This window comes from Gobius niger (genome assembly GCF_951799975.1).
Source record: "Gobius niger genome assembly, chromosome: 1".
Classification (NCBI taxonomy): Eukaryota; Metazoa; Chordata; class Actinopteri; order Gobiiformes; family Gobiidae; genus Gobius; species Gobius niger.
Genome location: NC_136852.1, coordinates 1,745,979 through 1,863,031, shown reverse-complemented (window position 1 = coordinate 1,863,031; position 117,053 = coordinate 1,745,979). Strand labels below are relative to the sequence as shown.

The following is a 117,053-nucleotide window of genomic DNA, read 5'->3' as shown; positions in this document are numbered from 1 at the left end:
TGAACAGTTTCTCCCCCGTGTGTCTCTTCATGTGCAGATCTAACGTACTTTTATGGGCGAACGTTTTCTCGCAGACTGCGCAGCCGAACGGTTTCTCCCCCGTGTGGGCTCTCGTATGTGAATCCAGCGTACTCTTGTGGGCGAATGTTTTTTCACAAAGAGCACAGCTGTAAGGTTTCTCCCCCGTGTGCAGCCTCGTATGTGAGTCCAGGTTAAACTTTTGGGAGAATGTTTTCCCGCAGAAAGCACAGCTGTACGGTTTATGCTGCCTCACATGTGGATCTGTGTGGGATCTCTTTACATGTTTATCCAGACTGCTTTGATGGGCGTAACTTTTCTCACAGACTGCGCAGCTGAAGGACTTCCCTCCCGTGTGTGTCCTCATGTGTGAATCCATGTTCCACTTTTGGGTGAATGTTTTCTTACAGACTGTACAGCTGTATGGTCTCTCCCCAGTGTGAGTTTTCATGTGTGAATCCAGATTACTTTTATGGGCAAATGTTTTCTCGCAGACGGCACAGCTGAACGGTTTCTCCCCCGTGTGTGTCCTCGTGTGTGAATCTAAATTACTTCTGTGGGCGAATGTTTTCTCGCAGAAAGTACAGCTGTAAAGTTTCTCACCTGTGTGGAGTCTCATATGTAAATCTAGTGAACCTTTTTGGGCAAATGTTCTCTCACAGAAAGCACAGCTGTAAGGTTTCTCTCCCGTGTGAACCCGAATGTGTCTTTGTAAGTCGTTTTTAAACAGGAATCTCTTGTTGCAGAAAGAGCACCGGTGCTTCTTCTCGGCTCCTCCGTCGGACACTGTGTGGACTCTGGTCTCCGGTGCAGACGTGTATTTGGGGAACAGACCTGTGCTTTTTGCTGCTGAGCTGCTCAGTTGTTCCCAGTCGTCGTCGTCGTCAGTGTCAGACGAGAGCTCAGTGTGTCCCTCATGTGTCTCTGAGCTGATGTCCTCTCCCTGCGCTTCCTCTCGGTGCTCAGTTTGTCTTTGCTGGAGCAGTGAGGACTCTTCAGTCTTCACACAGACAGACCTGGACTCTGGGACAGACCTGAAAAAGGATTTAAATATATTTTAAACCAGAGTCAGTTTGTGTGACGTGTTTAAAGGGGCGGAGCCTACACTGGCAGCTGCTCCTCCTCCTGTTTGACGCTCGGCTCCTCCGGCTCCTCTTTAATCCTCAGAGTCTCTGTGAGTTCCTGCTTCAGCTCAGGGTCAGGACTCTCTGGGATCTGGGTTTCCGCTCTGACCAGCTCCATCTTCAGCGTTTGAGACATTATTACAAACTCACAAACAGGTGGACACGGCTTCAGCCTAAAACAGACACAACAGAGACGACAATGAGATTCAGCTCTAACGACACGTGACCTGTGATGTGAGCGTCACCTGTGAGCCGTGGCTCTGACTCTCGGCTCCATTTTCTATTATGTAGGATAAAAAAGTTGAATTTTTTAGCCATCATTCAATGATGGAAATGTGACAATAAAGTGACAAAATATTGATGAAAAAGTGGCCAAAATGTCACAAGAAATTGACAAAAAATGACAAAAAAATTGATAAAAATTGAAAAAAAGACAAAAAAATTAAAAAATAATGACAAAAAATGACAAAAACATGATAAAAAATTGAAAAAAAATAATAATAAAAATTGAAAAAAATTGACAAAAAATGATTAAAAAAAATGTGTTAATTCCAGATGTAAAAAGCCCAGAATGCTGAACTGCTGAATTAAAACTTTAACTTCACTCTGAAGAGCTTCGTTTTTGCCGTGACTGTCACGTTTCACCGAGCGTTATTAACCTCTTAACTCCCGTCTGAACCGAGAGCATTTTCTCCAGTTCAGCTTTACCCGAATCCTGTAGGCCAGTGTAACGCCTCATTTGAAAGCTAAGATCTACATAACTCATCTAAATGGATCTTCACATCTCACATCATCAGATTTTTTTCCATCCTTATTTGGGGGGGGGATTCAACTCATTTTTGTAACTTTGTCATTTTTTTTTTTTTTTTTTGTCAATTTTTTTGGTCATTTTTCTGACATTTTTTGTCACTTTTTTTGGCTTTTTTTGGTCACATTTTTAAGTCATTTTTTAGTCAATTTTTGTCAAATTTTTTGGTCATTTTTTGTCACGTTTTTGTCCATTTTTTATATTTTTTGGTCATATTTTTTGTCAATTTTTGTCATTTTTTGGTCAATTTTTGTCACATGTTTTTTGTCATTTTTTGTCACATTTTTGTCCATTTTTTGTCATTTTTTTGTTTTGTTTTTTTGTCATTTTCTGGACGTTTTTTTTGTCATTTTTTGGTCCTTTTTTTGTCACATTTTTGTCTCAGTTCTGTTGCTATTTTCACACCTTTTCTCCAGAAGCTTTTGGATTGGGGTAAAGCCAAACTGGAGAAAATGTGCTCGGTTCAGGTGGGAGTTAAGGGGTTAAAGAATAAACAAACCGTGAAGCTAACAGCTGATTAGCCGCTAACGCTACTTCGGAGATTAAAACGGATCAAATATCGTGAAGAACAACAGTAACAGAGCGCGGGATTAAGAGGGTCTTAAACAAACAGATATATACGTCACATGACCCACAGAATACGTAGAGACATGTTTACGTACCCGCATAATGTCCCAGATTTCATGAACACAAACACGTTAGCCGGAGGAGCCGGAGGAGGCGAGCGCACGAGCTACGCGCAAAACCGAAGCTTTATGTTTAAACACGTGTTATTCTCCTGTTAAAACTGTCAAACTGCGTCTTCAAATCCCGAACACCAAATCCCAAAACACCACCGAAGCATTTCCGCCATGACTCCGCGCTGGTGTCGCTGTGCTAACAAACCGTTAGCTGCACGTTAGCCGGTGTCCGTGTTGTGGCTCGATCTGGAACACTGCCCGATTTCATCCTAACTCCGAACTGCGCATGTCCGTAATCTGTCCACAGCATATTTGCACCTGCGCTTGAAAGCAGAGAAACCAACATGAAACTATGAAATAATAAATGACATTTTCAGGTGTAGTTGACAGTTGGATAAATGTTCATTACTCAGCATTAATTAAAGGAACAGGCCCCGTGTTTTCAGACTGAGACATGTTCTGACCTGAGTTTAGACGAGTTGATCCGTACCTGTCTGGTCTTTGTGCCCGTGGAAGAGCTCGGTCGCATCTAACTTCACCCCCGTTTGGAGCCATAGGAATACATTGGGAGAGGCCAAATGCTAACAACATCTATGGTCGTTTTCACATCTAAATATTATGTTGATGCGCAGAGACGTCGGAGTCGATACTGTGAAGAATCAGGCGGCGCAACTCGGTAAAATACACATTTTGTCAGAAAACAGGTTAAACGATGAGAAAAAGTGCTGCGTTGAATGCAATTAATTATATATTAATGAATGAATTTTCTTTAATTGTAAAATCATATGTTGAAACAAGTTCACATTATTATATATTATACAGTATATTATATATACTGTGTGCTGTTCACAGGAGACACAGATATATTTGGCAACGATTTGACTTTGTACAAATTATCTATTATATATATATATGGCTAACTCCGGCACATTTACATGTTGAAGAAACACATGTTGATTAATGTGCACTGTCCCAATTCAAATAAAGATTTTTTTTTTTTTTTTAAATAATAATGTTGCGCCACCTGATTTGTTTTATGTAGAGAAGCTACAACTATTACAGTTTTGTTCTTTTAGTCAGACAGAGGGTTTAGTTTTACCTGCTTGACTAGTTTCGATCACTTCCTGTGATCTTCCTCAGAAGCGCCCCCTGGTGGTGGAGGTGCCGTGTCGTAGCAGCTTACATGGATGTTCCAGTCAGTAGGGAGAGCTTACCCCCCCTCCTGACTGGTGCCTTCTCCAGGACGGCGTCCCAGGTGTGGGATAAGGTGTAGCTCCCTCGTCCCGGTTCACAGATGCTGATGCACGTTTCCTGATCTCGATGCTTCTCTGATCCAGAGTCAGGAGGGGGCGTAAACTCTCCCTACTGACTGGAACATCCATGTAAGCTGCTACGACACGTCACCTCCACCACCAGGGGGCGCTTCTGAGGAAGATCACAGGAAGTGATCGAAACTAGTCAAGCAGGTAAAACTAAACTGAAAGAACAAAACTCATAGGCTTAACCTAAAGAGACAGTATGAACCTTCTACAAAGAGAGAAGCTACAAAAACATCAAAAAAATGAAAACACTTTGAAATATTATTTAACAAACATAACTTATTTAAACACATAATGTTAGTCTCAAAAATATGTTTTGAAAAAATGTTTAAAAATATCTTTTTCTTCTTTTTCTTACACAGGTTTGTCCCTCGAGACTCATTTACGAGAGAGACTTGTTTCAAACACATCGATTATAAAAACACAAAGGTTTGACAAACACATGTTAACACGGCTGGAACATTCTAGCGTGTTTCCTTAACATGTTTATCCAGAGCACGTTTATAGGCACGTTCGTGAGGTTTGTCGCCGTCTCACATGTGGATCTGTGTGTGTTTTCTTTACATGTTTCTCCAGACCACATTTATAGGCGTACGTTTTCTCACAGACTGAGCAGCTGAAGGACTTCCCTCCCGTGTGTGTCCTCATGTGTGAATCCACGTTACATTTCTGGGTGAATGTTTTCTTACAGACTGTACAGCTGTATGGTCTCTCCCCAGTGTGAGTTTTCATGTGTGAATCTAGATTACTTTTATGGGCGAATGTTTTCTGGCAGACTAAACAGCTGAACGGTTTCTCCCCCGTGTGTGTCCTCGTGTGTGAATCCAGATTACTTTTGTGAGCAAATGTTTTCTCACAGAAAGAACAACTGTAAGGTTTCTCTCCTGTGTGGAGTCTCATATGTAAATCTAATGAACCTTTTTGGGCAAATGTTTTCTCGCAGAAAGAACAGCTGTAAGGTTTCTCTCCTGTGTGGAGTCTCATATGTAAATCTAGTGAACCTTTTTGGGCAAATGTTCTCTCACAGAAAGCACAGCTGTAAGGTTTCTCTCCTGTGTGAACCCGAATGTGTCTTTGTAAGTCATTTTTGATCAGAAATCTCTTGTTACAGAAAGTGCACTGGTGCTTCTTCTCGGCTCCTCCGTCGGACACTGTGTGGACACTGGTCTCCGGGGCAGACGTGTATTTGGGGAACAGACCTGTGCTTTTTGCCGCTGAGCTGCTCAGTTGTTCCCAGTCGTCGTCATCGTCAGTGTCAGACGAGAGCTCAGTGTGTCCCTCATGTGTCTCTGAGCTGATGTCCTCTCCCTGCGCTTCCTCTCGGTGCTCAGTTTGTCTTTGCTGGAGCAGTGAGGACTCTTCAGTCTTCACACAGACAGACCTGGACTCTGGGACAGACCTGAAACATGATTTACATATATTTTAAACCAGAGTCAGTTTGTGTGACGTGTTTAAAGTAGGGATGCACCGATACCAGTATCGGGTATCTGGCCGATACCACATACTCGTACTCATTCATGAGGTCCTGATACCAGAAACCGATACCATTTGACGTGCGGCCAGAGCAGCTACGAGGCGCAGCTACGAGGCGCAGCTACGAGGCGCAGCTCTCAGCTGAGGAGAGAAGAAGCAACAAACTGGAGAATTGTTTAGTGTAAATCCAATAATCCACATAGAGCTGACTTTATTACAGACTGCGCTCTCTAAACCAGAGTCTGAGCTGGATTTAACCAGAGCTTAATGTTGTTCGTGCTGCAGCGTCTGCAGTGTTTACAACATACAGGCTAACGATGCTAACTCGCAGCTAACAGTTTTGGCCATTCTGACGCCGTTTTAAGCCCAGGGGTTTATTCATCTGAAAAACTAACCCAGCGACTAAAAAGTCCTCAGAAAATCCAAATAAAAGAGATACAGCATGTTTATATTGAGGGAAAATGAGCTGCAGCAGAACAATGAAAACACTGTAGCTTCTCGCTAAGTTACTACAAACACACGAGAAAATCTACAGGAGCTGAAGTAAAGACGAAAAGAGACCATTTAAGTCACATCTCAATACTATTGTTAAATAAAAACACATAAATGAATAAAGCTCAGGCATTGGGAGCTTTTGGACATGGGCTTTTCTGTCTATGATGGACAGAGACATAAAAATGAAAAATTATTTTGAATGAAAATAAAATAAATAAATAAATGGCATCAGCACAATTCTAATATAACTGCTCTTAAATGTGTCGCCGACTTTACTTAATGAAATGTAAATGAGTAAATTAACTAATTACAAACCAATCTGCTGTGAAGAATGTTGAAGAAAATGCCTTGTACTCGTATCGGTATTCGGTATCGGCGACTACTTAAATCAAAGTACTCGTACTCGTATCGGTTTTAGAAAAAGTGGTATCGGTGCCTCCCTAGTTTAAAGGGGCGGGGCCTACACCAGCAGCTGCTCCTCCTCCTGTTTGACGCTCGGCTCCTCTGGCTCCTCTTTAGTCCTCAGAGTCTCTGTGATTTCCTGGCTCAGCTCAGGACCAGGACTCTCTGATGAGATCTGGACGTTCCCTCTGACCAGCTCCATCTTCAGTGTTTGTCCGTGAGACACAAACAGGTGGACACGACTTCAGCCTAAACAGAGAAAACACTGAGGTTCAGCTCGAACGACACGTCTGAAAACTGACTTTCCGATAATGAAGTCGTGCAACAGGTTTAACTATTTTGAACTGTTAGGACTTGTTACTAAAGCTCTTGTTGTGTTTTCCAGGTGAGACTATTCCAGGGAAAGGTCATAGATTTAATAAACTTACTCAATATAACCGTGTTAGATGGACTTTTGGAAACATGTCCTGGACTCCCACTTTGGAGATGGATCAAACTCGCTCTGAAAGCAAGAAGGATCCTGTTCAGACCCGGGCTGGGCACTGTCACACAAGTGATGCTGGTGGTTATCAACATTTAAAAGGATAAAGAGTGAAACAAGTTGAAAAAAAATGAAAAAGTGGGGGAATTGTGGGAAAAAATTGTTCAAAAAAATAAGAAAAACGTGGAAAGTGTTTTTTCTGCTCTTTTGTAGCTAAAGGAAGTTTCTTGGTTGTTTCACCTCAATAAAATGATGTAATGCCAAAGAAATGAAATGGAAGGAAAATGAGTTAATTAACATTATTATTTAGTTTAATGGTTCTATATGACAAATATTTTAGTATAGGTGTCGGAGACAGGAGGACGAGGCAAGGGCCCCTTCAGAAACGAGCAGATTGGCAAGAGCTCATACGCCAAACCAGATGTGCGTCAGTGTCCGCCGTGATAAGAAGCCTCTAAATTGGGCTGTCAGTTAGGGGGAGGAGCCTGTATGCTAACTATCATAGCCACTTTAGCATAGGGACCTCTGGTGCTAACTATCATAGCCACTTTAGCATAGGGACTCTGGTGCTAACTAGCATAGCCACTTTAGCAGAGGGACTCTGGTGCTAACTAGCATAGCCACTTTAGCATAGGGACTCTGATGCTAACTATCATAGCCACTTTAGCATAGGGACCTCTGATGCTAACTATCATAGCCACTTTAGCATAGGGACCTCTGGTGCTAACTATCATAGCCACTTTAGCATAGGGACCTCTGATGCAAACTATCATAGCCACTTTAGCATAGGGACCTCTGATGCTAACTATCATAGCCACTTTAGCATAGGGACCTCTGATGCTAACTATCATAGCCACTGTAGCATAGGGACCTCTGGTGCTAACTATCATAGCCACTTTAGCATAGGGACCTCTGGTGCTAACTATCATAGCCACTTTAGCATAGGGACCTCTGGTGCTAACTATCATAGCCACTTTAGCATAGGGACCTCTGATGCTAACTATCATAGCCACTTTAGCATAGGGACCTCTGGTGCTAACTATCATAGCCAGTGTAGCATAGGGACCTCTGGTGCTAACTATCATAGCCACTGTAGCATAGGGACCTCTGGTGCTAACTATCATAGCCACTTTAGCATAGGGACCTCTGGTGCTTACTATCATAGCCACTTTAGCATAGGGACCTCTGATGCAAACTATCATAGCCACTTTAGCATAGGGACCTCTGATGCTAACTATCATAGCCACTTTAGCATAGGGACCTCTGATGCTAACTATCATAGCCACTTTAGCATAGGGACCTCTGGTGCTAACTATCATAGCCACTTTAGCATAGGGACCTCTGGTGCTAACTATCATAGCCACTTTAGCATAGGGACCTCTGATGCTAACTATCATAGCCACTTTAGCATAGGGACCTCTGGTGCTAACTATCATAGCCACTTTAGCATAGGGACCTCTGATGCTAACTATCATAGCCACTTTAGCATAGGGACCTCTGGTGCTAACTATCATAGCCACTTTAGCATAGGGACCTCTGGTGCTAACTATCATAGCCACTTTAGCATAGGGGCCTCTGATGCTAACTATCATAGCCACTTTAGCATAGGATAGCATAGTGAGAAAGTCACTCAGACCGTTAAAAAACATATGTTGTCAGACGCAGATGTGCATTTTCTCCAATTCAGCTTTCCCCAAATCTAAAAGGATAGAATAGGCCAGTGTAACGCCTCATTTGAAAGCTAAGACCCACAAAACCGACGGATCTTTGTCTTTGCGTCATTGCCGTGTTGTCGACGCCGTTTTAACATTGTCCTCGGCTCATTTTTGGGCAAAGCCAAAGTGGAGAAATGTGCTCGGTTCGGGCGGGAGTTAAGGGGTTAAAGGGGCTAGAAGTGAGTCATTTTATGCTCACTACTGCCACCTCAGGTCTTATGTGTAACTGCAGCTTCTATATTAAGCTCCTGCAGGATTTCAGAGGCAGTTGTGGTGAACAGGTCTGAGCTCATTCTACACATGAGGACATGGAGGAACATACGTTTAAGTAACATTTTTAAACTCCTTATAGCCCCTTTAACTGAGAGCATTTTCTCCAGTTCGGCTTTACCCAAATCCAAAGGCTTCTTGACTGGAGAGCAACACTGTAACGCCTCATTTGAAAGCTAACATCTAAAAAAGTGATGGGAACCTTTTTTCACGTCGTCGCTGCATTTTTGTTTGTTGTTGTTTGTTTTTGTCATGTTTTTATTGTTTTTTCATCGCTTTGTCGTCACGTTTTCCTCACTTTTTGATGCTTTTCCAGCACATTTTTGTTTTTGGGATGCTTTTAAGCTTCTAGATTTGGGTAAAGCTCGGTTACACCCGGGGCCAGACCGGTGGCCCCTCTGTGCTCTCCCAGAATGGACATATGGCCAGTCCGCCCCTGCTCGGTGTTGATGTGTTTAACTGCTGTGACTTGGCCAGTTGTTCCGCCTCGTTTTTGTTTATTTTCATAGTTTTGGCTCATAAATAAAAACGTATAAATATAAAGTGAAAAGCTCTTGAGTCCAGTGCAGCAGGTTTGCATTGACCGAATATTTCCTGGTGAATTAATAATTTAACTTTACTCTGAAGAGCCGTGACTGTCACCTACAGCGCTGTTATTCTAAAGTAAACAGTGAAGCTAACAGCTGACTAGCCGCTAACGCTACTGAGGAGATGAAAACTGATCAAACATCGTCATTAAGAGCAATAATAACACGGCGCGTTGTTAAAACGTGTTGAAAAACATCACGTGACTCACAAAGTAAGTAGTAAATGTAAACGTACCCGCACAATGATTATTATCCATAAACACAAACGTGAGCCGGAGCCGTGTAGTGACGCGATCTGTAACGCTGACCGATTTCATTCATATTCCAAACTGCGCATGCGCATGATGTGTTCTCACACACAGGGATACCCGTGTAGATGCAGACGGCATCTCGTCATAGAAGGGGGCGTGGCTTCACCGAGGGGGAAAATAGAATCTTTAGAGAAACACAATTTTCCACTGTTTTTAGCCATTTTCTGGTGGAATATGAACTTATTTATCACATAAATAAAGTCAAGTGTAAATCGGGGCCATATGGATATTTTCTCACAGCAGATTGTTCAGTAGAAGTGAAAAACGGCAGTTGTAGCTAGCGCTAGCTAACCGTTAGCATTAGCCCGATGCTAACATGTAGCATAAAGTTAGCATTTTCCGTTATTCATGTATTTATGGGCTGTTGAACCACTTTGCTCCTCCCCATGTCTTTGTATCTTTTATTTAGTAGAAAACTATGTTCATAATTCAGGATTTGTTACAGTAGTTTTTGAATAATTAGAGAAAATAAAAAAAAAATCAAAATTGTTTTCCCCCTTAAGAAGAAGATCTTTATTTATATAGCGCCTTTCACAGACATAGTAACAAAGCGCTTTACATGAGACAGTACATTCACTCCATACTCGGTGGTGGGAAGCTACGTTTGTAGCTTCAGTTTCCCCTGGGAGAGACTGTCAGAAGCGCTGGCGCGACTACACACGTCTGCGCCAACGGACCCTCTGACACCACCATACATTCACTCACACATCATTCATCCTGGCCTATTGTGCATGTTTTTAGTGGTAGGGGAAACCGGAGTACCCGGAGGAAACCTACGCAGACACGGGGAGAACATGCAAACTCCACACAGAAAGGCCCCGTCCAGGTGGGAATCGAACCCGGACCTTCTAGCTGTGAAGCGAGAGCACTAACCGCTGCGCTAGCGTGCCGCCCAACTTTACTGTTAACTCTTAACTGTTTTCAAAAATGACCATATATGGGCGATTCCAGAGATGCGTCTGTATCTATGAATCTATGGAGACGTAGATTCAGTGAAATAATGAATCACAGCAGAAACACAGAAAACTCCACGTGTTAAAGTAATGGTGGAGAAATGGGAGAAAGTTCAGTTTTTTCTGTCTTGGTTTCTTTCCTCTGGTTTCGAACATGACCCTAAATGGGCAATCAGTCAAAAAAATGGTGACGTCACATTCGCCCCAGGAGCGCGCCATCATGGAGGCGGAGTGATTATTCACGTAAACGCCTTCTTCACTAAATGTGCGTTTGCAGTAAGAACATAGTGAACGGGTGTCGTAATTCAGACTAAAAATGACAGCGTAACTTTTCAATGGGTTTTCTAGAAAGGAGCGAAACAGGGCCCGTCTCCTGCTGCAAACCAATCAAAACGATTGATCGGTGTCATGTGACACACGTCCGAAACGGCGACGCATCTCCATGTGACAGATTCCAATACTTTAAAGGGGGGTGTTCTGCAAAATGGACTTTTTCAAGCTTTCCATCATGTTATTATGTCATTCCCTCATTAAAAACATGCCTGAAGTGTTGCCTTGGCACATTCACGTATTTCTGAGTAATCTGTAAAAACTCTGATGGCGGCCATTTTAGGGATAGGTTTGCCTGAGTCCTCCTAGGAACGCCCCCACCTCCTGGAGACGCCTCCGAGCTTTGGTCACCAGCCGAGTAACCAACCACTGCTCCTCAGCAGAACCCCCTCCCCACTGATGCCACAGACAGCGTGTGGAGGGGGCGTGTCTAAAGGCTCAGAGGTTCTTAAAGAGACAGAGGCCTATTTCAAGACATTCACTACGGCCATTTTGAGAGAGACATTTTATACAAGGCAGTTATTCTAATTTACTGCAGTTACAGACCAACAGAAGGTTTGTCATCATTGTAGTGTGATATAGACTGGTGCTATGGGACTGAAAAAAGCAGAACACCCCCTCTTTAACCCCTTAACTCCCACCTGAACCGAGCACATTTTCTCCAGTTTGGCTTTACCCCAGTCCAAAAGCTTCTTGAAAAAAGTTGAGATGAAAACAACGATGGAAATGTGACAAAAATGTGACAAAAAAATTACAAAAAATTACAAAAAAAATGTGACAAAAATGTGACAAAAAATGACAAAAATGGGTTGATTGAGGAACGTGCTCCACTGCTCCTGTTCTAAAGCTGAAGTAAACGAGTCGCAGCTCTACTGTTAAAATTAAGTATTTTCCTCCCCCTACATGTTCCTCCATGTCCTAATGTGTCGAATGAGCTCAGACCTGTTCACCACAACTGCCTCTAAAATCCTGCACTGTCACTCAAAAATGTGTCACTTCGGCCCTAATTGCCGTCATGCACGAGCTTAATATAGAAGGTGCAGTTACACATATGGCCTGAGGTGGCAGTAGTGAGTATAAAATGGCCAACTTGCTTCCAGCCCCTTTAAAGGAATAGGCCACCGTTTTTATATACTAAGATATGTTCTTACCTCACTTTAGTCGAGTTAATATATCCCCGTCTGGTCATTGTCCGCGCGCTCTGTCACGCAAACGGAGCACATACGCAGCCTCTCCCATATGTGACATAGCTCCGAAAAAGCTCACGATAGAAGCTACCAAGCTCTTCCACGTGTTCCCTATTTAAATAAAGTTACGTGAAGTGTTTTCATGCGAAGTATATTTACACAGAAATGTAACGTGTCGATTTTATAAGCAAATAAAAAGGGGGACTATATTGTGAGGCGTAATGATACGAGGAGCACAGCGTCCGCGTAGTAACTCCTAAAGACTTCCCCCGCTCACTTCCGTCAATAACCTTTAGGAGTTACTGCGCGGACGTTTTACTCCTCGTATCATTACGCCTCACAATATAGTCCCCCTTTTTATTTGCTTATAAAATCGACACGTTACATTTCTGTGTAAATATACTTCGCATGAAAACACTTCACGTAACTTTATTTAAATAGGGAACACGTGGAAGAGCTTGGTAGCTTCTATCGTGAGCTTTTTCGGAGCTATGTCACATATGGGAGAGGCTGCGTATGTGCTCCGTTTGCGTGACAGAGCGCGCGGACAATGACCAGACGGGGATATATTAACTCGACTAAAGTGAGGTAAGAACATATCTTAGTATATAAAAACGGTGGCCTATTCCTTTAAGTATCAGTACAACTAGACGGTGACACTAATCAGGCTGAGACATGAGGACGATTTGTGTTTGACGCCTTTATTTAACCAGGTTAGTTCCAGGATGAGCAGCAACAAGAAGGTTCATGTCAGAAATGCAAAAACATAAATCCATTATGAATATTTACAAACAGAAGAATGAGGGAAAAAAATCAATATTCAAAATCAAACAGAAAAAAACAAAGCAGGAAAAATATTCATTCAGTCTCGGGCGGTTTCGTGTTTTATCTCGTGTTTATTTAAAGCCGCTTTTCTGCTAAACGTTTTCTCACAAACGGAGCAGCTGTAAGGTTTCTCTGCTGAATGTGTTTTCATATGAAGATGACAGTAACTTCTGTCTGCGAAGGTCTTCTGACAGACTGGACAGCTGTAAGGTTTCTCTCCCGTGTGACGTCTCATGTGCGACTTCAAACTGTCATTTTTGGTAAAAGCCTTGCTACAGACTGCACAGCTGAAAGGTTTCTCCCCCGTGTGTGTTCTTAAGTGACAGTGCAGAGTCGTCCTAAGGGTGAATGTTTTCTCACAGATCGAGCAGCTGTAAGGTTTCTCCCCTGTGTGAGTTCTCATGTGTGACTTCAGATTGCCTTTTTTGGTGAATGTTTGTACACACATCAAACAGCTGTAAGGTTTCTCTCCTGTGTGAACTCTCAAATGCGACTTCAAACTGTCATTTTTGGTGAAAGTCTTGCTACAGACTGGACAGCTGTAAGGTTTCTCCCCCGTGTGTGTTCTTAAGTGACAGTGCAGCGTCGATCTGTGGGTGAACGTTTTCTCACACATGGAACAGCTGTAAGGTTTCTCTCCTGTGTGAACTCTCGTGTGTCTCACTAAAGCCCGTTTAAACCTAAATGTCTTGTTACAAACAGAGCACTGGTGTTTCTCCTCCACATCGGCTCCTGACGTCTCCCCGTCCTTCACACTGGTCCGAGGGGCAGACGTGTATTTGGGGAACAGGCCGGTGCTTTTTGCAGGTGAGCAGCTGAATGTCTCCCAGTCGTCGTCATTGTCAGTGTCAGACGAGAGCTCAGTGTGTCCCTCATGTGTCTCTGAGCTGATGTCCTCTCCCTGCGCTTCCTCTCGGTGCTCAGTTTGTCTTTGCTGGAGCAGTGAGGACTCTTCAGTCTTCACACAGACAGACCTGGACTCTGGGACGGACCTGAGAAAGGATTAAAACATAAATATATTTAAAACCAGAGTCAGTTTGTTTAAAGGGGCGGAGCCTACACTGGCAGCTGCTCCTCCTCCTGTTTGACGCTCGGCTCCTCTTCCTCCTCTTTAATCACTGGTGGGATCTGGACGTTCCCTCTGACCAGTTCAATCTTCAGACTCAGCGTTTGGCTCTGAGACATTTTCACAAACAGGTGGAGACGATTCAGCCCTGAAGAGAAAACAGAAACATTAAAGCAGGATTATGAAATGAAGGTCTGAAACAAACTGTCTTTAGAGTCACTTTAGTTAAATAATGAAATAAAGAAATAATGAGAAAAATATAGCCGCAAGCGGCAATTACAGGCCCTCGCCGACCGCCTTTTGTCTCCCTCAATCTAAATTTACGGTGTTGCTACTGCCTTTATGTTTGTTTTCTACGTTTTTTTAAGGGTCTTAGTTTTAGGATTTTTGGAATGCGCTAATGTGCCCTCTCGGTATCTGACGAAGTTTTTGTCAGAAAAATGCTGAGAACTCTGATCTTAATTTATACAGAGAGAAATGTTTGCACTGCGTTCCAAATTATTCTGCAAATGACATTTTTCTCTGATTTCCTAAACTGACTCAAATGAGAGTCCGCATAATTTTCAAGTCTTTAACTGGTCGAGGATCATTTAAATGTGGTTGAAAAAATCTCCCAGTAAAAACAGGATTGTTTTCAAAAACAAATATAGTAAAAAACTGAAAATCTACTTTTATTACGAGGGCCACAAATGTGCATGTTGGTCCTCAAACGGTCAGAAACCGACTCCATGAGGGGGGTATGAGGGGGGTGTGAGGGGGGTATGAGGGTGGTATGAGGGGGGTATGAGGGTGGTATGAGGGGGGTGTGAGGGGGGTATGAGGGTGGTATGAGGGGGGTATGAGGGGGGTATGAGGGTGGTGTGAGGGGGGTGTGAGGGGGGTGTGAGGGGGGTATGAGGGTGGTATGAGGGCGGTATGAGGGGGGTATGAGGGGGGTGTGAGGGGGGTGTGAGGGGGGTATGAGGGTGGTATGAGGGGGGTATGAGGGGGGTATGAGGGTGGTATGAGGGGGTATGAGGGGGGTATGAGGGTGGTATGAGGGTGGTATGAGGGTGGTATGAGGGTGGTATGAGGGTGGTATGAGGGTGGGTATGAGGGGGGTATGAGGGGGTATGAGGGTGGTATGAGGGGGGTATGAGGGGGGTATGAGGGTGGTATGAGGGTGGTATGAGGGTGGTATGAGGGTGGTATGAGGGTGGTATGTGGGTGGTATGAGGGGGGTATGAGGGTGGTTGAGGGGGTATGAGGGTGGTATGAGGGTGGTATGAGGGTGGTCTGAGGAGGTATGAGGGTGGTATGAGGGTGGTATGAGGGGGTATGAGGGTGGGTATGAGGGGGTATGAGGGGGGTATGAGGGGGGGTATGAGGGGGGTATGAGGGTGGTATGAGGGTGGTATGAGGGGGGTATGAGGGGGGTATGAGGGGGGTATGAGGGTGGTATGAGGGGGGTATGAGGGCGTTGGGCCGGTGCTTACTGCCCAACACCGTGCAGCACAATTGGCATTTGCCCGAGAACACAGCGATTGGCAGATTGGCCAATGGTGCCCTGTGCTCTTCACGGATGAGAGCAGGTTCACCCTGAGCACATGTGACAGACGTGACAGAGTCTGGAGACGCCCTGGAGAACGTTCTGCTGCTGCAACATCATCCAGCATGACCGGTTTGGTGGTGGGTCAGTGATGGTCTGGGGAGGCATTTCATTGGAGGCCGCACAGCCCTCCATGTGCGAGCCAGAGGTTCCCTGACTGGCATTGGGGACCGGGATGAGATCCTCAGACCTATTGTAAGACCATATGCTGGTGCTGTGGGCCCTGGGTTCCTTCTGATGCCTGATAATGCCAGGCCACATGTGGCAAGAGTGTGTCAGCAGGTCCTGCATGATGAAGGTATTGATGTTCTGGACTGGCCTGCCCGTTCCCCAGACTTAAATCCAATAGAGCACATCTGGGACATCATGTCTCGGTCCATCCATCAACGCCACGTGGCACCACAGACTGTCCAGGAGCTGACTGATGCTCTAATCCAGGTCTGGGAGGAGATCCCTCAGGAGGACATCCGTGGTCTCATCAGGAGCTGCCCAGGCGTTGTAGGGAGTGCATTCAGGCACGTGGAGGCCACACACACCACTGAGGATGATACAGACTCGTTTGGAGGAATTTCTACAGAATTTGGATCAACCAGTGACCTGATTTGTCACTTTGATTTTGACTATCATTTTGGATCAGGACCTCCAGGGGCTGAGAATGTGATTCCCATTTATCATTCTTATGTTATTTTGTTCTCAACACATTGCCCTACACTATGAATAAAGATTTTCATCCGAAAAATCCAATTGATTGACATCAAGGATGTGTTTTTTGAGTGTGCCCTAAGTTTTTGTGAGCAGTGTATTTGGCCACATGAAGCTTTTGCCACTTCAGGTTCACTCACTGTGTGAAACGAAAACCTATTCTGTTACTAAGTAAAAGTACAGATACTTCATTGTAACGTCACTCAGAAGTACAAGTTAAAACTACTGTAAGAAGTACAACTACTTCAAAAGACACCCTGGAGAAACCGCCTCTGCGTGTCTTTGCGTCACTGTGACTTGGCCTTTGCTGTGACTCTGATGTTTCTGTGGTTTTAGTTCCATAAAAACGATATAAAGTCAAAGCTGAGGCTCAGAGTGCGGGAGGTTTACAGTATCAGTTACAGTTACAGTTACAGTTACAGTTACAGCTACAGTTACAGCTACAGGACCGTTAGCTTATAGCCGGTTAGCCGCTAACGCTACTTGGAGATTTAAACTCATCAGTTTGTTGTTATTTAGCGCCAAAGTGACACGAGGAACTCTGGAAATATGTGAAATAACAACACGTGTCAAAGGGAATCAGTAAAAACTCACCCGCACAACGTCCCACAGTTCAGAAACACCGTTAGCAAACACGTTAGCGAACACCGTTAGCAAACACGTTAGCCTGTAGCCGTGCTGTAGCTCGATCAATTACGTTCAAATTCCAAACTGCGCATGCCCAGAATGTGGTCGTAACACATGCGCGAGGTACGTCCTCAGGACAACGAGCCGAAGGTGAATGTAGTGTGTGCGTGTGTGTGTGTGTGTGTGTGTGTGTGTGTGTGTGTGTGTGTGTGTGTGTGTGTGTGTGTGTGTGTGTGCGCGCGCGTGCGGTGCAGACTGGCAGCCTCGCTTCCGGGGCAGCTGTGGCTACAGTAGTTGCTTAGCACCACCAAGTCTGGAGTTAATGAATAATGTGCAGCATCTTTGAATGTAGAAAAGCTCTATATAAAAACAATATTATTATTGTTGATTTATTAAGATCCACATTAGCTCCGCTGGTCCTTTTTTAAAAACAAACAGTTCAAATCAGTGTAAATGTTTCAGAAACACTTTATGTGAAAATCTTTATAAAGAATGACATGGACTCAGTGACGCCTCAGCAACATAAAGGAACTAATGTCATAATAACTGTCTTTAAGTTTTATTTTTTTCTCTCGAATTTTGTATTTTATTAATGGATGTGTTACTATTGTATTTATTTACCTGGTTCTCGTGAACGCCAAAAGGATTTTGTTCGTAGTGCAAGTATTAATGTTAAAAACCCACTGTTTTTCAGCCTGGTTGTGTTTAGTTGTTTGATCAATTATGAGGAAATGTAGAAAGTGCAACAGAACTCATTTACAACAGCACTTTTGAGGCCCCCACCTGCTCTGGGCCCTCACTCAGCACCCTTTACCCCCCCCAGTCTGACAGCCCTGCAGAGACACACAGATTCTCATTGGTCAGATGTAACAGTCGCCTCTTTGTGGATCTTTTTCTGTTTAATTAAGTCCAAAAATAAACACTATGTTTTTAGTTCATCGTTTCAGAGACATATTTTTGCATTTAAGTTTTTCAGTCAAATTCAATCATGTGTTTTAGTGTCGAGGAACCGAATGTTTAATGTGACAAATGTAATAATAATAAAATAATAATAGTCAAAAAGTCAATGTCAACTTTATTTAAACAGCACATTTCAAAACAGCTACATCTGCCCAAAGTGCTGCACGACAAACACCATGAAGAGGAATCATAATAATCATAAACTACTATTAATAAATATAATACGAAATTACTACATGTCATATTTACAGACACAGAAGAATGAGGAGAAATTCCAATATTCAAAATAATCAAATCAGACAAAACTATTGCCGTAAAAATAGTCAAACAAAGTCAATATTTTCAATCAAAGTCAAGGCGAAGTTTACTTTAAAGTGATGTTTTCTAAGACACAAAGAGCTTTAAAGCAGTACTAAGTAACTCTTCCCCCTAGAGGCCATAAGCGCAACTGCAGGTGTCGTAGCAAGTTTTTAACTTATTGTCTTGGGGAGTAAATACTTCGCTGACAGGAAAGGCGAAGGGAGAGAGGGTTACTGTGCATCCAATTATACAATGGAAATATTTTTTTTCACTCAAACTTGGCTGTAAATACAGTTTAAAGTGACGTTAGCCCGCAGTTAGCTTTGCCCGTTAGCATGTTAGCTTCTTCTTCGTGATTCCATTAGTGTGTATTGCTTTCTCCGGACCGGTGGCAGTGAAGTTGCAAACATGGTTTTCTGTCCAGAGACACCAGGGGGCGATGAAAGACCCTCCAGTCATCCCATAAACACTTGTACTATCCCCACAGGGACTACGGGGAGGATTTATTAAGGTAAACACGTTACTTAGTGCTGCTTTAATGGCGAAGTCTGGTTTAATGCTTTAAATCCTTAAACCCTGAAACCTGAACCTCCAGAGGGTTAGGGTTCATGAACAGGCCCGTCCGGCACCAGCTGTAAGGTCGGCCTCGTGCCCTCTGCGTCGTCGCCCGGGTGAGTCTTTCTAACGTGTATAACGAGCGAGTGTTTCTGAGCAAACGCCTCTTTACAGACCGTACAGCTGTAAGGTTTCTCCCCCGTGTGTGACCTCATGTGATAATCCAGAGCTCCCTTCTGGGTGTAGGACTTCCCACACACTGTACAGCTGAAGGGCCTCTCTCCCGTGTGCGTCCTCCTGTGTCTGTCCAGATTACACCGATCGCTGTACGTCTTGTCGCAGAGGGAACAGCTGTAAGGTCTCTCTCCCGTGTGTGACCTCATGTGATGATCGAGGGCGCCTTTTTGTGCGAACGGTTTCCCGCAGACCGTACAGCTGTAAGGTTTCTCTCCCGTGTGTGTTCTAGTGTGATAATCCAGAGCTCCTTTCTGGGTGAAGGATTTCTCACACACTGTACAGCTGTAAGGCCTCTCCCCCGTGTGTGTCCTCATGTGACACTTCAAAGCACCCTTTTCCGCGTGAGTTTTGCCGCAGATCGGACAGCTGTAAGGTCTGAGCCCGGCGTGTGTTCTCATGTGTGAATTTAAATTGGGTTTCTGTGTAAAAGTCCTGTTACAAATCGAGCAGCTGTAAGGTTTCTCCCCCGTGTGCTGCCTCTTGTGTAAATCCAGGTGACTCTTCCTGTTGAACGTTTTCTCACAGACCGAACAGACGAAAGGCCTCTCCCCCGTGTGTTTCACCTCATGCCTGACGAGCTGGCTCTTCTGCGTGAACGTTTTCGCGCAGCTGGAGCAGCCGTACGGTTTCTCCCCCGTGTGCAGTCGCTCGTGATCCGACAGGGAGTTCTTGTGGGAGAACGTCCTCTTGCAGAACGAGCAGGCGAACGGCTTCTCCCCCGTGTGCGTCCTCATGTGCGAGTCCAGGTTCCGCTTCGAGGTGCAGCTCCTCTCGCAGACGGTGCAGCTGTAAGGTTTCTCCCCCGTGTGCGTCCGCAGGTGTAGGATGAGGCTGCTGCCGTCGGTGAACGTCTTGGTGCAGACGAAGCAGCGGTAAGGTCTCTCCCCCGTGTGCGTCCGCGTGTGTTTGTTCAGGCTTCCCTTTCCGGCGAAGGTCTTTTCACAGAAGGAGCAGCTGTAGGGCTTCTCTCCGGTGTGTGATCTCATGTGTAAGTCAAGAGAGCCTTTCTGAGCGAAGGTTTTCTCGCAGGCGGTGCAGCTGTAAGGTTTCTCTCCCGTGTGAGTTCTTATGTGCGCCTGGAGGCCGCCGTCTCTGGGGAACGACTTCCAGCAAAGCGGACACTGGTGCTTCTTCCTCTCGGCTCCAGACCTTCGGCGCTTCTTAGCTCCAGCGCTGGGCTGAGGTGCAGACGTGTATTTGGGGAAGAGGCCGGTGCTTTTCGCAGCTGGAAGGCCGGGCGGTTCCCAGTCGTCGTCATCGTCGGTGTCAGACGTGTGTCCCTCAGTCTCGGAGCTCGTGTCCTCGCCCTGCGCTTCCTCTCGGTGCTCAGTCTCTTCCGTCTTCACACAGACAGTGATGAACTCTGGGACGGACCTGGAACATGTTTGAGAAACACATTTAGAATCAGAGTCAGTTTGTGTGACGTGTTTAAAGGGGCGGGGCCTACACTGGCAGCGGCTCCTCCTCCTGTTTGATGCTCTGCTCCTCTTCCTCCTCTTTAATCCGTGGAGTCTCTGGGGTTTCCTGCTTCATCTCGGGGCCAGGGCTCTCTGGGATCTGGACGTTCGCTCTGACCAGCTCCATCTGCAGCGTTTGTCCTAAACAGAGAAAACACTGAGGTTCAGCTCCGACAACACGCCTGATGTGGTCGTCATGTGTGAGCCGTGACTCTGACTCTCCTCCATCTCCTGTGATGTAACAGTGCTGCAAATAAACTAATGGGAGACGGAAAAGTTAGATTTCTTAAAAAAAAAATGGGTTTACCCTTTTTGCTTCAAACATGACCAAATATTCCTGTGTGTTATTTAACCCCTTAACTCCCGCCTGAACCGAGCACATTTTCTCCAGTTTGGCTTTACCCCAGTCCAAAAGCTTCTGGGGAAAAACTGTGAAAATAGCAACAAAACTGACGAAAACAAGGATGGAAATGTGACAAAAATTTGATAAAAAATTGACTAAAAGATTGACTAAAAAATGACAAAAAATTTGATAAAAAATTGACTAGAAAATGACAAAAATGTGACAAAAATGTGATAAAAAATGGACTAAAAAGACAAAATTGATAAAAAAAAATTGATAAAAAAATACAAAAATTTGACCAAAAAATGACAAAAATGTGATAAAAAATTGATTAAAAAAAAGACAAAAAATTGACTAAAAATGACAAAAATGTGATAAAAAATGACAAAAATTTGATAAACAATTTGATAAAAAATTACACAAAAATGACTAAAAAATGACAAAAATGTGACAAAATTGATAAATATTTGACCAAAAAATGACAAAAATGTGATAAAAAAATTGATTAAAAAATGACAAAAAATTGACTAAAAATGACAAAACTGTGACAAAAATGTGATAAAATATTGACTAAAAAATGAGACAAATTGTGACAAAAAATGACAAAAATGTGATAAAAAAATTGACTAAAAAATGTGACAAAAAAACCTACAAAAATGTGATTAAAATGTGACAAGTGACAAAAAATGCCCCCCCAAAAAAAGGCCAAAAAAGTTACAAAAGTGAGTTGAATACCCAACAAAAAATGATGGAAAAAAAATCTGATGACGTGAGGAAAAAGATCCTCTTGGTTCAGGCGGGAGTTAAGGGGTTAAAGGGTCAATGACGTGTTGATTGAAAATATATCATATATGTAGTACTTCTTCTGTAGACGCAGTAGCCTCGGCCTCATTTGGCATAATTTGCAGTTTATGTACTTCCATCACAATATTTATACAAACTTTGTCCGATGACGCCCATTTAATGAATAATCATGTGACGCGACCATCAAGAAATGACCATTTAAGGGCTTTTATTTTGAAATGAGTTCAAGGACAGGAAGTATCATCACACACAGATTAGTCAAAGACACATGGAAGCAGCTGTCCATATATACACAATACATATTACATTTTTCAACAAATACACATATTTAACAGTAGCCTTTTGTTTATGACGTCATCACAGTGACGTGAGTTTGTTTATTCTAGTTTAGCTACACAGAATGAGAGGCTAATTGTAACGTTCTGTTCCCCAAAGTCCTGAAGAGAGTTTATCAGGTCCCAACAGAACCAAACTACATCACAGACCTTCCTGGATCTCACGTTAAAGAGGGGGTATTCTGCTTTTTTCAGTCCCATAGCACCAGTCTATATCATACTACAATGATGACAAACCTTCTGTTGGTCTGTAAATGCACTAAATTAGAATAACTGCCTTGTATAAAATGTCTCTCTCAAAATGGCTGTAGTGAATGTATTGAAATAGGCCTCTGTCTCTTTAAGAACCTCTGAGCCTTTAGACACGCCCCCTCCACACGCTGTCTGTGGCATCAGTGGGGAGGGGGTTCTGCTGAGGAGCAGTGGTTGGTTACTCGGCTGGTGACGAAAGCTCAGAGGCGTCTCCAGGAGGTGGGGGCGTTCCTAGGAGGACTCAGGCAAAGCTATCCCTAAAATGGCCGCCATCAGAGTTTTTACAGATTACTCAAAAATACGTGAATGTGCCAAGGCAACACTTCAGGCATGTTTTTAATGAGGGAATGACAGAATAACATGATAGAAAGCTGGAAAAAGTCCATTTTGCATAAGACCCCCCTTTAACTCTCCAAAACATCAATAATCTACAGAGAGCGGATTATGAGTCTGGAGAAGAACACAGGAAGAGCGGATGTTCAAAGAACATAAACACCATCATCAAAGTAACATTTTTATTACTATTTTTACGCAGCAATATTTACACTATTTTTGACGTTTCAGATTTGTGTCGTATTTCTGTGAGCGGTGGTTTCTTGGATCCAGAGTGAGGGCTGTTCTCTCATCGCTCCCTGACTCGGTGTCGACTTTGTGGCACCGCAGGAGTAAACTAAGAGACCTGAACGGCCACGACGTCGTCCCACATGGAGCTGGGAGGCGCCGTCCCCGTCTGCAGCTCCCTCTGAAACCTCTGAGGATCGCAAAGCACCTCATTGAAAAGCAGCTGCATCAGGTCACGTCTGTATCCTGTGGAATTATAAATACTGTAAAACTCCTGTGTGCACTTTTGGAAAAGGTATTTTATAATAAAAACATGTAATGTACCAAATGTGGCGTCTGTTCTGATCGTTCTGGCAGTCGCTCGTCCCTTTGACCCTGGAAGCACTAATTTCCACACAGGTTTTCCCTTTGCCTGAACCATCTCATTGTGGTGCATAGCAGCCAGATAGAGCCTGGAAACATGAACAAACATGAACAAACATGAACAGTGTTTACAACAGGGGAAGCACGATGAATCAAAAACATGATAAATACCTGCACAGCTTCCCAGTGAAGGGGACGTTCACATTCTTGGGTGTAAAGTGCAGAGTCAGGCGGTGGAAAGACTCCAGTGCAGGTTTGTGAGGCTTCGAGCTGAGCTGACGCACGTCTTTGAGGATCCTTTTGTTCAGGAGCATTTTCTTCACTTTAGAAAGTGCAGCAGATCCTGGAGTAACGGGAATGAGGTCAGTCAATATAACGATTGTTAAACGGACATTATTGATAAATAACACACACCGGGTTGGAGCCACTGGCTCCGCCCCCTGGGGGCGGGGACTGGATGCTCACACTGGGGGAATAAAGGATCCTTGTGCTTGTGCACATTTTGGATGTGATTCACCAGAGACGTCCACTTGGCCACTTTCTCAGGTCCAGATTTAGAGGAACCCGCAGTCCAGTACATGTGGTTCTTTATCGCAGGCAGCCATTTCTGGACCAGATCACAATCCTGGTTTCGGGCCAAAGCGCCCAGTCTCTGAGATAAGCCTGAAATACAGACATGTGGCACATTCCTCAGAGGTTCCAAACCCACATGACTTCTTTCTAGTGTAAAGTCACAGTAAATATGTTCTACCTTTGACCACCTGCCCCACAGCGCAGGAGTGAGGAATCTCTCTGTCCTGCAGATGCTTCTGTACTTGAGGACGTCCGTCAGTCACAATGTGGTCCAGTCGGACAGAGCTGGACTCCAGAAGATCAAGACTGCGTTTGAGTCCTTCCTGTTCCATATTGACACTGCTGCCCACGTCGCTACTCTAAAAAAACAAAAAGTCATTACAATGCAAAACATAATAATGTATAGGACTGAGGGGACATGAAGGTAAACAGAGGCAGGAGGAACAAACCTGCACCAGCTGAACGTCCAGAATCTTTTTGTCGTCATTCTCCATTATTGTGTAGCTCCCGAATCTGTCTGACCGTCCTGGACAAACACGTTCAACAGTAACATGGTCAATACTGTTTGAGTATCAGTTGCAGTAGCAGTAGCAGTAGTAGCAGCAGCAGTAGCAGCAGTGGCAGCAGTAGTAGTAGCAGTAGCAGTAGTAGTATCTGTTAAAAAGGCCTAACACTTTTGCGAATGCTGCCTAGATACAGGTGACAATTTAAGTAACAGCCAACCAGGGGCTTAGCTCCACCCCTCGGCCTCCCCAGAGCTCAGCGCAGCGCTACCTGTTTCAGTGTGCGAGACGGACTGAGCGGAGAGACTCCCAAGTTACGAGTGTGTTGTAGTGTTGTAGTCATAGACCAGTTCAGGGGTACTATTGCCGCGGTTGTGGTGCGCGTGTATATGAAGAACGTAAGTACTATTTAGGAGTTTCCAAGTTTGTTGTGTGTTGCAGTTTATCGTGTTTTCCTGCAGCTAATGCTATTGCATGTAGGCCGCGGTCCGTGACAGGCCTTAGCAGCGCGGGCACACCGATAGATGGCCCAGCTTTAATGTGTAGCTCATTGCTGCTTTGCATGGTTGGTGTGTAATCGTTCTGTGCGAGGTTAGCGTAGTTCAACCAGTTATAGGCAACTGTGGAGAAAGTGCTCCGGGTCTGCGCTTGGCCTTAATGGCGGCGCGTTGCGGAGGACCGCATGGCTCTGTACGTCCTCTTAAAGGGCCAGCGCACTGTGTTGCACCGTCATTGGGGTTACCATGGCAACACATGGGCCAGTGTTCTTACTTATGTTATTGATCCTGTTTTTATGTTTAATCTTTAGTACTTTCAATGTTATATATTACTGTTTATTATTTACATTTATATTCAGTTTTATGCAGAGTGTTTATTATTATTAATATCGGTAACTTATGTTTATGTTTTTCCTTTCCCTGTTGTAGAACCGTGCACTACCGTCTGCAAATAAAGCTTCAACAACGACATCTGGTTAAGTTCTTTCGGGGACACCCTGAAGCGGGTCAGAAATAGTACAGCGCCACCTAGAGTGTTTTTCAGTATCAGTTGCAGTAGCAGTAGCAGTAGTAGTAGTAGCAGTAGCAGCAGTAGTACCAGTAGTAGTAGTACCTGGTGAATCCGCTCTCATGTCACCACTGACGGCGACTTTGCCTTTGTTATTCGTTTCTTCCAGGACTTTGCTCTGATCCTTCTTCCACTTGTGGTAAATCGCTGGTTCCAGGAGGTTTCGTGCGTGTCTCCTGAAGGTCTCGTACTGATGGACCTTCAGGTTCATGGTGTTGCAGATCTACACAAGAGGAGTTAAAGAATAATAAATGTTTAAAATGTAAATGCATGTCATGTCCTAGTGAAAATACCTGCTGGATCTTTGTAAACGATCCCCCGTTGAAGTACACGGCCGCCGACAGCTCCAGATCACCCTGTGGAATCTCACACTTGACCGGCTGACTCTGCCACGTCCGAGCGAAGCAACAATGTGGACAGTTCTGGATAAAAGCAACAGATGTTCCACACCTGCGCTGTTCCACCACGCAGTGCCTCGTACAGACGGGGCAGGCGTCAAAGAGCTCCCTCAGGGCGCTCTCGAAGACGATGTACTTCACGTCTTCAAACTCAGGAGACTCCATTTCACTGTTCAGACCATGCAGAAGAACATGATAAACATCTGATCACGTCACAGAAATCACAGCATATGAAGCACGTGCCTCAGCTCACACCGGTCTGAAGAAAAGCTCCAGTCAGTTTCCTCCTCCTCCTCCTCCATCTCCAGACGAGGACGTTTCCTTGGTCTTCCACCAACCCCAGACGTTGGTTTAACATGTGGAGCTGCTCCTCTGCTGATTCTATCAACTTGAATACCTGCAGAAAAGCGTTCAAAATGTTCGAAATATGCAATAATATAATGATAATAAATGCATCTTTACCTTTACGGAGTTCTTTCCTCGAGGCTCCAGCTGATCTTGCAGTCTGCGGCTCGACCCAGTGACCTGATCCAGGAGACGGTGGTCTCTGAAACAAACAAACCACAATATCAAACTAAACATGAGAGTCATGAGAGACGAGCATCACAAATAATATGTTCACATTTACTGGCTTCTGCTTTTGTTCCGGTTTCAAATTGCAAACTCAATATTTTCCCTGTAAAGCAGAGTTACTATTATCATTATTAATATTATTATAGCCTATAGTTTGGGATGGAATGTTATTATTTAATTATTTATATTCCATAAAACATCGCGGTGTGAATTTAATACGCCTGAATAGAGCTCCACAGTCCCGCCCCTTGCAGTCCTGTTGCTCCGGGTCCGGAAGCAGAAAATCCCCGTCTACACGACCGTCGATTTTCCAAAAAATCAAATATTAAGAGTTTAACGTCAGCGCAAAAGCTAATCAGCTCTGTAGCAATTCATAAAATGTTTCATTTCAATCCAAAAAGAAGACGACATGTTGAAGAAAAGGCAAAGGTACAAGGCTGTGACATCATTCACTTCCTGACTATAGAAACTCCGTATCCCAAGAACCATTGCGACATCGCGCCCGCTGGTCAAGGCAACCAGGTTTTCAGCAAACACGGCCAGTTTCTTTTGCTTTGCAGACAAAAGTTCTATATTATTTCACTATTAAACAATCTGAATCCTGCGAATGTGAATAAAAATAATAGTGGTTCATTTAATTGGATTTTTTTGATCGATCTGACGTTTTTCTTACTCTCAGTGTTAGATCTGGATAATAAATAAACACGTGTGGGAACGTGAAGCTCCACCAATCAAAAGCCTCGTAGTAGATCATGGGACTCCCGAGCATCCTGGGTAATGTAGTTCTAGGACGTGGCTCGCGGTTAAACTAGATGGATCTCAGACGTGCTTTTTTCACCTGCGTCTGACTTTGCGGTCGCTTTAGAACCACAGAGCTGGATTCAGCCCAAGAGTTAAAGACTTTAATCCAAATCAATACGGTCTCAAAGCGAGGGGAGGTTTACTTCCGGACCGGAGAGGAGGCGGGACTGTGGAGCTCTATAGATACAGACGGCATCTCTGGAATCGCCCATATATGGTCATTTTTTAAAACAGTTATGGGGAAAAACAGTTGAACTACTTTAACAAATGCTAGTCTCTACATAAAGATACAAAGACATGGAGAGGAGCAAAGTGGTTCAACAACCCATAAATGCAAAACAGAGAATGCTAACATGATGCTTCATGTTAGCATTGTGTTAATGCTAACGCTAGCTATGACTGCCGTTTCGCTTCTACTGAACCATCAGCTGTGAATAAACATCCACATGGACCCGATTTATACTTGACTTTATTTGTATGTGAAAAATAAGTTCATATTTCACCAGAAAACGGCTAAAAAAAGTGAAAAATTGTGTTTCCCTAAAGATCCTTTCCCCCCCTCGGTGAGGCCACGCCCCCTTCTCTGACGCGATGCCGTCTGTATCTAGCGACTACGGGAATCCTCAGAGTAACACAGCGAGCGACTGCAGACTGAGCTGAAAGAGCAGCTGAAAGAACTCACCGGTGCTGGTTTGAAAGCCGCGCTCTTCAGAGTCGGGACGGCGCTGTCTTTCAGGGACAACTTGGTGAGTAATCCGCTGTCGTAGGAGCTTTTGTTCAGAAAGCTGTCGTCAGTAAAATGCTTGGCACAAACGAAGCACGTCTTCTTGGGAGGGGGGTCGTCTCCGTAAAAAAAGGCCAACCATTTCTGGCGAACGCTCTCATTCCTCGGGAGGCTGAAAAGGGGGCGGCTGTCTTTGCATCCGAACACGCACTTCTTCCACGACGGCATTTTGTAAATCTGAGAAGCCTCTCGAGTCCGACGAGCTCAGGTGTCGGTGAGCTGCTGTAGCGCTGCTGTCGCCCGGACACGCAGGGAGGGGGCGCCGCTGAGGAGAGGGTGGAGGCGTCTCCGGGAGGCGGGGGCGACTCAGGCCAAGCTACACCGAAAACGTCGTCTGAGTTTTCAAAGATAACAAACGTGAATGAGCCGTGTTTTTAATGAGGAAATGACATAATACATGATGTAAAGCCGAGGGGGGGGAGAGTTTTCTTGGTGGAGGTCGATTTTCTTTATTGTAAACAGACCCGAGGGCCGAAGCCGCTGATTCTTAGCCCGAAGTAAAGCACAACACTGGAAACATAACCTTAAATGAGACAAATGACTTAAAATTGCTTGAATTAAAGTTCTTCTATGTTGAATTTCAGTCGGTTTGAACTAACACTAGATACAAATGCTATAAGAAGAATAAAACCCACTTGAAATGAGACAAATAATTATAATTTTTCACTTCAAATGACACAAAATGATCTGAATTAAGAGAATAACGACTACTAGAGGTTTTATCTCCTCTAAAACCAGAACAAATCTACTCAAACCTTTAGATTAATTCAAGTAGATTTATGTCATTTCTTCCTTAAAATGATGATTCTTTTCCCAGTGCACTTCCTTCAAACAGTGTTGTACATCATGCATGACCTAACTGGGTGCATTGACAGTATTTCTACCTTTTGTTTCTCCCATTTAACTCTAATAATGTTAAAAGTTCTCTCTGATTTGTGTGATAATGTTTCTCAAAATCATCTTGAGGGCCAGAGGTTCTGTGCTGAAGGGCCTGACGTTGCCCACCCCTGATGTAAAGCTTGGAAAAGTCCCCCCCCCCTTTAATAAAGTGTTACTGGGATATTTGTAGAGCAGAGAACATTTAACACAATGATTTTAAGCATTTTTGCCTTGACTTGATAGTTTTGATTCGTCTGAGTGCGTCTTTGCTTCTGTTGCTGATATTTATCTCTGGCAAATGTGTTCATGTGAATGTTTTTTAAAAGCTTTTGTTTATTTTTTATCCAAGTCTGTGAACTATATTTAAGAGGCACATTAAGACATCGGGCCGTGCGCCGCTGCAAACCTGAACACTGTGTTTCTGATTCGTTTAAACGTTTGAGCGCTCGTACACACCTGACCTTTGACCTCTGGGCGCCGCTGTATCCGTCGCTCTGTGGTCCCTTCAGGAGGAGCCGCAGCTGCTGCAAGATTCTGAAAAAAACAAACAAAAACAAATGTCGTGTCAACATGACTTCTGCCATTGTTTGAGAACAGGTTCACAAACATAAAACTTGTAACACAACGAACAGACTTTACAACTATAAGGCTATAACAGCATAAAGAATATTAAAATAAATCCAGATCTCCGCAGACTCCTCACACACGCTACACTCTCACTACCGTCAGGGCGCAGGTTCAGGTCCCGCCCTCTGGGGGGCGACCTCCACTTTCCTCCCATCCATCCGCCTGCTGAATAACTGAATGTGTGGAGCTCGCAAATGAAGTTCCTAACGGATAAATTAACTGAATTTGATTTGATAAAAAAATAAAAAATGACAGGACGACAACTGACATAGAACAACAGCAGGTTTGTATTAACAGTAGTGATGTGCCGATGGTGTCGAGGCTTCGAAGCGTGTGCCGAGTGATCTAGAGGAGTGTCTATTAAAGCTCGTATCGATGCGTGTGTTGATCACGTGTGTTGATCACGTGTGTGGCGGCGTTCGAAGCCTCGGGAAGTGGCCGCACCACGTGACTGATTCAGGAAATGATTTGTGGGTTTGAAGCTCGATTCAAAACAAAAGCGACAGTGACATTTTGTGTATTTGAGTTGGACATAAACAAAGTAACACAAGCACATTTTCCATCACAGCTCAATAAATTTGCAAATTTAGTCTTTCAGCCCCACCATTTATTGTAAGCACTCAGCATGTTGTACATATGGACCTGTCCCTTTTTAAATCCAGATTAAAGACTCATCTTTTCAAACTTCCTTTTAATACTTAGAGACACTGAATTGTGTCCAGGTTGTAAACATTTGGTGTTTTTTTTATTGTTTTTATCTTTCTGTGAAGCACTTTGGTCCTGGTGTTGTTGTAAAGTACTATATAAATAAACTTTTACTGATTGTTCGACAAATGTCTTGTCCACATGATGGTGTAGTGGAGCAAATAAAGCACCTTGATGCTTCGAACCATGTGTGATGCAATTGGCTGTGAGGCTTCAATGCTTCATGGGGCTTCATCTTGCCATCACTAATTTACAGATGTGCAGGTGCTTAAAGTGATCTAAGTTTGGCCCGACCACATCGTGCATTAGAGGGTAACCCCTTAACCCGCGGTCGAACCGATTCCCGTTTCCCCGGGGGTTAAGGGGTTAATGAGTTATTGAGTTTTGTTTTTGTTCATGCGTCTGATTTCCTGATTCTTTGCTTGTGCTTTGGTGACAGTGGAAGTTTTACTGTTGATGTGGCAAAAAGATTTCACATATTTTAGTGTCATCCATCCATCCATCCATCTTCGTCCGCTTTATTCGGGGCCGGGTCACAGGGGCAGCGTCTCAGCAGAGATGTAAGTTATACTGTACTAATCTGTGTAGAGAAATGAGTTCTCTGCATTTGACCCATCCTCAGTGTCGCATGGGGCCGGCGGTCAGAAACACCTGGCTGGAGGATGAACCTATTGCACATGTTTTTATAACCTACGCAGACACGGGGAGAACATGCAAACTCCACACAGAAAGGCCCCGTCCAGGTGGGAATCGAACCCGGGACCTTCGAGCTGTTAGGCACGAGTGTCTATAAGCTCCTAGGGCTGTGCAATTAATCAAAATTCGATTACGATTTCAATTACAACAGTAAACGATTACAAAATTAGCATAATCGCAAAAAATCGATTAGAATTTATTTATTCAATTTTTTTATTTTTTTCAATTTTTTTTATTTTTTTGCAAAGCAGACTTGTTATTTCACGGCGCTGGGATTATTTTCCCTTCGCTTTTCTCGTGCCGTGGCTCATGCTTTTGTCTGACATAAAAACAAATGGCGCTGTGTGATGATGTCATCAGGCCGCGCAGCTCAGTTTGCTTGCGCAGGTGTGAGGGCTGGCCAGCAGGGGGCAGGTGTGAAACAGGGACCTCTTCTTAATCAAGGCGTACTTTGTCTTTTTTTGGCTGGATTTTTGTCTTTTTTCTGCTGGATTTTTGTCACTTTTTTGCTGGATTTTTGTCTTTTTTCTGCTGGGTTTTTGTCATTTTTTTGCTGGATTTTTGTCTTTTTTCTGCTGGGTTTTTGTCATTTTTTCGCTGGATTTTTGTCTTTTTCTGCTGGATTTTTGTCCTTTTTTTTGATGGATTTTTGTCACTTTTTTGCTGGATTTTTGTCACTTTTTTGCTGGATTTTTGTCACTTTTTTTGCTGGATTTTTGTCTTTTTTCTGCTGGGTTTTTGTCTTTTTTTTGCTGGATTTTTGTCTTTTTCTGCTGGATTATTGTCTTTTTTTTAATGGATTTTTGTCACTTTTTTGCTGGATTTTTTAAAGGCAACAAATAATCGTTTGAAAAATCGTGATTTCAATTATGACAAAAATAATAGTGATGATTATTTTTTAAATAATCGAGCAGCCCTATAAGCTCCTCCCCCCCAGCCTCACAAAAAGCTTTGATTCTGTCTCCAAACTTCAAACCGAGGGGCCTTTACGTTTCTCCACAGCAGCGAAGCCCCTTCTTCACCACAGGGGGCGCCACTGTCATCTTCATCTCACATCTTTAACCACTGATCATCTTAACCCGCTGTTTCATCAGTTTGAGCATCTTTCCGAGTCAGAACATTTCGGAAATTTCTCAGTGATCACCTGCCCGGAAGCAGCTTTAGTTTTGTTTGTTTCCATGGAGACAATAGAAAGTGAGAAGCCGAGGCCTCGTGCAGCGCAGGTTCACCCTGACCTGCGGTTTACAGCTCAGCTACACACGTTAACTTTACGTTACTTTGACGTTTTTGTTGGGATTCGCCACGTTTGTTATTCCAGAGTTTAACACAGACGGTTGAACGGAACAGAAACACATCTGTCCACAGCAGTCTGATGCTAACAGCCGACTAGCCGCTACTTCTAAGCGATTACAACGTCATCAAACGTCATTATAAAGCTACGCAGCGACAGCAGACACTGTAAAGGTGTGACATAAACTCTTCTATGACACGTGGGGTAAATTAAAGTCTTTAACTTACCCGCACAATGTCCCGCTTTGTTAAAACACGGAGACAAACACGTTAGCCTGGTGTCGCTGCCCGACTGTGTTCACAATTTTACACTGCGCATGTCAGGACGTGACGTAGTCAAGCCGGAAGTTCGCGTTGGCGCCGCCGTGAATTGTGCCCGCCCCTTTTCTCCTACCAGTTAACCTGGGGCTGGAGAAGTCCACATAAAATCAGTTACTACCGGAAAACAAAGCCGTTTTTCGGCCGCGCAGAAAAAACGGGCAGAGTTCACGTGTCGGTACAAATGAACATCCGACATTTTACTCAAATTAATCGACTAAACATCAGGTTTTAGCGGAGAATATTTTCCTTCGTTCTCTGTCGCGCGTGACCGGAAGTGTCTGTACAACGGAAGTTTTTTTTATTTTTTATTTTTTTATTGCAAAGTCAAATGACAATGTATCTTAATCAAAATAGGCAATACAAATGACTGCTGTGCATGAAAATCCAAGCAGCATGAAAAAATAAACAAAAAAATAAACATTTGTTACATAAACCTCAGGGCATTAGCTCATATATACAGACAATTTTTCACATACTTTTAAGGCACTTTTACATTCTAGAATTTTAAGAGACTTAAACAAGGACATCAGTTCATTTTTAAAAGGAACAAAATTGGGATTTACATTCAGAAATCTACATCTATGTGAATACAATTTACTCAGAATTATCAAATTATTATACATATATTCTATCTTTTTGTCTTTCATAAATACTCCACATTTGACACAATTATAATCCAACATGGGCACATTGTTCTTTACCTTCAACCGATTGTATAAATCAACCCAAAATTTCTTCACATTGTTACATTCATAAAATAAATGTTCTTGAGATTCGACATCAATTTGACAAAATGTACATATGTTATCTTGAAATTGAGGGTTTACATAATTCATGGTTTTAAAGTGCACTTCTTTCATTTTAGCGGAAAACTATAAATATCTGGATCTTATTATGCAATTTTCCTTTCAACTTGGAGATAAGACTTTCCTTTTCACGGGGGAGGGGAAAATAAGTATTTGTTAATGAAGATCTTAAATTGTAATTATTACATTTTACATCAAAGAAATGACAATCATCAATAAACAAAGCAGGAGAGGCAGGTGTTACAGTTGAATATTGTAGATGTGATTTTATCATGTTTAGTTGAGCAGAAGGAATCGCTTTAAGGCGAGACACTGCAGGTGAATAGGGAAAAATGTATATTTACTGATATCAATTTGAAACTGTTGCTGTCGATCACTGGCATAAATGTGAGAAAAAATACATTGCAAGTTTTCTGTCATTTTATCTTTTCATATAAGAACAAAGTGTTTTATGCCTAAAAATGCCCCAAATTTCCCATCTTTTCGGAGACGAAATCTGAATAATGGATTGAGCTACATTCAAACTTATGCTTTCATTTTATTGGTAAATGAGTTACCAAGACTTTCTCAGAGCGGATTTTGGATTTCTTGTTTAGTTTAAAATAAGCTGTTTTTAAGTGGAAAATTTGTAAAAATGTGATTTTTGCCTTATTTTTTGACATTCAAAACTCAATAAATGGGGCTTAAGGGATTAAATAATAAAAAATCCCTCTGAAAAATGTTTCCAAATATTGTTCAGTCCAAGGCTGGAAAATGTGAAGTCTTTAGGTCCGACTGACGTGGACATAGTGTCCCCACAATGACAGAAAAATGTGTTTTGAGAAAAAGGCCCTTGAAATTGCATTGTCCCATATAAGTCTATGGGGGAACATTGAATCAGCGCAATATTTAAACATGTTATTGTGAAGATTAGGCATATTTTCTGTTTCCGGGTGAAAGCTTATATGTTCAGAGACAGATTTGGCCCAAAACCTGAAAACTGAAAAAAATGAGTTTTGCCTGTAGTGTCTCCCCTTAAGTACATTGGAGTATGTTTTATTATTATGTTTTATAAGTGCATTCAAGGTTGAGCCTATGTTTGAAATCATTGAACTCCAGTATTGTACCATCGCTGTCCATCAAATGGACTATTGCCCTTTTTCAAACCAGTCTTTATAAAACATAGATCGTCTTTTATGCAATATATATTTGTTATTCCAAATTGTAGCACTCTGTGGACTCTGTGTGTTTGTATCATCTTCCAATAAAGTAAAACCTGCCTGTGAAAATGTGATACTTTGATTGGTATTTTAAGGGGTCAGAGTCACATTCAATAAGAATTCTGTCCCTCCTGTACAACGGAAGTGCCGAGACAACGCAAACAGAGGCTAAAGGTGAGGGTTAGTTTTTACTTGAAAATCTGTACAAAAAAACATCACAAAGGGAAATCCAAATTAAAAACATTTCTCAGCTAAACTGAAACATTGAAAATGTAAAACTATTCTCAAACACACTCTCATTCATCCTGGCCTATTGTACATGTTTTTAAGTGGTAGGGAAACAGGAGCACCCGGAGGAAACCTGTGAAGCACAAGTGCTAACCACTGTGCCAACGAGCCGCAAGTCTTAAAAAGAACAAGTAAAAAGATGAGTCTCGTAAACACACTGGAACTAAAACAACAACAGTCGACCGAGCGGCTCCAGATGAAACTTCTGAGCTCAGTGAAATAAACTTTTTGACGGAGGAGCTGCAGCACCATTAATTAACTTGAACAACAGACAGAGATTTAAATATATGATTATGTTTTCAAAACTTAATATACTATGTTTTTTAAGAATATGACAGTGATGATATAAGCGAGATTTTTTGTCATGAACTTTAAGAGAACTTTTGTACAATGATTCCAGGGGCCTTAAGGCTGTTTTACGCCTGCGACCAACTTGTCAGGCAGTAGCGAAAGTGCGGGATTATCATCGCATTTAGATAAAGATTAGAAGCGTCTGTGGTCAGAGAGTTTCTAATATATCTAAAATTCACTATGTTAAATTTCAACGTATTGAAATTTAAATTTGGGTCAGAATGACTCCTAAATATTAAATTGGTCGACATTTGAGATTTCTTGACCTTCAATGGTGATTTTTGGTCCAGTCTCACATAGTGAGGATTTACAGCGATTTGTGAAAAACATAGAAACCGTTTTGTCGATATTCAAGGTTAAATGAGAGTTTTTCAACCAAATGGAAATGTTTTTCATTTCCTCTGTTAACTTTTGGGTAACCTCTTTAACAGTTTTCCCATGAATATCCACCACAGTGTCATCAGCGCACATGATCATTTTGGCATTTATACAAACAGATGGAAAATCATTAATATAAAGAGAAAACAGCAAGGGCCCTAATATAGAACCCTGCGGCACTCCCATAGTGCTGCTCGTAAGGGAGATGATACATTATTTACTGATCACACTGTTGCCTTTAAGGTAAGACTGAATCCATTTGATTGGACTTGTGCAATATGTAACAAACAAATGCAGCTTAAATTAAATGAATCTTAATTATGAACAGTCAGTGTTCAGGCCTTTGTTCCTTATTCATTAATCACACGCGTGTTTTACAACAGAAACATATGGACACGTCACACGAACAGACTCTTGTGCTCGGACACAGTAAGTATTTAACGTCGGTGCTGATGGAAATATTTGACTTCATAAAGTAACAAGAGAAAGTTAAAAGTTGTGACTGTAAATTATTACTTTCAATTCAAAATGTAAACTAAGCTCTGTTTGTTTGTTTGTTTGTTTGTTTAGGTCAGAGTCGAAGGCAAAGTCTGTAAATATGAAGCAGTAACATCAGCCTTTGACCAGACCTGTGGTCAGACAGACTGTGATGGTCGGCACCTGGAGGACTGAGAGCCTTCAAATAAAGACGAAAGAATCATCCAACTCTCTCCTTCAAAGGACGAAGCTGTGAGTCCCGTCAGACTTTAACGCCCTGGTTAAATTCCAACAAAGATTGATCTGAATCATTCAGATTTAGAAGAGAAGAAGAGAGACAAATAGTTTATATTTCAAATATTTAAGTGGACAAAAGGTCAAAGGTTGAACAGAGGTGACTTTTATTAGTTCAGTTTTGACTGATAATCATCATTGTTCATGATTCATAAAGTCATAAACACATTATCTGAGCAAAGTATATGGTAAAAAACATCACATATGACAGAGAAAGGACTAAACATACATTTAACACTTCGATTCCATTGAAATACACACTTATTAAGCCATTTTTTTCATTTTTTCATTTTGTCATGTTATTTACCACGTTTTTTTTTACACGGGGTAAAGTATAAAGTCAAGTTTTACTTCATTTCAAGGAGGTTTACAGTGAGGTTGTATTCGGTCAAAAGTAAAAAAGTGAAGTACGTTATTTTCCCAATTAGTGGAAAACCGATTTCTCTATAATTACATCCAAAAATAAACGCTGTAGTTTCAGTTTAGTATAAAGTGCAGTAAATGCATTTAATGAGGTAACCCAGGCTTCACTTGTCCGTGAGCAGCTGCAGGGTTGGTCTGACTCTGTGCGCCGTCGCCCCAGTGTGTTTTTATTACGTGTTTAACCAGAAAGCGTTTATTCGCAAATGTCCCTTTACAGACTGAGCAGCTGAAAGGTGTCTCCCCCGTGTGTGTCCTCATGTGCACTTTTAGATTAGAGTTCGTCGTATAAGTCTTGTTACAGACTGTGCAGCTGAAAGGTTTCTCTCCTGTGTGTGTCCTCATGTGTGCCTTTAGAGCACCCGTTTTGGAGAAGGATCTGTCACAGACTGTGCAGCTGAAAGGTTTCTCCCCCGTGTGTGTCCTCATGTGCAACGTCAGAGCACTTTTCTCTGCGTGAGTCTTGTCACAGACTGAACACTTGTAAGGTTTCTCTCCCGTGTGTGTTCTCATGTGTGAATTCAGACTCGGTTTTTGGGTAAAAGACTTGCTACAGACGGAACAGCTGTAAGGTTTCTCCCCTGTGTGTGTTCTCAGGTGTAAATCGAGATGATTCTTCACAATGAATGCTTTCTCACAGACTGTGCAGCTGTAAGGTCTCACTCCGCTGTGTTTCATTTCATGTCTGACCAGCTGACGTTTATGGGCGAATGTTTCCTCACAGGTCGAACAGCTGAAAGGTTTCTCTCCCGTGTGCAGTCGTTCGTGATCCAAAAGGGAATTCTTATGGAAGAACCTCCTCTTACAGAATGTGCAGCTGAACGGTTTCTCTCCTGTGTGTGTCCTCATGTGTGAAGCTATATAATGTTTTGAGGTAAAGGTTTTCTGGCAGACTGAACAGCTGTAAGGTTTCTCCCCCGTGTGTGTCCTCATATGTAAATCTAGTGAACATTTTTGGGCAAATGGTCTCTCGCAGAAAGCACAGCTGTAAGGTTTCTCTCCTGTGTGAACCCGAATGTGTCTTTGTAAGTCATTTTTAAACAGGAATCTCTTGTTGCAGAAAGTGCACTGGTGTTTCTTCCTCTCGGCTCCTCCGTCGGCTCCGGCCTCATCTCCGCTGTGGACGCTGGTCTGTGGTGCAGACGTGTATTTGGGGAACAGGCCGGTGCTTTTTGCAGTGGGAAAGCTGGGCGGTTCCCAGTCGTCGTCATTGTCAGTGTCAGACGAGAGCTCAGTGTGTCCCTCATGTGTCTCTGAGCTGATGTCCTCTCCCTGCACTTCCTCTCGGTGCTCAGTTTGTCTTTGCTGGAGCAGTGAGGACTCTTCAGTCTTCACACAGACAGACCTGGACTCTGGGACGGACCTGAGAAAGGATTTACATATAAATATATTTAAAACCAGAGTCAGTTTGTGTGACGTGTTTAAAGGGGCGGAGCCTACACTGGCAGCTGCTCCTCCTCCTGTTTGACGCTCTGCTCCTCTTCCTCCTCTTTAATCCTCAGAGTCTCTGGGACTTCCTGCTTCAGCTCAGGGTCAGGACTCTCTGGCATCTGGACGTTCCCTCTGACCATTTCGATCTTCAGTGTTTGGTCGTGAGACATTTTATAACCAGACAGACCGACGGCTTCAGCCTAAACAAAGACGACAGAAAAACGTAAGATTCTCTGTATAATGTGTAAAACTGCAGTCACTCTTGAGTTTAAATAATCACACGACTCATAGAACTTTTTCAACTTCACTTGACCAAATATTCCCTGATCATTTTTATGTATATATATATTTTTTCATTTAAAAATGGCTCCTCCACAATCTCACACTGTAGAGGTATTTTTACACAAAAGCCACTCCTCCTTTGGTCAAATCAGTTTATGTTCTTTATTATCTGTAACCTGGTCAAAAATATATTTGATACTTTTTGATATATTTCCCTAAAACATTTACTGTTCGACCGCATGACTGAGTGCATTACACCGAACGACACAAACACACATATAAACCATGATGCAGGGGATTCAAAACTGTTTCATGAATTTATAAAAAACTGAGATTTGAACCACTCGATCATCACTAAAGACCTGAACCTGGAAAAGTCACATCTGTACCACCTTTGTCCACTTGAATATTTGGAACATAAACAAATATTTGAAACGTCGTTGTCTTTGTGGCGGCGCGAGACCGCGGGTCCACAGTCCGAGAGCAGGAGCCCAAATGTTCCACCGTGATCCTGTGAGGAGCCAGATCCAGGAGCGGGAGTTTATTGTCATTAAATATAATGTGACCGTTAGATTTAATCACAATAAACTAGAACATTATGCCTTTTTCTTTTTCTTAATTGTTTCAGATTTAATGATTTTACTCCTCACCAAGATTGAAATAATTTATATTAAATAAACTGACATTTTGTGCTGCTCTGACTGAGACAGAATTAGATTTATTTGATTTTTTTAATGCTGGGGTGTGTTTGAGGCGGGGGGTTTGTGTGTGTGGGGGCCCCGCCCACTGAGCTCCTCCTCTGATCCGAACCAGAAATGTGAAACCGGAATTTAACCGGAAAAACCTGTTCACTAACAATGTACACGAGTCATGTCCCAACACCCACAGCTCCACCCGGCCTCCTGACAGGAACTACACGACTGCGGAACGTCAGACGAGCTCATGGAGACGACGGAATGTTCAAGTGTCTCTTCACAAGGTCCAATATCAAAAAGTCAACAGACGAAAGTGACTCTCCAGAGGGTTAGGGCGACCAGAGAGGCAGCTCCAGGAGACCCTTTAGTCAGAAAGCCTGTGGCCAAAGACTGGAACTCCATCCCAGCAGACACCAGAGAGCTGTCCACATACAGACTGTTTAAAACACATCTGAAGAACTGGCTCATTGAAGTCATTAACCCCTGTCTCGAAATGTATCATACGAGTCTTTTATTGTTTGCACGGTTTTGTATTTGTATAGTGTAATAACTGTGTCCTACTTTGTGTTTTATTGCACTGACTTTGAATGCTTTATCGTCTTCACATCTGTCCAGGGACGAGGGATGAAATATAACCTTTTGGCAAATTCTGATGAATGTGCAGTGTCCCTGTCAAATATGTAAAATACCTACAGGCTCTTTGGAATGTTGTGATGTCACGTGAACGCAGCGTTTCCCGTCTCGGTTTACAGGTTGTGTCAGGTCGAGCCGCTTCAAGGTGTTTTTACAAGTCTATGATGGTAAATGGACAAGTGAGCGGTTTCCTGGAACGCAGAGTTCTGTTACACGGAGACAATGGAAAGTGAAAAGTCTTATATATAAAACCCACTATAACTTTGATTAATCTCCCCGTGTGATGCTGTCACACTTCCCAGGCGTTAATAAAACCTCTTAACTCCCGCCTGAACCGAGAGGATCTTTTTCCTCACGTCATCAGGTTTTTTTTTCCATCATCTTTTTGTTGGGTGTTCAACTCATTTTTCTTTTTTTTAAAAAACTTTTTTGTCATTTTATTGTCATTTTTTTATCACATTTTTGTCACATTTCTGTCATTTTTTGGTACTTTTTTTTGTTATTTTTTGTTATTTTTTGGTCACATTTTTATCAAATTTCTGTCATTTTTTAACCAAATTTTTGTCACATTTCTGTCATTTTTTGGTAATTTTTTTGTCAATTTTTTGTAATTTTTTGGTCAAATTTTTATCACATTTTTGTCAATTTCTTGTGACATTTTGCCACTTTTTCATCCATTTTTCGTCACATTTTTGTTGCAGCTTTTTTCCAGAAGCTTTTGGATTGGGGTAAAGCCAAACTGGAGAAAATGTGCTCGGCTCAGGTGGGAGTTAACGGGTTAAGGACGATTAAACAGAACACAAACAGGTTCCTGAGTTCACATTCTGAGATATTAAAACTTCAAAAACTCTCATTATGAAACAAAAGTGTGTCTGAAACTTCAAATGACACGTGGAATAAATATTACTTTAGTTTATTTGTTTATTTGAGCAGTTGAAATTCTGCTCAAAAGGAGGGAAGCTTATAAACCATTATTACAACAATAGAAGAAAAGAACATTATTGAGCCCTGGAACACCGCGTCACACGGACACACAACGTACCCGTATGTGATTTAACTTTATTATCAATGACACATTCGGCAGAAGAACCTGTTATTTCAAAGCTGTTTTAACTTTACAAAACTGAGTCTGAAATGTTCATAAAAGTAACAGAAAGTTTGTAAAAAGTTCGGACTTACCCGGAGCAGCACGAACGACACGAGCGCCTCGCCACCTGTCGTGAGCAGATCCGCAGGGCTGCCCGGTGTGGCCAAATGTTCAAAGTGCGCATGTCCAGAACGTGGTAAGTAACGCGCATGCGCTGATGCGTTCTGATGAAGACAGTACTTGGACAAACGTGATTCTAGGATTGGGTTAACCTCTTAACTCCCGCCTGAACCGAGAGGATCTTTTCCCTCACGTCATCACATTCAACTCATTTTTATAACTTTTTTGTCATTTTTTTTGTTATTTTTTTGTAAATTTTTGGTAATTTTTTGGTAATTTTTTGGTAATTTTTTGGTAATTTGTCATATTTTTTCATTTTTTCGTCAATTTTTTATCAATTTTTTGTCATTTTTTTGTAACATTTTTTTTCATTTTTTGGTCAAATTTTTATCAAATTTTTGGTCATTTTTTTCCGTCAATTTTTGTCAATTTCTTGCGACATTTTTGTCACATTTCCATCATTGTTTTCGTCTCAGTTCTGTCGCTATTTTCACACCTTTTTTCCAGAAGCTTTTGGATTGGGGTAAAGCCAAACTGGAGAAAATGTGGTTCAGGTGGGAAGTAAGGGGTTAATGCAGAGGCGGGTAGTACTCAGTTACAGTATTTGAGTAACTTTTTGCACAACTGCACTTTTTAGGGTAGTTTTATGATTCTGTACGTGTTGTTTACTTCTATTTGAGTATTATTGTAATCATTGTATTGAAGTATCTTTGAGTACATTTTTAAGTTACAAAACTTCATGTCGCTCTAAGATATATGTAGTTTCTTATTCTTCAAAAATATGTATTTAATACATTTTTATGGACTGTTCTTTGGAAATATTAGGATGTTTTCATATTTTGTTTGTGTTTTCCAGACTTTTACCCTCAACAGTTACTCACAGTACTTTTTTTCCCTACTTTTACTTGAGTATATATTTGAGTAAAATGATTTCAAAGTAACATTACTCTTACTTTAGTAAATATTTAGGCTCCTCTTTTCAAATCTAACCTCGACAAAGTTATTCAAAGAGGATTTTATTTCGATTGAGTTTTTAATAATAATTATGAAAAGTAAATGTTCATGGCTGTTTGTTTTTTTTAATAATTGATAAATCCTGTTCCTTTGTTTAATCAAATACGTGAACATGTGATATGGACAAACTAAACGTGTCATGTGTTTGTCCCATAAGCCACTGCAGCTGCCATGTGCAGGACAGCAGGGGGCGACATGCGCTCTTGTTTGCCTGCAGTCTGCCAATAACCTTAACCTCTTAACTCCCGCCTGAACCGAGACGATCATTCACCTCACGTCATCACATTTTCCCCCATCATTTTTTGTTGGGTATTCAACACATTTTTTTTAAACTTTTTTGTCATTTTTTCGACATTTTCTTTAAATCACATTTTTGTAATTTTTTTGTCAAATTTTTGTCATTTTTTTGTGACATTTTTGCCAATTTTTTGTAATTTGTTTGTCAATTTTTTTTTATCACTTTTTGTTGTTTTTTTGTCACATTATTTGTCATTTTTTTGGTCAAATTTTTGTCAATTTCTTGTGACATTTTTGCCTCTTTTTCATCAATTTTTCGTCACTTTTTTGTCACATTTCCATCATTGTTTTCGTCTCAGTTCTGTTTCTATTTTCACAGCTTTTTTCCAGAAGCTTTTGGATTGGGGTAAAGCCAAACTGGAGAAAATGTGCTCGGTTCAGGTGGGAGTTAAGGAGTTAAAGAAGAAGAACAGCAGCTGTCGGTGATGTCACTTCCTCTGGGTAAGGACGGTTGAATTGGGTAAACGCTGCTGAAGCTCTAGTTCACCAACTGCACAGATCTAACAGGTGACCCCATGAAAGGTCAAAGGTCAGGAGCTCGGGTTAGGACTTAGAGGCTATAATGTGTCTGTGTGAGATCAGCCTGTGGTCACAGCTCAGACGCCTGATGTTCTGCACCTGGAGCACCGAGAGCTTCAAAACCAAGAGTCAGAGGAAAGACTAGTACAGACAAAGGTCAAAGGTCGTACACGTACAGAGAAGACCATTATAGAGTCAAACTTTCAGGGCTAATTTACTGATTCTTGAACATCACTGTTGCTGATCGTTGATTCCAAAAGGTTCATTTCACAATAAATAATAAATGTGTTTGTATGTCCAGAAAACTCAACACATTATTATAATAACTGATCATTATCATTCAGGATCATTGTTTTATTTCATTTTTCTTCAGAGTTCTGCGTCAAAATCCCACCATGTCATAATAATAACAACAACAATAACAACAATGCCTTTTCATTGTTTAAGTTTGTCTGGAGACTTCATGGATATTTCATAACGGCAAGAATTATTTGAGATAAAAAATCTGTAGATTGTGATTAATACAAACATGACCAGAAGAAAATACATAAGAAGAAGAAACATAGAAAAATAAATCAGCTCAGTCTCTTTCTGTGGAGCTTGTGTTCCAGTCGATCCCGGTCTGACTTTTATAGTGAAAGACTTGTTTCTCTCATATGAACATTTACAGTGTATATTTTACATTAAAAGTCTGTTACCAGGGTCTGCAGAGCTGGACAAGTCACATTTAAGACTTAAGACCTTTTTAAGACCTTTTTAAGAGCACGAAATCTCAAAACTAAGACCTGTTTTTGAAAGCGCGATATATAAATGTGACTGTAAAGAAAATCAATGTCACAAAAATCCAAGTGTCAAACTGTTGTTTCTGATTTCACAGTGGGATGAACAAATGTAAGAACCGTTCAAGTTTTAACAACCTCATCCCATAATAAGAATATTGAGATTGAATAATTACTCACAATTATCGACAACAGATATTTAGTTTGTGTATTTAAAATGCTTTGTAATACTTGAGCTGGGAAACATTCACTGTTTCTAAAAATAAAAGCAGCTTTTCGACACAAAACACTGTCAACTTTACAGCTCATTAATGATTATTTTAATGATATTATTATTAGGCCAGAATCTAGTCCAGGTTTTGTGTTTTCTAAACTTGTTTGTCAGATGTTTTGATGAACAAAGTGAGAAACGTGTTTCTAAAGCGGGGTCGGTATGTTTGGGTCGTGGAGGAACGATTTTCATCTTCGCCAAAACACCCGGGGCCGAACCTCAACATTGTAGCCGAAAGTTAAGAACTTTTTTCTGCAAATACCAATGTTTAACATCAGTGGTTCTAAAGTGGCTTCGGGACCCAAGTGTTTGCTGAACAAGACTGAAATACGAGCGATCGCTGTTATTGTTTACTTGCGCAATTTTCGCCGGATGTTTGGTAGGCAGCTGATGCATCCAGGCCTCTAACTCGGTTTTATATCATGATAGATCTGTTACAGCGCAAGAGAAGCAATGCACTGTTTATGGACATTGTTTCTGCTGATTAAAGGATTTTAATAAAATGTTTATCAAATATGAAAATGTAAAATGCCGACCACGGCCAACGGATGTGACGACATCGCGATCGCTCGTATAATGATCAAAACAACCCAATAACAAAAAAGTTAACTCACTATGTTGTGCATTGTGTTCCCATGCAGTTTCAGTTCCCTTTAGACCCACTGAAAATGGCTCCGCGACCCACTTTTGGGTCTAGAATCCCCGTTTTACTTTATATAAAATGACCCAGTGGGACGTTCTGCCAGAACATCTAAAACACTGACACTATTTCTCTCATTTTTAGACACTTTCACAGGTATTTGATCTCTTATTTGAATAATAATGTTTCTCAAAATCATCTTGGGGGCCAGAGGTTCTGTGCTGAAGGGCTGGATTTGGCCCCCGGGCCTGACATTGCCGACCCCTGTCCTAAAGTAACAGGACTTTCTCTTTCCTTCTGTCCCTGAGCAGAGGAGCGTTCGCTTTGTGTTTCCCAACATCTGGACAAACTTTATTGTGATGATGCCGTTCATGAGCTTGAGTTGGATATTTACAGTGAAGGATTATCTCCACGTTGTTTCATATTGGACGTGTCTTTCCCTTTTACCCTGGATTTAAGACCAAATGGGCCCAATGTTAGACTTTTTAAGCCCCCGCGGACACCCTGGTTACAGACTGATCAGCAGAAAGGCTCCTCTCAGGTGTGTGTCCGCATGTGCTGATTTAAATTACCTTTACAGGTGAAAGTCTTGTTACAAATTGAACAGCTGTAGGGTTTCTCCCCTGTGTGGATCAATATATGTGAATCTAAATGACCTCTTTGGGCAAACGTTTTCTCACAGACGAAGCAGCTGTAAGGTTTCTCCCCCGAGTGCGTTCGCATGTGCAGGTTCAGTCGATATTTCACATTAAAAGTCTTGTTGCAGATGGAGCAGCAGAACGGCGCCTCCCCAGTGTGTTTCCTCATGTGCGACTCCAAGTTACTCTTAGAGGTAAAAGTCTTGTTACAGATCGAGCAGCTGTAGGGCTTCACCCCGGAGTGAGTTCTCATGTGTAAATACAGATTCCCTGTTTGGGTGAAGGTTTTCCCGCAGACGGTGCAGCTGTAAGGTCTCTCTCCTGTGTGTGTTCTCATGTGTGATTTCAGATTTCCTTTTTCAGTAAAGCCCTTGTTACAGACTGTACAGCTGTAAGGCTTCTCTCCCGTGTGAACTCGTATGTGTGTTTCTAAATGACTGTTTTTCCCAAAGCTCCTGAAACATAACGGGCACTGGTGCTTCTTCCCCTCGGCTCCGGACGTCTCTCCTTTCTCGTCTCCAGCGCTGGTCCGCGGGGCAGACGTGTATTTGGGGAACAGACCTGTGCTTTTTGCAGTTGGAAAGCTGGGCGGTTCCCAGTCGTCGTCATTGTCAGTGTCAGACGAGAGCTCAGTGTGTCCCTCATGTGTCTCTGAGCTGATGTCCTCTCCCTGCGCTTCCTCTCGGTGCTCAGTTTGTCTTTGCTGGAGCAGTGAGGACTCTTCAGTCTTCACACAGACAGACCTGGACTCTGGGACAGACCTGAAAAAGGATTTAGACATAAATATATTTAAAATCAGAGTCAGTTTGTGTGACATGTTTAACCTCTTACCACCCGCCTGAACCAAATGCATTCTGTCTCTTTGGCCGTTATATAGGCCTGTGTAACACCTCATTTGAAAGCTAAGACCCACAAAACTGATCTTTTTCCTCGTGTTTTTACTGTGTTGTGTCACCTTTTGTATGTTTTTTCTTTCTTTTTTTTTCCATTTCTGTCACATTTTTGTTGAATTTTTGTCACTTTTTTGTTGAATTTTTGTCACATTTTTATTGAATTTCTGTTGATTTTTTGTCGAATTTTTGTTGATTTTTTGTCGAATTTTTGTCACTTTTTTATTGAATTTTTGTTGGATTTTTTTTTTTTTTTTGTCTATTTTTTGGCGATTTTTTGTCACATTTTTGTAGAATTTTTGTCAAATTTTGTCGCATTTTTGTTGAATTTTTGTCACTTTTTTGTTGAATTTTTGTCACTTTTTTGTCGCATTTTTGCCACTTTTTTTTCCGCATTTTTGTAACTTTTTTGTTGAATTTTTTTCACATTTTTGTTGAATTTTTGTCACTTTTTTATTGAATTTTTGATGGATTTTTTTTTAATTTTTGTCTATTTTTTGTCAATTTTTTGTCTATTTTTTGTCTATTTTTTGTCTATTTTTTGTCAATTTTTTGTAGAATTTTTGTCAAATTTTTGTCGCATTTTTGTTTAATTTTAGTCACTTTTTTGTCGCATTTTTGTCACTTTTTTGTCGCATTTTTGTAACTTTTTTGTCGCATTTTTGTAACTTTTTTGTTTAATTTTTGTCACTTTTTTGTTGAATTTTTTTCACATTTTTGTAGAATTTTTGTCACTTTTTTGTTGAATTTTTTTTCACATTTTTGTTGAATTTTTGTCACATTTTTGTTGAATTTTGTCTTTTTTTTGTTGAATTTTTGTTGAAAATCTCATTTTTTGTGACTGTTTTGGTGCTTTTGTCCCACGAAGCTTTTTGATTAGATCCGTTCAGGTGGGAGTGAAGAGGTTAAAGGGGCGGAGCCTACACTGGCAGCTGCTCCTCCTCCTGTTTGACGCTCTGTTCCTCTTCCTCCTCTTTAATCCTCAGAGTCTCTGGGATTTCCTGCTTCAGCTCAGGCTCAGGACCCTCTGGAATCTGGGTTTCCGCTCTGACCAGCTCCATCTTCAGCGTTTCCAAAGTTACAAACCGGTGGAGACGACTTCAGCCTAAACAGAGAAAACAATGAGGTTCAGCTCTAACGACAGGTTAATGTCGTCCTCAGACTCTCCGCTCCATCTCCTATGATCAGCATCTACCTCCTTAACCTTTCATGACTGTTAGATCTGTGCAGGGAACTAGAGCTTCAGCTGCATTTTGAACAATCCGTCCTTAAACAGGGGAAAGGGAAGTGACATCACCAACAGCTGTTTTTCTTCTTCTTTAAAGTTATTGGTGGAGTGCAGGCCAAACAAAAGTGCATGTCGCCCCCTAGTGTCCAACAACAACATAGTGTCCAAACAAAGACATTTAAGGAGAAAATAAATCCAAATGATCCAAACATTGACTATGCTAGTTAGCACCAGAGGTCCCTATGCTAAAGTGGCTATGATAGTTAGCACCAGAGGTCCCTATGCTAAAGTGGCTATGATAGTTAGCACCAGAGGTCCCTATTCTACAGTGGCTATGATAGTTAGCACCAGAGGTCCCTATGCTAAAGTGGCTATGATAGTTAGCATCAGAGGTCCCTATGCTAAAGTAGCTATGATAGTTAGCACCAGAGGTCCCTATGCTAAAGTGGCTATGCTAGTTAGCACCAGAGGTCCCTATGCTAAAGTGGCTATGATAGTTAGCACCAGAGGTCCCTATGCTAAAGTGGCTATGCTAGTTAGCACCAGAGGTCCCTATGCTAAAGTGGCTATGATAGTTAGCAACAGAGGCCTCTATGCTAAAGTGGCTATGATAGTTAGCAACAGAGGCCTCTATGCTAAAGTGGCTATGATAGTTGGCATCAGAGGTCCCTATGCTAAAGTAGCTATGATAGTTAGCACCAGAGGTCCCTATGCTAAAGTGGCTATGCTAGTTAGCACCAGAGGTCCCTATGCTAAAGTGGCTATGATAGTTGGCATCAGAGGTCCCTATGCTAAAGTAGCTATGATAGTTAGCACCAGAGGTCCCTATGCTAAAGTGGCTATGCTAGTTAGCACCAGAGGTCCCTATGCTAAAGTGGCTATGATAGTTAGCACCAGAGGTCCCTATGCTAAAGTGGCTATGCTAGTTAGCACCAGAGGTCCCTATGCTAAAGTGGCTATGATAGTTAGCAACAGAGGCCTCTATGCAAAAGTGGCTATGATAGTTAGCAACAGAGGCCTCTATGCTAAAGTGGCTATGATAGTTAGCAACAGAGGCCTCTATGCTAAAGTGGCTATGATAGTTAGCAACAGAGGCCTCAATGCTAAAGTGGCTATGATAGTTAGCACCAGAGGTCCCTATGCTAAAGTGGCTATGATAGTTAGCACCAGAGGTCCCTATGCTAAAGTGGCTATGATAGTTAGCACCAGAGGCCCCTATGCTAAAGTGGCTATGATAGTTAGCAACAGAGGCCTCTATGCTAAAGTGGCTATGATAGTTAGCACCAGAGGTCTCTATGCTAAAGTGGCTATGATAGTTAGCAACAGAGGCCTCTATGCTAAAGTGGCTATGATAGTTAGCAACAGAGGCCTCTATGCTAAAGTGGCTATGATAGTTAGCAACAGAGGCCTCAATGCTAAAGTGGCTATGATAGTTAGCACCAGAGGTCCCTATGCTAAAGTGGCTATGATAGTTAGCACCAGAGGCCCCTATGCTAAAGTGGCTATGATAGTTAGCAACAGAGGCCTCTATGCTAAAGTGGCTATGATAGTTAGCAACAGAGGCCTCTATGCTAAAGTGGCTATGATAGTTAGCAACAGAGGCCCCTATGCTAAAGTGGCTATGATAGTTAGCAACAGAGGCCTCAATGCTAAAGTGGCTATGATAGTTAGCACCAGAGGTCCCTATGCTAAAGTGGCTATGATAGTTAGCACCAGAGGTCCCTATGCTAAAGTGGCTATGATAGTTAGCACCAGAGGCCCCTATGCTAAAGTGGCTATGATAGTTAGCACCAGAGGCCTCTATGCTAAAGTGGCTATGATAGTTAGCATCAGAGGTCCCTATGCTAAAGTGGCTATGATAGTTAGCACCAGAGGTCCCTATGCTAAAGTGGCTATGATAGTTAGCATCAGAGGTCCCTATGCTAAAGTGGCTATGATAGTTAGCAACAGAGGCCTCTATGCTAAAGTGGCTATGATAGTTAGCAACAGAGGCCTCTATGCTAAAGTGGCTATGATAGTTAGCATCAGAGGTCCCTATGCTAAAGTGGCTATGATAGTTAGCATCAGAGGTCCCTATGCTAAAGTGGCTATGATAGTTAGCACCAGAGGTCCATATGCTAAAGTGGCTATGATAGTTAGCACCAGAGGTCCCTATGCTAAAGTGGCTATGATAGTTAGCATCAGAGGTCCCTATGCTAAAGTGGCTATGATAGTTAGCATCAGAGGTCCATATGCTAAAGTGGCTATGATAGTTAGCACCAGAGGTCCCTATGCTAAAGTGGCTATGATAGTTAGCACCAGAGGTCCCTATGCTAAAGTGGCTATGATAGTTAGCATCGAGGCTCCTTTTCCTAACTCCTTCCTAACTGACAGCCCAATTCGGAAGCATCTTGTCATGGCGGACGCTGACGCACATCCGGTTTGGCGTAAGAGCTGCTCGTTTCGGACGCAGCCTGATTGTGATTTCGATGAAGGGTCGTCATGCAGCAACACTTCTTCACCACAGGGGTCGCCATTGTCGTCTTCATCTGTCATCTCTGAACTCAAACCCCTGTTCACGCTGTAATGATCAGTTTAAGGCGTTTTTCCAAGTCAGAGGTCGGAAATTCTCCAGTTATCAGGAACATGGAACATTCGTTTAGTTTAGTCCGTTAGAGACAGGAAGTGAAAACCCGAGGCCTCGCGCAGCGCAGTTTGCAGAACTACAGTTTCCAGCTGAACTTCACGCTCTGACTCTGAATCAGGCCGTGCACGCGTTTCCAGGCACGTATTTCACACATGACATGACGATGACACAAAACAAACACATGTTCCTCCCGCAGCGGCTGAAGCTAACAGTAACAGCCGATTAGCCGCTGCTTCTGTTCTGGGCGATTCAAACGGTTTTAAATATAATTATTCAGTGAAGCAGAAACAACAAACTGACGCCAAAGGTTTGAGACGACCTGACGTGACACGTGGTTTAATGAAACTCTTAAACTCACCCGCACAACGTCCCGCTCTGATGAAAACACTCGGACTTTAGCCTCATGTCGGTGCCTGATCCGCAGCGCCGCCCGAATGTGGTCACACCGGCGAACTGCGCATGTCAGGACGTGTCATGTCGCGCGTCAGTAAAATGTGTTAAAACCAGTGGCGTCGATCGGTTATTTTATTTATATGATACTGATATATCGCTGTTATTTTTCTGTGATAATTATTCATTATTAACCTCTTAACTCCCGCCTGAACCGAGAGCGTTTTCTCCAGTTCAGCTTTACCCAAATCCTGTAGGTCAGTGTGACGCCTCATTTGAAAGACCTACAAAACGAAATAGATTTTTTTCCTCACGTCAGATTTTTTTCATCACTTTTCTGATTTTTTTTGTTCATTTTTTGTCACTTTTTTGTCAAATTATTCGCATTTTTTTTGGTCAAATTCTTATCCCTTTTATGTCCATTTTCTGTCACTTTTTCATCAATATTTTTTCAATTTTTCGTAAATTTGTTGGCACTTTTTTGTCGAAATTTTGTCCATTTGTCATTTTTTTGGTCAATTTTTTGCATATTTTTGTCACTTTTTCTTCCATTTTTTGTCAAAATTTTCTCACTTTTTTGTCCATTTTTGTAATTTTTTTGTATATTTTTTGTCACTTTTTCGTCCATTTTTTCTCAATTTTTCGTCAAATTTTTCTCCCTTTTTTGTAAAATTTTTGTCCATTTTTGTCATTTTTTTGTATATTTTTTGTATATTTTTTTGTCACTTTTTTGTCAATTTTTTCCTCATTTTTTTGTCAAATTCTTATCACTTTTTTGTCCATTTTTTGTCACTTTTTCTTCCATTTTTTCTAAATTTTTTGTCATTTTTTCGTCACTTTTGTCACATTTCCATCATTGTTTTCGTCTCAGTTTTTTCCAGAAGCTTTTGGATTGGGGTAAAGCCAAACTGGAGAAAATGTGCTCGGTTCAGGTGGGAGTTAAGGGGTTAAAACACACTTTAGAATCACATTTGATATTTTCTTCTGGTGCTGAACATTTTGACTGTTCGGGGCCTAAAGTCGAGTAAAAGGACAACATTATTTTCATTTCTCATTTATTTCCGTTTAGTTCATTCATAAATCATTCAAAACATATTGAAGTGAAAAAATAAACTCGATCCATGACCTTAGCTTTCAAATCGTAAATTCAGCAGTGGAACTTAGACCTGTTCGCAAAATGAACTCAATAAACAGTGTCGTCTCTGAACTTCACACATGTGGCTCATCAGTAACAATGTGTGAAAGTGTATTTGTATGTGTTTTACTATGATTAACTTAAAAAATATAAATATATGGAATAAAGTACATGCAGATCCAAATATCAGACAGTTTCAGTATCGATACAAAGAAAGGATATTCTCCAGGTTTGTATCTGAAGAAAATCTGACTCTTCATGTGCAGCTGTTGTAAACCAGATGTTGATTCGTAGGTGAGATTCACACAGTGTCCCTGATGGATTTAGATCACAGGTCACATGATACTGAGAGTACTTTAACCTCTTAACTCCCGCCTGAACCGAGAGGATCTTTTTCCTCATGTCATCAGATTTTTTTTTTCCATCATTTTTTTGTTGGGTATTCAACTCATTTTTGTAACTTTTTTGTCATTTTTTCGTCAATTTTTCGTCATTTTTTGGTCACATTTTTGTATTTTTTTGGTCTTTTTTTTTTTTTAAATCACATTTTTGTAATTTCTTCGACATTTTTTTGTCAATTTCTTGTGACATTTTTGCCATTTTTCCATCATTTTTTGTCAGATTTTCATCCTTGTTTTCGTCTCAGTTTTGTTGTTATTTTCACAACTTTTTTCCAGAAGCTTTTGGATTGGGGTAAAGCTGGAGAAAATGTGCTTGGTTCAGGTGGGAGTTAAGGGGTTAAAGAGACTGGACGCAAGTTGGTCATTTTATACTCAGTCCTGCCACCTCAGGTCATACGTGTAACTGCAGCTTCTATATTAAGCTCGGTAGGCAACGACAGAACCTCTGGCCCTCAAGATGATTTTGAGAAACATTATGACACAATTCAGAAAGTACTTTAATATTTTTAGGGTTAAATGGAAGAAATACTGTCAGCACACCCAATTAGATCATATTATGCAAAACTCTGGCATTTGGAGAAAGTGCACTGGAAAAATAATGATTTTAAGGAAGAAATGACAGAAACCTACTTGAATTAAGAGATTCAATCTAAAGTTTGAGTAGATTTGGTCTGGTCTTAGATCAGATAAAACATCTTATCACCAATGGAACAAGTCATTATTCTCTTAACTCAGATTATTTTGTATAATTTCAAGTGAAAAACAAATGTTTTTAAAAGTAAAAGTTCATTTGTCTGATTTCAAAGTGGGTTTTACACTGCGTTCCAAATTATTATGCAAATTGGATTTTTGTGTCAAACAGGTAAAAAAAAAAGCAATAATAATGAAACTCATGGATGGTGTCGTGTCTTGGGGCTCTATGAATCACTGACATTAATCTCAGAGACCTGGGATGATTAGTTTTCAGGTTAAGCCCAGTTAAGGGAAAAACTACTTAAAAAGGGTGTCCACTTTATTATGCAGATCATCATTTTCAAGCAATATGGTAAAGAAAAAGGGACTTTCTGCTGATGAAAAGCGTGAAATAGTTGAATGCCTTGGTCTAGGTATGAAAACCTTCAATATTTCATGAAAGATTAAGCTTAATCATCATACAGATAAGAGATCTGTGGATGATTCAGACACACTCCGTTTTGTGCCGACAAGGGCACAATATGGACGGTTTCTCCCAGACAAACACATCAGATTATGAGAACAGATGCTACAAAGCAGCAGACAGGTATTTGAAGCTGCTGGTGCCTCTGGAGTCTCCCAAACATCAAGGTGTCGGACCCTCCAGAGGCTGCAGTTGTGCATAAACCTTCTATCCGGGCCTCCCCTAAATGGTTAATTGAAGCTGATGAACAGAAACGGCTGCAACGGGCTCAGGAATACATGAGGACTCATTTTCAAACAGTCTTGTTCACTGATGAGGCCGTGTGACCCTGGATGGTCAGATCAATGGAGTAGTGGATGGTTGGTGAATGACCACAATGTCCCAACAAGGCTGTGACGTCAGTAAAGGGGTGGCGGAGTCATGTTTTGGGCCAGAATCATGGTGAGAGAGCTGGTCGGCCCCTTTAGGCCCTTTTAGGATCCCTGAAGGTGTGAAAATGACCTTTGAAAAATATGTGGAGTTTCTGACTGACCACTGTCTTCTATGCTACAAAAAGAAGAGCCGCGTTTTCCCGAACAAGATCCTCTTCATGCATGACAACGCTCCATGTCCTGCTGTAAAGAAAACCTCTGCATCACTGGCTGATATGGGCATAAAAGGAGAGAAACTCATGATGTGGACCCCCTCCTCCCCTGACTTCGACCCTGTTGAGAACCTTTGGAGCCTCAACAAAAAAAACTTCAATGAGGGTGGGAGGCAGTTTTCATCCAAACGGCAGCTCTGGGAGGTTATTCTAACATCCTGCAAAGAAATCCAAGCAGAAACTCTCCAAAAACTTACAATTTTAATGGATTTAAGAATTTTGAAGCTGCTATCACACAAGGGCTCCTATGTTAAAATATAACTTGACCTGTTAATATTTTTTTGATTGAAATAGCTTTTGATTTCAGTAAGTATGACCTCCTAATGCAACAAATACAACAAATGACCATTTTCAGTTAATTACGAGCTTTAAAATGTATTAAAACGATGAGTTGCATAATAACTTGGAACAGTGGATTTTGAGGTTTTTACTATATTTATTTTTGAAAAAAATACTGTTATCACTAGGAAATTTTTTCCACCACATTTAAATGATCCTCTACCAGGTAAAGACTTAAAAATTATGCTGACTCTCATTTGAGTTGACAATTTAGAAAATCTTAGAAAAATGTCATTTGCATAATAATTTGGAACGCAGTGTATGTTTGTTCCATTGACATCAGCATTTGTATCTTTATCTTACATTAGTCCAAACAGACTCAAATTCAACATAAAAAACCTTTATTCAAGCAATTTTAAGTCATTTATCTCATTTAAGTTGGTCATGTTTCCAGTGTCGTGCTTTACTTTGGCCTAAAACTGGCGGCTTCGACCCTCGGTCTTTTTACAATGAAAAAAATTGCCCTCCGTTAAGAAAACTTGCCTAACCCTGATGTAGGGGGAGGAAAATACATCATTTTAACATTTCATATAGTCCCTTATAAAGGGGCGGGACTAAACAAGAGTTTACTCCCCCCCACTCCTTTTCAAACAGCCGAATCTAAAATGTGCAAAAGGTGAAACAACATTGTCTGTCCAGATGAGCTGCACATACGGAGCTCACACCCGCCTCCATCACGGCGGGTTTGACTTCATATAAGTTTGTGTTTTTATGTTTTGTTCCTGATCCAAATAAATATTCATTCATTCATAACTCTGAAAAATGAATTGAATTAACTTATAAAGCGCTTTACAGGAAGGACCAGTCGCCCGTTCACTCTCATTCATGTTTTTCTGACACAAACGATGATGCGTTTCTCAGCAAACGTTTCTCCACAGACGGAGCTGGAAGAACTCTCTGCCTTGTGTTTCTGTCCATGTCTGACCAGACCACTTTTCTGGGTGTAGGTTTTCTCACAGACAGAGCAGCTGTAGGGTTTCTCTCCCGTGTGTGTTCTCATGTGTGAATCCAAGGTGCCTTTTTGGACGAAACACCTGCTACAAACAGAACAGCTGTAAAGTTTCTCTCCTGTGTGTTTCTGCTCATGTCTGACGAGGCCACCTTTTTGTGTGTACGTTTTCTCACAGACAGAACAGCTGTAGGGTTTCTCCCCCGTGTGAGTTCTCATGTGTGAATCTAAAGTACCTTTCTGGATGAAAGTCCTGTTACAGACAGAGCAGCTGTATGGTTTCTCTCCGGTGTGTGTTCTCATGTGTAAATTTAGACACACTTTCTGAGTAAAGGCCTTGTTACAGATTGAACAGCCGTAAGGTCGCTCTCCTGTGTGTTGTCTTTGGTGTAAATCCAAGTGAGTTTTTCTGTTAAATGTTTTCTCGCAGACGGTGCAGCTGAAAGGTCTCTCTCCAGTGTGAACTCTGATGTGCATTTCTAAATTACCTTTGTTCCTAAACCCCCGGAAACAAACAGAGCACTGATGCCTCCTCTTCCTCTCAGCTCCTGGAGTTTCTTCTTTCTCTCCTCCAGCGCTGGCCTGAGGTGCAGACGTGTATTTGGGGAACAGACCTGTGCTTTTGGCAGTTGGAAAGCCGGGCGGTTCCCAGTCGTCGTCATTGTCAGTGTCAGACGAGTGCTCAGTGTGTCCCTCATGTGTCTCTGAGCTGATGTCCTCTCCCTGCGCCTCCTCTCGGTGCTCAGTTTGTCTTTGCTGGAGCAGTGAGGACTCTTCAGTCTTCACACAGACAGACCTGGACTCTGGGACAGACCTGAAAAAGGATTTGCATATAAACATAAGTAGGTGTCAGTCGTGAAATCTGCTGTGTTTGGACATTTAGAACATAATAATTCCATTTAGAACTAAGTTTACAGTGCAGTACTTTTCTGCAACCCTTGAACGCCTCAGCCTTTCCTCCGGTGCTGCTTTGCTTTGTGATCATGAGGAGGAAAAAGCCCTGAGGCTCCTGTAGATGTTGGATTAATAAACAGGAGGATTTCAGGTCGGTCACATGTTTGTCAGGTCACCATCTTTATGTAAACTTGTCATAATGCTAACCTGTTAGCCGCTAACTGTTGCTGCGTCTCCTTCTTCTTCTTCTTCTTCTTCACGTGTTTGTGTTTACATGGTGGGGGGGGGGGGGGGGCATGCGGGGGTGAGGGCATGGATCTGTTATAATAAACAGGTGAGGGGGGTGCAGCGCCGTCTTTCTGCTGTCTGCGAGTGTGGCGCACATGGTGGAGCATCTAGTGGAGCGTATCGGTAATGCGTCGGTGCCAGACCGGCAAACGGGATCACTTAGAGCCGCTTTAACCTTTTAACTCCCGCCTGAACCGAGAGGATCTTTTTACTCAAGTCATCATATTTATTTTCCATCATTTTTTGTTGGGTATTCAACTCATTTTTGTGAATTTATTGTCATTTTTTGGTCAAATTTTTGTATTTTTTTTGTCACATTTTAGCCACTTTTTCATCCATTGTTCTAGTCCCAGTTTTGTTGCTTTTTTCCAGAAGCTTTTGGACTGGGGTAAAGCCAAACTGGAGAAAAAGTGCTCGGTTCAGGTGGGAGTTAAGGGGATAAAACCAGAGTCAGTTTGTGTGACATGTTTAAAGGGGCGGAGCCTACACTGGCAGCTGCTCCTCCTCCTGTTTGACGCTCGGTTCCTCCGGCTCCTCTTTAATCCTCAGAGTCTCTGTGAGCTCCTGCTCGGGGTCAGGACTCTCTGGGATCTGGACGTTCGCTCTAACCAGTTCCATCTTCAGCGTTTGACCGAGAGACATTGTTAGAAACTCAGGTGGTGACGCCGTCAGCCTAAACAGAGAAAACAATCTGTTAGCCAAGTGGAAAACTCAGTTTGAAACAGCGAGAACTGATATATATATTATTTAAAGGGGGGTATTATGCAAAATTGACTTTTTCAAGCTTTCCATCATGTTATTCTGTCATTCCCTCATTAAAAACATGGCTGAAGTGTTGCCTTGGCACATTCACGTATTTTTGAGTAATCTGTAAAAACTCTGATGGCGGCCATTTTAGGGATAGGTTTGCCTGAGTCCTCCTAGGAACGCCCCCACCTCCTGGAGACGCCTCCGAGCTTTCGTCACCAGCCGAGTAACCAACCACTGCTCCTCAGCAGAACCCCCTCCCCACTGATGTGACAGACAGCGTGTGGAGGGGGCGTGTCTAAAGGCTCAGAGGTTCTTAAAGAGACAGAGGCCTATTTCAAGACATTCACTACAGCCATTTTGAGAGAGACATTTTATACAAGGCAGTTATTCTAATTTACTGCATTTACAGACCAATAGAAGGTTTGTCATCATTGTGGTGTGATATAGACTGGTGCTGTGGGACTGAAAAAAGCAGAACACCCCCTCTTTAAAGAAAAGAACAATTGCATTTCTTTTTTAACGTCTGCGATTTTGGAAGGTTGTTTTAATAATAATAATGATAATACATCGGTTTTATACAGGGCTTTTCTGGACACTCAAAGACGCTTTACATTTGCATTATTCATTCACCCCATACTTCTACTATTGTAGCCAGTAACTCCTCCCCCCATTCTTTGTACTGGTTATATTGTTTTATTTTGTATGTTTTTAACCACCTGCTAATGACTTCAAAGATATTACAGTGATTTTAGTAGTAATAAGTAATAAACACTTTGACAAACCATCATCGTTTTCCTGTTTTCTCCGAGACAATAATAAAAAAGGAAAGTCTGGGGTCAAAGCTGACTCACACTTTTACTTTGCCTCAGATACATATGTTTAGATCATACTTATATTTCACAGCATCATAAAAACGGTTCGATGGCGCAGACACAGATCGTTCCATGATCTGAGAAGCTAACAGCCGATTAGCTACAATTTAGAGAGATTAAACTTCACAGCCGTAATGTTGCAGTTCTTCATAATGTGCTAAACATCCTCATGTAACTCTCTGAGGTCTTTAAAAACACTTACTTTCCCGGAAACCTCCACAGAATGATTAAAACCCCGGAGCCGGACACGTTAGCCTGTAGCCGTGTTATCGCCCGAACAGGAGCACTGCCCGGTTTGGACCACGTTTCAAACTGCGCATGCCCAGAACGTGGACAAATCATTTTGTAGCGGCTAAACTCGTACAAACACCGGCTTAGAGCTTCATTTCATGTAAATAAGTCTGAACACGTGGTTAAAACAAACCAGGCAGAAAAGCTGTACGCAGAATGACTCTGTGTTTACAAAAGACTCAAGCTAGCTAACGTTGTTTTTAGCTAGCTAACGTTAGCTTCACAACAACAACCCACAGAATCACTTCCGGTCCTGCGTAGTCGACACGTGCAACCAGCTTTTTATAATAATAATAATGCATTGGTTTTATATAGCGCTTTTCTGGACACTCAAAGACGCTTTACATTGCATTATTCATCCACTCCATACTCGGTGGTGGTAAGCTACTATTGTAACCACAGCTGCCCTGGGGTAGACTGACGGAAGCGAGGCCACCAGTCTGCGCCATCGGCCCCTCCGACCACCACCAACCACTCACTCAATACATTCGCTCGGCTTCCTGGTGTTACTAAACGGTCTCCCATCCAAGCACCGACCAGGCCCTTCCCTGCTGAGCTTCCCAGGTCTGACGGGATTGGGCAGAGCAAAGGCGGTGTGACGTTTACGCCGGGCTCACACCAACTAGCGTTTTAACTAGCGTTAAAAAAATTCAGCGCTATGCAAATACAGAGCCATTTCCGGCGGCTCCACCAACCACAGAGCTGGATCTGACAGACACCTGTGCGTAATTGGCTCATGCGCAAAAGCTGCGTCTCAAACCCACCTCCACGCGCTCCTGCACACGGGGGGGCTGGCGAAGGAAGTAGAGCAAGCTGAGCCACGGAAAGCGTTTTTTTTTCCCGCTTGGTGTGAGCCCGGCGTAACGCTAGTCTCCGCTCCGGCCGCCCGTATCTCGCCGCTCTCCTGTGGATTTCCGGAGGCTCAGAGGTTCTTAAAGAGACAGAGGCCTATTTCAAGACATTCACTACAGCCATTTTGAGAGAGACATTTTATACAAGGCAGTTATTCTAATTGACTGCATTTACAGACCAACAGAAGGTTTGTCATCATTGTAGTGTGATATAGACTGGTGCTGTGGGACTGAAAAAAGCAGAATACCCCCTCTTTAATCTGTGAGAATCCCCGAGTCATCCTGGACTGTGCAGGGCGCGGCTTTTCCCAAATCCCACGGCACCTTGAAGGCCATGGTGGCGTTTCCCCTCATGGAGCGCTGGTGTTTGTGTCGTCCCTGTTCGAAGTGATCGGGAGTCACGGGTCTCCTCCCCCCTGACATGGACCTGATATGGACCTGATGGTGGACAAAGGCTCTTCCTCTGAAGGAGCACAGACGCCTGCAGAGGATGAAGCGCAGACCGAGGCTCATCCCAGAGGCCTCGTGGACAGAGTGAGACAGAAGAAACTGTTGGACAGCGTTTTTCCCCTTTCAGTCACAGGAAGCATCGACCAGATCTTCACAGTGACGTTTCTTCAGCACAGACCGCTGCTCCGAGACGCCTGTCCCGAAACCTAATGTACGTGTGTGATTTCAGTTTCAGGCCGCCTCTGTTTTCTGTTAACGTACAGGTCAGTTTCAATGGTAGAAAAATGATTCACAGTAATATTATTTTAAGTGTGATTTCCTCAAGTAGAAGTGGAGTCGTCCAAACTCACGATATCCGATATTAACCGATACCTGGAGACTTTCTTTAAGTAGTTGCTGTGAGTGAAAAAGGGAACCTGGGACCTTCTAGCTGTGAGGCGTGAGTGCCACCGTGTCGCCCTCTATTCTCAGCTGATCATTGCTAATTAGCTGCATATTGATCTGTCCTGGGCTGAGTTTCAGCCTCATTAGCACGACAGAGCTCTCCAGGCCTGGAGCTGCTGTGTTCTCCCTGAGCTGAAGCTCCACACCTCATATGCAGGAGGTGAAGAACCTTCACTGAAGATGGACGACTCCTGCACGACTGAGAGCCTAGACTCTAGTGCTGACTTGTATTTGGGGAAGTGACATCGTGTCATGTTCTTAAGCCTGAGCAGCGACTCTTCCAGAAGACGTTACATATACAAACAATAAAAAATACTTACAGCTTTATTAGACAAATTATTTTAATCAATCTCATCCAGTGAAAAGTTAATACAAATATACATATATATATTTTTATTTAACCAGGAAGTCCCATTGACATTAAAAAACTCTTTTTTCAGGGAGTCCTGGTCAAGAGGCAGCAAAAGATACAGAATTAGAATGACCTCCACGTTATACACATTATGAAACAGTTAAAGGTAAAAAGGTCGACTCGAGTGTCTCAGTCTGGACTTTAAAGCGTTCAGTGAAATAAACTCAGTTATTTTCTCGTCTTTTTACAACATGTTCCTGTAGAAGAAGCAGAGGAACAGTTCTGTTCAGTCAAATGGAACCGTGAGCAACACATGAGCATTTGTTGAAACTGTGAGAGGAAACTCTCCTCCAGAGATGAAGTTCCAGATGTGAGAGTTCCAGATGTGAGAGTTCCAGATGTGAGAGTTCCAGATGTGAGAGTTACAGATGTGAGAGTTACAGATGTGAGAGTTACAGATATGAGAGGCAGGAGACCGGGCCCGGCAGGTCCGTCTCTGTCCTGAGACTTTTAAAGAGCCTTTTTACTGTTTGTTATTGTGTGTTTTGTGTTGCTGTCCAGTGTAAAGCACTTTGTGACCTCTGTCTGTGAAAAGCGCTACATAAATACCGATGACTTACTTACTTATAAATAAAAGTATACCAATGACCCCGCCTCCTGGAGGACAAAGGCCGTCCCACTCGAGGACACACTTCACAATCATGACCAAAACAAACGGTCAAAGGCGTAGGAACGGCCGAGTTAACTTTCCTACAGAAGACAATGGCCACGCCCCCTGGTGGTAGAAACATAAATTCAGACGCAATCTGGCTCTAACATTATGACCTTTGTCAATTTTGTTAATGTCAAATGGAATTAAATAAAACTAAAGACACTCTTAATGCCATGTAAGCATTGATAGGGTGTAACTAAATACATGTACATAGAATACTTATTTAAATACTCATTTTGAGCAACAGTATTCTGGTACAGTTACTTTCCCTTTGTTTTATTTCCCGTAACATCTTTGTGCAGAAAAGCGCTGTACAAGTTTTGTGTATTATTATTATTGTTGTTCATAAATATCAAAGGAAAACACCCCGGTATCACTCACTACATTTTAGCTCCACATTCACAACATTATTAAGAACTTTTAACATTGACCTGTTTTTCCTCCTAAAATAAAATAAAGCTTTAAACGCCTTATTCCACAGGTCAGACGAACACACGTGTCACATGACGCTGTGTCTGCTGCTCCTGTGCAGTTTCTGAGTTCATTAAAGGTAAGTGAGGTTAAACAATCGTAATCTTTGTCATTATCAGTGTGAAAATACTACAGTACTTTGATCAGAGTAACGGAATATGTCACAAAGTACATTTTAAGGCAGGTATTCAGTATCAAATACAATTTCAATGTATTTACCTCAACCCTGACAGACAAGGCGAGTCAGAGATCCCGCCCCCGAGTCAGAACGCAGCGCTTCACTGGCACTGGACGATCGAGAGCTACTTGATGTTGAATGGAAACGATGACGCTGCCTTCACGTGCTCTCGTAATGATGGGAAACACCACATGAACGACCTTTGACCTCTCAGAGAGCAGCGATAATACGACCTTATGTCTTTGGGCTGACTGTGTTGGAACTGCTGAATGGTTTCTCCGCTGTGTGTGTTTTTCTATGACGAGCTAAAGTAGATTTTCGGGAAAACGCTCTGTCACAGGCTGAGCAGCTGTAAGGTTTCTCTCCGGTGTGAGTTCTCGTGTGTTTGTGGAGAACGCCTTTGCGCTTAAACGCCTTCTTGCAGACGGTGCATTTGAAAGGTTTCTGTCCCGTGTGGAGTCTCTTATGTGAATCCAGGACATCTTTCCGGGCAAAGGTTTTCTCACACACTGAGCAGCTGTAAGGTTTCTCTCCTGTGTGTGTCCTCACGTGTTTATCCAAACTTATTTTCTGGGCGAATGTTTTATTACAGGTTTGACACCTGAACAGTTTCTCTCCCGTGTGAAGTCTCGTGTGTGAATCAAGATTATCTTTCCGGGTAAAGGTTTTCTTACAGGTCGTACAGCTGTAAGGTCTCTGTCCTGTGTGTGTCAATGTGTGTGATCTTAGATTACTTTGGCGAGCAAACCCTAGATTACAAACTGCACAGCTGTAAGGTTTCTCTCCTGTGTGAACCCTGTTGTGTTCGACTAACGCCATCTTAGACCCACATTTCTTGTTACAAACAGAGCACCGGTTCTCCGTCCTCTCGGCTCCACCGTCGGCTCCGGCCTCGTCTTCGGCCTCGTCTCCGCTGTGGACGCTGGCCTGAGGTGCAGACGTGTATTTGGGGAACAGACCTGTGCTTTTTGCAGTTGGAAAGCTGGGCGGTTCCCAGTCATCAGTGTCAGTGTCAGACGAGTGCTCAGTGTGTCCCTCATGTGTCTCTGAGCTGATGTCCTCTCCCTCAGTTTGTCTTTGCTGAAGCAGTGAGGACTCTTCATTCTTCACACAGACAGACCTGTAAAAGGATTTACATATATTTAAAATCTACTGTCAGTTTGTGTGATGTGTTTAAAGGAACAGGCCACCGTTTTTCCATACTGAGATATGTTCTTACCTTAGCTTTGACGAGTTCTTTAGGACCTGTCTGATCTTCACCCGTGCCTTCAGTCACGTAAACACAGCGCAGACGGCGTTAGCATTTAGCCTCTCCCTCTCTCCTCTATAGCTCCAAAACAGGTCAAGATAGAAGCTACCAAGCTCTTCCACGTTTTCCCTATTTAAATATGGTTACGTGAAGTGTTCCACTACAAAGTATAATTACACAAAATTAAACAGTGTGGATTTTCTACGCGGATAAAAGGGGGGACTATATTGTAAGGCATAATAATACCAGGAGTAGTTTGGCATCCGCGCAGTAATCTTCACTTTACTGTGCGGATGCCAAACTACTCCTGGAAGAGCTTGGTAGCTTCTATCTTGACCTGTTTTGGAGCTATAGAGGAGAGAGGGAGAGGCTAAATGCTAACGCCGTCTGCGCTGTGTTTACGTGACTGAAGGCACGGGGGAAGATCAGACAGGTCCTAAAGAACTCGTCAAAGCTCAGGTAAGAACATATCTCAGTATGGAAAAACGCTGGCCTGTTCCTTTAAAGGGGCGGAGCCTACTCTGGCAGCTCCTCCTCCTGTCTGACGCTCTGCTCCTCCGGCTCTTTAGTCTCTGTGATGTCCTGGCTCAGCTCGGGGCCGGGACTCGTTGGGCCCAGTCGGACCCTCGGGCTCAGAACCTGGTCCAGGAGCTGCTGTTTCCTCTGGTTCTCCTGTTTGGAGCGACACAGTTCCTCCTCATACTCCGCGATCGTCCTCTCAATCAGCACAAAGATCTCCTCAGCCGCCGCAGCCAGACGCTCGTTCACCAGAGCTCTCAGCGTTTGGGACATTTTTAACAGAGTCACAAACAGGTGGAGACGACGTCAGCCTGAACAGAGACGACAGAGGAAACAATGTGAGTCATACATGTCACTATTTCTCCAGGCATGGCTAATATACTGTCATCAAATCCTGCCTGTGTGGGAAAAAAGAATGAAATGAAATATTGTCATTATGAAAGTGCGTTTTCAGCCATGAGCCAATAAAGTCTTTAGTTTAGTTTATTTGAGCAGCAGCTGCAAACAAGTGTCGTATTTACATATAACAAACAGAATCTTTCACAACAGAAGAGGTGTTCGTGCTGCTCAAAGGGAGGAGTTAGAAGTTAGTTATAGCTCATAAGGCCCGCCCCCTGTAAGTGCTGCACGTTTGGATCAGTCCCTGTTGTTCAGGACAGACCCGGTACAATGGAAACAGACGTCTTGTCGAGTTGCACGACTTCCCGTTGCTGCTCATGTGCAGAACTATCCAGTCATTCACATTCAGCCGTCAAGTTCCCCTTTTTCAGCAAATAACATGATTTCATACATGTCACTGTGGAAATAGGAAGTTTATTCTACATGTAATTAGTGAGTGACGAAGCTGCTAAAACAATTTGCCTTTAAAAACCTGTCTGTTGAAAATATAGGCTTTAAAAACAAGAAAAAGTACAAGTTTTGTCAATAATCATTTCATTCAATTTCATTCAAAAGTGATGTTATGCAATCACAATAAAACCGCCAACACAGTGTGAATGAAACGGAGCAAAGTCTTATAATATCTGCCTCTTTTGTCACTTCACACTTTACACTGTTTGGAAAATGGTATGTAATACAGATTATAGTGACTTTCTCGTTTCTCAAACATTTCAAACATGTTCACTGGCAAAAAATTTCTATTTGCTTTATACAAAACCTGGAGGATATAATAGTATATTATATTATAGTCGACTATATCCTCAAGTGTTAGTAACTTACATTTAATAGAGTGAATTGGATGGATCTCTATGTCTAACATTATGTACTGTTTTCAGAGCCCGTTTGTTTATAAGTTTCACAGGTCGAGCCCCACATTTCCACACAGTGAGTTAAATATGGTAAAATCATTGTGTTGTATAAAGTGAGTAAAGCGGATTGATTTAGAGAGTATTTGACTTTATGTAACACCGCGATGGATTTTGCTATTTTTCCTCTTGTGTAGTTTATATGTGACGTCCACTTGAGGTCTTCATCAATGACGACACTTCTATTGATGCATCAACTGTCTTTCTTTTGTCACTGAATATTATAAAGTTTGTTTTTTTAACATTGAGAGACACTTTATTTAGATCAAACCAATATTATTATTTTTTTAGTTCTTCATTTACTACTTGTTTTTTCTCCTGTATATCTTTCCCTGAGTAAAATAATGTATCATCGGCAAATAAAATACTCTGCAGTTTGTCCGATGCTTTTACAAAGTCATTCATGTATAATATGAACAGTAATGGCCCGAGTATCGAGCCTTGGGGAACCCCGCAGTTGATGTCACGCAGGTCTGATGCTGTATCATTTATCTGTACATGTTGCTTTCTATTTTCTAAATATCAATAATATAATATAATAATAATATAATATAATCATAAAGCAAGAGCGTCTAAATGTAGTAAAAGTGTCTGAGGAAAGAGTCGACTGCTCTTTAGTTACGTAATATTATGCAAGACAAAGTTTACCAGCTGTTAATAATGAGAGACAAAGACATGCGCACTGATACTGTCAGTGCAGCTCGACAAAGAAGTGCATCTCGACGTTGCACATCATTAGATCTTTGACATGTATTATTATAAATATATTTATTCGTAATATATACATTTAAAACATCTATAATTATGCATTTTGCATCTGATTGAATTATTACATTTACAAATGCATTTGACATGTGAACTGTTTAAACGCAGCTTTGAGGTTTACAGTTTGTTTTGTTGCGGATTTCCGGGCCTTAAACGAACAGAACTGATCCGTATCTGTTTCCGGAGCTGTTGTTTCCGGTGAAGAAACATCATTAAAGTGAAACAAACAAACAAACAAACAAACTGTAAATGTGTCAAACCGCCTCACGTGACGCGTGGAATAAACGACATGTTTAATTTACCTGAACAAAGTCCCGGTGACCACAAAGCCTCGCGCTGTTTCCCGTTACGAAGATCTGCCCGATTTGACCAAACGTTCAAAGTGCGCATGCGCATGCCCCCCGAACACGGTCAGTACATCGCGCATGCGCAGGGTTTGATGTTTTTATTTCACATCATTTCCCGCCCACTTCTCTCTACAGGAAACATGACTTTACTCACTTTATACAACACAAGGATTTACCATATTTAACTCACTGTGTGGAAATGTGGGGCTCAACCTGTGAAACTTATAAACAAACGGGCTCTGAAAACAATACATGATGTTAGATATACAGATCCATCCAATCCACTCTTTATTAAATGTAAGTTACTAAAACTTGAGGATACAGTCGACTATAATATAATATACTATAATATCCTCCAGGTTTTGTATAAAGCAAATAGAAAATATATCCAGTGAACATGTTTGAAATGTTTGAGAAAAGAGAAAGTCAGTATAATCTGAAAGGAACGTCTTTAACAAACCCAGGTTCGATTCTAAAGCAACAGAACAAACTGTTACAGTGACAGGAATCAGGTCATGGAATAAACTCCAGAAAGACGTGAAAAAGTCAGAAACTCTCCTGGAGTTTAAAATACACATAAAAGCTACAATGTTAAAAAGTATGAAGTATTTGGACATGAATAATGTGGGATATTTGATCTGAACAAACATGAACACGACGGTTTCTTTTTGACTATTTGTAAACATTCAAGAATACGAAGGTTCTATATTGAAAAACTGAATATAGAAAACAAACACATCTGTTAATACTGTAAATATATAAATATATATATATATATATATATATATATATATATATATATATATAAAAAAATAAAAAAAAAACTCTTCCTCACCCTCCGCGGGCGGTCTCTTTTTCCTCCTGCTCGGGTCCTCTACCAGAGGCCTGGGAGCTTGAGGGTTCTGCGCAGTATCTTTGCTGTTCCTAGAACTGCACTTTTCTGGACCGAGATGTCTGATGTATTTCCTGGGATCTGCTGGAGCCACTCCTCCAGTTTGGGGGTCACTGCCCCGAGTGCCCCAACGACCACGGGCACCACTGATGCCTTCACCCTCCAGGTTTTCTCCAGCTCTTCTCTGAGCCCCTGGTATTTCTCTAGTTTCTCATGTTCCTTTTTCCTGATGTTGAAGTCTTGGTATTGCTATGTCGACCACAGCGGCTCCTCTGCTCTTTGTCCACCACCACAATGTCCGGTTGGTTCATTACCATTTTGTCCGTCTGGATCTGGACGTCCCACAGGATCTTGGCTCGGTCATTCTCGACCACCTTTGGAGGTGTTTCCCACTTTGACCTTGGGGTTTCCAGCCCATACTCTGCACAGATGTTCCTGTACACTATACCAGCCACTTGGTTATGGCGCTCCATGTAAGCTTTCCCTGCCAGCATCTTACACCTGCAGTTATGTTCTTACACCCTGCAGTTCTGTAAAGCTGGATTGTCTCATTGGCCTCTTTGCACAGTCTACACCTGGGGTCTTGTCTGGTGCTCAAGGCTCCTGTGCAGCCATGATGAGCCTCTGTGCTGTCCTTTAGTCCGGCTCTGTCCAGCCATTGGTAGGATTTAGGATATATATATCTATATCTATATCTATATCTATATCTATATATATATATATATATATATATATATATATAGATAGATACATAAGACTGTAAATATATGTATGTAGACATAAATACATACCAGTTTCCAAAGGACAACAGTGTGAAGTGTAAAGTGTGAAGTAACAAAAGGGGCAGATATTATAAGACTTGCTCTGTTTCATTCATACTGTGTTGGCGGTTTTATTGTGATTGCATAACATCACTTTTGAATGAAATAAATAAATAAAATGAAAATAAACCAAAGAGTAAAAAAAGCATTGTGACGGTTAATTGTTTAGTCATTTTACAAATGTTCCAGGAAGTTGTAAACGATCAGATTAAAGAGACTGTTTTTCTTCACAGGCTGATGTTTTAATGTTGCTCTCAATCAATCTTTATTTCAGACTCAAAAAGGTCCACAGGAAAAAGAGGCCGACAAATCAAACAGGGACTAAAGTCCAGTGAGCTGGACCTGGTCCTGCTCAGGCTGAATAAAAACAATCATCATTTCATTATGTGAGTCCATGAGTCTCAGCATAAACGTATGAACATTTGTTATGACAGTGTTTACTGTGGACACGTCATTCTGCACTGGCACTTTCACAACAATCCTAAAGCACCACAGGGGTGGCAGATATTTTCACATTTGCTGTACACACGCTACATGTTGGAGGCATCGTGTTCGCTTCATCGTTATCAGAGTGTCCCTCCTGACAATAGGTGTGTTTGAGATGCCGTTGTGTCTCGCCTGGATGATCGGCGAGAGTAGCCGGCGCAACGGGGGCGGAGAAAAAAGTCTGAAGCCAATCCGACCGCTCCACATGCAGAGAACAGCGAGAGCCTCAGATCAGCAGCGTCTCGTTCAGATATCGCTTCATTTAAAGTTTATCCTAAATAAAAGTCCTTCACCTCCTGCTCTGTTTCCTTCACTCCAGAGACATCATTCTTCATCAGAGAAAACTTTCCCATTCGTTTGTTTGTTCAAGTTTGTGATAAAACACGTCCTTTTAAATCATGAGTTTGTTCTGTAAGAGCATCAAACATGAGGCGATGCATCACTTTAATAGTTTCAGTCATAGTTTATTTGTTCAGATCTAAAGAGGAGAGAGGAAGGGGCGAGGAGCACGTTTCTGATCACAGCAGACTCGTATCCAATCACCTGAGCGTGAGGACAGGTGGGTGTTTTCCCATCATGCACTGGGCCGTGGAGCCGCTGCAGTTGCCTCTGGAGAGATGCAGCGGCTGATCCAGTCGGCTGCTCTCGTCGGGGTCTCACCATCTTTCTGTGCCCCACGTGCCCGTGACATCAGAGCCTCTGGAGCAAGAACAGAAATCTAAACGGCACCGAGAGTCTGCAGTCGGCTGTGAAACTGGGTCTGTCTGGCTCATCTCGAACACACCTAATGTCACCGAGTGTCCCTCCTGATCATGTGACCGAGTGTCCCTCCTGACAGGTGCACCATGGGAGATCCAGCCGCTCTCTCGTCCTCACGATCATCTCACTCTGTGGGTTAAACTGGACGTCATGTTGCTCAGGCCTCAGGGCGACGTGACGACCAGGTGGTTTAAGTCTTTCACCCGTCCTGCAGCCGCTCTTACAGCTTTAATGTTCGGGAGGGATCGTCCATGGAAGGGTTAATAAGCCCCGCCCTGCACTTCCCCGTCTGACCTGCATTGTTTGAGGGCCGGATCACGGAGGGAGGACTTTGAAAACCAAACTGCTCCTCAGAGGTGACGACTCGATCCAGGAGCACGAGCTCAGAAACCTCTGATCTGACACAGGCCGATGGAAGCGTCAAGACTTTCCCCTGTTTTATCCTTCACTGCAGGTACAAGTACAAGACACAGCATGTACTGTATATACCATGTGTCAACCTCTTAACTCCCGCCTGAACCGAGAGCATTTTCTCCAGTTCAGCTTTACCCAAATCCTGTAGGCCAGAGTAACGCCTCATTTGAAAGCTAAGACCTACAAAACTAAATGGATCTTTTTCCTCACGTCATCAGATTTTTTTTCATCACTTTTTTTGTTGGGCAGTCGTCTCATTTTCCTCAAATTTTCGCGACTTTTTTGTCACTTTTTCGTCAAATTATTCGCATTTTTTTTGGTCAATTTTTTATCACTTTTTCCTCAATTTTTAGTAAAAATGTTCTCACTTTTTTTGTCCAATTTTTGTCCATTTTTTGTCACTTTTTCGTCCATTTTTCTCTCTTTTTTTCACATTTTCATCCTTGTTTTCGTCTCAGTTTTGTTGCTATTTTTACACCTTTTTTCCAGAAGCTTTTGGATTGGGGTAAAGCTGGAGAAAATGTGGCTCGGTTCAGGTGGGAGTTAAGGGGTTAAAACTGCAGTAAAACCACATTTCATCCAAGCCACAAGATTTACCCATTATTAGTTTCCTCCTCAGTCGTAACAGCCACGTCACCAATACTAAAGTTTTTACACTTTACACAATATATAAACATGTCATATTCACATTACATCTTTCAGCTTCTTCACGATAAAATAACTCAGACTGAAAAGTGAAGCGTTTCCTCTCATTATAAAATTATTATTATAAATATTCAGTCTTTCTTTCTCATGAATAAAAGTCTTTGTGACGGTAAAGTTGTCAGAATGAACTTGCTCCTAAATAAACGCGGAACTGAGGTTGTTTGGTGCATGTTGCTTGTGGGACGGCTCTCCAGTGTAACACACAGCTGTTAAAGGCCCTTACCTCCCACCTGAACCGAGCACATTTTCTGCAGCTTTGCCCCAATCCAAAAGGAAAAAAGGTGAGAAAATAGCAAGAAAACTGAGACGAAAACAAAGATGAAAATGTGAAAAAAGTGAGAAAAAATGTACAAAAAAATGACAAAAATTGACTAAAAATTGGCAAAAAAGTGACAAAAAAATCGAAAAAGTGATGAAAAAAAAAAACTGATGTGAGGAAAAAGATCCATTTAGTTTTGTAGGTCTTTCAAATGAGGTGTTACACTGGCCTACAGGATTTGGGTAAAGCTGAACTTGAGAAAATGCTCTCGGTTCAGGCGGGAGTTAAGAGGTTAAAAGCCCTATATCCAGAGGTGGGAGACTCGAGTCACAATTTTCGGGACTTGAGACTTACTTGACCAAAGCTCCAAAAAGACTTGACTTGACTTGGGACTTGCTGTTTGTGACTCGAGACTTAACTTGGACTTGAGGCCAGTGACTCTCAATGACTCTGTGACTTTATAGTTTTTATTTATTTGAGTCAAACTGTCGAAAGATCAGGATTCATTTTGTAAAAGCAGCGCATCTTTGTTTACATTATGGTGATTATCCACATGCGTGTTCAGTTTTAGAGCGTCTGATCAATACAGCGTGAAAAGGCAGGAGGAAATACCACGTGTTTCTTTGGTGCATTAAAAGTTTTGTAAAGACAGTGAAGAGGAGGAGATTTACAGGAAAACGTTTGAAACGATGGGCTGGACCTACAGGGCAGACGGAGCCTCCAGAACCTCCATGTCAGAGCTGATTAATGACAGGAAACTCGGGGCTTTTCCATGTTTTACTTCATTCACACAAAGTTTACAGCATTTGGAGGTAATTTTACGCATCCGCCACAGCCCAGTGACAGCGGGACTGAAGGCTACAGGGGCGAATCCGAGTATACAGGGCTGGGGCAGTACAGGGGAACCACTGACAGAAAACCTGCCAGAAACTAACAAAAATAAAAATATTATTTTATATTTATATTTCAGACTGCAGGGAAAAGCAGCTCATGTTTAAAATACTATATTTCATATTTTTTAAGTCGCCCCCCGGGCCCCTTCCGCTGTCCCAGCAATTTTGTACATAGACTGTTTATTTATAATACATATATTTTGAATGTTGTGGCGTTTCAATATTCATTATTTAATTAGACTTTAAATCCAAATCCATGAATTTTTAAAAGTTTGATTTTAGCCTACATGTTCAAAATTACGGTGTCTTGAGAAAACACTTGTAGTTTTCAAGATTAAACACAAAAGTCGACACGCTGGCGTTTGTGACTTGAGGTGACTTGGCGGCTAAAGCAAGACTTGACTTGACCCCATGACCAATTGACTTGGACTTGACTCGAGACTTAACCCGGCTCACGCCAGGCTGCTGTGTGCGCTCGAATCATTTGGAACTGCACAGCAGCCTGGGGACCACGGCCGAAATTTTCGCGTGGATTTGGGAACCAATCACAGAGCGAGGAGGGACGGCAAGATGTTTATTTACGGATAAAAAAAAAAAAAAGTTTATTTACGGATCAAACATGACAGCAGCAGACGCGACGCTATTTTTCGATCGAGCTTTAGACCTTGTTCTAAATAGTTTAGCTCGAAAGTTTACAGCGGGTACGTCATACGTCATCGGATACGATGATACGATTGGCTGTGGCCTCGTGCAGATGCATGAGAGACATTAGGTGTGTTTAAGATGAGCGAGGCGCTGCAGGCGGCTGCAGGCGAGCGGTGCATGTCGGTCAGAATCGCTCTGACGCCACCTGTGCGACGGTGCCCGTATTCTCGTGAGACCGAGGCGGCTGGAGCGCCTTGGGGAGGCGAGCTGCTCTGCCTCGCTCGGCTGCCTGAACTACAAAGGCCAAAGGGATTGTGGGAAGTGAAGTGCTGTAAACACGTACACTGACAGATGACTGACAGATGATTGGATATGAGTTGTGTTTAGATCGGAGACGTGTTGCCCTGCCTCATCTTTTCTCATCACCAAGATCTACTTAAATCTGCAGAAATGCTTCAGAGTCTTCATATTTGACAGAAAGTGCCCGTGTGTTCAACATATGTCCTACATTTAAATATGCATAAGTTTATTTTTCTAATCCTAAACTGTAAGAGGAGAGTCTGTTTTTTTTTTGCTGTAGTGATGGGGCGTCTGTCTGGTGAGTGCGAGAAGCAGAAATGTGTTCACAAACTTTTAAAATAGTTGTATTCCCAAACTTTCTAACAAACGCGAGACGCTGCGTGATCTGAGGCTCCTCTCTGTTCTCGGGGCTGAGATGTGTCTGACTTGATTAGAGGCGCCTTTCTCCGCCCTCTGACGCCACCGCCTGGTCTCGTCTGGAATCGAGGCGAGGCGCCTCGCATCTTAAACACACCTAGTCATAGCGCCCCGTAAACCACACCTCTCCTACGAGGAAATGAATTTGTGTCCCAAGACTAAATATCACTTGTGATTTTAGTCTGGCGTTAGCCAGGCTACTCAAGACTTGCATTTAGTGACTTCCTCCCACCGCTGCCTATATCATGCCCATACCCAGAGTGTTTTTTGGCTTCATTCCGGCAGTTCTCAGTAATCCTCCTCCTTTAAGTCTGTGTTAGGGGGCGGGGTGAGGGAGGAGGGGGCGGGGTGAGGGCGGAGGGGGCGGGGTGAGGGAGGAGGGGGCGGGTTCGGACAGTCCCGCTCTCTCCTCTGTGGAGCCGCATGTGGGATTTCAGGGCGGAGTTTGTGATGAACGCTTTGTGACAGACTGAACAGCCGAAAGGTTTCTCTCCTGTGTGTGTTTTCCGATGATACGCTAAAGAAGACGGATCAGCAAATGTTCTTTCGCACAGTGAACAGCTGTATGGCTTCTCTCCCGTGTGTGTTCTCACATGCGAGTCGAGGGAGCCTTTCCGGGTGAACGTCTGCTCGCATGTTGAGCAGCTGTAAGGTTTCTCCCCCGTGTGCAGCCTCAGGTGGGAATCGAGGTGACCTTTCTGGGCAAAAGTCCTGCTGCAGACTGTACAGCTGTAAGGTTTCTCTCCGGTGTGTGTTCTCATGTGTAGATTTAATTTCCTTTTCCGGCTAAAGGATTTGTCACACGTGGAGCAGCTGAAAGGTCTGTCACCCGTGTGTGTTCTCATGTGTGAGTTTAAAGTACTTTTGTCCCCGAAATGCTTCTCACAGACTGAGCATCTGTAAGGTTTCTCTCCTGTGTGTCGTTTTCGATGATCATCTAAACTGGATTTTTGACCGAATGTTTTCCCGCAGGTGGAGCAGCTGTAAGGTTTCTCTCCCGTGTGAGTTCGGACATGTTTGTCTAGTTTAGATTTAATGGGAAATGTTTTATTACAGGTTGGACAAACTAAAGGCTTTTCTCCCTTGTGTTCTTTCATGTGTGAATCTCTGAGACCTTTCCGGGAGAACGATTCCTCACAGACTGAACAGCTGTACGGTTTCTCCTCTGTGTGAATTCTAATATGTGCAACTAATTCCCTTTTACACCTAAATGTCTTGTTACAAACAGAGCACTGGTGTTTCTCATCCACATCGGCTCCGGCCTCGTCTCCGTCCGTCACACTGGCCTGAGGTGCAGACGTGTATTTGGGGAACAGGCCGGTGCTTTTTGCAGTTGGAAAGCTGGGCGGTTCCCAGTCGTCGTCATTGTCAGTGTCAGACGAGAGCTCAGTGTGTCCCTCATGTGTCTCTGAGCTGATGTCCTCTCCCTGCGCTTCCTCTCGGTGCTCAGTTTGTCTTTGCTGGAGCAGTGAGGACTCTTCAGTCTTCACACAGACAGACCTGGACTCTGGGACTGACCTGAAAAAGGATTAAAACATAAATATATTTAAAATCAGAGTCAGTTTGTGTGACGTGTTTAAAGGGGCGGAGCCTACACTGGCAGCTGCTCCTCCTCCTGTTTAACGCTCGGTTCCTCTGGCTCCTCTTTAATCCTCAGAGTCTCTGTAAGTTCCTGCTTCAGCTCAGGGTCAGGACTCTCTGGGATCTGGACCAGCTCCATCTTCAGCGTTTGTCCGAGAGACATTTTTACAAAGTCACAAACCGGTGGAGACGACTTCAGCCTAAACAGAGAAAACACTGAGGCTCAAACGTCACATGACCCGGGTCACGACACACAGCCCTCCAGAGCCAGTGGAAAAGACAGGCACGAAACACCCCCTCAGACTAGAGATTAGATCGGGCCCAAAAACTTCAGCCCGACCCGACCCGAGCCCGAAATAAACCCTACGTTATTTTTTCATTTTATTGCTGCCAGAAGGGCGGCGCCTCGCGGCGGGGGTGGGGGAGGGGGGATGGGCTCGCGCACACATGCAGCTCTGCCCAAAAGGTCTGCAGAAGACCAGAGCGGACGGCCCGTGCGTGGAGTGCTGCAGAGTGAGTGATGCTGCGGGCGGGGGCGGGGCCACGTGTGCTCTGCTCGCGCTGCTTAATAACAGTTGTTACTAAAGTTTATGTCTTTCCACAAGAGAAGCAAACTATTCGTCCATTTTAAAGAAGGTTATGATCAGATTTCGTATTAATGAAACTAAAAAGGTGATGCGTGTATCTTATTCGAGATAAAAAAAATAAACAAAAAAAATAAACAATTAAAACCTGACCCGACCCCGACTCTCATGCATGATATCTCGGCCCGAACCCGGCCGGGCTCGGGCCTAAAATCTAACCTCTACCTCAGACTAACACCACGCCCCCTCAGACTAACACCACGCCCCCTCAGACTAACACCACGCCCCCTCAGACTGACACCACGCCCCCTCAGACTAACACCACGCCCCCTCAGACTGACACCACGCCCCCTCAGACTAACACCACGCCCCCTCAGTGTGGCCTAAAGAGAGAAATGACCAGAACCTTTTAAATATTCAAGATTCTTTCATCAAAATTTCAGTAAACATTGATTTAACATATTTCCATTGGTCGTACGTGTTAAAACATAATTTTATATTTCAGCTCCTTTAGTTCATTTAAACATTGGAGTTTGGTTTAATCAGTCTGTTTTCAGTTGTGTCAGTGAACAGAGTAAACAAAACTAATGACAGTGGACAGAAAGTGGAGCTGAGCAGCTGAATGGTGTCGGCTCTAAGGTTTATCTCTTCCACGCGTGCATTAGCAGGAGGGGGGAAAAATGTGAGAAACTTTGAGCAGCAAACGACAACAAGACCGTCTTCACGTCCACCTCCTTCTCTTCTGTTTGTTCCATCTCTTCACCGGGATTACGTGAAAAACGTGCAAATGCAAACAGACAGAACCCGAAGTGGTGTTTCCAGTAAAGTTGTTGTTTCTGAGCCTCTGAGACAAACAGGGAAACCGAGGCCTGAGTCGCAGGTTCACATTCACCAACAACTCACAGCTCATTTCACATTTTAGCTTCATTTCCGAGCGCGTTTGATTGAAGTCACCATGAAACCGTCACGTGTCTCAAAGCTTTATTAAACACGATGAAACACAGACAGGTCCTGTGAAGCTAAAGCCGATTAGCCGCTACTTCGGAGAGATTCAAACTTTATCAAATCTCCCTGTAAAGTAACTGCGCTCGTGAAGTCTTTAAAGTTTGATAAAAGCCTTTTTATAAAAACTATCATGTGTCACGTGGAAGAGATGAAACGTTTAACTTACGTGAACTAAATCCCACATGACAAAGCAGAGCCCGTTAGCCACGTTAGCCGATGTGAAGGTAAAACGCGTCTTCAATGTGCGCATGCGCAGAACACGGTCCGTAGATACCGCGCATGCGCTTGTTTTCATGGTGCGTTCAGTGGTCCTTGGGAAAGACTTCCCCAGAAGGAAAATTGACGTGAACGCGCACGTGGGGAAAAGTCTGAGGAAGTTCCGCACCTGGAAATCAGCTGATGTGGAGCTTTTTAGTTAAACTCTGCTACTGTTTTAGTTCATTGTGAGCTGTCGTCGTCGTCGTAGCAACATTGCGAGTGAAATGCTTGACATCAACGTTAGCAAAAAGTAAATGTACGTGATTTTTTTTTGCTAACGACACATTTAAATGATAAACTGAGCTCAGCTAATCAGTGATAAAAGACCGTTTTTATTTTGAAATAAAAAATACTTGATTCCCACGTAAAAAACGTTTTATTATTATTGTACAATAATACAGTTAAAAATGTATTGTGTTTTGAGCAAATACTGATAGTTTTCAGAACCTTCCAAAATCATGTATGAGAGAATATCATCACAACAATGTGTAAAGTTCTGTTTCTGCTCAGAATATTTACATTTGTGAATAAAACATTTGGACAAAAGTAAATTAATAACAAAATAAATCTTCATTCTTTTGACAGAGCAGTGAGTCAATCCAAACACGTGTTAGCGTGTGTTAGCGTGTGTGTTAGCGTATGTGTGTTAGCGTGTGTGTTAGCGTGTGTGTGTTAGCGTGTTAGCTTGTGTGTTAGCGTATGTGTTAGCGTGTGTGTGTTAGCGTGTATGTGTTAGCGTGTGTGTGTTAGCGTGTGTGTGTTAGCGTGTATTAGCACGTGTGTTAGCGTGTGTGTTAGCCTGTGTGTTAGCGTGTGTGTTAGCATGTGTGTTAGCGTGTGTGTTAGCGTGTGTGTTAGCGTGTGTGTTAGCGTGTGTGTTAGCGTGTGTGTTAGCATGTGTGTTAGCGTGTGTGTTAGTGTGTGTGTTACCGTGTGTGTTAGCGTGTGTGTTAGTGTGTGTGTTAGCGTGTGTGTGTTAGCGTGTTAGCTTGTGTGTTAGCGTATGTGTGTTAGCGTATGTGTTAGCGTGTGTGTGTTAGCGTGTATGTGTTAGCGTGTGTGTGTTAGCGTGTGTTAGCGTGTATTAGCACGTGTGTTAGCGTGTGTGTTAGCCTGTGTGTTAGCGTGTGTGTTAGCATGTGTGTTAGCGTGTGTGTTAGCGTGTGTGTTAGCGTGTGTGTTAGCGTGTGTGTTAGCGTGTGTGTTAGCATGTGTGTTAGCGTGTGTGTTAGTGTGTGTGTTACCGTGTGTGTTAGCGTGTGTGTTAGCGTGTGTGTTAGCATGTGTGTTAGCGTGTGTGTTAGTGTGTGTGTTAGCGTGTGTGTTAGCGTGTGTGTTAGTGTGTGTGTTAGCGTGTGTGTTAGTGTGTGTGTTAGCATGTGTGTTAGCTTGTGTGTTGTTAGCGTGTTAGTTTGCCATTTATGAAGCTGTGTTGCAGATGTGAACTCCTTATATCTGTATTGTGAAGTAACTTCACTTATTGCTGTGATATGTATATTTATTTTACTGCTCATGTTGCATTGGCGGATTAGCTCGGAGAGAGGGGGCGGAGCTAACTGAATCGAAGCGTCTTGTCTTCCGGGTTTGAAAAATACCTCCAGAAAATACTTATATTTCTCACAAACATATTGCTGTATAGTGGTAGAGGTACAATATATCATAAAAATGCCTATACTTCACTTTGGCTACAATAGCAGATACAGATCCTTTAACAGAAACATGTGAAACAAAGTCATTTGGAAAATAACTCTGACTCGTCTTCAGACACTCTTCCCTCTGTGGACCCTGAGGTGGGATTTGAGATGAGAATTTTGGCAAAATGCCCTGTGACAGACTGTACATCTGAAAGGTTTGTTTCCAGTGTGTGTTCTCATATGTGCAGCTAAACCACCACTTTGGAAAAATGTTTTCTTACAAACTGAACACTCGTATGGTTTCTCTCCAGTGTGTGTTTTTCTATGATATCCTAAAGCTGATATTTGAGCAAATGACTTTTCACATAATGAGCAGCTGTAGGGCTTCTCTCCAGTGTGTGCTCTTTTGTGTGCATCGAGATTACTTTTTCGGGTAAAAGTCTTCTTACAAACTGAGCAGCTGTAAGGTTTCTCTCCTGTGTGAATCCTTGTGTGTCTCAGTAAATCATATTTAGACCCACATTTCTTGTTACAAACAGAGCACTGGTGCTTCTTCCTCTTAGCTCCCGAAGTCTCCCCGTCCTTCACACTGGTCTGAGGTGCAGACTTGTGTTTGTTGAACAGACCTGTGCGTTTTGCAGTTGGAAGGCTGGGCGGTTCCCAGTCGTCGTCGTCATCGTCAGTGTCAGACGAGTTCTCAGTGTGTCCCTCATGTGTCTCTGAGCTGATGTCCTCTCCCTGCGTGTCCTCTCCCTGCGTGTCCTCTCCCTGCGTTTCCTCTCCCTGCGTTTCCTCTCCCTGCGTTTCCTCTCCCTGCGTTTCCTCTCCCTGCGTTTCCTCTCCCTCAGTTTCCTCTCCCTCAGTTTCCTCTCCCTGCGTTTCCTCTCCCTGCGTTTCCTCTCGGTGCTCAGTTTGTCTTTGCTGAAGCAGTGAGGACTGTTCAGTCTTCAAACAGACAGCACAGGACTCTGGGACAGACCTGAAAAAGGATTTAAATATTAATATATTTAAAACCAGAGTAGGTTTGTGTGACGTGCTTAAAGGGGCGGAGCCTACACTGGCAGCTGCTCCGCCTCCTGTTTGATGCTCTGTTCCTCCGGCTCCTCTTTAGTCCGTGGAGTCCCTGTGATTTCCTGCTTCAGCTCGGGGACAGGACTCGCTGGGATCTGGACGTTCCCTCTGACCAGTCGGACCCTCGGGCTCAGAACCTTGTCCAGGAGCTGCTGTTTCCTCTGGTTCTCCTGTTTGGAGCGACACAGTTCCTCCTCATACTCCGCGATCGTTCTTTCGATCAGCACAAAGATCTCCTCAGCCGCCGCAGCCAGACGCTCGTTCACCAGAGCTCTCAGCGTTTGGGACATTTTGACAGAGTCACAAACAGGTTCAGCCTAAACAGAGACGACAGAGAAAATAATGAGGTTCAGCTCTGACCACACGTCTCATGTGTGACTCTGACTGCAGATCAGACACGACTGAAACATCAGACTGAGCCACAAGAACAAACTACTTATAGAACATGTGTTTGTTGAGTCTGAACTAAAGGCTGAACTTGGGAAAATAAAAACCACCACAAAAACATGTACTAGTACTATTAAGCCTAGAAAGCCACCTCCACAGAGACCCCTACAGAGACCTCCACAGAGACCTCCACAGAGACCTCCACAGAGACCTCTACAGAGACCTCCACAGAGACCTCTACAGAGACCTCCACAGAGGCCTCCACAGAGACCCCTACAGAGACCTCCACAGAGACCTCCACAGAGACCTCCACAGAGACCTCTACAGAGACCTCCACAGAGACCTCCACAGAGACCTCCACAGAGACCTCTACAGAGACCTCCACAGAGACCTCCACAGAGACCTCCACAGAGACCTCCACAGAGACCTCTACAGAGACCTCCACAGAGGCCTCCACAGAGACCCCTACAGAGACCTCCACAGAGACCTCTACAGAGACCTCCACAGAGACCTCCACAGAGACCTCTACAGAGACCTCCACAGAGACCTCTACAGAGACCTCTACAGAGACCCCTACAGAGACCTCTACAGAGACCTCCACAGAGGCCTCCACAGAGACCTCCACAGAGACCTCTACAGAGACCTCCACAGAGGCCTCCACAGAGACCCCTACAGAGACCTCCACAGAGACCTCTACAGAGACCTCCACAGAGACCTCCACAGAGACCTCTACAGAGACCTCCACAGAGACCTCCACAGAGACCTCTACAGAGACCTCCACAGAGACCTCCACAGAGACCTCCACAGAGACCTCTACAGAGACCTCCACAGAGACCTCCACAGAGACCTCTACAGAGACCTCTACAGAGACCCCTACAGAGACCTCTACAGAGACCTCTACAGAGACCTCCACAGAGGCCTCCACAGAGACCCCTACAGAGACCTCTACAGAGACCTCCACAGAGACCTCCACAGAGACCCCTACAGAGACCCTTACAGAGACCTCCACAGAGACCTCCACAGAGACCTCTACAGAGACCTCCAGAGAGACCTCCACAGAGACACCTACAGAGACCTCTACAGAGACCTCTACAGAGACCTCCACAGAGACCTCCACAGAGACACCTACAGAGACCTCTACAGAGACCTCCGCAGAGACCCCTACAGAGACCCCTACAGAGACCTCTACAGAGACCCCTACAGAGACCCCTACAGAGACCTCCACAGAGACCCCTACAGAGACCCCTACAGAGACCTCCACAGAGACCTCCACAGAGACCCCTACAGAGACCCCTACAGAGACCTCCACAGAGACCTCTACAGAGACACCTACAGAGACCCCTACAGAGACCTCCACAGAGACCTCTCTTCACATGTTTCCAGAGTGATGAGATGTTGGCGCGTTAGCGTGACCGCAGCTGCCGCGCTAACGTTAGCATCACAGAAGCTCCAGGTTGAGGCTGGCTGGACGCCGGGAGCTTTGAGGAGCACATTCACCTTTGTAATGTGTAATACTAAGTGACTCCACTAGGGGCACTGTCGCATCTGTAACTACACATTTATAGGCATGTAATGGTTCGAGCAAGTGTGCAGTAAAAACAAGACGCCAGCCAGCACGTCCATGTCTGTCCTCTTTTCTAATCTTTATCCATCCTTATATGACATGGTGTCAGAAGTAAATCATGGAGCAACTAAAGCCACCAAAGGGTTTGTGCCTAGAAGGTGATCTGGCCGAAAACTGGAAAACTTGGATCCAGAAGTTCGAACTGTACCTGATGGCTAACGGTATCTCAGAGAAGTCTCAGAAAGTGCAATGTGCGACTTTTTTGCATGTTGCCGGAGATGAAGCTATCAAGGTTTTCAACACAATGGACTTCCAATTAAGATGAAGAGGACCTACAGACACTAAAAGAAAAGTTCCTTTATTTCTTTATTTAAGGATCCCCATTAGTCTTTACCTACGCAAAGACTATTCTTCCTGGGGTCCAATCCCATACAGTCAAAGGGTAATTTATACAACACACATCGACAATGCAGAGTTCCTCATTCAATTCAATAATTGAGGTAAGAAAAAAACAAAACAAGGTGTATTACAATACTCAAAGCAACATTAAGTCAGGTTATTTATTTGTATTTGACTGATTACATATTTCTTTAGATTTATTTTAAAAGAAAGATATTTATTTTAGTCTCTTAATTTCCTGAGGCAGCATATTCCAGTGTGAGATGGCTCGGGTATATAAAGTCACTTTTTAGTGCATTAGATTTTGGCCGAGGCAAAGTGAAATTAGTATTAGAGGCTTGTCTTGTGCTAAAGCAATGTCTGTTACAAGTGGGCTGCAGTTTGGAGAAAAGGGTTTGTGTAGGGTCCAGATTTTATGCAAAGACAACACAGATCCACAGTCCAATCTGTCCTTGACTTTCATCCATGAGAGTTTCTGATGCATAGCAATAATATTTGTTCGAAAAGGACAACCCAGGGCAAGTCTAGCAGCCCGATTCTGAGCTATCTGGAGTCTGTCAAGGTGTTTTTTGCAGCACTGGACCACACAGCGGGACAATAGTCCAAGTGACATAAAACTAAAGACTGTAATACAAGTTTTCTTGTTTCTAATGACATATAAGGGGCACTGCATCTTATTAACGAGATGTTCCTACTCATTTTAGTCACAATGTTATTTATATGTGTCGTCCATGACAGAGTTTGATCTTAAGTTACTCCCAACAGTTTAATCTCTGTCACTTGTTCTAGTGATTTGCCATTTGCATGTTGTGAACCTAAAATCATACACTTTGTTTTTAATACATTCAATTTTAACCTGTTCTCGCTCACCCATTCAGAAGTAGACATTAGCTCCTGTTGTTCCGTACGTACTGTGAGCCGAGAAAAAATATAACGCATCTAAGACATATGTTTTTCACGAGGGCTCAAGGAATAAAATGAAAGCATTGACGTTACTGACCTCAAGAACAAGGCAAAAGACTGCGAGTTTGGGCAACTCACTGATTCCCTTATCAGAGGTCGTATTGTATGTGGAGTGGATGATGCGCAGGTTAGAGCTTGGTCACTGCGGGAGCCAGACCTCACCCTTTACTAAAGCAGCTGACATTTGCAGAGCCAACGAAGCAACACAAAGTCACATGAAAGCTCTAAATGAGGAAAGTGACATTAGTGTAAATAAAGTTGCAAAAGCTAAACCATCAAGAAAACCCAAAGCTAGTGAAGGCAAAGACTGCAGCAAATGCGGATACAAACACGAATATGGCAAGTGCCCCGCATTTGTAAACTATGTTCACGCAAAAAACCCTACGCTCGGGTGTGCAGGTCTAAAAAGCCCAAGGACTATCACAAACAGGGGCCGGACTGGGACTGAAAAACATCCCTGGACTCTGACCAGCCTGGCCCAAATTAGCGTAATCGTGCACTTCCACAAATACATATTTTAACCTCTTACCCCCTGCCTTAACATTAACGAGTGCATTTTCCCCAGTTCGGCTTTTTATTATTCTTTTTTTGATCGGCATCATCAGCAAAAAGAGCGGGAAAGGTGGTCGCAGAAACAGAAGCAAAATCATTGATATAAATAACAAATAATATTAGTCCCAAAAGTGACCCTTGTGGTGCACCATACTCCACGGAATTCCTTTTAGATTCATGTTTTTTTATACTGGGCTTTACCCAAATCTAAAAGCTTCTCGACTCGAGAGCAACAATGTAACGCCTCATTTGAAAGCTAAGACCTACAAAAGTGATGGAAACTTTTCATCAAGTCGCCACATTTTTATCATATTTTTGTTTTTTAATAGTGTTTTTCTCACGTTCTTGTCGACTTTTCATCCTCTTTTTCCTCGCTATTTTGATGCTTTTCTTTTTAGCTTTTAGATTTGGGTAAAGCTCAGTTGAGGCGGGACCGGTGGCCCTTCTGTGCTCTTCTGATCACAAAAGGACTGACAGAAGTGTGAATGAGATTGAACAGGAGCAGGACGAGCTGTTCATTGGAGCATCACACTCGAACAGAAACCGACATGTGAGAAAGCAGATGAACAAAGATGACAAACTGTGGAAAGAAGTGCTGAAAATAAACTTACCTTTCGACTTGATACTGACGCTGAGTCAAACCTACCCGAGTCAAACCTACCAGCAACACTAGGAGGAGATTCTTGTGCATAAATTGAACTAATCAAAACCTCAGGGCCGCCTCCAAAACCCCCTCCTGCGTCAGTGCAAATTATCTACAATCTCATCTCCCTCGACTTCCTGAAGAGCAGGAACTCGCATTTACAGTCGGCCAAACCTTTACAACGTCTCATAAACGTCACACAACGAATCTGAGCTACACGTTAAACGTCACATTGTCACATTTAAGTCAACTTCGCGGGCGCTGCTTTAGTAGAAACTCGTTAAAGTCCGTTAAACTTCGCGCTGCTGCGGGTGTTTTGCTAAATGCTAATGTCGTGTTAGCCGTTAGCATCACATTAGCATCAGGATTTAGCCACAGCAGAAACAGAGTCGACGCCGAGAGAAATACAAGGTTAAACTTACTGTGTTTGGGTTATGCTGAAATATATAAAAACGTATTTCAGAAATAAGAAACAGCCTTGACAGGAAGCAGGACGACAGGAAACAACAGTAGAACTTGTGACGGGGCGGAGCTTCTTCTTCGGCTGCTTAACGGACTGACTTAGCGCACTACCGCCCCCTCCAGATAAAAGAGCGTCATTATGGCTTACACCAGGGGTAAGCAAGTCTGCTCGGTCGAGGGCCGATTTTCTTCATTGTAAAAAGACCAAGGGCCGAACTTGACAATTTTAGCCAAAAGTAAAGCAAATGCCAGTGCTGTGCATAATATATGACCTATTTTGGTGACCTAATTTTTAAGTAATTGACCGTATTTCTCACATTTTTACAGCACTTAACACTTTACGTGAACACAATTTCGCCAGTTCGACCTTTCCCAAATCTAAAAAGCTTTGACCAGCGACAAAAAAATGATGAAAAAGCAACAAAATTCAACAAACACGCATCAAAAAAAGTGACAAACGCAACAAAAGAGTGAAGACAACGTATCGATAGATACATAGAAAGATACATATATAGATAGATACGTTTTGATGATCTTAGCTTTCAAATGACGCGTTGCTCCTATAGGCTGCAAGCTCAAGTCGAGAGGCTTTTTAGATTTGGGTAACGCCAAACTGGAGAAAATGTGCTCGATTAAGGCAGGGGTTAAGAGGGAACTCTACAAAGGTTAAAGTACCTCTGATTTGTGTAAAGTTTTTTCCTCAAAATCATCTTGAGGGCCAATGGTTCTGTGCTGGAGGGCCAGATTTGGCCCCCGGGCCTGACGTTGCCTACCCCTGGCTTACACCTTTTGGCAAACCAAAAGCTACACTCTATCGACGAGTCTGGTGTGTTTTAAACATTCAAATATATCATGTGGCAACAACAACAATAGCCTGATGTCACTGAGCTTTAGTCCAGCATCAGAACACCTTTGTATCTGCGACATGTGGACATGAGGAGGGGCAGAGGCTCCAGTGTTTCAACAGTTACTGAGAAAAAAGAAAATAAACCAAAACAATGCCCAAAACGAGTAAACCTATTATTTTTAGTTCGACAGTGAATTCTAAAATAAAAGAGGGAGATATGAGGCCTCGCTCCGCTCATTTGGGCAATAAGAAACAATGTATGGGAAAACTGTGCAAATCAAACTTGAAAACTTAGATTACTGACATAAATATGAGGGAAAATATATCATTAATTGAATGATTTCACATCAAAATCAGGCCCAGGCTGTGAGAGGGAAAAATGCCAATATTTTCTGTGAACCGGTCATGATCTGCTTGGCCCACTTGCTCCTTATGTTCGTCCATCTGTGAGGAATCTGGGCGTCATGTTGGACAAATCTTTTAAACTACACAAGCAAATTAGTTCAGTTATCCAAACTAGCTTTTTCCAGATGCGCCTTTTAAGTAAAGTACATCCTACATTCCTCTAAACGAACTTGAAAAAGCAGCACATGCACTCATTACCACTCGTTCAGAGTCCATTAAGAGGCTACAAATGGTCCGAAACGCAGCGGCCGCTTCCTGACCGGCACCAGGCGACGTGAGCACATCACACCTGTGCTCGCCCGTCTGCACTGGCTTCCTGTCTGTCACAGAATCAATTTGAAGATTCTTTTAATTGTTTTTAAATGTTTAAATGGCGCCTTTGTATCTGTCTGAGATACTCTCTGTCCATGCCCCGTCCAGAGCACTTCGCTCAGCTGACCTGCTCCTTCTGGATGTGCCCGAAACGCACATGAAAACCAGAGGAGACAGAGCTTTTCCCGCTGCTGCCCCGGCTGTGGAACGGTCTGCCCCTCAGCATCCGTTTGGCCCCGACTCTAAGCAGTTTTAAGTCCTCCCTTAAAACCCACCTCTTTACACAGGCCTTTTAATATGTTACACTGTTTCTCCATTGTATTTTTTGTTTAATTGATTTTGACGTAAAGTTTATTATGCCTTGTTTGTATTTGTATCCATAGTTTTATCATCTGTTCGTGTTGTGAAGCACTTTGGGCAGCCGTGGTTGTTGTAAATGTGCTATAGAAATAAACCTGACCTTGAGCCTTGTGAAGAGAAAGAAACTTTGAATAAGCAGGCTGAGTATTGGCCTGACCAATCAGAGAGAGGTGACACGCCCCCTTTCCCTTTCCCCCCCAAACCGGTCTCGTTTGCAAACCACTCCAGACCCCATGGCTGAAGTGGTCCGGGACTGGAGCGGTTTGGACCCCCCTGTGGGAGCAGAGCGCTTCACTTTTGGCTGTGGTTTTTGGGGCTCTAGACTCCCCAAAGAAGAGGAAGGCTGAAGCAGGTACTGAAGAAGTACCAAATGTAATGGACTAAAAGAAGGAAATAAGGTCATGTGACATCGACATCAAGCCTACAATTCCAGTCATAAATGTTACAGATTTTTTTGAACGTAGTTTCAGTAATGCTCACACAAACTGACACGTTACAGATGTAAAGGGTTAAAGTGTCATTCGGTCTAACGAGCCCGAAAACATTTTTTGAGATGATTTCCTCTAAAACTTATAAAAGAAATGATAAACTCCCCAAACTTTCCCTGTGGCAGATGTTTTCATCGTGTAAAACACTCGAACCTTTATCAAAGTTCAAAACACTTTAAGTCCTTTTGAAACAATAATTACACGACTTTCTTTAAAAGACTCGTCACAAATGTTTCAGTGAAAGAAAAACGTAGATTTAAAATGAAATAAACAGTCGATTCTTCTTTATTATAAAAAGTCAATGTTCACATCTGTTTTTCATGTGATTTGATAAATAAAAACATTCTGTCATGTGGACGAACACCGTACGGTCTAACAGGAAATATATCAAGCACTAATACACTCTCGAACTTTTGAAATTCGGTAAAGTTTATTTTTCGATCTTGGATTTTGTTTTTCATTGCTTTAAATAATATAGTTCACATTTATATTAATTGAAAAGACTGAAGAGCAATGAGGCCTCAGACTTTTACAGCAAACAAAGGGCTCATTATTTAGCGTCAAATCACAGAGACTCAGAGTGGGCTCAAATCTGCAACGCCAAGATCTAAGCTCTAAGAACAAAAACAATAAACCCAGAGTAGAAAGGGTTAATGATGTTTTTTCATAAATCAGCATTATTAAATACACACAAGACAATATTTTAGCAGTAAAAAAATACTCCATAAAGTCATTGTTTTCAGTAGTAGTTGTAGTTTTTTTTAAAGATTTAACTGTGGCACAATCACAGGTAAAACTACAGAGCATGTGGAGGCAGATGTTTTGTTAGACTGCACAGCTGTAGGGTTCCTCCCCCGCGTGTGTCGTCATGTGTGAATTCAGACTGACCTTTTTGGAAAAAGTCTTGTAACAAATGGAGCAGCTGTAAGGTCTCTCCCCCGTGTGCGTCTTCATGTGAGTATGCAGCGTACCTTGTCTGGCAAAGGTTCTCTCACAGACTGAACAGCTGTAGGGTTTCTCTCCTGTGTGTGTGCTCATGTGATAATTTAGATTACGCTTGTGGGTGAAAGTCTTCTCACAGACCGCACAGCTGTAAGGTTTCTCTCCCGTGTGTGTTTTCATATGCAGATGCAGTTTAGATTTCTCTGTGAAAGTCTTTGCACAGACTGAACAGCTGTAGGGTCTCTCTCCGACGTGTGCCCTGATGTGTGATTCCAGATGACTTTTCTGTGCAAAGTTCTTCTCACATAAAGTGCAGCTGTAAGGTCTCTCTCCTGTGTGCGTCCTCGTGTGCAGATTCAGATTACTTTTATCCCTGAAAGTCTTGTAACAGATCGTGCAGCTGTAAGGTTTCTCTCCCGTGTGAGTCCTCGTGTGCAAATTTAGTTTAGAAATTTGGATAAAAGTCTTTTTACAGATCAAACAGCTGTAAGGTTTCTCCCCTGTGTGCGTTTTCATGTGATAATCGAGATGAACTTTCTGGGCAAAGGTTTTCTCACAGACTGTACAGCTGTAGGGTTTCTCTCCCGTGTGTGTCCTCATGTGATAATCTAAAGCACCTTTTTGGGTGAAGGATTTCTCACAGGCCGTACAGCTGTAAGGTCTCTCTCTGGTGTGGGTCCTTATATGTGACTCCAGATGACATTTCTGGTTGAACGTTTTCTCACAGACTGTACAGCTGTAAGGCTTCTCTCCTGTGTGAGTTCTTAAATGTGCACGAAGGCCACTTTTACCCGTGAATGATTTCCTTTTACAAAAATGGCACCAGTGCTTCTCCCTCTCCGCCTCTGACCTTTGCCCTTTCTCATCTCCAGCGCTGGCCTGAGGTGCAGACGTGTATTTGGGGAACAGACCGGTGCTTTTTGCAGTCGGAAAGCTGGGCGGTTCCCAGTCGTCGTCATTGTCAGTGTCAGACGAGAGCTCAGTGTGTCCCTCATGTGTCTCTGAGCTGATGTCCTCTCCCTCAGTTTCCTCTCGGTGCTCAGTTTGTCTTTGCTGGAGCAGTGAGGACTCTTCAGTCTTCACACAGACAGACCTGGACTCTGGGACAGACCTGAAAAAGGATTTACATATAAATATATTTAAAACCAGAGTCAGTTTGTGTGACGTGTTTAAAGGGGCGGAGCCTACACTGGCAGCTGCTCCTCCTCCTGTTTGACGCTCGGTTCCTCCGGCTCCTCTTTAATCCTCAGAGTCTCTGTGAGGTCCTGCTCGGGGCCAGGACTCTCTGATGGGACCTGGACGTTCCCTCTGACCAGCTCCATCTTCAACAGGTGGTGAAGCTTCAGCCTAAACAGAGAAAACAGAGACGACAATGGGATTCAGCTCCAACATCCGTGAGCCGAGACTCTCACTCTTCTCTCTTCACTCCATTTCCTATAATGCAGCAGCAAAACTAACAACTTTAACCATTTTAACTTTTAGTACTTATTACTTCAGCTGTTGTTGTGTTTCCTGATGAGATTATTCCAGGAGAATCAACTTAACTGAACCTCGTTTGTTTTGCTTCAGACGTGACAATCAAAATATTCCTGTTGCTTATTTAAAGTGTGAGATTGAGGGAATTTAAGGGAGACGGAGTCTGTGGCAGCACCTACGTCTCATTAAAGAGACGACTGAAAGAACGGCTTTTCTGCCAACAAAGGTGTGACTATTAAGAGGCATTAGGCAGGAACATATTTTAAATATTAGCAGGTACAGGTGTGTGAGTGGGCGGGACGAGGGGAGTGGCCTATGAAAGAGATGCACTTCATGTATTGTGTAGTTGTTGTCCTTGCCAGTTTTGTCTGTAATGCACTGCTGTGTGTTGTGGCTTATGTGTATATATATATATATATACACATATATACACATATATATATATATATATTTTGTATGTTCTTGTCTTGTTTTTTATGGGACTGCGGATGGAAATTAGCCTTGAGCTAAATCCGGCACATTTACAGCACTAGTTGTCTGTTCATTAATATGCACTGTCCCATTCAAATAAATTAATGCATGAAATGAGTGAAATGGGGGGACCCCGACCTCCTCCAGCTGTTCTGACCCCGACCTCCTCCAGCTGTTCTGACCCCGACCTCCTCCAGCTGTTCTGACCCCGAGCTCGGAGACATCGTCCCTCCAGCGTTTCCATAATGAAGCAGTGACTAAAGCAGACGAGCTGGTTTCGCATCATAGACGAGACTTCTTACAAAGAAACTGGTCAAAAGTCCATCGTTGGACAAAATCCTCTCGGCGACAACACGAAGCTGATTTGCTTTGTCCTCCTGAGATGATCCGTGCTCAGCTCAGTCCTCTGTAATCGGCCCATTATAAAAAAGTGGGTGCAAACTTCTTGCGCCCACTGGAGTTTTTTGGGGCAAACGTGTGACGTTTATCGGCTAATTAATTCATAAACGCTGAGGTTTAGATTGGGAGGATTTTTCTCATCTGCCCCGAGCAGCAAAACAACAACGCAGGAAACAGGCGGCGCTCACGTGACATCACCACCTTCTAAAGAACCTGTAGTTTAACATTGAGGCGGAGCAACTGACGGTAACTATGGTAACTGTGGTAACTGACAAGATGCATATGTTTATGTCTTTGTTTTTCGGCTCATATCTCAGTCATTACTGGAGGAATCCACATGAAACAAAAACGGTCACACAGTTCATTGTCTCCTCTGTCGGCACATATGAACTAATGTCCAATTATTATCTCAGAAAAACGTCAACAAGTGGCGACAATATGCGAAAACATGAGCGTGATGTTGTCCAATAGAAAGGACTTTCAGACAAAAAAATAATATCACAGGTTTGTGAATCCGAAAACGATCAAATACTGATGAGGAAAAACATGTCATTTTTCGTCTTGGAGATTTCTTACAAAAACGGTATTTCTCCCATAGAGTTGTTTTGGCTCCGCCCTCCCCCTGACATTATGACATCATCACATTCTAAATCGTGAACGCCGCCTATAAACAAAGTAAACGACACATGTTTGTAGGTGTAACATGTTCCTGATCCGAGATATTTCCTTTAATACAGCGAGATATTGGATAGTAAACATGTCACTGTGGGAAACGTAATGAACAAGTCAGTAAATATATAAGAATGATTCTTTTGTTTCCTGTTTGAAAACAGAGTCTGCACTTTAAGCACAGCTCTGTTCGTCAACATTGTTTTCGCTGATTCTACGACTTTATTTACTCAGTTCCTGACATTTTGCCAACGAAAGCCCTGGACATGAAACGATCATTTATTTCTGATTATTTTTGTCACAATAGAAATAAATCCACCTTAGCGGATCTTTTCTGCAAACCTTCATAATGACAGATGCTCATTTAACTCACCAGAACCTTTGTCTCCAAACTAGGTCCTGCTTCACCAGAGAAAAGGCTGTTCACCAGACCATTCTCAATCCCAGGACGATTATTGAGACTCCAATTTCGATTAAATTCGGATAAATTGCACAGACATTGATCGAAAGTAACGATCACATAAGTTATATCTTCATCATCAGCTGCACTTCTGCTCCTCAGGGTCATCTTCATCTCCCTCTGGACCACTGATCATCTTAACACCGTGTAATGATCCGTTTGAGGGACTCCAGGGTGTTTATATATAATTATAGTTTGACCTACGATCAACTGAAGTATATTTACTTTTATTCAGACTCACCGTGGACGTATCTCAGAAACATCAGCCTCTCCTGTGATGCTAACAGCTGATTAGCCGCGACTTCCGAGCGATTAAAACGTCATCAAACATGTTTATAAAGTTAAGCAGCGACAACAGCCCCTAATAAAGGCGCGAAATGACCCCATAGGTCACGTGGGATAAATTAAACGTATTAACTTACCCGCACAATGTCCCGCTTTGTTACAAACACGTTTGCCTGGTGTCGTTACCCGACCTGAATCACGAATGTCAAACTGCGCATGTCCGGACGTGCGCACAACATGTCGCGCATGCGCAGATGTTGATGTGGCGACTGTACTTGGACAAACCTCAGTTTTTGAGATTCGTTTTTGTAAATAACAGTTGAAATAATGTCAAAACCATAAGGACGATAGTAAGTTATAGTTGGTTATAGTAAGTTATAACATCATGGAGTTCAAAGGGGAAAATCTGCACTATTTAAAACTTCGGCTTGATTTGGTTCAAACCTGACGAAATCAAGATGGGAATTAATGATTAAAAACATGTCTCAGGTAATTACCGTAAATGCTCTAATATAGGCCAGGGCCTTTATTTACTCAAGGGCATCTAGGACCAGGCCTTTATTGGAACCAGGCCACACTTAGAGAGACAGGCCTTTATTTCTATTTGAGCAAAACGGACGACCAGGAAAACGAAGAAAAACGAGATTTGTGTCCATTTGCACCTAAAATATTAGGTTCATTTATTAAGTAACATTTCAAACCCTCTCCCAGCGGCTGGAACATTGACGCCTTTTATTTTGTCGGGACAACAGGAAGTGTTTCGTTGCTGTTAGCGGAGCTTTGACATCAGTATCACTGCAGGTTTCTGTTTCGTTTTTACCGGACCGGATTATTTGTTGTTATCTCGTGTAAAAGGCGAGTTTAGACGGAGCGTTTGTGTTTGTGATCCATCATGAGACTGACCCGAGAGAAGACGAGACGCTCGCGCTGATGGGAGGAGTTATTTTGAGGCGGGACTGACCTGCACACGGAGCAGCTGGACGTGCTTTGAAGACGCGATGGAGACTTTATTAAAACCCTGGAGGGTCACACAACATGTGTTTGCCCTGTTTCCAAATATCGTCGCAGGAGGTTTGAAAAGTGGCTAAATCTGTATCAAAGTTACGCTGGGATCAGCTCCTCCGCAGCGTCCCCCTCGGCCCGGGTTCCCGTTTGTTACTTCCTGCACGTGAGTTTTCATTTACACCAGTATGAGACAAATTCCTAACATGGGGAATATTTCTACTGCTATAGTTTCTAATAAAAGCCCCGGTAATAGTGATAGTTAGCATCAGAGGTCCCTATGCTAAAGTGGCTATGACAGTTAGCACCAGAGGTCCCTATGCTAAAGTGGCTATGACAGTTAGCACCAGAGGTCCCTATGCTAAAGTGGCTATGATAGTTAGCACCAGAGGTCCCTATGCTAAAGTGGCTATGATAGTTCACATCAGAGGCCCCTATGCTTAAGTGGCTATGATAGTTAGCATCGAGGCTCCTTTTCCTACTTCCTAACTGACAGACCAATTCGGAAGCTTCTTGTCATGGCGGACGCTGACGCACATCCGGTTTGGCGTAAGAGCTTTGACCAATATGCTCGTTTCGGGGACGCAGCCACTGTTTATAACACTGGCTGCTCTGATGCATTCAATGAGCTACGGAAATCTCAATAATCTTGTGTGAAACTCACATTCATCCACATAAAGAACATCTGTACAAAGTCAATATTTTGAGATTTACATTTATTTGCTAACCTGCAACTTTCATGAAAGTCTGTCACTTTTATAAAATAATTCCATTTTGAACCAAGTTTCCAGCGCAGTAAACAGCCCTCGAACGCCTCAGCCTCTCCTCCGGTGCTGCTTTGCTTTGTGAGGAAAACGCCCTCCAGTGGAGCTTATTGGTAATGCAAACGGGATCACTTAGAGCAGCTTTAAAATGTTTATAGTATTGAAGTGTGATCGTCAGGGCTGATTCACTGATATCTGAACAACACAGCTGCTTATTGTTTATCAAATATACATATAAAATATTCTGTCTGTTTTACACTTGAATCTCCTGCATGTTTAACTGTGATCACTCTGGTTATGTTTTTTGCTGTATTATGTTAAAACTACACCATGTCATTCGGTTCAACGCAGCACAACACACGGGCTAACGGTAAATACTTCAGGAAAATGTATTACATAATAGACTTTTGACCAAACTGTGATGAAAAAGAAAGTTTGACCTAATTTCAATGAGATTTACAGTAATTGTAAAAAGTGTTTCACCAGCGTCGACCGATGAGGTGAAGAATTGGTGAAGTTTTGGGTCAAGAAGTGAAATTATTCAGTAAACGACAAAAAGACTGGAAATTAACCTCTTAACTCCCACCTGAACGGACCCCATTTTCTCCAGTTTGGCTTTACCCTAATCAAAAAGCTTCTTGGGGAAAAAAGCACCAAAACAGCCACAAAAAATGAGAAGAAAACAAGGATGGAAACACAACAAAAATGTGACAAAAATTCAACAAAAAAGTGACAAAAATTCAACAAAAATGTGACAAAAATTCAACAAAAATGTGACAAAAATTTTAAAAAAAAATGTGACAAAAATTCAACACAAAAATGACAAATATTCAACAAAAATGTGACATTTTTTTTTAAAAGTAACAAAAATTCAACAAAAATTTCACAAAAACAAAACATACAAAAGGTGACACAACACAGCAACAGCGCCAGGAAAGAGCTCAGTTTTGGGTCTTAGCTTTCAAATGAGGTGTTACACAGCCAAAAGAGGACACAATGCATTTGGTTTAGGCGGGTGGTAAGAGGTTAAGAAAACATATATTTTTTTTAAGATCTAGGATTACGTTTAATAATACAGTTCACTTTAAAATGATGTGAAATGTAGAAAAATCTCTGTTTGACCGAATTACATAAGATATTTTAGACGATAAATACTATGGGCCCCCCATAGTGTCCGATTTGCTTCAAAATGGTGGCATTCGTTTGTGCTTCGTTTGTGCACTTCGTTTTTGAGGTATTGATTGACTGTGAATCCTCCATCAATCATTGGTTTTCATGTTCTTTATCTTTTATTAAACTTACGTCTTTTTCCTGATTTTCAGCAGTTTTCAACTTTTCAAAGACCCGAACCAAGACCCGAACTAAGACCAGACCAAAACCCAAACCTAGACCCGAACTAAGATCAAGACTAAGGCTATATCCACACGAAGACAAAACACTTATGTTTTCAGAAACTTTCTGTGTGAGCCTGAAGGAGCTCAGTAAATGTGAGCGTCCACATGGGTCGACTCAGGTCTGTGAAAACGGCGCAGTTCATCCTCCAGGCCTGTGTGAGGCGCTGTGACGCTAACACAGATGATGTAGAGGGCGCATATGCAGTAAACTTATGTGGAATGTAAACAGTGAAAATTAAACTGATTCAAGGATTTAGGATCCACAGAAGAGACGAGGAGGAGAGTTTATTCTTCAGACGTAACGGGACTAAAGCAGAAAAACCTGTCATGGACCGGACCCTTTTACTCAGTCCAAAAACACAGACTGACTCGTGTTTTTCTACTCGTCACCTGTGGCTTGTGGACGGCAGTGGAGCAAAGAGGGGCGGAGTCAAACCATCACAGATCCATGAGGAAAACTCATTATCAGGTCAGTAGATTATGGATCACAGACTCTGGAGCTGTGATGTCATCGTTTTAGTAAAAGTTGCGGAGACGTCGTAACAATGGCGCCGCATAAACGGTGTTTTGAGATCTTTCCACTGGAACCTAGTTTGGAAAATGTTTGTTCACAGACGCCCAAACACTGGGCTCGTATGGACGATACACTGGACTGATAAAATATCTTTGCGTTTGGTCCTCAGCTTGACTTTGTGCGGACAGGGCCTAAGAACCAAACCAAGACCAGACCAAGACCTGAACAAGATCAGACCAGGACCAAGACCCGAGCCAATTACCAATCAACGATCAATGCCTCAAAAACGAAGTGCGCACAAACGAAGCACAAACGAATGACACCATTTTGAAGCAAATCGGACACTATTTTCAGGCGCCTTTGCTCACTGAAAATATAAACTAATGTATCCAAAAACCTATAGACCCTTTAATTGTTTGTAAACATTCCGGGCTTAGCTGGAGGCAGGAAGTTAGATTCCTGTCTATTTCCATTGGAGCTGCTGTCATGGCAACGATAAACAAATGTTTAACTGTTTATGGAAATATCAAATAAACCTTTTTTTATCGTCTCAAATGTCGTTCCTCTTGGTCTTGCACCTTAAGCCACAACAAGACCACATTTTTTTGTTACAGTTTTACACTTATATTTGCTAGTTTTAGTTTAATGTTATTTCTCTTGATCACTTCCTGCCTCCAGATGATGTCACTGATGATGTCAGCAGTTAAAGGGTCTATAGAGCTGAAAACATTTGTACTATTTGAAAACTGTAAAACATCTGCATTTTTAAAGGAAAATCGATGGGACAAAAGAACATTAACCTTATGACAAACTGAATCCAAAAGCAACACTGTATATTTACTTAATTCTTATTCACAATACATATCAGTTAATAAGTATTTCATTTAATATTTACAAACAGATATTCAAAACAAAGTCAGACAAAACTATTGCACTCCCGCTAAACCTCGTGTGTTTTTTAACGTGTTTAAGGACCAACGCTTCTTTACAGACTGTACAGCTGGAAGGTTTCCATCCCGTGTGTTCCAATGTGTGAATTTAAATTAGTTTTATTGGTAAAAGTTGCGTGACAAATTGAACAGCTGTAAGTTTTATCATCCGTGTGCTTTTTCATGTGCATGTTTAGATTACTTTTATTGGTATAAGTCTTGTGACAGATGGAACAGTTGTAAGGTTTCTCTCCCGTGTGTGTTCTCATGTGAAAATCGAGCGTATATTTCCTGGCAAATGTTTTCTTACAGAGAGTGCAGCTGTGAGGTTTCTCTCCGGTGTGAACTCTGATGTGTCGCACTAGATCCTGCTTAGACCCTAACCTCTTGTTACAGAACGAGCACTGGTACTTCCTCTCGGCTCCTCTGTCGGCTCCTGACGTGCATGAACGGTGGACACTGGACTCAGGGGAAGACGTGTATTTGAGGAAGGCGCCTGGGCTTTTCGCAGCTGGAAAACGTTCCCAGTCGTCGTCATTGTCAGTGTCAGCCAAGTGCTCGGCGTGTCCGTCAGGCTCTGAGTGGAAATGTGGCTCTGAGCTGACGTCCTCTCCCTCAGTTTGTCTTTGCTGGAGCAGTGAGGACTCTTCCGTCTTCACACAGGCGGCACTGGACTCCGGGACAGACCTGAAAAAGGATTCAAATATAAATATAATTATAATCAGTGTCAGTTTGTGTGACGTGTTTAAAGGGGCGGAGCCTACACTGGCAGCTGCTCCTCCTCCTGTTTGACGCTCTGCTCCTCCGGCTCCTCTTTAGTCCTCAGAGTCTCTGTGATGTCCTGGCTCAGCTCGGGGCCAGGACTCGTTGGGACGTTGCCTCTGATCAGTTGAACTTTCTGAACCTTGTCCAGGAGCTGCTGTTTCCTCTGGTGCTTCTCTTTGTAGCGACACAGTTCCTCCTCATACTCCGCGATCGTCCTCTCAATCAGCACAAATATGTCTTCAGCCGCCGCCGCCAGACGCTCGTTCACCAGAGCTCTCAGTATTTGGCCGCGAGACATTTCTTACAAGGTCACAAACAGGTGGAGACGACGTCAGCCTAAACAGAGACGACAGAGGAAACAATGAGGTTCAGCTCTGACCACACGTCTCATGTGATCCAGTTACTGCATATTACTGCGGAGCTTAAATTCTGTGCCTTTGGTCCTTCCAGAAACTCTGAATATCTGTTTGTGGCCGGAACCTGGTCTCCTGGGCTTTGGATCTGCTTTTAGTAACATTTAAAGTAACATGTGCAATAATCTCTGTATCAGCTGCACTTTATTCCCTGTACCAGCATCACTTATTGACATCCTGCACTAGGACTGTAACTTTACACCCCGACATTTTACTTATATGACCTGTTCTAGTTTTTATCCTATTTTTATTGTTGTCGTTCACCTATTGTTGTATTTCTGCTGCTTGTTGTACATGGGAAACCTCGTTTTTATTCTATTTAACTGGTTGCACATTTTCCTGTCTGTTTTTGCACAACTCTGAGTGATCTTCTTGAACGCCGACTGTAACAAGGGAATTTCTCCATTGTGAGATCAATAAAGTATTATCTTATCTTTACCAACTATAATTCAGCTGCATCACTGGGAGAACAGCGTTTACATCATGGCGGTAACACTGGATCAATGGCCGTGTTCATTCACCTTCTGTTTCTGCCGTCTGCCTGTGAATATGAGGCGGGTTTGTGTCATAATGCACTATAGCAGGTTTGTGAGGTGAACGGCCGATTTTCATCATCACCAAATCACCGAGGGCCGAACCACTGAAGCCAATTTTCTGCAATTGCCAATGTTTTACATTATATGGGATGTTTTTCCTAGATTTTGGGGTTTTTTTTACCTCCAATTCGGCTTTACCCAAATCTAAAAGCTGCAAAGCAACAGGTGCAGTGCCTCATTTGAAAGCTAAGGCCTGCAAAACTAACAGTAGCTTTTTGTTGCGTTGTTGCCGCTCTTTTGTCAAATTTTTGACGCGTCTTTGAAGTTTTTATTGTGGGTTTTTAAGTAAGTTTAAGTAAGTGTTTTTGCCCTTTTTTCTCGCTCTTTAGTCACTTTTCTGTTGTTTTATTGTTGCTTTTCTGGCCTGTTTTAGTCATTCTTTTGTTGTATTTATGTCGCTTTGATGCTTTCTTTTTTTAAGAAGCTTTGAGGTTTGGGTAAAGCCAAAAATGTGCTCAGTTCAGGTGGGAGTAAGAGGTTAAAAACACATGTAAACAGCAACATTTTGTATTTATATTATACTGTTTCTACACAATAACCACCAAAGCAAAAAGTGGCTCATCTTCCCCCGACTTTGGCAGGTGTGTGAGCAAATTCATCTTGGGGGCCAGAGGTTCTGTGCAGGAGGGCCGGATTTGGCCCCCGGGCCTGACGTTGCCTGCCCCTGCACTATAGGCGGTGTGAACATATATTATAGCAGAACATAATACATTTAATTGTGGATATTTGATTCTACACATTTGGCCTGACACTTTCAGGGTGAGCGCCCCTGACACAGGCCTCGCCTCAGGTTTACTCTGTTCACAACGAGCTCGTTTCTACAAGTCAAACATTTCAAAGTCAGATTCAAGTCAATGTTTCTCCTTTTATTTTAAGCTTCAAACTGAGCGGATGTTCTTGAGTAGAAACCTGGTCCAGGCCGTTAAACCTCGCGCTGCTGCGGTTGTTTTGCTAAATGCTAACCGTGTGTTAGCCGTTAGCATCACATTAGCATCTGGATTTAGCCGCAGCAGAAACAGAGCCGACGCCGAGAGAAACAAACGGTTAAACTTACTGTAGACGGAGTTAAATGATGTATAAAATATCTTAATATCGGTGAGAAACACAGAAGTGAAGCCGGGACGGGGAACGCGGCGAGTGTCGAGTTGTTTATGCGGAGCTGGTGATGGAGCCGCGGGGTTGCCAGATCCTCCAAACCAAACTATCTTACAACATGAGAGCACGAGAGCAGATGGAACTGAAGCTCCACGCGCTCTGGAAGCAGACGTGATGATGGTGATGATGCCTCCGCAGCTGGACCCGTGATACACACGTGGCCTCACACATCTGGAGTGTTTTAATAATAAAATAATGATAATCCTTCAGAGGAAACAGAACCGCTTCATTCACTCAGAGCCGAAATATTTGACATTGAAACAAACACAAAAGCACGTGTAGACTAACTCTTAACTGACCTGACACTGTGCAGCCATAGGCCAGAGTAACGTCTCATTTGAAAGCTAAGACCTACAAAACTGATCAGAACTTTTTTTGTCGCCACATTTATGTCACATTTTAAAGCTTGTTTTAAACGTGTTTTCGTAGGTTTTTTTGTCGTGTTTTTATTGTTTTTGTTGCTTTTTGATTGATTATTTTTCTTTGCTTTTTTGTCATGTTTTCATCACTTTTTACTCATGTTTTTGTCGCTCTTTCATTTTGTTTTCATCCCCGTTTGAACTGTTTAACCTGGAAAGGATCATCTTTACCAGAGCACATGACGGCACATTTGTTTATCCACATAAAATCTGCTCAGTGAATTTTCCGCTTTATTTGTAATGAGAAAATGCAGATTTCAAACAGGATGAACTGGGCTGAAGAGCGAAACTATTACTGTTTTCATTTATCAAGGTCAAGGTCAAAGTTTATTTATAAAGCACATTTAAAATACAGTTGACACTGCCCAAAGTGCTGTACATGTTTCAGTGCGAGACAAATATATATATATACATACACACAGTACAAAAGAACAACATGGAATGATCAACTCAGCTCGTGTTAAAAGCCAATGTAAAGAGGCGTGTTTTTAAGAGTGACTTAAAATTTATATGTAATATTATGTCATATTGTTTCTAAAAATGAGCTCCAGTACAGTTATTTTATTTTATTTTATTTATATATTTATTTTATTTTATTTTATTTTATTTTATTTTATTTTATTTTATTTTATTTTATTTTATTTTATTTTATTTTTATTTTATTTTATTTTATTTTATTTTATTTTATTTTATTTTATTTTATTTTATTTTAATTATATATTTATTTTAATTTATATTTTATTTTATTTTATTCTGTTTTGTTTTATTTTGTTTTGTTTTATTTATATATTTATTTATTTTATTTTATTTTATTTTATTTTATTTTATTTTATTTTATTTTAATTATATATTAATTTAAATTTATATTTTATTTTATTTTATTTTATTTTATTCTGTTTTATTTTATTTTATTTTATTTTATTTTATTTTATTTTATTTTATTTTATTTTATTTTATTTTATTAATTTTGTGTATTTTATTTTATTTATTTCATTTCATTTCATTTCATTTCATTTCATTTCATCCCTTCATCACCACAAAACGTGACTTTTCGGGCAGTGTCGGCGAAACAGGATCGGGACATTTCGCGCATGCGCTGAGGTAAACGCTCCTCTCCTGTGGTCGACACTGACCTCTAGCGGCCGTTCCGGAGCAGGACATCCTGTGGCTAACGCGGCTAACGCGCTGAGCTCTGGGACAGTGGGGACTCCGGCCATGGTCCGAGTGAGTCATGAGGCTAAACTCATTCAAAAGTGTTTATGACTTTTTAAAGTGCGCGTGGCTTCGCTGTTGGAGTTAATCGTGACGTGTGATGTTGTTATGATCTCGTGCTGATCGGCTGTTTGTTAGCTTCAGCTTCTGTCAAACCGTTATTGATTATTGATTGAAATAACCATCACTGACACTTGTCACGTCTAATACATCCACATTAATCTGAACGTACTTACAGAACAAACACCTTTGTTGCTATTTATATTAGTGAGACATAAAACAGGACTGAGCCAAAGTGAAGGCCTTAAATGTCATTCAGAAACATCACACTGGCAATAAATACAAAAACTATGGAACAAAACACACTTTCAGCTGCAGGTTTGGCTGAAGTTTTACTCCAAAGTTTCTCATTGCATCAGATTTGCCTTTGAATAACACGTGTTTCCCTCTTGCCTCAGAAATAAAACATGCACTGACTTCTACACTTGTGGTGTTTAAAATATCGTATTTGTGCCTTAAAATGGCCATAAAAAGCACTAAATCTGACTTTGTGCTCCTGTAGAAACCCTGTGGTCTGTTCTCCAGGTGAATTCCTCCTTTGTGAGATCAACAAAGGCTGATCTTAAAGGAACAGGCCACCGTTTTTACATGCTGAGCTATGTTCTTACCTGAGCTGTGACGAGTTCTTTAGGACCTGTCTGATCTTCAGTCACGTAAACACAGCGCAGACGGCGTTAGCATTTAGCCCCTCCCTCTCTCCTCTATAGCTCCAAAACAGGTCAAGATAGAAGCTACCAAGCTCTTCCACGTTTTCCCTATTTAAATATGGTTACGTGAAGTGTTCCACTACAAAGTATAATTACACACAATTAAACAATGTGGATTTTCTAAGCGGATAAAAGGGGGGACTATATTGTAAGGCGTAATAATACCAGGAGTAGTTCAAAATCCGCGCAGTAATCTTCACTTTACTGTGCGGATGCCAAACTACTCCTGGTATGACATGTGGGAGAGGCTGCGTATGTGCTCTGTTTGCGTGACAGAGCGCACGGACAAAGACCAGACGGGGATATATTAACTCGGCTAAGGTTAGGTAAGAACATATCTCACTATGTAAAAACGGTGGCCTATTCCTTTAAGTTACAAGCTCTTACTCACTCACGAATGTCTTTGTTTTCTCTGTTTAGGCTGAAGCCGTGTCCACCTGTTTGTGAGTTTGTAGTAATGTCTCACAGACAAACGCTGAAGATGGAGCTGGTCAGAGGGAAAGTCCAGATCCCAGAGAGTCCTGACCCTGAGCTGAAGCAGGAACTCACAGAGACTCTGAGGATTAAAGAGGAGGAAGAGGAGCAGAGCGTTAAACAGGAGGAGGAGCAGCTGCCAGTGTAGGCCCCGCCCCTTTAACCTCTTAACTCCCACCTGAACGGATCCCATTTCCCCCGGTTTGGCTTTACCCTAATCAAAAAGCTTCTTGGGACAAAAGCACCAAAACAGCCACAAAAAATGAGAAGAAACACGGATGTAAACGCAACAAAAAAGTGACAAAAAATCATCAAAAATTCAACAAAAATGTGACAAAAAAAAGAATTAAAAAACATACTAAAGGTGACACAACACAGCAACAACGCGAGGAAAAAGATCAGTTTTGTGGGTCTTAGCTTTCAAATGAGGTGTTACACAGGCCTATATAACGGCCAAAGAGACAGAATGCATTTGGTTCAGGCGGGCGGTAAAAGGTTAAACACGTCACACAAACTGACTGGTTTTAAATATATTTATATGTAAATCCTTTTTCAGGTCCGTCCCAGAGTCCAGGTCTGTCTGTGTGAAGACTGAAGAGTCCTCACTGCTCCAGCAAAGACAAACTGAGCACCGAGAGGAAGCGCAGGGAGACGACATCAGCTCAGAGACACATGAGGGACACACTGAGCTCTCGTCTGACACTGACAATGACGACGACTGGGAAACATTCAGCTGCTCACCTGCACCTGCGGACGACGACACCCGAGTCCAGAGCAGAGACAAAAGCAGCAAAAAAGAGACTGAACCACAGACGAGTGTTATAAACAGAGAGACGTCCGGAGCTGAGAGGAAGAAGCACCAGTGCCCGTTTTGTCAAAAGACATTCGGGAGTAAACAGGATTTGGAAAGACACATCAGAGTCCACACAGGAGAGAAACCTTACAGCTGTCCCGTCTGTAACGTTGCATTTGCCCAAAAAGGTCACCTCGTGAAGCACAAAAGGATACACACAGGAGAGAAGCCATTCAGCTGTTCTCTCTGTGAGAAAAGCTTTGCCAATAAAGGTGATCTACATTCACACGTGAGGACACACACCGGAGAGAAGCCTTACAGCTGCTCAGTCTGTGGGAAAACATTCACCCAGAAATGTCACCTCACTTCACATGTGAGGACACACACTGGGGAAAAACCTTACAGCTGCTCAGTTTGCGAGAAAATGTTCACCAGAAAAGGTTACCTGGATTCACACATGAGGACACACACGGGAGAGAAGCCCTTCAGCTGCTCAGACTGTAAGGAAAAATGTTCACACATAACTACTCTCTGGTTTATCACAGGAAAAAACACACGGGGAAAAACCTTTCAGTTGTTTAGTCTGTGACAAAACCTTTGCTCTTAAAGGTACGCTCGATGCACACATGAGGACACACACAGGGGAGAAACCTTACAGCTGTACAGTCTGTGCCAGAGCGTTTGCTGAAAAGTCTAAGCTCAAGTCCCACATGAGCCTCCACAGACCGAGCCCTGAGTGCGAGAGGAGGTGAACCTGTGGACTCACCACCCGCAGAGGGAGGGGGCGGGTGAGGACTGGGTGGGGTCAAAGGCAGGTGCAGCTTCTGGCGTTCGGGACATGGAACGTCACCTCACTAGGGGGGAGGAGCCTGAGCTTGTGCGGGAGGTTGAGAGATCCCGGCGAGATATAGTCGAGCTCACCTCCACGCACAGCTTGGGTTCCGGATCCAAACTCCTGGAGAGTCCGTTCCCTGTATGAGCAGCAGGAGCTTGGTTCGCATTGCCGGCAGTAAGTCAGACCTGTTCCCGGTGCGTGTTGGTCTCCGCCAGGGCTGCCCTTTGTCACCGGTTCTGTTCATAACTTTTATGGACAGAGTTTCTCGGCGCAGCCAGGGGCCGGAGGGCGTCCGGTTTGGGAGCCTCAGAGTCTCATCTCTGCTGTTTGTGGACGATGTTGTTCTGATGGCTTCAACGAACCAGGACCTTCAGCTGCTCTGGGGCGGTTTGCAGCCGAGTGTGTAGCGGCCGGGATGAGGATCAGCTCCTCCAAATCTGAGGCCATGGTTCTCCTTCCCCTCTACGGGTCGTTGGGGAGTCCTTACCTCAAGTGGAGGAGTTCAAGTATCTCGGGGTCTTGTTCACGAGTGAGGGACGGATGGAGCGTGAGATGGACAGACGGATCGGTGCGGCGTCAGCAGTGATGCGGTCGCTGTATCGGTCTGTCGTGGTGAAGAGGGAGCTGAGTCAGGGCAAAGCTCTCGATTTACCGATCGATCTTCGTTCCCACCCTCACCTATGGTCATGTGATCCTCACCTATGGTCATGAGATTTGGGTCATGACCGAAAGGACAAGATCGCGAATACAAGCGGCCGAAATGAGTTTCCTTCGCAGGGTGGCTGGGCGCACCCTCCGAGATCGGGTGAGGAGTTCAGTTACCCGTGAGGAGCTCGGAGTAGAGTCGCTGCTCCTTCACGTCGAAAGGAGCAGCTGAGGTGGCTCGGGCATCTGTTTCGGATGCCTCCTGGTCGCCTCCCGCGGGAGGTGTTCCAGGCATGTCCTAGTGGGACAAGGCCTCGTGGAAGGCCCAGGACACGGTGATGGGACTATGTCTCCGAGCTGGCCTGGTGTGTCCTCGGGGTCAGAACAGCTGGAGGAGGTGTGTGTGGATCGGGAAGTCTGGGCATCTCTGCTGAGACGCTGCCCCCGCGACCCGGCCCCGGATAAAGCGGAAGAAAATGGATGGATGGATCTTTGACGCATACAAGGCCCTGCTCTCTGCATTGTATCATTAAAACTCTAATCCCACTTTTGTCTCTTTTTTTGTAAATACATTTTTTCAGCCTTATGTTTTGAAACTGGGATTTTTAGGGTTAAAATCCAGAAACGTGGAAGAGCTTGGTAGCTTCTATCTTGACCTGTTTTGGAGCTATAGAGGAGAGAGGGAGAGGCTAAATGCTAACGCCGTCTGCGCTGTGTTTACGTGACTGAAGGCACGGGGGAAGATCAGACAGGTCCTAAAGAACTCGTCAAAGCTCAGGGAAGAACATATCTCAGTATGGAAAAACGGTGGCCTATTCCTTTAACAACATCATGACAGAATTTTCTAAACCTTCAAAAAAATATAAAACATATTCACATTTAAAATTGGGGACATTCAAGATTTTAAGAGATTAGAGCCGATCTCTAACATCACTCCAGAAACCACTCGTTATTGGACACAAGAAGAACAGATGCTCTGAGGTTTCTGCAGGGAAAATACAGAAGGCACAACCGACCAAGTCAAATTTAAATCTTTTATGAAGAAACACTGACACAGGATCAATCCTATGATAATAGAGATTGGCTCTAATCTCTTAAATCTTGAATATCCCCAATTTTAAATGTGAATATATTTTACATTTTTTTGAAGGGTTAGAAAAGTCTCTGATATTGTTGATACTGTTTTCCTCCTTGCAAAAATACCACATACATTATTGTAAATGGAGAAACTCACCCCTGTTTCAATCACTTTATGAATGATTTCAAACTGTATTTTTCCTCATTAAGACTTAAGTCCAGCTCCACTAAGAAAATAGTATCTGACATGTCCAAATACCTTTTATTTTATTTATTTTTTATTGTTGTGCCTTACATCTCTGTAAAGTCACCCTTCATTTTACTCGTATTTTGTGCCTCGACGAGATTTTGTATTTGGAAATTGTTAATAAAAAACCCCCAAAACCAAAAAAATGTGTTGTAATGACAAGTACCGCGAGACTCGGCGCATGCGTGAGATCCAACATGGCGGACTGAAAGACCTGAACTTTTTGTTTCTAACAGACGTGAAGTTACTCCGGTGTGTTGCTCTGTCTGTCTGACGCACAGACGCTTCTCCAGCTCCACAACATCATCATCATCAGTGCTTTTTGTGACTTCCTGACGCTTCTCCTCCAGTAACTCTTATTTACAGTAAGTTTCATCTTTCACGTCTCTCGGCTGTTTCTGCTGAAGCTACACCTGATGCTAATGTGATGCTAACGGCTAACGCGAGCTTAGCATTTAGCAACGTTAGCGCAAGTTTCTACAAAATCAGCGTCGGCTCAGTTCAGGACTCAAAACAACAGGGGGGAAGTTACTTTTGAAGCTTTATTATTTTGATTTGTCTCGAGCCTCGTCGAAACCGTGCGCTTGTTTCAGACACCGGTGTTCGAGTTTATGTGGCCTTTAGATGGTCTGGCTATGACGTATTTCCGCTCCGTTATGCTACTGGATTAGCTTTAGAAGTAGCACCGCTGCGTTTATTGCATTATTTCTATCGCTCTCGGTGTATTTCCCTTCGGAAAATCATCTCCCTGTGCGGAGGACATGTTCTTCTCTTAGCCTGGTCTCTGTGGCGTGAAATATCTCCCGATATTCTGTGCATTATGAAAAACAAACGGACTACGAGTTGATCTCAAGTTGATCTACGCTGCACCTGTGGACTGAGCGACAGAGCGGGGAGGGGAGGGGGGAGAGAGTTGAGCGCCTCCTTCACGCTGCTTTGTCATGACTCATGTGGAATCGGATTTAAAATCAACTACCTATAGTGATTGTTATCATGCAAAACAGCTAATATCTTCACTTGAAACATGCACAATCAATTAATATATCCAGCTGTCTGCTAATACAAACATAAGGGTTGTGAATGGAATTATGGCCAGCAGAGGCAGGGTAAATGAGTAAATGCGAGTCAAGTCAAGCGAATTCAGGTAATTATCAGGTAATTTGAGACAGCAGAAGCAAATGGCCTATGACTTCTGTTCTAAAAAAGCGTAAGCCTGAGTCAATAGCCTTTAATTCTTGCTCTGGGGTTAAGGATTAAAATAACAACAAATTTCCCCCCAACAACATGGGTCTGAGAAATGACATCTGCCCTCTGCCTGATTTCATCACAAGAGTCTCATATTTAAGTGATAGAAACACTGCATTATCTATTCTATATTACAATCATGCATTGTGCTGGAGCAACACATTATATGTTTATTGTTTCAAAATGGTTATTCATATATTGAAGTCATGATCAAAAAAGTAATTTCATTAATCTGAACAGTAATTGCGCTGTGGAACTTGCTAAAAGTGGTTTGAATCACTGAGACGTCTTCACTGGACAATTCACAAGCAAAAGTCACAAAAATAAAAATAACAATTGACCCTACTATTCAAATGAAGTATAGGCATGTTCACTTGAGAAAAGAAAATAGGAACTTGTGACACTGTGAATACATCTTTTAATTGACAAAACTTAATTTTGACACATCGTGGAGACTGAGGTCCTTCGGAGTGAGCACACTTCTGCTCAGGACTTTTTATGACTCCTAGGTAGCATCTGCTGTCCACTACGCTGCTGTGTTTGGCTCCGGGCAGCACCATAGACATGAACAGACTGAACACAACCAGAGAATATTAGTGGGGCTCACATCCATCATGTTTTTGATGGTAGGTGAAACCAGAGTACTGCCTTCAGTGCTCCTCTGAAACGGTGCACCACCTCCTGGGTTTCTCCCTGTTTCAGAGCGTGGGGTTCTGCATTGTCAGCTCCTTCACCTCCTCCTTCCTCATCCTATGAACCATATGGTAACATATCAGTGTCACTTTATCAAGCACTTAATTATAAACTTTGCACTGCCAATTTGTCGTTTTGAAGCTGTTTGTTTTTGCAACGGTGGCGCAGTTGGTAGAGCGGGTCATGATTGTAAGGATGTGGTTTGGAATCCCAGCTCCTGCAGGTGCACACTGTTGTTGTGTCCTTGGGCAATACACATCACCCACGTTGCCTCATCTGCGTACATTGGTGCATGAATGAGAGTGAATGGGTGACTGGTTCCTTGCTGTAAAGCACTTTGAGTGTGATGAAGGTAGAAAAGCACTATATCAGTTATTATATTTGTTTGCACACCCATTTTATTACACATACTCCTGTGGGTTGCTTCTATCCAGTCAGCCATGTAGGAAAAAAACAAATAACAATTTAGAGTAAGATTGTGTCAGACATTTCATACGGCAATGGTACAAACATTAATGTCATTAATGTCAATTTTTGCATTAGGACATTTACTAGGCCTGCCGTTACGACTGAGTATAGGCCACATCTGGTTGCAACAGCAACACAATTTGCAGCCGCTTTTCACATGTGCCACAGAATGTAATGTATAGGCAGACTGAAGGCCGATTTTGTTCTCTATGATATGATGTTGTAAGTTGTAAACATAATAATTATCATCTGCCATCTCAGTGATTTGATCATTATTTACTATAAACTGTAAATGCACATTCATGTATTGCTGATCATAGGTAAAAAAAAAATAAAAAAAATAAAAAGTATTAAACTGGTAAGTAAGTGTGGCATCTCATGACACTGACAACATACAGTACAAGAAGATTCTTCGAAGTTTACACTCATTCATTACACTTACAAGGAACTTACTTAAAGTATTAAACTTGTCACTTACTATACGTACTGAGCGGCTACGTTGAAAGAGGTACCACAAGTACAGCAAAATGCTTAATATATGACTGCACAGGACACAAACTGTTTGTCATTCCACATGACAAAGCACAGCGGCGTGAAGTAGACGCTCGTGTCTCTGCTGTCTGTCGGTCTCTCTCTCTCTCCCCTCCCCGCTCTGTCGCTCAGTCCACAGGTGCAGCGTAGATCAACTTGAGATCAACTCGTAGTCCGCTTGTTTTTCATAATGCACAGAATATCGGGAGATATTTCACGCCACAGAGACCAGGCTAAGAGAAGAACATGTCCTCCGCACAGGGAGATGATTTTCCGAAGGGAAATACACCGAGAGCGATAGAAATAATGCAATAAACGCAGCGGTGCTACTTCTAAAGCTAATCCAGTAGCATAACGGAGCGGAAATACGTCATAGCCAGACCATCTAAAGGCCACATAAACTCGAACACCGGCACCTCCAGGAAGAAGAAGTTGTTTTGTTCATTCCAATAATACCAAATAAAGTCTATACATTTCGACTCGTCCTTTTGTTTCTTGTAGAGATCTGGTGATGGATGGTCTGGTCTGGACTTTGGACCAGTCTCTGTTCACTGGTATCTGCGACCTGGACAATTACAGGAGTTACCTGTGGGGGCGCTGTTCAGTGCTCTGATACTAGGGCTGTCAGCGTTACACCACATTAACCTCTTAACTCCCACCTGAACCGAGAGCATTTTCTCCAGTTTGGCTTTACCCGAATCAAAAGCTTCTTGGGGAAAATAGCACAAAAACAGCCACAAAAATGAGAAGAAAAGAAGTATGTAAACGCAACAAAAATATGACAAAAATGTGACAAAAATTCAACAAAAAAGTGACAAAAATCAACAAAAATGTGACAAAAATGGAAAAAAAGAAAGAAACATACAAAAGTTGACACAACACAGCAACAACGCGAGGAAAAGTTCAGTTTTGTGCGTCTCAGCTTTCAAATGAGGTGTTACACGTCAAATCATGCGTTCTACTTTACACAGTGTCCGTATTGTAGTAATGCAGCCTTTTAATCTCATCCCCCCTGGTCTTCTGCTTCTCTGTTGTCCTTTCCCTGAAGCTCCTAATGCATTATTAACCTTCTCACATGAGACGTGTGGTCAGAGCTGAGCCTCATTGTTTCCTCTGTCGTCTCTGTTCAGGCTGACGTCGTCTCCACCTGTTTGTGACTCTGTAAAAATGTCCCAAACGCTGAGAGCTCTGGTGAACGAGCGTCTGGCTGCGGCGGCTGAGGAGATCTTTGTGCTGATCGAGAGGACGATAGCGGAGTATGAGGAGGAACTGTGTCGCTCCAAACAGGAGAACCAGAGGAAACAGCAGCTCCTGGACAAGGTTCTGAGCCCGAGGGTCCGACTGGTCAGAGCGGAAACCCAGATCCCAGAGAGTCCTGGCCCCGAGCAGGAAATCACAGAGACTCCACGGACTAAAGAGGAGCCGGAGGAGCCGAGCGTCAAACAGGAGGAGGAGCAGCTGCCAGTGTAGGCTCCGCCCCTTTAACCTCTTAACTCCCACCTGAACAGATCCCATTTCCTCCAGTTTGTTTTTACCCAAATCAAAAAGCTTCTTGGGACAAAAGCATCAAAACAGCCACAAAAAATGAGAAGAAACACGGATGTAACGCAACAAAAATGTGACAAAAATTAAACAAAAAAGTGACAAAAATTCAACAAAAAAGTGACAAAAATGTGACAAAAATTCAACAAAAAAGTGACAAAAATTCAACAAAAAAGTGACAAAAATTCAACAAAAAAGTGACAAAAATTCAACAAAAAAGTGACAAAAATTCAACAAAAAAGTGACAAAAATTCAACAAAAAGACAAAAATTCAACAAAAATGTGACAAAAATTCAACAGTTTTGTGGGTCTTAGCTTTCAAATGAGGTGTTACACAGGCCTATATAACAGCCAAAGAGACAGAATGCATTTGGTTCAGGCGGGTGGTAAGAGGTTAAACACGTCACACAAACTGACTCTGATTTTAAACATATTTCTGCCTTTTTCAGGATCCTTTTCTCAGAGTTCATCGCCGTCTGTGTGAAGACTGAAGAGCCCTCACCGCTTCAACAAACTGAGCACCGAGAGGAAGCGCAGGGAGAGGAAGCGCAGGGAGAGGACGTCAGCTCAGAGACACATGAGGGACACACTGAGCTCTCGTCTGACACCGACAACGACGACGACTGGGAACCGCCCAGCTTTCCGACTGCACAGGTGGAGATCGAGGTGGATGAAGACGACGACGCCCGAGTCAAAACGCCTCGTCTCTGGACCGAACCACAGACGAGCGCCGGAGCTGAGAGGAAGAAGTACCAGTGCCTGTTTTGTCAAAAGACACTCGGGAGTAAACAGGATTTGGAAAGACACGTCAGAGTCCACACAGGAGAGAAACCGTACACTTGTCCCGTCTGTAACGTCGCATTTGCCCGAAAAGGTCAACTCGTGGCGCACGGGAAAAAACACCACACAGGGGAGAAGCCGGTGAACTGTTCTCTCTGTGATAAGAGCTTTGCCGATAAAGATGCTCTACATTCACACGTGAGGACACACACCGGGGAGAAGCCTTACACCTGCTCAGTTTGCCAGAGGCCGTTCACCAGGAAAGCCTACCTGGATTCACACATGTGGGGACACAGGAGACAGAAGCCCTACTGCTTGTCGGACTGTAAGGAAATGTTCACGCACAACTACTCTCTGGTGTATCAGCCTTTCTGTTGCTCAGTCTGCGACGAGACCTTTTTACTTAAAGGGACGCTCGACGCACACATGAGGAAACACACCGGGGAGAAACCTTACAGCTGTGCGGTCTGTGCCAGGGCGTTTTCGGGGAAGTCCAAGCTCAAGTCCCACATGAGCCGCCACAGGAAGAGCTCTGAGCGCGAGGGGAGGTGAAAACGGGTCGAACACAAGGCTCTACATAACCCCTTAACTCCCACCTGAACCGAGCACGTTTTCTCCTGCTTTACCCCAATCCAAAAGCTTCTGGAAAAAAGGTGTGAAAATAGCAACAAAACTGAGACAAAAACAATGATGAGAATGTGAAAAAAGTGAGAAAAAAATGGACAAAAAAGTGAGAAATATTTGAAAAAATAATAATAATAATTAAAAAAATGGACAAAAAAGTGAGAAAAATTTGACGAAAATTTGAGGGAAAAATTGACCAAAAAAATTGACAGAAAATGTACAAAAAAGTGAGAAAAATTTGACGAAAAAATGGATGAAAAAGTGAGAAAAATTTGAGAAATTGAGAAAAAAATGGGTAAAAAAAAAAAAAATGGGTAATGACCGAAAGGACAAGATCGCGAATACAAGCGGCCGAAATGAGTTTCCTTCGCAGGGTGGCTGGGCGCACCCTCCGAGATCGGGTGAGGAGCTCAGTTACCCGGGAGGAGCTCGGAGTAGAGTTGCTGCTCCTCCACATCGAAAGGAGCCAGCTGAGGTGGCTCGGGCATCTGTTCCGGATGCCTCCTGGTCGCCTCCCGTGGGAGGTGTTCCAGGCATGTCCTAGTGGGACAAGGCCTCGTGGAAGACCCAGGACACGGTGGTGGGACTATGTCTCCGAGCTGGCCTGGTGTCGCCTCGGGGTCAGAACAGCTGGAGGAGGTGTGTGTGGATCGAGAAGTTTGGGCATCTCTGCTGAGACTGCTGCCCCCGCGACCCGGCCCCGGATAAAGCGGAAGAAAATGGATGGATGGATGGAGAAAAAAATGGACGAAAAAGCGAGAAAAAATTGACGAAAAAGTGAGGAAAAAATTGACAAAAAAGTGACAAAAATTTGACAAAGTGAGAAAAATTGACCAAAAATTGAAGAAAAATGGACGAAAAAGTGACAAAAAATTTACAAAAAAAGGAAAAAAATTGGACAAAAAAGTGAAAAAAAATTGACGAAAAATTGAGGAAAAAAATTACGAAAAGGGACAAAAAAGTCCTAGCCTGGCTAACACCAGACTAAAATCACAAGTGATATTTAGTCTGGGGACACCAATTCATTTTCTCGTAGGAGAGGTGTGGTTTACGATCGTCCGTAGTCGTTTATTGGGCGCGACAAATGTCTATCCTGCGTCTGCACGAGGCCACAGCCAATCGTATCATTGTATGAGATGACGTATGACGTACCCGCTGTAAACTTTCGAGCTAAACTATTTAAAACACGGCCTAAAGCTTGATCGAAAAATAGCGTTGCGTCTCCTGCTGCCATGTTGGATCCGTAAATAAACATCTTGCCGTCCCTCCTCGTTCTGTGATTGGTTCCCAAATCCACGCGAAATTTGGGCCGTGGTCCCCAGGCTGTGCAGTTCCAAATGATTCGAGCGCACACAGCAGCCTGGAGTTAGCCAGGTTAAAAAAGTCCCGAAAATTTGACAAAAATGAGACGACTGCCCAACAAAAAAATCTGATGACGTGAGGAAAAAGATCCATTAGTTTTGTAGGTCTTTCAAATGAGGTGTTAAACTGGCCTACGGGATTTGGGTAAAGCTGAACTGGAGAAAATGCTCTCGGTTCCGGCGGGAGTTAAGAGGTTAAGGGTTAAAATACAGAACTTGGTAAATGTTTGGTTGTTTTGGAGTTTCATGTAAAACGTGGAAGTGGAAACAAATGTAATAAAATAAAACCCGTTTAATTTCGTTCTTTATGGTTTTGTTACTCTTGGTTTTTGTAAAGTAGTTTTGGTTTGATTTAGTAAAAAAAAAAAAAAAAAAAAAAAAACTGGTGCCAGACTCATTTCCGCGCATGCGCACTTGTGTTTTGCTCTGGCTGACGCACAGACGCTTCTCCGGCTCCACAACATCATCATCAGTGTTTTCTGTGATTCGTAAAGACTTCCTGACGCTTCTCCTCCTGTAACTCTAAAATACAGTAAGTTTCATCTGTCATGTCTCTCGGCCTCGGCTGTTTCTGATGCTAATGTGATGCTAACGGCTAACGCGAGCTTAGCATTTAGCAACATTAGCGCTAAGTTTAAGTTTCTACAAAATCAGCGTCCACTCAGTTCAGGACTCAAAACAACGGGGGGAAGTTACTGCAGTTTGAACTTTTGAAGCTTCATCATTTTGATTTAACTTTGAAGATGAAGAATCTCGTTTGGCCACGTGATGCAACTGGGACTAAACTGAAAGAGTTACATTTATCCTGAACATCCTCGTGTCACGGTCGGTAATGTTGATCCAAACATCAGGCAGCAGCTCAGAGGAAGCCGGAAGTGAAGCTCCAGGAGACGCTTTAATGCTAAACCTCTGGGAGAGCAGGTGGGATGTGAAACAAGGACGGCACAAGAAAACCTGCCGGTCAAGAGTCAAAACAACAATGATGATGCTAAATCTCTCGTCAAAATCTTTCCATTCCTTCTACAGACTCCTATTGGAGCCAAAGCTGCCCTGGGGGAGACCGTCGGATGCGAGGCTGCCAAACAGTGCCTTCGGCCCCACATTCATACACAGGCGCTGTGGGTGAAGAACCTTTGCCTCGACCGTTACAGATTAAAACATGAAAAACCCACAAAGCTGCAGGTCTGACAGTTTAGAGAAACAGCTCAGAGACAATGTTTGATGTGTTTCATACCCTGGTCTGGGTGAATACTGGACTCTGATTGGCTGGTATGAGATGGATTTTGTGTTAATTTAAAAACAAAAGGTTTGCTAAATGTTTGTAGAGGAGAGTGAGCAGCTAGGTTAGCTACTGTTAATAACATATGAGCTTTACATTTCTATTGGAAACGGTTAAGGCTATTCATTATTTTCAGGCGTACATAAAATGATCCTGCATTGAAGCATATTTGTCTGGATTAGTAAAGTCAAACATAAAAGTTTCAGTTGGGGAGGCCCAGGTGTGAGCGACTCCACCGCACCCACTAGCTTCAGGTTAAACCTTGTAAAAGGTAAATAACTCCTGCCCACGAGTGCCGCATATCGGTGTTTACTTCCAGGGAAAAGTGTTTCCGGGTTAGTCCTGTTGTGTTGTGATTCTGTGCTGATGTTGTGTCGTTGAGCCTGACTGAGATCCTCGTAATAGCTGCGGAGAATGACTCGCTCTGAGACCAGCCTTCAGTGACCGGCTAATAACCCACACAAAATAGTCCCGTAGTCTGGCAGATTTAGTGACTTTAGTCAATGAAAAACACATTTATTATAAATGTTAGGTTTGTGGGACCCTGGTATAAGCGGATTAAACAACGAGGAGCCGCGTTAGACGTTATAATTCAGGAGGAACAACACTGAGTCGGGCGTTAGAACCGTCTAATGCGGCTCCGAGTTGTTTAATCCTTACTTGATGTGTGTGAACAATTTTCATCTATAATGTAATAACCAGACGATCGTTCCTACGTTCTCCCTGCAGTGAGGCAAAGTCGTGAGGCTCGTGAGGCATTTCAGCTTTATTGCTTCCGCCGACTCCATTTTGAGCATCTGTAATTCTATTGTTATGAGTTTTGAAAGAAAAATGAATGTCAATTTCTTAAAGAAACTAACCTAAGCAAAGTTGCCGTCAGCCGCTCATGTGGGTCAAACGCTCCAGAAGCTGGATTCGTGTCACTCGGTCGTGTGATTTGCGTGTGCGACGTCAGACAGAGGTTAAACATCCTCTCCCAAAACATGTTTAACAGTTACTTTGCTCTTGTGGCTCAGGCTGAGTCTTGATTTGTTCTAATCTCTCAGTCACATGACACCTGTCGTTAAAGCTGAACCTCATTGTTTTCTCTGTTCAGGCTGAAGTCGTCTCCACCTGTTTGTGAGTTTGTAAAAATGTCTAAAGACAGTCCTGGTCCTGAGCTGAACCAGGAAATCCCAGAGACTCTGAGGATTAAAGAGGAGCCGGAGGAACCGAGCGTCAAACGGGAGGAGGAGCAGCTGCCAGTGTAGGCTCCGCCCCTTTAAACACGTCGCACAAACTGACTCTGGTTTTAAATATATTTATATGTAAATCCTTTTCCAGGTCTGTCTGTGTGAAGACTGAAGAGTCCTCACTGCTCCAGCAAAGACAAACTGAGCACCGAGAGGAAGCGCAGGGAGAGGACATCAGCTCAGAGACACATGAGGGACACACTGAGCTCTCGTCTGAGCAGACGGAGACAGAGGCTGGTGGAGACGAAGCCGAGAGGAAGAAGCACCCGTGCCCTTTTTGTCACCGGAGGTTTGGGGCGAAGCAGCATTTACAAACACACATTAGACTTCACACAGGAGAGAAACCTTACAGCTGCTCAGTCTGTGAGAGAGCTTTTACCCAGCAGGGGAATCTGGAGATGCATAAAAGGACACACACAGGAGAGAGACCATTCAGATGTTCAACCTGTGAGAAATCCTTTGTCAGTAAAGCTGCTTTAGAATACCATAAAACCACACACACAGGAGACAAACCCTTCAGCTGCTCCATCTGTGAGAGAGCCTTTGCACAAAAATGTGATGTAGATTTGCACTTACGGACACACACCGGTGAGAGACCCTACAGCTGTTCAATCTGTGAGAAGATATTCATCAAAAAAAGCCATTTAGATTTACATATAAGAACACACACGGGAGAGAGACCATTCAGCTGTTTGATGTGTCAGAAAACATTCATCCAGAAGAGTAATCTGGATAAGCACGTACGGACACACACCGGGGAAAGACCATACAGCTGTTTAATGTGTAAGAAAAGCTTCAGCCAAAAGAGTCATTTAGATTTACACATACGAACACACACGGGCGAGAAACCATACAGCTGTTCCGCCTGTGAGAAAACCTTCAACCGAAAGAGTAACTTAGATAAACACATGAGGACGCACACAGGGGAGAAACCTTTCAGCTGCACAGTCTGTCACAAAGCCTTTTCTCAAAACTCCCACCTCAGGAAACACACGAGCGTCCACAGAGGACAGAGAAACTGAAGCTGGAGCCGAGAACAGAAATCTGAACCGATCATTTCCAGACGACCGATACCGATAATCGACAGTGACAACAGAATTATGTGTATTTTTATAAAGAGACCTGACTCTGGGGTCACTTTTCTGAAAGCTCCATTATCTGAACATCTGTCTCTGCTCATCTGTGTCACATCTCATTCATCATTATTGCTTCCTTGTTAGTTTTCTTTACTTTATTCTAATACAAACGGCTGAAATCTGCCCTGACATGAGAGAATGACTGAAATCCTGTGACAGATTTACGTTTATATTGGTTGAAGTAAATCCGACTCTCCTGCACTGGGTCGTTTGTGAGACAGAAAACAGGAGCGGCTCATGTTTTCAGTGGAAACTTCTCTCAGTCACTTTGTTTTTCTGTGTAAATAAAGACGATAAACAAAGATAATTCCTCGTCTTTTTCACAGTTTTGTCGAGGTTTTCATTCTGGGGCTTCATTATCAGCAGAAAAATGAATTATCGGCTTTCGGTGATGGCGTAAAAAGGCCGATATTGGCCGATAATTCTCCACGGCCGATATTATTGTGCTTCTATATTTCACATGTTTTCTGTTAAAACTCGTCCATCGGCCGCTTTTATTCCACGACTTGATTCGTTTTACACTTTGGTTTTAACACTGGGTTGTTCTTCAGGGAAGAAAAGAATGTTTTTTTTGCTTTTGTTTCGTGCACTTTGGAACGACTGAAATATATTTAAAAATCTGTTTTGGGAATTCGATTATATTAGAAATGAAGTAACAAACGATGATTAGGTTTTGTAATGTTGTGCATCCTGAGAACTGTCACTGACGGCCTTTGTGTGTGTTTTAAAGTGTTTTAAAGTGTTTTTTAAAGTGTTTTAAAGTGACAGTTTGAAGAGTCTCCTCGTCTCTGCCGCTTGGGATCCGGAGTTAAACTCGTGAACCCAATCTGCAAACTGTCATTCCCAATAAAGACTCTTCTCCTCTTTAATCCAGCCGTTCTGACCCTGCACATGTGCTGAGGGTTAAAGGAACACGTGAGGGACCGAGGGGAGACTTGAAGATCAGAAGGTCAGACGTTCTTTTAAGGCTGAGACTGAACGACACATTATTCAAAGGGGGAAATGGTGACGTTTGTGTCTGAAGAACTGCTGAGCATTAGGGCTGAGCGATTCATCGCATTTGTGATTTTATCGCGATATTACACAACACGATTTCGGCCCATGCAGCCGACGCCGCGGTTCATAGAAGTGAAAGTAGCGGCGAGAGACGCCGCGACCTCCGCTCCGCGCTCCGCGCTCCACCGCCGGCTTTTGTTTAGGTGCGCGGTCGATCGTGGATGTGAAAATATCAGCGTGTATAAAGCAGCCACTGCTAAGGACTATTGCTGTTTCCTCCGTTAGCATCGCGTTAGCTGCAGCGCTAAGGACTATGGCTGTTTCCTCCGTTAGCATCGCGTTAGCTGCAGCGCTAAGGACTATAGAGTTCGGTAATGTGACGTCATATCGCTAAGCATTATGGGATTAGCAGCAATTGTAAACTAATGGAGATTTTAAAAGTTAAAATACTGGAGTTATTGTTCACATTGAAACACTTGTTCACCAAAGTGAGTTAGTTGTATTTACCAGCAGCAACTCAGCAGCTAACGGAGCTGTTTCACAGCTTTTTTCTCCACTTTTTATACTGTTTTTAGCTAATGTTAGTCCATACGAGCGATCGCTGTTATTGTTACTTCTGCAATTTTCGCCGGATGTTTTGGTGAACGGTCGGCAACAGCTGATGCATCCAGGTCTAACTCGGTTTTATATCATGATAGATCTGTTACAGCGCAAGAGAAGCAATGCCCTGTTTATGGACATTGTTTTTGCTGATTATAGGATTTTAATAAAATGTTTATCAAATATGAAAACGTAAAATGCCGACCACAGCCAACGGATGTGACGACATCGCGATCGCTCGTATGGAAATGTATGCTAACAGCTGCAAAGATGGCCGATCTCCATGGTAACTGTGGACTTT

The 117,053-nt window shown here is 42.8% G+C and overlaps 4 protein-coding genes across 4 annotated transcripts; all 4 read right to left on the bottom strand.

Moving 5' to 3' along the window:
• Window positions 1-4,450: 4,450 nt before the first annotated feature.
• Window positions 4,451-27,993, bottom strand: LOC306979201 (uncharacterized protein; the record flags this gene model as incomplete). Its single annotated transcript, XM_079578056.1, has 12 exons — window positions 4,451-5,224; window positions 18,851-20,387; window positions 22,909-23,011; window positions 23,090-23,217; window positions 23,300-23,471; window positions 23,543-23,791; window positions 23,880-24,060; window positions 24,151-24,227; window positions 25,315-25,492; window positions 25,563-25,870; window positions 26,130-26,214; window positions 27,724-27,993. 12 exons carry the CDS (start codon window positions 27,991-27,993, stop codon window positions 4,451-4,453), a joined length of 4,062 nt encoding a protein of 1,353 aa, XP_079434182.1.
• A 36-nt stretch (window positions 27,994-28,029) lies between these two features.
• On the bottom strand, window positions 28,030-63,313 carry LOC306979190 (uncharacterized protein; the record flags this gene model as incomplete). Its single annotated transcript, XM_079578045.1, has 5 exons — window positions 28,030-28,090; window positions 29,161-29,238; window positions 37,599-37,919; window positions 37,997-38,133; window positions 63,146-63,313. The coding sequence occupies 5 exons, from the start codon at window positions 63,311-63,313 to the stop codon at window positions 28,030-28,032; spliced, it is 765 nt and encodes a 254-aa protein (XP_079434171.1).
• On the bottom strand, window positions 44,835-46,913 carry LOC306969143 (uncharacterized protein; the record flags this gene model as incomplete). The annotated part of the gene is made up of 2 exons (XM_079564743.1): window positions 44,835-45,723; window positions 46,777-46,913. 2 exons carry the CDS (start codon window positions 46,911-46,913, stop codon window positions 44,862-44,864), a joined length of 999 nt encoding a protein of 332 aa, XP_079420869.1. The 3' UTR covers window positions 44,835-44,861.
• An 11-nt stretch (window positions 63,314-63,324) lies between the features above and the next one.
• LOC306979179 (uncharacterized protein) lies at window positions 63,325-95,964 on the bottom strand (the record flags this gene model as incomplete). The annotated part of the gene is made up of 3 exons (XM_079578034.1): window positions 95,632-95,964; window positions 73,274-73,565; window positions 63,325-63,351 (listed from the first exon to the last, which is right to left on the bottom strand). Exons 1-3 carry the CDS (start codon window positions 95,928-95,930, stop codon window positions 63,325-63,327), a joined length of 618 nt encoding a protein of 205 aa, XP_079434160.1. The 5' UTR covers window positions 95,931-95,964.
• Between the last annotated feature and the right edge of the window lie 21,089 nt (window positions 95,965-117,053).